The sequence below is a fragment of the Staurois parvus genome, unplaced genomic scaffold (assembly GCF_062004578.1).
Source record: "Staurois parvus isolate SC_StPar_1 unplaced genomic scaffold, SC_StPar_1.0 ptg001715l, whole genome shotgun sequence".
Lineage (NCBI taxonomy): Eukaryota > Metazoa > Chordata > Amphibia > Anura > Ranidae > Staurois > Staurois parvus.
Window position 1 is genome coordinate 24,112 of NW_028319511.1, and position 135,889 is coordinate 160,000.

General features: G+C 47.3%; 1 protein-coding gene across 1 annotated transcript; it reads left to right on the forward strand.

Annotated features, from left to right (window-relative positions):
- The first annotated feature begins 31,789 nt into the window (after positions 1-31,789).
- LOC149434668 (A-type potassium channel modulatory protein KCNIP2-like) lies at positions 31,790-102,553 on the forward strand. Its single transcript, XM_089663542.1, has 8 exons — positions 31,790-32,078; positions 71,868-71,992; positions 82,467-82,536; positions 89,014-89,084; positions 93,882-93,989; positions 96,907-97,011; positions 97,097-97,159; positions 102,381-102,553. The coding sequence occupies exons 1-8, from the start codon at positions 31,997-31,999 to the stop codon at positions 102,426-102,428; spliced, it is 672 nt and encodes a 223-aa protein (XP_089519668.1). The 5' UTR covers positions 31,790-31,996; the 3' UTR covers positions 102,429-102,553.
- Positions 102,554-135,889: the final 33,336 nt, after the last annotated feature.

Here is a 135,889-nt window from a genome sequence, read left to right on the forward strand (position 1 = left end):
GAGACCTGGGCTGATACCTCTGGGGCTACAAGCAAGCTTCAAATGACCACTTGCCTTGCCTAGACAAAAATCCCCAAAAAGAGATCTTCAAGGTTAGAAGATCTTTTGGAGACGTGGGATCCTGCCTTTGGTGCTACAGCAAGCTTAAAAGGAGCAATTACCTTGCCTGGCCAAAAAATCCAACAAGAGATCTTCAAGGGTAGAAGATTTTTTGGAGACCTGGGTTCCTGCTTTTTGGTAAAACATCAAGCTTCAAAAGACCACTTGCCTTGCCTGGACAAAAAAATCCAATAAGAGATCTTCAAGGGTAGAAGATTTCTTGGAGATCTGGGTTTCTGCCTTTGATAAAACATCAAGCTACAAAAGACCACTTGCCTTGCCTGGACAAATAAAGCCTAAAAAGAGATCTTCAAAGGTAGATCTCTTGGAGACCTGGGTTCCTGCCTTTGGGAAAACATCAAGCTTCAAAACACCACTTGCCTTGCCTGGACATAAAAAACCTAAAAAGAGATCTTCAAGGGTAAAAGATCTCTTGGAGACCTGCGTTCCTGCCTGTGGTACTGCAGAAAGCTTCAAAGGAACACTTGCCTTGCCTGGACAAAAAAAAAGCCTAAAAAGAGATCTTCAAGGGTAGAAGATCTCTTGGAGACCTGTGTTCCTGCCTGTGGTACTTCAGCAAGCTTCGAGGAACACTTGCCTTGCCTGGCCGAAAAAAACAAAAAGGGATCTTCCAAGCCTAGCCTCTGAAAAATGTAAATCATCAAATCCTAGACCTATGGAGGAAGAGATCACAAGGAAAGTCCCCGAAAGGGATGGAGCCAGCTAGTTTTGCATGTCCAGATGGTAGATGGTAAGAGGGAAGTTATCAGGGTCCTACCTCCGTCCTCAGGGCGATGGTGCTACCCAGGATGTCCTTGGAGGAGGAGTGGCATTCGGAAGGATTCCAGACTTTGGGCATTGTTTTTCTGATCTTCAGCTCACTTAAACTTCTGCACTTTTTGGGGATCATAGACTTTTCAGAAGAAGGTAAGACCACCTCCAGAAGATGACCAGTAGGCAGGTGAATGATGAGTGAATGTAGCTTTTCATACCACATTCAGTGACTTTAATGCACAGTTAGCATATGCATACCTGAAATATCAATATAACGTTTTTTGTTTTTTTTTTTAATCCCCCCCCAAATAAGTTGAGAAACCACGGTTGAAATATGGTTGATCACATTTGAAAGTTCCATTAGCTTTCCCCCCAAATGTCTCATCAATTTGTTTGTACCTACCAGGTGACTTGACCAGGGATGTCTTAATGCATGGGCACCTCAGGGCACTGCCCAGGGTCTCCAGATGCATGGGGGCCCCATAATAATCTTGCATTACATCATAATTGCCAAATGTCCCGGATTTGCTGGGACAGTCACGCTTTTTACTAAGCTGGCCCGGCATGGCAGAGTCTTAGAACCTGTATTGTGCCCTCATGATCCCAGCATTGTGCCCTTATGCCTCCCCTCCCCCCATACTGTGCCCTTTATGTAGATTAGTCTTTGATTTATGGCATTTTTTTTTTATCGTTTAAAATCAATTTTATTGAAAGTACTGATGAATATATGTTTAATTATATCGATTATATATTATTATTATACAGGATTTATAGCGCCAACAGTTTGCTCAGCACTTTACAATATAACGGGAGACAATACATATACTTTCATTCTTGACAGTAGGTGCCTAAAGGTGGTTGGTAGGGGCCCCCAGTGATTACTTTGCCCAGGGGCCCATGATGCTATTAAGACGGCCCTGGTCCTGATACTTCACTGTCTACATGCTTGTTCCCAGCCAATAACCCACTAAGCGGTTTGCCAGTTCTGAAATTTGTACCTTCAACAATAAGTTGGCAACAACAACTACATTTTCATCAGGACAAGTTTCATTTAAACGTCCGGCCGAAAAAAAAAATCAGTTTCAGTACAAATATTGTGGGGTGGGGGGGGGGGGGTTGGTTTTTTTTGCTCATAGTAACCATTTATATGATGATGAATTCTGATTTGCTACGGAACAACTTCGATTTTTGAGCTAATTTTATTTTTTGCCGTTTTACCGGCCCAGTTGGTTTCCTACCCCATAGCCACTCAGATAGCCTATTAGCAGCCCGTTCAGCTTCAAGCAGTTGTTAGTCCTGTGCCTCCCATCCATCCTCCTGTAATTCCTCTGGTGTAATATGTATTGGCCGGGCTACATTGTAGCTGTCTGACTGCTGTGCTTCAATCTTCTCCATATATATATATACACTGCCCGAGGGCCCGGGGTCAGTAGGGGGCCCCATGAGATGCCCCTCGTACCTTTTTCATAGGCTTTTTTGAGTGTAGGCAAGGACACAGGGGCCCCATGATGCCCTATTGCCCGGGGGCCCCATGAGTTGTCAGTCCGTCCCTGATTGAGATATATATATATAGACTGTGTGTGCGTGTGTATATATATATATATATATAGGGGTTTTCTTCACAGAGAATAGGTGCAGGTACTCTCCGCTTCCGAGCCCCCCCTTTTCTCTGTCCCCCTTCCCACCTCCTTGCACCGTCCTCCGCAGCCAGGAACAATAGGCCCCTTCCAGCAATGATAGATCCCCCTGAGCAACAATAGACCACCAGCATCAAAATACACCCCTCCCCACCAAGAACTATAGACTCCTCCCCCCCTCCCAGCAATATTAGACCACCCCAATGTAACAATACAGTAGGAACAATAGGCCCCTTCCAGCAACAATAGATCCCCCTGAGCAACAATAGATACCCCACCCTCCAGCAACAATAGACCACCAGCATCAGAATACCCCCCTCCCCACCAAGAACTATAGACCACCCCAGCAGTATTAGACCCCCAATGTAACAATACAGTAGGTCTACCAGCATCAATAGACCCCTCCCTCAACAGTAGATCCCTCCCAGCAACGATTTGACCCCTAGCAACATCAGATCCCTCCAGAAAAAAATAGATCCCTCACCAGCAACAATAGACTTCCCCAGCAGCAAAGGATCCCCCAGTGACGATAGATCCCCAGCAGCTGGCATTGGAAGGCCTTCCAGCAAACCCCAGCACCCCGTCCAGTGCTGGAGGGGCTGGCATGTTCCAGCTGAAAAATGAATATATATACAATATAGAGGGCTTTTCTTCCCAGAGAATAGGTGCAGGTACTCTCCGCTTCCGAGCCCCTCCTTGTCTCCGTCCTCCTTCCCACATCTGAGCAACATTCTCTGCAGCCAGGAACAATAGGCCCCTCCAGCAATGATAGATCCCCCTGAGCAGCAATAGATACCCCACCTTCCAGCAACAATAGACCACCGGCATCAAAATACACCCCTCCCTACCAAGAACTATAGACCCCCCCAGCAATATTAGACCACCCCAATGTAACAATACAGTAGATCTACCAGCAGTCAGAATCAAATAGACCCCTCCCTCCACAGTAGATCCATCCCAGCAGTGATTTGCCCCCTTGCAAAATAAGATTCCTCCAGAAAAAATAGATCCCTCACCAGCAACAAAAGATCCCCCAGTGACAATAGATCCCCAGCAGCTGGCATCGATAGGCCCTCCAGCAAACCCCAGCACCCCATCCAGTGCTCGGGGCGCTGGCATGCTCCTGCTGAAAAAACGCCCTGAATATATATATACAGTATAGCTGATTACATATCCTGCTCCAGGAGTCAAAGGAGGGCTCTATATATTTTTCTAGTGAGTAACAAGAAGTATTAAGTTGAATGGCTCTGTACACACCTCTACTTTTTGTTGCATTGACTCATACCATAGCAAGGATGGGTTTGGAAACCATGCAGAAAACCCCCCTTCCCCCGCACGTTCCGTCCCGGGTACAAGGTGTAGTTGTAAAGGAATGGTTGAGCCAAAAGTTATGTATCAGTTATGGGTGGAGCCTGGTTAAATCAAGCCTTTGGCTTTGTTCCCACCTCCTTGGCTTGGTAGGCGTTTCCTTTCTTTACTTTACATTCCTCGTATGTTTATTCTGCTGGTATTTGGTCTCTCCTGGTCCCCCCTCCCCCCATCAATTTGTAAAATATATTTTTACTCTAAACTTTTCTATTCTCATTACACATATTATATTGGACTGAGTGATGTCATCACCAGGTCTCTGCGATTCTCTATGCTATGCAGGCAGATCATGGCCGGTGGGTGAGGCCGGCAGAGTGCTGTACCTAGCTTCCTGAAAACATCACAGCACCTGGCCTCAGTACTCATCTCAAGAGCCTTCAGCCCTGGTGCAAACAGTGGGTTGGAAAACAGTAAAATGCTTTCAGGGGCTGGTGTCAGGCTGGAAGAGGGGGCGTTCCTAGGCGTTCCTACATGTGCATGCAGATTGTCCTAGGTGACACTCACTTGTGATCACATGATTGCAAGACCTGAAATCCACTAAATGAAAAAGAGCAGTCCAGGGACAGTGAGGCTGGGGATGAGAGGGCTAAATGATGCTGGGCATCCTCCTCCTCCTTTTTAGTATTTACCAGAAATTGAATTTACAAAGTTTTGGGTGGACAGACCCTTAAAGCTCTTCGTCAGCCTTCATCAACCTTTTTACGTCAGAGGAACCCGTGAAATAATTTGTAGATCTCGAGGAATCCCTGCTAAGATTAGTCCATTGGGGGTCACATGGAAAATCCCCCTTACATTGGGGGTCAGTGGGAAGAATGTCCCTTACATTGGGGGTCAGTGGGAAGAATGTCCCTTACATTGGGGGGTCAGTGGGAAGAATGTCCCTTACATTGGTGGTCAGTGGGAAGAATGTCCCTTACATTGGTGGTCAGTGAGAAGAATGTCCCTTACATTGGTGGTCAGTGAGAAGAATGTCCCTTACATTGGTGGTCAGTGGGAAGAATGTCCCTTACATTGGTGGTCAGTGAGAAGAATGTCCCTTACATTGGTGGTCAGTGGGAAGAATGTCCCTTACATTGGGGGTCAGTGGGAAGAATGTCCCTTACATTGGTGGTCAGTGAGAAGAATGTCCCTTACATTGGTGGTCAGTGAGAAGAATGTCCCTTACATTGGTGGTCAGTGGGAAGAATGTCCCTTACATTGGTGGTCAGTGAGAAGAATGTCCCTTACATTGGTGGTCAGTGGGAAGAATGTCCCTTACATTGGAGGTCAGTGGGAAGAATGCCCCTTACATTGGTGGTCAGTGGGAAGAATGTCCCTTACATTGGAGGTCAGTGGGAAGAATGTCCCTTACATTGGGGGTCAGTGGGAAGAATGTCCCTTACATTGGGGGTCAGTGGGAAGAATGTCCCTTACATTGGGGGTCAGTGGGAAGAATGTCCCTTACATTAGGGATCAGTGGGAAGAATGTCCCTTACATTGGAGGTCAGTGGGAAGAATGCCCCTTACATTGGTGGTCAGTGGGAAGAATGTCCCTTACATTGGTGGTCAGTGGGAAGAATGTCCCTTACATTGGGGGTCAGTGGGAAGAATGTCCCTTACATTGGGGGTCAGTGGGAAGAATGTCCCTTACATTGGGGGTCAGTGGGAAGAATGCCCCTTACATTGGTGATCAGTGGGAAGAATGTCCCTTACATTGGTGATCAGTGGGAAGAATGTCCCTTACATTGGGGGTCAGTGGGAAGAATGTCCCTTACATTGGGGGTCAGTGGGAAGAATGTTCCTTACATTGGTGATCAGTGGGAAGAATGTCCCTTACATTGGTGGTCAGTGGGAAGAATGTCCCTTACATTGGAGGTCAGTGGGAAGAATGTCCCTTACATTGGGGGTCAGTGGGAAGAATGTCCCTTACATTGGGGGTCAGTGGGAAGAATGTCCCTTACATTGGTGGTCAGTGGGAAGAATGTCCCTTACATTGGTGGTCAGTGGGAAGAATGTCCCTTACATTGGGGGTCAGTGGGAAGAATGTCCCTTACATTGGGGGTCAGTGGGAAGAATGTCCCTTACATTGGTGGTCAGTGGCAAGAATGCTCCTTACATTGGTGGTCAGTGGGAAGAATGTCCCTTACATTGGAGGTCAATGGGAAGAATGTCCCTTACATTGGGGGTCAGTGGGAAGAATGTCCTTTACATTGGTGGTCAGTGGGAAGAATGTTCCTTACATTGGGGATCAGTGGGAAGAATGTCCCTTACATTGGTGATCAGTGGGAAGAATGTCCCTTACATTGGTGGTCAGTGGGAAGAATGTCCCTTACATTGGGGGTCAGTGGGAAGAATGTTCCTTACATTGGGGATCAGTGGGAAGAATGTCCCTTACATTGGTGATCAGTGGGAAGAATGTCCCTTACATTGGTGATCAGTGGGACGAATGTCCCTTACATTGGTGATCAGTGGGAAGAATGTCCCTTACATTGGGGGTCAGTGGGAAGAATGTCCCTTACATTGGTGGTCAGTGGGAAGAATGTCCCTTACATTGGTGGTCAGTGGGAAGAATGCTCCTTACATTGGTGGTCAGTGGGAAGAATGTCCCTTACATTGGAGGTCAATGGGAAGAATGTCCCTTACATTGGGGGTCAGTGGGAAGAATGTCCCTTACATTGGTGGTCAGTGGGAAGAATGTTCCTTACATTGGGGATCAGTGGGAAGAATGTCCCTTACATTGGTGATCAGTGGGAAGAATGTCCCTTACATTGGGGGTCAGTGGGAAGAATGTCCCTTAGATTGGTGGTCAGTGGGAAGAATGTCCCTTACATTGGGGTCAGTGGGAAGAATGTCCCTTACATTGGTGGTCAGTGGGAAGAATGTCCCTTACATTGGTGGTCAGTGGGAAGAATGTCCCTTACATTGGTGTCAGTGGGAAGAATGTCCCTTACATTGGTGGTCAGTGGGAAGAATGTCCCTTACATTGGGGGTCAGTGGGAAGAATGTTCCTTACATTGGGGATCAGTGGGAAGAATGTCCCTTACATTGGTGATCAGTGGGAAGAATGTCCCTTACATTGGGGGTCAGTGGGAAGAATGTCCCTTAGATTGGTGGTCAGTGGGAAGAATGTCCCTTACATTGGGGTCAGTGGGAAGAATGTCCCTTACATTGGTGGTCAGTGGGAAGAATGTCCCTTACATTGGTGGTCAGTGGGAAGAATGTCCCTTACATTGGGGGTCAGTGGGAAGAATGTCCCTTACATTGGTGATCAGTGGGAAGAATGTCCCTTACATTGGTGGTCAGTGAGAAGAATGTCCCTTACATTGGGGGGTCAGTGGGAAGAATGTCCCTTACATTGGTGGTCAGTGGGAAGAATGTCCCTTACATTGGTGGTCAGTGGGAAGAATGTCCCTTACATTGGTGATCAGTGGGAAGAATGTCCCTTACATTGGTGGTCAGTGGGAAGAATGGTAGTTAATATGCAACCCTCACAGTCAGCTAAGAAGATCATTGATATCATGCTACTAGCTCCGTCATGTAGGGATGGACCTGGAATTATGAAGGCACCATCAGATGGAAGATCAGTTATCCACAGCTGAGGAAACCCCTGGCAACATCTGGAGGAACCCTAGGCTTCCACAGACCCTTCGTTGGGAGTGACCGATCTACGTTTTTCACGTTCTTTTGCTGTTTTCAAAGTAAGAAAACTATATACTGAAATAACTCGAACAAAAACAAAAGGCTCTTTGGACCTCCTCTGTCTCGAATAAGTCCCCCCTCCCCTCTCGAAGGGTCATCCAAAGAAATGATGAAACTTTAGAAGGGGCAGGTGTCGTCTGGAGTTGAAGTAATGGCGAAACGTTAGACTGTATTATGATATTTTCATGAGTCAGCTGGCCAAGTTGAGCCTCGTGGTCCCTCGGCCACTCCCAGAAGCAGGTTCTCATTCCTGAAAGTGAATGATGCCATCGCCCATTATGCTCATTAACAGCTGTGCAGTGCAACATTTAACACACAACCAGAGCGGCTCCCTCAATAATTCATACGATGGTTCATACAGCCGGGCTTTTAAGACGCGTAAACCCATACATTAAGGGACTTCGAAAACAGAAGAAGACAGCTGGGCTTAAACAATGTTTAACCGTTAGGGCGGGGAAAGATGGTTGCCGATTGGTCCTTACGAATGGTCCAGGTATATGATATTTAAAGTCGATCTCAAGGCAAGCACCGAAACCCAGGGTGTGGTCCTCTGTTCTTTGCAGGACTCACCCTCTCCTTCTGGGTTTTTACTAGCCAAAGATCCTCTTTTTGGTGACACCAGGAAAACATGGTGGCAATTGTGAGTTTTAGGGTGTCACTAGGTTTTGTTAGGACCTTGGGTTTTGTGCTGCCCTAGGCAACACAAAAATTAGAGCCCCCCTCCCCGGTGGAGAGAGCAGACCCACCCCCATATAGAGAGTCCGACAGTGACCAACAACACCCCTGTCCCCCCCCACCCAAGAGAGAGTCTTCAACTAACACCCACCCACCCCCTCCCCCAGCAACAGAGAGAAAGATACTCACCTTCACAGCTACAGACATCCCCGGAAATGAGAGTTGAGTTCTGCATATACCAATAAGCAGCCCGCAGCTTCTTTTGGATCCCACCTGCTCCCCATGCCGCACGTGTCCCTTCTTCCTGGGGGGTGCTGCCCCCCTGAAAAATGTCGCCCTAGGCAAATGCCTTGTTTGCCTTGTGGTAAACACATCCCTGTATTTATATATATATAGAGAGAGAGAGAGAGATACTGTATGTTGAAATGCATTTTTTATATATTACAAAATATATGATAAATATTTTTTTTTAAATATATATTTTTTTAAAATATTCTTCAGATTTTTTTTTTTTAACATACAAAAAGTAATTTTAACATGTATTTTACATATATTTGTAAATGCATTTTAAAAATGTAGATTAAATGTATTTTTAAAAACATACAGTATATTTGAAAATGTATTTTTAAAAATATTTGTTATATATTCTGTAATATATAAAAAAAAAAAGCATTTTAACATACAGTTTGTATATATACATATATATATATATATATATATATATATATATATATATATATATTTATATATATTATGCACATTGAAATGCATTTTTATTACAAAATATATGAAAAATATTTTTAAAAATATATATTTTTTAAATATATTCTTCAGATTTATTTTAACATATAAAAAGTCATTTTAACTTATATTTTTACATATATTTGCAAATGAATTCCAAAAATGTAGATTTTTTGTTTTTAAAGACATACAGTATATTTGGAATGTATTTTTTAAAATATTTTTCATATACTTTGAAATAAAAATGCATTTCAACATGCAGTATATATATATATATATATATATATATATATATATATTTGTGTGTGTGTGTGTGTGTGTGTGTGTGTATATATATATTTTTTTTTTTTTTCTACCCAAATATATTGACATATAATATATTTGACATATATATATATATAGAGAGAGAGAGAGAGAGAGAGAGACTTTGTTGAAATTCATTTTTTTATATATTACAAAATATATGAAAAATATTTTTTTACAAATATATATTTTTTATATTATTCAGATTTTTTTTAACATATATTTATAAATTTTTAAATATATTGAATACGGCCAAAATTGTTAATATTTCAAATATATGTCAATATATTTGGGAAGAATATTTTTTAAATATATTTAAAATATATTTTTCTTTTCTTTAAAGCTGGTTCTGTATGTATATAAGGACATAAAACCAGATTTGGACACCCCAGCGCACATTCCCAGCACACTACCAAGGAGTTGCATTTTGGCACAACAGAGCAGAAATAAACCATCTGTGCGTTGTGGTGCGCTGCAAAAAAAAATAAAAAAATTAAAAAATGTGCAGGTGCGTTAAAAGGTCCATTGTGCTTCGGCAGCCCATTCAAAATGAATGAGCTGCCTTACTTTGCATGAACATGCAAAAAAAAAAAACACATAACTGTGCATGCGGTAATGCTTGTTCAGCATTTTATGACTTCCGCCGAGCGCCCCCCCTGGGTGCAAGAGTCAGGACATAAGTCTGTATCTGGCAGGTGTGACCATGTGTTGCTCTGGCCATAGAAAAGCACATCATGCAGGCTGCATTCACACTTGAACGTTTCGTAGCTTAAACCTCGAAGTTCCAAAAACGCTCAAACTTAAAAAAAATCAGTTGTTCTCTGTGGTGCCTCTTCATGTGATCAGGTGTGAACAGGCACCACAGAGAACAATTGATTTTTTACGTTTGAGTTTTTTTTGAGATTCGAGCTTCAAGCTATAAAATGCTCAAATGAGAATGCAGCCTTAGTGAGTGTCAGGGTGTCAGAGTGTCAGGGTGTCAGGGTGTCAGAGTGTCAGAGTGTCAGGGTGTCACAGTGTCAGGGTGTCAGAGTGTCAGGGTGTCAGGGTTTCAGGGTGTCAGGGTGTCAGAGTGTCAGGGTGTCAGGGTGTCACAGTGTCAGGGTGTCAGAGTGTCAGAGTGTCAGAGTGTCAGGGTGTCAGAGTATCAGAGTGTCAGGGTGTCAGGGTGTCAGAGTGTCAGGGTGTCAGAGTGTCAGGGTGTCAGGGTGTCAGAGTGTCAGAGTGTCAGGGTGTCACAGTGTCAGAGTGTCAGGGTGTCAGGGTTTCAGGGTGTCAGAGTGTCAGGGTGTCAGGGTGTCACAGTGTCAGGGTGTCAGAGTGTCAGAGTGTCAGAGTGTCAGGGTGTCAGAGTATCAGAGTGTCAGGGTGTCAGGGTGTCAGGGTGTCAGAGTGTCAGGGTGTCAGGGTGTCAGAGTGTCAGGGTGTCAGGGTGTCAGAGTGTCAGAGTGTCAGGGTGTCACAGTGTCAGGGTGTCAGAGTGTCAGGGTGTCAGGGTTTCAGGGTGTCAGGGTGTCAGGGTGTCAGGGTGTCACAGTGTCAGGGTGTCAGAGTGTCAGGGTTTCAGAGTGTCAGGGTGTCAGGGTGTCAGGGTGTCAGAGTATCAGAGTGTCAGGGTGTCAGGGTTTCAGAGTGTCACGGTGTCAGGGTGTCAGGGTGTCAGGCATACGATGCATGGAGTAGTATCATCCTGGATGCTCCCTGCATTCCCATATGGAAGAGAAATATATTTCCAATATTTTTAGAAAAAAAAAAATTATACATTCGATATATATACTAAATGTGTGTATATATACAGTTGTGTTCACAATAATAGCCGTGTGTTGAAAAAAGTGAATAAAGCTGAAAATCCTTCTAATAGCTTTTTATTTCCATCCACACAAATGCATTGGGAACACGACACATTCTATTCCAAATCACAACATGAAGAAAAATACATCAAATTTGTGTTGTTCCTCTAAAAAAATGGAAGAAAAGTGAATATTAGACGGTTCAAAAAAATCGCCGTGTTTGTATTCTTCTTTACAAACTCCAACATTCACTATATAAACTGAGAAATGTTTGAAGATTTTGCTTTCCTTTGAATGACTTCATGAATATTTGGTTGTAGTCGCACTGTTTCTGAGAACTGCTGTACATCTGTGTTGCATGGAGTCCCCCAACTTCTGGCCCCTGTGATCAGGTATTCCAGCCCAGGATGATTGGACCACATTCCACAGTTCTTCTCTATTTCTTGGTTTTGCCTCAGAAACTGCATTTTTGATGTCACCCCACAAGTTTTCTATTGGATGAAGATCCGGGGATTGGGCTGGCCACTCCATAACGTCCATCTTGTTGGTCTGGAACCAAGATGTTGCACGTTTACTGGTGTGTTTGGGGTCGTTGTCTCGTTGGAACCCCCATTTCAAGGGCATTTCCTCTTCAGCATAAGGCAGCATGACCTCTTCAAGTATTCTGATGGATTCAAACTGATCCATGATCCCTGGTATGCGATAAATAGGCCCAACACCGTAGTATGAGAAACATCCCCATATCATGATTCTTGCACCACCATGCTTCACAGTCTTCACAGTGTACTGTGGCTTGAATTCAGTGTTTGGGGGTCGTCTGACAAACTGTCTCCGCCCACTAGACCCAAAAAGAACAATCTTACTTCCATCAGTCCACAAAATGTTGCGCCATTTCTCTTTAGCCCGGTCAATGTGCTCTTTGGCAGATTGTAACCTCTTCAGCACACGTCTTTTTCCCAACAGTGGGACTTTGCGGGGACTTCTTGCAGATAGCTTGGCTTCACATCGGCGTCTTCTAATTGTAACAGTCCTCACAGGGAACGTCACTCCTTCTTTCATCTTCCTGGAGCTGATTGTTGGCTGAGTCCTCACAGGGAACGTCACTCCTTCTTTCATCTTCCTGGAGCTGATTGTTGGCTGAGTCCACACCATTTTGGCTATTCTTCTATCCATTCCAATGGTAGTTTTTGCTTTCTTCCACGTCTTTCAGGTTTTGGTTGCCATTTTAAAGCATTTGCCATCATTTTAGCTGAGCAGCCGATCATTTTCTGCACTTCTTTATATGTTTTCCCCTCCAATCAACTTTTTAATCGCGGTACGCTGTTCTTCTGATCAATGTCTGGAACCACCCATTTTCCTCAGAATTTCAGAGAGAAATGCACTGTAACCAGCATGTCCAACATTTGCTGCCTTCCTTCCTTAAATAAGGGCAATCATTGCCACCTGTTTTTCAAAGAATGAATGACCTCACTAATAGAACTCCACACGGCTATTATTTTGAACACGCCCCTTTCAATGAGTGATTCAATGACACAGAATCAACAGCATGCATGTCATGACTGTCGGGTCTGTTGGATTTCTATGACTCTACTACACCTGCTAGGAAATTATTTGCCATGTAGAAATATCATTTCCACCAAAAACAGTGATTGATCCGGTTAGTGATGTCTGACTGCTAGTATTTTGAACACAACTGTATATATATATTTATTATTTTTTTTATTTTATTTTTTTAATTATTTTTTATTTATTTAGTTATTTTTTTTTTTTATTGAAATATATTGAATATGGCCAAAATTGTAGCATTTCAAATACACGTCAATATATTTGGGAAGAATATTTAAAAAATATATTTCAAATATATTTTTTCTTCCATGTGGGTTTTTTCTCACGTTTGTGTCAATTTAAATTGCCTGCTACATGGAGAGAAGATATTTGTTACTGTCATTATATTTGTTATGTTCGACCCGAAGAACATCCCGATCAGCGAGGTCGCCCATCACATTTAAGAATTAATGGGGGGGGGTGGGGTCAGAGATGAGTCGGGACCCAAAGGGGAGAATGAGGGCCAGGGGCGGACTGACAACTCATGAGGCCCCCTACTGGCCCCAGGCCCTCAGGCAGTGCCCGAGTTTCCAAATGAGGGCCCATAGTGACCCGATTAGGAGGAGGCATTATTGCAGAGTGGCGTCCTGATAGAATATTCGATGTAAAGGATAAATGCGACACCAGAGGAATCCTGCAGGTGATAAGTCAGTACTGTGACCGCGCGGCCCATTGTTCCCGGCTCAGAGACGATCGGTATTTAATCCTGAACAGCTTGTATTTCCTGCACACCGAGATTCTCCGCGAATTCCCAGCCTCCGCGCTTCATAAAATATTCAAATTGCTTTTGTTGCGTCCTGTAATTGTAACTCCATCTGTGAACACAGGAACCCGCGGTGAGCGCCCCGCCGCCCCGTCGCCGCCTTCTGTCACAGATAAAGCAGGACATTAGTTGCCATTAAACAGCCACTGAGCTCTCCTGATAGGCTGGAATCTTTCTTCTTTCTTGGATACACAGAATATAACTGGATAGAACATTTATAGGGAAAGTTGATCCAGGGAATATCCGATTGCCTCTCGGGGGATCAGGAAGGAATTTTTTCCCTGCAGGAGCAGATTGGATCGTGCTTTGCTGGGTTTTTTGCCTTCCTCTGGATCAACTGTGGCTGTAGGATTATAACTTTTTTTTTTTTTGAGGGTTGAACTGGATGGAATTTTGTCTTTTTTCAGCCAGACTAACTATATACTCGAAAAATATTCCTGTGAAACTGCTTATACGTTCGCTCTGTGCAATCGGATTTTTTATATTTTTGATTGCAGGTCGAATGTTAGAGGTTTATACCGATTAGAGGGAAAAAGGAAAATACGGCATTATGGAAACTAGATGGAGCTGAGGGAATAGTTAGACAAAAAATGAACTATAAATAGGTTTACTGTAGGCAATAAATAATAATAATAATACAAAATATATTGACTATAAGCAATGAATAATAAATGATAATAAATACATTTAATATAAGCAATAAATAATAATGATCGTAATAATAATAATAATAATAATAATAAATACATTTGCTTTAGACAATGAATAATAATAATTAATTAATAAATGTACTATAGGCAATAAATAATACAATTATTATTCTTATTATAAATTTTTTTATAATAATTATTAATAATACATTTACTATAAGCAAAAAATAATAATAATAATGATAATAATACATTGACTATAGGCAATGAATAATAAATAATAATAAATACATTTACTATAAGCAATAAATAATAATGATAATAATAATAATAATAATAAATACATTTGCTTTAGGCAATGAATAATAATAATTAATAAATAAATGTACTATAGGCAATAAATAATAAATTAACTATTATTGTTATTAATATTTATTATTTATATTATTATTAGTATTATTAATAATAATAATACAGAAATACATTTACTATAAGCAAAATAATAATAATACAAAATACATTGACTATAGGCAATGAATATTAAATGATAATAAATACATTTACTCTAAGCAATAAATAATAATGAATACATTTGCTTTAGGCAATGAATAATAATTAATAAATAAATGTACTATAGGCAATAAATAATAAATGAATTCAATATTATTGTTATTTTTATTATTTTTATTAGTAATTTTTTATTAATTATATTTATTTATTATTATTAATAATAATAATAATAATAATAATACATAAATACATTTACTATAAGCAAATAATAATAATAACAAAAATACATTGACTATAGGCAATGAATAGTAAATGATAATAAATACATTTACTATAAGCAATAAATAATAATAAATACATTTACTATAGGCAATAAATAATAAATTAATTCATTATTATTGTTATTATTATTATTATTTTTATTAGTCATTTTTTATTATTAATAATAATAATAATAATACATAAATACATTTACTATAAGCAAATAATAATAATAACAAAAATACATTGACTATAGGCAATGAATAGTAAATGATAATAAATACATTTACTATAAGCAATAAATACATTACCTATAGGTAATTAATAATAGATAATAATAATTTGTACATATTAATAATAAATACATAATAATAATAAACACATTTACTTTCGGCAATGAATAATATAATTTAATACATTTAAAAAATGTACTACAGGCAATAAATAATAATAATTTTTACAATAATCATCATCATAAAAAATGACACATACATTCATTATTGGCAATAAATAATAATACATTTGAATGATAATAATAATAATACATTGATAGGCAATAAATAATAAATTTGTTAATTATAATAATATTAATAATAATACATACATTTACTTTAGGCAATGAATAATAATAATAATTGATAAATACAAAATGTACTATAGGCAATAAATAATAATAATAATAATATTTAATAATAATAAATTTACTATAAGCAATAACTGTACTATAATAAATTTAATTTTATAATTTATAAAAATAATTGTATAATTTATAAAATGTTATATATTTCGTATAAATTTATATATCTATAAAATAATGTTATAATCAGTTAAAATGAATCTACTATAATCATTAGCGCCATCTAGTGACCATAATGTGGTATTATCCTGATTTCATTTTTTTATGAGTACACCTCATAATCTTTTTTTTTTCTATGAACCAAAGAGTGCCAAACGTTTAAAACTGAAAGCCGATGCTTTGACACAAACTGTGTAAAGTCTGCTCAATTCTAAAATGTAGATTTTGGGTGGATGGGCCTCTTAAATCTCTCGGGGGCTAGTTTGCACTTGCATGGCGTTGCATTGCGTGCAATGGCTAATTTGTGTCCAGAAATAGGACATTGTGAATGCTGAGGAAATATTTGTTAATTGCCGTCTTTCTGTCCTGGTGACAACCACATTCCTATTTTTACTGATGGGGGGAGGTGGGGGTCATAGGGACAGGAAGTGAGGGGAAATCTCCCCAGTGGGGTCACAGGGTTGATGGTGCTGAGCGGATGTTGGAGGATTCAGGCCGGTGAAGGATTCCATCATTGGCTCTATATATAACCCTCACCTTGAGCGGCCCGTCCTGGTCACACGTCATCGGGGAAAAGCTGAGAAAGCAAAGCCGCCGCGTCACCTCATTATCACTTTGTATGGAGTGTGAAGATTGTGCGGCGGGAGGGTTGCTATAGAAACGTGTGGTTGGCGGGACCCTCGCTAGATCTCTAGATCAGAGATTCCCGACCATTTCCAGTCACAACACCTTTTAAAAGTTTGTAAAATCACCCCCCCCCTTCCCGGGCAATCTGAACCTGCGATGATGCAGACATTAACTTCACCTCAGAGGCCCCCCTTCATGCCAGAGTCCCTATTTCATGTTAGAGTCCCCCATCACATCAGAGTTCCCCTATTTCATCAAAGTCCCCTCTTCACATCACAGCCCTCCCAAAATATCAGAGGTTCTCCATCACATCAAAGGGACCCTAATTACATCAGAGTAACCCTTTCAAATCAAAGTCCCCCCATCACGTCAGATACCTCCCCATTACATACAAGTCCCCACATCCCATCAGAGGCCCTCATCACATTAGAGTCCCCCTATTTAATTAAAGTCCCCCCATAACATCAGAGGTACCCTAGTACTTCAGGGGCCCCATTACATCAGAGGCTCCCCTTCACCTCAAAGTCCTCCTATCACATCAGAGTCCCCCCAATACTCTCCCCGGACCCCGCATTCACTATATCCGCTCTCCCCGGACCCCGCATTCACTATATCCGCTCTCCCCGGACCCCGCGTTCACTATATCCGCTCTCCCCGGACCCCGCGTTCACTATATCCGCTCTCCCCGGACCCCGCGTTCACTATATCCGCTCTACCCGGACCCCGCGTTCACTATATCCGCTCTCCCCGGAGCCCGCGTTCACTATATCCGCTCTCCCCGGAGCCCGCATTCACTATATCTGCTCTCCCCGGACCCCGCATTCACTATATCCGCTCTCCCGGACCCCGCGTTCACTATATCCGCTCTCCCCGGACCCCGCATTCACTATATCTGCTCTCCCCAGACCCCGCGTTCACTATATCCGCTCTCCCGGACCCCGCGTTCACTATATCCGCTCTCTCCGGACCCCGCGTTCACTATATCCGCTCTCCCCGGTCCCCGCGTTCACTATATCCGCTCTCCCCGGACCCCGCATTCACTATGTCCGCTCTCCCCGGACCCAGCATTCACTATATCCGCTCTCCCCGGACCCCGCGTTCACTATATCCGCTCTCCCCGGACCCCGCGTTCACTATATCCGCTCTCCCGGACCCCGCGTTCACTATATCCGCTCTCCCCGGTCCCCGCGTTCACTATATCCGCTCTCCCCGGACCCCGCATTCACTATGTCCGCTCTCCCCGGACCCAGCATTCACTATATCCGCTCTCCCCGGACCCCGCGTTCACTATATCCGCTCTCCCCGGACCCCGCGTTCACTATATCCGCTCTCCCGGACCCCGTGTTCACTATATCCGCTCTCCCGGACCCCGCGTTCACTATATCCGCTCTCCCCGGACCCCGCGTTCACTATATCCGCTCTCCCCGGACCCCGCGTTCACTATATCCGCTCTCCCCGGACCCCGCGTTCACTATATCCGCTCTCCCCGGACCCCGCATCTACTATAACCGCTCTCCCCGGACCCTGCATTTACTATATCCGCTCTCCCCGGACCCCGCATTCACTAGATCCGCTCTCCCCGGACCCCGCATTCACTAGATCCGCTCTCCCTAAACCCTACATTCACTATATCCGCTCTCCCCGGACCCCGCGTTCACTATATCCGCTCTCCCGGACCCCGCGTTCACTATATCCGCTCTCCCCGGACCCCGCGTTCACTATATCCACTCTCCCCGGACCCCGCGTTCACTATATCCGCTCTCCCCGGACCCCGCGTTCACTATATCCGCTCTCCCCGAACCCCGCGTTCACTATATCCGCTCTCCCCGGACCCCGCGTTCACTATATCCGCTCTCCCCGGACCCCGCATTTACTATATCCGCTCTCCCCGGACCCTGCATTTACTATATCCGCTCTCCCCGGACCCCGCATTCACTAGATCTGCTCTCCCCGGACCCCGCATTCACTATATCCGCTCTCCCCGGACCCCACATTCACTATATCTGCTCTCCCCGGACCCCGCATTCACTATATCCGCTCTCCCAGGACCCCGCATTCACTATATCCGCTCTCCCCGGACCCCGCATTCACTATATCCGCTCTCCCGGACCCCGCATTCACTATATCCGCTCTCCCGGACCCCGCATTCACTATATCCGCTCTCCCGGACCCCGCATTCACTATATCCGCTCTCCCCGGACCCCGCATTCACTATATCCGCTCTCCACGGACCCCGCATTCACTATATCCGCTCTCCCCGGACCCCGCATTCACTATATCTGGTCTCCCCGGACCCCGCATTCACTATATCCGCTCTCCCCGGACCCCGCATTCACTATATCTGCTCTCCCCGGACCCCGCATTCACTATATCCGCTCTCCCCGGACCCCGCATTCATTATATCCGCTCTCCCCGGACCCCGCATTCACTATATCTGCTCTCCCCGGACCCCGCATTCACTATATCCGCTCTCCTCAGATCGGAGATTGGCCCTTTAAGAGTTTCAGAAGCCGGGAGGTGGGACGGGCGGGGCGGAGTTTAGAGGTCATGTGACCGCCGTGGCATGCTGGAAAGGTCCTGATCAAAAGAGGAGTTCGGGACCTTTCCGTGAGTACCAGACATGTGTGTTGGGAGCGTACAGGGCGCGCGCTCTCGGCACATATGTTCTTTTTTAATAGAGCGCAAATGTGCAGCCCCTCGGCATCTAGGCCCAGACACCGGGAGGCCGCACATTTGCGTGCAGCCGGAATGAAGGTTAAAAAGCAAAAAAGCAGCATATTTGCTACAATAGCGTTCAACGGAGAATCTGCTGAAATGCACGGTAATGCGTTTTTGCCGCGTTTTTGCATTTTTATTCTGCCCAGCAAAAAAAATCTAAGAAAAAAAAAAAAGGTTGAACAACATACAAAACACGTCAAAACGCGCGTAGAAAAACGCAAAACGAACTGCGAAAAAAAACGGCCAAAAAAGCAAACCGTGAACGGAGGAGCCTAAAACCTGGAAGCTGATTGGTTTCTATGCAGAGCTGAGCCAGATTTTGCACCCCCCCCGACGCCTCTAATTACCCCGCGGATCGTGGCGCACCATCTCAACGCGTGACTTTTGACCGTCCCCGCTGCCTGGGCTGCAGGCAAAGTCGCAGCAACATTGCGGATGTGTAAAGCCAAGTTAGCAAGTTATCAGCCGAGCGTAAAATTGCATTAACAGTTATATTTTTTTTTTATATATATATATATTTTAGGTTATTATTAGGCTTGTCAGAGATCTCACTTTTTTTATTTTTAATTATGAATTGTCACCATTACAGAAGAACAGCGAGGAGGGGGAGGGTGAGAAGGATCCGCTGCGGTATTATATAGCGCATGGCGCCCCCCTGTCCCTCCGCCGGTGTCTTGCATTTATATCCAGGGGCGGACTGACAACTCATGGGGCCCCCGGGCAATAGGGGATCATGGAGCCCCTGCAGGGGTGGACTAACCATTTGGAAACTCGGGCACTGCCCGAGGGCCCGGGGTCAGTAGGGGGCCCCATGAGATGCCCCTGCTACCTTTTTCATAGGCTTTTTTGAGTTTGGGCAAGGACACAGGGGCCCCATGATCCCCTATTGCCTGGGGGCCCCATGAGTTGTCAGTCCACCCCTGGGCCCCTGTGTCCTTGCCCAAACTCAAAAAAGCCTATGAAAAAGGTACCAGGGGCTTCTCATGGGGCCCCTTACTGACCCCGGGCCCAAGTTTCCTAATGGTCAGTCCGCCCCTGATTATATCTGATGTATACATCGGTATAAACTTGACTTCAAAATCGCGCGATTTTCATTGCGACTCGACGCGACGTTGGATGAGCGCGGCTTTGGCTTTGACCGAGGATGATTGTTTGTGTTGCACAACGGCGCACACAAGTCGCGTGTATATCATTCAGGTGCAACTTTCATGTCACATTGAAGTCTATGGCCCTCCAGTCGCATGAAAAGCAGTGCAGGAACTACCAGGGGCGGACTGACCATTTGGAAACTCAGGCACTGCCCCAGGGCCCGGGGTCAGTAGGGGGCCCCATGAGATGCCCCTGGTACCTTTTTCATAGGCTTTTTTGAGTTTGGGCAAGGAGACAGGGGCCCCATGATCCACTATTGCCCAGGGGCCCCATGAGTTGTCAGTCCACCCCTGGGAACTACCTTCAAATCGCTGCACATATATGAATGGTACTCGTTGGGAAACATGGGGTGCGACTCATCGTGTGACTTTTGGACCCCAAAGTCGCACGACATGTCGCATCAGTGTGAATGGGCTGTAAAGGAAAGTAAAGCGTGTTTTCTGCGAACTATTACTAGTTGGAGCTATTTTTTTGTAGAGAAAATTGGAAATGACTTTCATGTTTATAAAACCTTGCGTTTACACATTGTTACATAGAAATTAACCACTAGAGGGAGCTCCCGGTAGCTCAGAGCTATTACTCTGTCTCTCCAGTGGCGTGGCTCGTCCTGTCTGCAGTGTGTCGTCTTTTGGGTATGACGTGCATGTAGGGGTGAGCATGCAAACCTGCATCCCCGATGCTGGGGGTGTTCATTGGCTTGAAGGGTCTTAAAACATCAAATTTTCTGGTGGCCGTTGCTGTGTTGTCTTCCCAGGTATCCTGTGTGTGAGATTTCTCCTTCTCTGATTACCTGTTGCTGACCTGGATTGCATGACTTTGACTCTGCTCTGGTCTCCATCTACTGTTGCCGACTCTGTTCCTTTTACTCACCTTGCCTGTTGCCCGACTCAACCTCAGCCTGGACCCCGGCTACTCTCTTGCCTACCATCTTCCTCAACCAATGCTTGAACCATGACTACTCTCCTGTCTGCTGCCTGCTTCAACCTTTGATTGGACCCCAATTATTCTTCTGTCTGCCGCCTGCCTCAACCTGGAGACCAGCTACTGTCCTGCCTACCACCTTCCTCAACCAATGCTTGAACCATGACTACTCTCCTATCTGCCGCCTGCTTCAACCTTTGATTGGACCCCAATTATTCTTCTGTATACCACCTGCCTCAACCTCAGCCTGGAGACCAGCTACTGTCCCGCCTACCACCTTCCTCAACCAATGCTTGAACCATGACTACTCTCCTGTCTGCCGCCTGCTTCAACCTTTGATTGGACCCAAATTATTCTTCTGTCTGCCGCCTGCCTCAACCTCAGCCTGGAGACCAGCTACTGTCCTGCCTACCACCTTCCTCAACGAATGCTTGAACCATGACTACTCTCCTGTCTGCCACCTGCCTCGACCTCTGATAAGACCCCAACTATTCTTCTGTCTGCCACCTTCCTCGACCTCTGATTGGACCCCAATTATTCTTCTGTATGCCACCTGCCTGGACCTCAGCCTGCACACCAGCTTCTCTCTTGCCTACATCCTTCCTCAACCAATGCTTGAGCCATGACTACTCTCCTGTCTGCCGCCTGCCTCGACCTCTGTTTGGACCCCAACTATTTTTCTGTCTGCCACCTGCCTCGACGTCTGCCTGGACACTGACTACTCTCATGTCTGCAGCCTGCTTTGACCTCTGCTTGGACCCTGAATACTCTCTTGCCTGCCGTCTGCCTCGATGTCTGCTAGGACACTGATTACTCTCTTTCCTGTCACCCATCTAAACCTCTTCTTGGACTCTGATTACTCTCTCGCCTACCGCCTACCTCAGCCTTTGCTTGGACCCTGATTCCTCTCTTGCCTACCATCTTCCTCAACCTCTGCTTGGACACAGACTACTGTCTTGCCTGTTGCTTGCCTCAACCTCTGCTTGGACTATGACTATGCTGGCCACCTGCTTTGCTCTCTTACCTGCCACCGGTTTGGATCCCAACTTTACTCTTGCCTGCTGACTGCCTCAACCTCCATTTGGACCCTGACTGCTCTTTTGCCTGCCTCAACCTCTGCCTGAACACTGACCTGCTGCCTCATCCTATCCTGTCTGCTCAACTTAGCCACTCTGCACCACTGCGTGAAGGCTGCAACCCAGTGGCAGCAAGCAGCAAAGTACTACATTCTTGCCTGCCACCTGCTTCAGCCTCTGCCTGGACACTCTCTTGCCTACCACCTGCTTCAACCTTTGCTTGGACCCAGACTACTCTCTTGCTTGCCTCTTGTCTCGAACTCTGCTGGGACCCAAACTATACTCTTGCCTGCCACTTTCCTGAAAGTCTGTTTGGACCCTAACTGCTCTCTTGCCTGCTGCCTTCTTCAACCCCTACTTGGACCCCTCACTAGACTCTTTCCTGCCACCTTCCTGAACATCTGTTTGAAACCTAACTTCTCTCTTTCCTGCCGCCTTCCTTAACCCTTACTTGGACCCCCACTAGACTCTTGCCTGCCACGTGCCTGAATGCCTTTTTGGACCCTAACTTCTCTCTTGCTTGCCACCTTCGTCAACCCCTACTTGGACCCCCACTAGACTCTTGCCTGTCACCTTCCTGAACATCTGTTTGGACCCTAACTTCTCTCTTGCCTGCCGCCTTCCTCAACCCCTACTTGGACCCCCACTAGACTCTTGTCTGCCACCTTCCTCGACCTCTGTCTGGTCACTGGCCTGCTGCCTCATCCCATCCTGTCTCCTTAACGTAGAGACTCTGCAGCTAGGACCCTTTGAAAGGGCAACCCGAAGGCTGCTACCCAGTGGCAACAAGCAGCAAAATAGCCCTTGGCCCCTAGGTTCACCGACCCATCACTCCTTGGTGAAGACCAACCTATCAGTGAGACCCCACGCCTTGGGGTAGCTAGCATTACCCACCAGGTGCATCTTTCATAACACAGGGTTTGGGCTCCCGGCTCCGCAGACCAGCAGGGAATTGCAGTGGAGGTAAGTATAAGTGGCTGGAGGTGTGTTCCTGTTAGAGGTTCAATCGTTTTCTCTATTCCTTCTCAACCATGGTTGATATAGATGTCAACCGCACAATCATGGTGTAGCACTCCTAAGCAGGAAGCAGAGTCTGCCTATGTACTGAACGAACCTTTGACAGGTAAAACAACTCCCACATATGTATTCGATTGCTGCACTTAGCTGTTTGCCCGGAGTCCGGCTTTAATTTTGGTCATTATATATGCCTGAGCATATACGCCCTCGGCCTCCTTGGCATCCTTCCACCCATCTGTCATGTACGGTGGAGTCCTGCACATTGGGCTTCTGTGTTGTGAAACAGATCTGTGACTGTCTATTAAAGGCTCTACCATATGGGGTAACGATGATCGCACTGTCACACCAGCGACTCTCCTTTCCTCCATTACTTCCATTGTCTGGGCAGTTTAGGTTTCTGAACCTCCAGGAATAGGTGGTGTCGTTGCTCCGTCCTGGTTTCAGAGATCCTTTATCCTACCTCTTCTATTATTTACAAGGAATGACCAAAAGCGTCAACTACTAACCCAGTTTACTTCTAACATTTCCCGCTGTAAACGAGACCTCGATCTAGAAAGACAGTCAATAGAACAGAGTGCCAAACGGGGAACCAGCACTGCAGAAGGGCCGCATTACTTATATGGGGAATTCTCTCAAAGTAGACATGGAATCAGGGGTGGATTGACAACTCATGGGGCGACCGGGCAATAGGGGATCATGGGGTCCCTGTGTCCTCGCCCACACTCAAACCACACCCGAAAGAGCCTATGAAAGGGACCAGGGGTATCTTATGGGGCCCCCTCCTGACCCTGGGCCCGAGTGCCGGAATGGTCAGTCCGCCCCTGCTTGGAATTTGGTTACGCCAACCGAAGCCGCTCATGGGATTAGTGGCTAGCAGGTCTGTCTTGCAACCCTGGGTTCCTTGGTTTGAATCCCAACTTAGACACCGTCTGCATGGAGTTTGCATCAACTCCCTGTGCTTGTGCCCATATGGAAGAAAAATATACTTTAACCACTTCCAGTCCGGACGCTTTCACCCCCTTCCTGTCCGGACACTTTCACCCCCTTCCAGTCCGGACGCTTTCACCCCCTTCCAGTCCGGACGCTTTCCCCCCCTTCCAGTCCGGACGCTTTCCCCCCCTTCCAGTCCCGACGCTTTCCCCCCCTTCCAGTCCGGACGCTTTCACCCCCTTCCAGTCCGGACGCTTTCACCCCCTTCCAGTCCGGACGCTTTCCCCCCCTTCCAGTCCGGACGCTTTCACCCCCTTCCAGTCCGGACGCTTTCCCCCCCTTCCAGTCCGGACGCTTTCCCCCCCTTCCAGTCCGGACGCTTTCCCCCCCTTCCAGTCCGGACGCTTTCCCCCCCTTCCAGTCCGGACGCTTTCACCCCCTTCCAGTCCGGACACTTTCCCCCCCGTCCACTCCGGACACTTTCCCCCCCCCCCTTCCAGTCCGGACACTTTCCCCCCCCCCTTCCAGTCCGGACACTTTCCCCCCCCCTTCCAGTCCGGACACTTTCCCCCCCGTCCAGTCCGGACACTTTCCCCCCCGTCCAGTCCGGACACTTTCCCCCCCCTTCCAGTCCGGACGCTTTCCCCCCCTTCCAGTCCGGACACTTTCCCCCCCTTCCAGTCCGGACACTTTCCCCCCCTTCCAGTCCGGACACTTTCCCCCCCGTCCAGTCCGGACACTTTCCCCCCCGTCCAGTCCGGACACTTTCCCCCCCTTCCTGCCCAGGCCAATTTTCAGCTTTCAGCGCTATCACACTTTGAATGACAATTGCGCGGTCATGCAACACTGTACCCATATGAATTTTTTAGCATTGTTTTGAGACAGATAAAGCTTTATTTTGGTGGTATTTATTCACCGCTGGGATTTTAATTTTTTTTGCTATGTAAATTAAAAAGTCCAAAAATTTTGAAAAAAAAGTGTTTTTCTTACAAAATTTTGCAAATAAATAGTATTTGATCATAAATCTTGGCCAAAATTTATTCTGTTATATTTTTAGTAAAAAAAAAATAACCCAAATTAGTTTATAACCAAAATTATAATTTTAAACTTTTTTTTATATTATTATTTTTTTATTTTTTTTTTATATTTGTCACCCTAGCAGTACAGTGTCACCATGGTGACACTGTACTACTTGTGGGGGGTGATGAAGATTTTTTTTTTTTACACTGATTGCTTTTACACCCATAGAGGCTGTAAATCAATCATTTCTCCTTCTCTATGGCTGCATTCTTGTGTGTATTTGTATATATATATATTTATTGAAATATATTGAATATGGCTTAAATTGTAGTATTTCAAATATATTTTTCTTTCATGGGGTGTAGCTTTCCTTCTACACTCCTAAGACACGCTGGTCACCTAATAGCCCCGTGTACATGAGACAGTGACGTTGTGTCATAAATAATGTCTAGACATGTGTGGTTCGATTCATTCCGAATTGAAATTCGGACTAAATTTTCTTTATTTGGATGTATCCGAATTTCCCAATTACAATAGTAAGGAATTCGAACGAATCTGAAATAATGAGATGAAATTTTGTCTGAAATTTCAATCAAATTCTAAGTTTGAAAATGAAAATCGAATCAAATTCATATATATTGCTGAATGTTGCTGATTTCCTTCAAGGGGTGTTAGTGTTAGAATATAGCCATCTTTCGAAATTCTAATTTTGATTAGAATGAAACAGAATAGAAAAGAAAATCATAGAATAGAAAGGAATAAAATAACAAAAATAGAATATAAAATAAATGAATAAAATAGAATATAAAGGAACAGAATAGAATAAAAAAATAGAATAGATTGAATATAGCTTTCTATCGAAATTTGAATTTTAAAAAGAATGACAGGAGGTGTTCCCGGTCTGCAGTGGTCAGAACCGACCAAAAGTGGGCCAAGGAAGGAAAACCGGCCAACCGGAAACAGGTTCATAGGTGACTAAGGCTCATTGATGGAGGTGGAGAGTAAAGACTGGCCTGTGTAGTCCGATCCAATAGAAGAGCTCCTGTTGCTCAATTGCTGTGCCAGAGCACACAGAGCATTGCAGTTTGTTGGGTAGGGGGCTGTGTAGCCACAGACCGGTCAGGGTGTCCATGCTAACCTGTATCCACAGCCAAAAGTGCCTACAATGGGGACGTGAGCATCAGAATTGGTCCACAGAGCAATGGAAGAAGGTGGCCTGGTCTGACGGATTCAAGAATAGTCTGAGGATCATAACAAGTGTTGACTTGACTTCCAAATTCTCCAGATCTGAATCCAATTGAGCATCTGTGGGATGTGCTGGAAAAACAAGTCATAAGCCATAGCGGCCCCACTTCCCAACTTAAAGGACTTAATGGATCACTACTGATGACTTGGTGCCACAGCATACCTTCAGAGGTCTAGTGGAGTCCATGCCTCAACAGGTTATGGCTGATCAGTATATATCACACGGGCAACTCAACCACCCTAATCCAATCACCACGTTGTCATGGAATCTGACAAGCTTAATTATTCAAGAACTTGACAGGAGGTGTTCCCGGTCTGCAATGGTCAGGACCGATCAAAAGTGGGCCAAAGAAAGAAAACCAGCCAAACGGAGACGGGTTCATGAGTGGCCAAGGCTCATTGATGGAGGTGGAGAGCAAAGGCTGCCCTGGGTAGTCCGATCCAATAGCTGTAGCTCATTTTGCTGAAAAAGTGCATACTGGTTCCGATAGAAAGCTTCCAGAACACACAGAGCATCGCAGTTTGTTGTGTATGGGGCTGTGTAGCCACAGATCAGTCAGGGTGACCATGCTGACCCATGTCCACAGCCAAAAGCACCTACAATGGGGACATGAGCATCAGAACTGGACCACAGAGCAATGGAAGAAGGAGGCCTGGTCTGATGGATTCAAGAATGGTTTGAGGATCATAACAACAAGTGTTGACTTGACTTCCACATTCTGAATCTGAATCCAAACGAGCATCTGTGGGAAGTGCTGAAAAAACAAGTCTAATCCATGGAGACCCCACTTCCCAACTTAAAGGATTTAATGAATAGCTACTGATGACTTGGTGCTACAGCATATCTTCAGAGGTCTAGTGGAGTCTATTCCTCAACAAGTTATAGCTGATCAGTATATATCACACGGGCAACTCAACCACCCTAATCCAATCACCACGTTGTCATGGAATCTGACAAGCTTAATTATTCAAGAACTTGACAGGAGGTGTTCCCGGTCTGCAGTGGTTAGGACCAACCAAAAGTGGGTCAATGAAAGAAAACCAGCCAACCGGAGACAGGTTCATGAGTGGCCAAGGCTCACTGATGGAGGTGGAGAGCAAAGGCTGACTTGTGTAGTCCGATCCAATAGCTGTAGCTCATAATCCTGAAAGTGCATACTGGTTCCGATAGAAAGCTTCCAGAACACACAGAGCATCGCAGTTTGTTGTGTATGGGGCTGTGTAGCCACAGATCGGTCAGGGTGACCATCCTGACCCGTATCCACAGCCAAAAGCACCTACAATAGGGACATGAGCATCAGAACTGGACCACGGAGCAATGGAAGAAGGTGGCCTGGTCTGATGGATTCAAGAATGGTTTGAGGATCATAACTTGACTTCCAAAGGAAGGACTTAATGAATCGCTACTGATGACTCGGTACCACAGCATATCTTCAGTGGTCTAGTGGAGTCTATTCCTCAACAAGTTATAGCTGATCAGTATATATAACACGGGCAACACAACCACCCTAATCCAATCACCAGGTTGTCATGGAATCTGACAAGCTTAATTGTTCAAGAACTTGACAGGAGGTGTTCCCGGTCTGCAGTGGTCAGGACCAACTAGAAGTGGGCCAAGGACAGAAAACCGGGCAACCTAATCCATGGAGGCCCCACCTCCCAACTTAAAGGACTTAATTGATCGCTACTGATGGCTTGGTGCCACAGAGGTCTAGTGGAGTCCATGCCTCAACAAAGTCTGGCTGACCAGTATATATCACACGGGCAACTCAACCACCCTAATCCAATCGCCACGTTGTCATGAAATCTGACAAGTTTAATTGTTCAAGAACTTGACAGGAGGTGTTCCCGGTTTGCGGTGATCAGGACCAACCCGAAGTGGGCCAAGGAAGGAAAACTGGCCAACCCAATCCTTGGAGGCCCCACCTCCCAACTTAAAGGACTTAATGGATCGCTACCGATGACTTGGTGCCACAGAGGTCTAGTGGAGTCCATGCCTCAACAAAGTATGGCTGATCAGTATATATCACACGGGCAACTCAACCACCCTAATCCAATCGCCACGTTGTCATGGAATCTGACAAGCTTAATTGTTCAAGAAGTTGACAGGAGGTGTTCCCGGACTGCAGTGGTCAGGACCAACCAAAAGTGGGCCAAGGAAAGAAAACCAGCCAACTGGAGACAGGTTCATGAGTGGGCCAAGGAAGGAAAACCGGCCAACCTAATCCATGGAGGCCCCACCTCCCAACTTAAAGGACTTAATGGATCGATACCGATGACTTGGTGCCACAGAGGTCTGGTGGAGACAATGCCTCAACAAGGTATGGTTGATCAGTATACATCACACGGGCAACTCAACCCCCCTAATCCAATCACCACATTGTCATGGAATCTGACAAGCTTAATTGTTCAAGAACTTGAAAGGAGGTGTTCCCGGACTGCAGTGGTCAGGACCGACCAAAAGTGGGCCAAGGAAAGAAAACCAGCCACCTGGAGACAAGTTCATGAGTAGGCCAAGGAAGGAAAACTGGCCAACCTAATCCATGGAGGCCCCATCTACCAACTTAAAGGACTTAATGGATCGATACCGCTGACTTGGTGCCACAGAGGTCTGGTGGAGACAATGCCTCAACAAGGTATGGTTGAACAGTATACATCACACGGGCAACTCAACCACCTAAATCCAATCACCACGTTGTCATGGAATCTGACAGGCTTAATTGTTCAAGAACTTGACAGGAGGTGTTAAAGTTTGTGAGATCTCTCGGTTCTAATTTACACGATCCAATCCCACGGTGACATGCAGCCTGGGACGTGTCATAATTATTTGAGGTGCATGGTTGAAGTTGTGACTTGCTGTCAAATCCCGAGGGTAGAGATGTTAAACACGGCATTGTGTGTGGATGGCAGGTCCAGGACTCCGAAAACACTAAAACCAGGACAGGCAGACAGCTAGCCGTTTCACAGGTAGGTCCTTCTTGGGTATTCCGATAATCACTTACCTACCACTGTATCGGCATCATTTATAAACGGCACTGCAAAAAAAAAGTATCATTGGGCGGCCAATGTACCCATAAACCGAGCCAAACTGAGCGCACAGAGCCGATTCGAGAGGCTCTGCACATTGTGATCACCGTGCAAATCACAGCGATCACAAAATCACGGACAGTGATCTGATCTCTCTATGTGACGCTTTGATCTCCATTCTTCCACTGTATGCGCCTGCACATTAACCCCTTCGTCTCCTCCTCCCTCTGCCTTTTGCCTCCCTGCGCAATTTCTAGCGCAACATTACCACGCCCCCTCAATACCAGCATGTTTATCCCATAACAAAAACAATTTGTAGCAAAAATAAGATCGCCGTTTCTGCTTTCCAAAAAAGGGGTCAGTTTGGGGTGTTAAACAGACGCTAAGAAACGTTTTTATTTTCTCAACATTTTGCTTTTTCCTTTATATTTAGTATAAAATAACCCCCCCCCCCCGAGCCAGGGTTGGTGCTACCACTAGGGGGACTAGGCAGCCGCCTAGGGTGCACTGCTGTCTGGGGTGCAGCTATGGTTTCCTTACTCTCTGCCATGGACGGATCTAGGGGGCAGTTGGGGTGGAGCTTGTAGGCCACGGGAACTGTACGCAATGAAAAGGAAGGGGGGTAACAATAATTTATGCTGAGATGAGTGGTTTGTGCAGGAGGGGGATGGGGGCTATTTGTGCTGGGATGGGTAATGGGGGGGGGGGGATTTGTGCTAGGAGAAGGAATAGGGAGATATGTGCTAAGAGTAGGAGGGAGGTTTGTGTGGGTGGGGGGAAATTTGTGCCATGGGGGAAGGGGTGTTTGGTAGGGTGGGTGGATTTTATGCTGGGAACAGTAATTTGGAGGGGTTTTACCTAGAGGAATGATTTGTTCCTAGGTGAGATTTGTGTTAGGAGGGGGGATTTTGGGGGGATTTGTGTTAGGAGAGAGAAATGGGGGGATTTGTGTTAGGAGGGGGGATGGGGGGGGGGGTTGTGCTAGAAGAGGAGAAGGGGGGATTTGTGATAGGAGGGGGAATAAGGGGGATTTGTGTTAGGAGGTGGGATTTTGGGGGGATTTGTGTTAGGAGATAGAAATGGGGGGATTTGTGTTAGGAGGGGGGATGGGGGGATTTGTGTTAGGAGAGGAGAAGGGGGATTTGTGTTAGGAGGGGGGATTTGGGGTGGATTTGTGTTAGTAGGGGGAATTGGTGTGTGGGGGGGGGAGAATTGGTACTAGTAGGGAGATGTGCTAGGAGGGAGAAATGGGGGGGTTGTGCCTGGGGGGATTGGGATAAGGTGGGAGGATTTTATGCTGAGAAGAGTAATTTGGAGGGGTTTTAGCTAGAGGAAGGATTTGGGGGAATTTGTCCAAGGTGGGGGGATTGAAGGAAGAGGATTAGTGCTAGGAGGGGGGATTGGTGGGGGGAATTTTTTCCCAGGAGGGGGATTGGGGGGTGGGAGTTGTGCTAGGAGGGATTTGTGTACGGGTATTACAGGCTCATACACTTTGGGTGACCTTTGACCCCTGATCCTCAAGCTGATGAGTCCTATTCAGAGCAATTGAATATAAACTTTTCATTCATTATGAATCAGAAATCCCGGCATCTCCAGGTGAACGCCGGCCGGTTCCCCGGGACGGGTATTACAGGTATTAAATAGCAGAACTCATGTACTTTTGGTGACCTCTGACCCCTGTGAAATGAAAAAATGAATAAATATAAACCTTTCATAGGTAAGACAAGATATTAATTATAAATTAGGAATTCTGTATTATAAAACCTCAATAAAAATGACTGAAAAAGAATCGGGAATCCCGGCACCTCCAGGTGAACGCCGGCAGGTTCCCCAGTATGGGTGTTACAGGTTGAAGATTTTAAATATCAGAATCCATATACTTTGGGTGACCTTTGACCCCTAATACTTAAGCTGATGAGTGAGATTCAGAAAAATTTGATATAAAATATTCATCATAATGAATCGGGAAACCCGGCACCTCCAGGTGAACGCCGGAGAGCTCCCCGGTTCGGGTATTACAGGGTCAATAGCAGAACTCCTAGGCGACCTCTGACCCCTGTGAATTTGGTAAGTCAGGCAGGACAATCGTTATGAATTGGGACTAAATATTCGCATTCCTTCATAAACCCGACTGCTGCCAATTCTCGACGTTTGGAATATCATCGCCTCGGCACGTCCCTCCGCACATCCCCTCCATCCTGCAGCAATCCGTATCCCGCACACATGCAGAAAGTTGATTGTCGCCGTGTCGGGGGGGGGGGTTGGGGAAGGGTTTCCCCCTCGTATTCGGATGATGAACAGCCTCCCGAGGCCTTGACATGCTTCACTTCCAGCGGAGGTCTCTGCGTCTACAACACATCTGCAGTGATTAAAAAAAAAAAAAAAAAACCCACGTTGTTCCTGTACCTCCCGGCTCCAGCCGCAGACTTCTGCAGTGTGTAGTGTGACCAGACTGCAGGATCTGCCGGATCGCTGAATTAAAAGGCAAAAGACACCCAATAATTACCATCCGCGCACCAGCCGGAACCTCTCGCTGCAACAACCCGAGAAGGCTGGAGAAAGAGGCAGCAGCATATTTACCCAGAAACCGGGAATTCGGGGGATTTCGGGCAGAAGATGGCATTTATCCCACAGACGGCCGGGTGTATGCTCAAGTCTGTCAGGGACCTGCTGCCCAATAGACTGAGGAGGCGGAAAAGTGAGTCTTGGGGACCATTTCTTCCTTTCAGCTCCTGGATCACATTGTATCCCAAAGTGGGCTTTGTGTATCCAGGGGCGGACTGACAACTCATGGGGCCCCCAGGGGCGGACTGACAACTCATGGGGCCCCCGGCAATAGGGGATCATGGGGCCCCTGTGTCCTTGCCCAAACTCAAAAAAGCCTATGAAAAAGGTACCAGGGGCATCTCATGGGGCCCCCTACTGACCCCGGGCCCTCGGGCAGTGCCTGAGTTTCCAAATGGTCAGTCTGCCCCTGTATGTATGTATATATATATCTATATACAGTCATGGCCGAAATTGTTGGCACCCTTGATATTTTTCCTGAAAATCAAGTATTTCACACAAAAAAGGTATTGCATTAACACATGTTTTGCTATACACATGTTTATTCCCTTTGTATGTATTGGAACAAATATAAAACAGAGGCAGAAAAGCAAATATGACATAATGTCACACAAAACCCCAAAAATGGGCTGGACAAAAGTATTGGCACCCTTAACTTAATATTTGGTTGCACACCCTTTGGAAAACATAACTGAAATCAGTCGCTTCCTATAACCATCAATAAGCTTCTGACACCTCTCACCCGGAATTTTGGACCACTCTTCCTTTGCAAACAGCTCCAGGTCTCTCTTATTGGAAGGACACCTTTTCCCAACAGCAATTTTAAGATCTCTCCACAGGTGTTCAATGGGATTTAGATCTGGGCTCATTGCTGGCCACTTCAGAACTCTCCAGCGCTTCTTTGCCATCCATTTCTGAGTGCTTTTTGACGTATGTTTGGGGTCATTGTCCTGCTGGAAGACCCAGGATCTTGGACGCAAACCCAGCTTTCTGACACTGGGCCCTACAGTGCGACCCAAAATCCTTTGGTAATCCTCAGATTTCATGATGCCTTGCACACAGTCAAGGCACCCAGTGCCAGAGGCAGCAAAACAACCCCAAAACATCATTGAACCTCCACCATATTTTACCGTAGGTACTGTGTTTTGTTCTTTGTAGGCCTCATTCCGTTTTCGGTAAACAGTAGAATGATGTGCTTTACCGAAAAGCTCTATCTTGGTCTCATCTGTCCACAAGACGTTTTCCCAGAAGGCTTTTGGCTTACTCAAGTACATTTTGGCAAACTGTAGTCTTGCTTTTTTATGTCTCTGTGTCAGCAGTGGGGTCCTCCTGGGTCTCCTGCCATAGCGTTTCATTTCATTTAAATGTCGACGGATAGTTCGCGCTGACACTGATGCTCCCTGAGCCTGCAGGACAGCTTGAATGTCTTTGGAACATGTTTGGGGCTGCTTATCCACCATCCGGACTATTCTGCGTTGCAATCTTTCATCAATTTTCCTCATCCGTCCACGACCAGGGAGATTAGCTACAGTGCCATGGGTTGCAAACTTCTTGATAATGTTGCGCACTGTGGACAAAGGCAAATCTAGTTCTCTGGAGATGGACTTGTAACCTTGAGATTGTTGATATTTTGCCACAATTTTGGTTCTCAGGTCCTCAGACAGTTCTCGTCTCCTCTTTCTGTTGTCCATGCTTAGTGTGGCACAGACAGACACACAATGCAAAGGTTAAGTGAACGTCTCTCCTTTTTATCTGCTTTCAGGTGTGATTTCTATATTGCCCACACCTGTTACTTGCCCCAGGTGAGTTTACAGGAGCATCACATGCTTGTAACATTCTTATTTATCCGCAGTTGTGAAAGGGTGCCAATACTTTTGTCCAGCCCATTTTTGGAGGTTTGTGTGACATTATGTCGAATTTGCTTTCTTTCCTCCCTTTTTTTGTTTTGTCCCAATACACACAAAGGGAATAAACATGTGTATAGCAAAACATGTGTTAATGCAATACGTTTCGTGAGAAATACATGATTTCCTGGAGAAATATCAAGGGTGCCAACAATTTCGGCCATGACTGTATAGATATATATATCTATATATATAGATATATATCTATTTATATATATATAGATAGATAGATAGATAGATAGATAGATAGATAGATAGATAGACAGATATATTAAAAAAAATATTAAATATATTTTTTTGGACTGGTTGGATTTGCTTTTGTTTGTTCTTATGTAAATTATGTCAATTATTGATGATAAAATTTTAAAAATGATAATCAAATGTTAATAATATTATAATAGTTATTATAATAAAACACTTAGAATTATAAATAAAATATTATAAATAATTATATTTAAGACAATTATGAAAATAATAATAATAATATAATTATTATAATAAAACACTTAGAATTATAAAATAAATATAATTTATAACTAATAAAATTATAAAAATGATAATAAAATTATAATAATTATTATTATAAAAAAAATACTTATAATTATTTTTAATATAAATATAATTTATAACTAATAAAATTATAAAAATTATAATAATTATTATAATAAAACACTTATAATTTTTTATAATATAAATATAATTTATAACTAATAAAATGATAATAAAATTCTAATTATTATTATTATAATAAAACACTTATGATTATAAAAAAATTATAAATAATTATAACTAACAAAATTATAAAAATGATAATAATATTATAATAATTATTATAATAAAACCACTTATAATTATAAAGACAATATTATAAATAATTCTAAGTGTTTTATTATAATAATAATTATTTATAATATTTTCTTTATAATTATGTTAATATTATAATAATTCTTATAATATTATTATCATTTTTATAATTTTGTTATAATTATTTATCATGTTTTTTTATAATTATAACTAATAAAATTATAAAAATAATAATTATTATTATAATAAAACACTTAGAATTAAAAAGTATTATAAATAATTATATTTACTACAATCATGAAAATGATAATAATATTATAGTAATTATTATTATAATAAAACACGTCTGCTTACAAATAAATTATTATAGCTAACAAAATAATAAAAATTATAATAATATTATAATAATTATAATAATAATATTATTATTTTTGTAATAAAATACTTATAATTATTTATAATATTTTCTTTATAATTACAACTGTTTTATTATAATAATTATTATAATATTATTATAAATTTTATAATTTTGTTAGTTATAATTATTTATAATATTTTATTTATAATTATAACTAATAAAATTATAAAAATGATAATATTATATGAATTATTATAATATAACACTTAAAAATATTTAAAAAATTATAAATAATTATAACTAATACAATTATAAAAATGATAATATATTATAAGAATTATTATAATAAAACACCTAAAATTATAAAGAAAATATTATAAATAAATATAATTAATATTAAAAAATGATAATAATTTTATAATAATTATTGTAATAAAACACTTATAGTTATAAATAAAACATTATAAATAATTATAACTAATACAATTATAAAATGATAATATTATAATACATATTATAATAAAACACTTATAATTATAAAGACAATATAAACTAATAAAATTATAAAAATGATAATAATATTATAAGAATTATTATAATAAAACACTTAAAATTATAAAGAAAATATTATAAATAAATATAATTAATATTATAAAAAAAAGAAAATAATATTATAAGAATTATTATAACAAAACACTTAACGTTATAAATAATTATAGCTAATAAAATTATAAAAAATGATAATATAAGAATTATTATAATAAACGCTTATAATTATAAAGCAAATATTTTAAATAATTATAACTAATAAAATTATTTAAAAAATTATAATAATATTATAAGAATTATTATAATAAAATGCTTAAAATTATAAAGAAAATATTATAAATAAATATAATTAATATTATAAAAATGATAATAATATTATAAGAATTATTATAACAAAACACTTATAGTTATAAATAAAATATTATAAATAATTATAACTAATAAAATTATAAAAAAAATTATAATAATATTATAAGAATTATTATATTAAAAAGCTTAAAATGATAAAGAAAATATTCTAATTAAATATAATTAATATTATAAAAATGATAATAATATTATAAGAATTATTATAACAAAACACTTATAGTTATAAAAAAAAATTATAAATAATTCTAACTAAAAATTATAAAAATGATAATAATAATATTCTAATAATTATTATAATAAAACACTTATAATTATAAAAAATATTATAAATAAATATAATTAATATGATAAAAATGATAATAATATTATAATAAATATTATAACAGACCACTTGTAGTTATGATTAAAATATGGTAAATAATTATAATTAATAAAATGATATAAATTATATTTATTATTAAATATTTTGCTTTACAATCCGGTGATATAACATATGAGCAGATTGTGGGTTGTTGAACCGGTTGATTGAGAAGGATAGATTTTTTTTTTTTCTTGCTACATACAGATTATTCGAGAAGGTAGGAAAATAAAGCAATGATGATGTACAACAGCCTATAGGAACCAATCAGAAATAATCTCCTAAATGACCTGAATGTATAAGGTGAAATCTCATTGGCTGATATGGGGTACATCACATGACTCCGCATCAAACCGTACGGCAATATTTCTTTGCTTGTTCCCACCAGTTGTAGTGCAGGAATGCTCAAAGCATGTTCCTTGCAGTGGCGTCCCTAGGGGGGTGCGAGGGGTGCAGGCTGCTCCGGGTGACAGTGGCGTCCCTAGGGAGGTGCAGGGGGAGCAGACCGCACCGGGTGACACCATCACAGGGGGTGCAGGAGCAGGATGCCATCACAGTGACAGCTGCCCCCGCCGTGGTGTAGCGGTAAAATGAGTATCCCCTGAAGCAACTGCGCATGTGCTGGTTTCAGGCCGAAGAAGCCGATCGCCGGCTCTGTGCTAAAATCTGCTTCTTCAGCCTGAACCCGGTACATACGCAGTTGCTTCAGGGGATACATATCTTCAAGGGATACTCATTTTACTGCTACATTGGCACCACTGCTTCCTCTTTGGAGGGGTGACAGAACATGTTACCGCACCGGGTGACACCAACCCTAGGGACTCCTCTGTCTCCCCATACAAATCTCGGCAAAATGCACATGTAAAAATCATGGCAAAATGCACGTGCACGAGCTTCTTTTTGGGTGAAAAGGTAAGAGACGTAAATGGGCTGCCCTATGGGTGGCACACGGAAGCGCGTGTAAATCGCGCTTTCAAAACGCAAGCAGGAACGCAGAAGGCCGCAGTACCATGCATGCTGTTTGGTGTGATGCAATTTCAAAAACATGTCTGTGCTACTTTTTGCATCTTTCCATGCATTTGTCAGCCCATTCGAATTAATGGACTGCTAATAATGCACCACATACAGCATAGGCCCCGTTCACATTAGGCGATTTTTTGGGGGGATTTTTGGGGTTGTTTGTACTTTCATTAATAAAATGATGATTAGTCCCTTTTTGGGTTTTAAAATAATCATTTTAGGCCTCAAGATTAATTAAAAACCCAAATATTATATGCAAAAAAAAAATACCAGTTGTTTTCAATTTTTATAAGACACAATTTTAGCGCAACGGTTGATCAAATGTTCCGTACAAAAAAAGTTAGTGACACTAAAGTTTTGTTTTTTTGGTTTTTTTTTTTCTTAAAAATAATAAACATGTCTGTCCTTACCTGCTCTGTGTAATGGTGTTGCACAGAGCAGCCCTGACCCTCCTCTTCTCAGGTCCTCGCAGGCGCTTCTGGCTCCTCCCTTCTGTCAGGTGCCCCCGTAGCAATCAGCTTGCTATGGGGGCACCCGAGCAGGGACGCTAAAAAAAATGAGAGGAAGACTCTGACAAACCATCAGATCCCAATGGGGAGGAATCTCCTGCTGGATCTCTATACTGACATGGACGGGGGATGGGTGAGGAACGTAAGGACGCCCCATCGTTTGATGGAAATGATCGACCTACAGAGGACTGAATTCAAAGCCCCCCCCGAAAATCAAAGTGAAGAAATGATGCAGCAGGCGAGTCCATTTGGCTGAAATGTCATTGCAGTAACTCAGAATGGTCCTCAGTAGTGTGTATGGCCCCCACGTGCTTGTATGAATGCCTGACAACGTCGGGGGAGGGTCCTAATGAGACCACGGATGGTGTCCTGGGGGATTTCCTCCCAGATCTGGACCCGGCCATCACTGAGCTCCTGGACAGTCTGAGGTGCAACCTGGTGGCATCGGATGGACCGAAACATGACATCCCAGAGGATGGATTTAGGTCAGGGGAGTGTGGGGGCCATTCAATGGTATCAATTCCTTCATCCTCCAGGAACTGCCTGTATACTCTCCCCACATGAGGCCGGGCATTGTCTGCACCAGGAGGAACCCAGGACCCACTGCACCAGGAGGAACCCAGGACCCACTGCACCAGGAGGAACCCAGGACCCCCTGCATCAGGAGGAACCCAGGACCCACTGCACCAGGAGGAACCCAGGACCCAATGCACCAGGAGGAACCCTGACCAACTGCACCATGAGGAACCCAGGACCCAATGCACCAGGAGGAACCCAGGACCCAACACACCAGGAGGGACCCAGGACCCACTGCACCAGGAGGAACCCAGGACCCAACTCACCAGGAGGAACCCAGGACCCAACTCACCAGGAGGGACCCAGGACCCACCGCACCAGAAGGAACCCAGGACCCACCACACCAGGAGGAACCCAGGACCCAATGCACCAGGAGGAACCCAGGACCCAACTCACCAGGAGGGACCCAGGACCCACCGCACCAGAAGGAACCCAGGACCCACCGCACCAGGAGGAACCCAGGACCCACTGCACTAGGAGGAACCCAGGACCCAGCGTACCAGGAGGAACCCAGGACCCAGCGTACCAGGAGGAACCCGGGACCCCCCGTACCAGGAGGAATCTGGGACCCAATGCACCAGGAGGAACCCAGGACCCACTGCACAAGGAGGAACCCAGGACCCACTGCACCAGGAGGAACCCTGACCCACTGCACCAGAAGGAACCCGGGACCCACCGCACCAGGAGGAACCCGGGACCCACTGCACCAGGAGGGACCCAGGACCCACCGCACCAGGAGGAACCCTGACCCACTGCACCAGAAGGAACCCAGGACCCACCGCACCAGGAGGAACCCGGGACCCACTGCACCAGGAGGGACCCAGGACCCACCACACCAGCGTAGGGTCTGACAATGGGTCCAAGGATTTCATCCCCATACCTAATGGCAGTCAGGGTGCCATTGTCTAGCCTGTAGAGCTCTGTGTGTCCCTCCATGGATATGCCTCCCCAGACCATCACTGACCCACCACCAAAACGGTCATACTGAACCATGTTACAGGCAGCAGAACGTTCTCCACGGCTTCTCCAGACCCTTTCACATCTGTCACATGTACTCAGGGGGAACCTGCTCTCATCTGTGAAAAGCACAGGGCGCCAGTGGTGGACCTGACAATTCTGGTGTCCAATGGCAAATGGCAATCCAGCTCTATGGTGCCGGGCAGTGAGCACAGGGCCCACTAGCGGATGTCGGGCCCTCAGGCCACCCTCATGAAGTCTGTTTCTGATTGTTTGGTCAGAGACATTCACACCAGTGGCCTGCTGGAGGTCATTTTGTAGGGCTCTGGCAGAGCTCCTCCTGTTCCTCCTTGCACAAAGGAGCAGATACCGCTCCTGCTGATGGGTTAAGGACCTTCTACAGCCCTGTCCAGCTCTCCTAGAGGAACTGCCTGTCTCCTGGAATCTCCTCCATGCTCTTGAGACTGTGCTGGGAGACACAGCAAACCTTCTGGCAATGGCACGTATTGATGAGGAGTTGGACTGCCTGTACAACCTCTGTAGGGTCCAGGTATGACCTCATGCTACCAGTAGTGACACTGACCCGAGCCAAATGCAAAACAAGGGAAAAACAGTCAGAAAAGATGAGTAGGGAAAAAATGTCAGTGGCCTCCACCTGTAAAACCATTCCTGTTTTGGGGGTCATCTCATTGTTGCCCATCTAGTGTACCTGTTGTTAATTTCATGAACACCAAAGCAGCTGAAACTGATGAACAACCCCCTCTGCTACTTACCTGACCAGATCAATATCCCAGGAGTGTCATGGACTTGATGCCAGACTCGGGTTACAAAGTGTTCCTTTAACATTTTTGAGCCGTGTATGTATGTGTGTATGTGAGGGGGGGGCAGACTTGGGGGAGGGGGGAGTTAAGTGCAGGGCTGCCTTAATGCATGGGCACTGCCCAGGGGCCTCATGTGCATGGTGGCCCCATGATAATCTTGCAATACAGCATACTTGCCAACTCTCCCAGATTAGTTGGGACAGTCACGCTTTTTACTAAGCTGTCCCGGCATGGCCCAGGCAACGTCCCAGAATCTGTACTGTGCCCTCCTGATCCCAGTATTAGGTCCTCCTGATTCCAGTATTGTACCCCCCTGATCCCAGTATTCTACCCCCCCTGATCCCAGTATTGTACCCTCCTAACTCTCCTGTACTGTGCCCTCCTGATCCCAATATTGTGCCCTCCTGATCCCAGTATTGTGCCCTCCTGACCCCAGTATTGTGCCCTCCTGATCCCAGTATTGTACCCCCCTGATCCCAGTATTGTACTCCCCTGATCCCAGTATTGTGCCCTCCTGATCCCAGAATTGTGCCCTCCTGATCCCAGTATTGTACCCCCCTGATCCCAGTATTGTGCCCTCCTGATCCCAGTATTGTGCCCTCCGGATCCCAGTATTGTGCCCTCCTGATCCCAGTATTGTGCCCTCCGGATCCCAGTATTGTACCCTCCTGATCCCAGCATTGTGCCCTCCTGATCCCAGCATTGTGCCCTCCTGACCCCAGTGCTGTACCCTCCTGACCCCAGTATTGTACCCTCCTGACCCCAGTATTGTACCCTCCTGACCCCAGTATTGTACCCTCCTGATCCCAGTATTGTGCCCTCCTGACCCCAGTATTGTACCCTCCTGACCCCAGTATTGTACCCTCCTGATCCCAGTATTGTTCCCTCCTGATCCAGTATTGTGCCCTCCTGATCCCAGTATTGTGCCCTCCTGATCCCAGTATTGTGCCCTTCTGATCACATTATTGTGCCCTCCTGATCACAGTATTAGGCCCTCCTGACCCCCCCCCCCCATACTGTGCCCTTTGTGTTGATTGGTCTTTGATTTACGGCATGCTTTCTTATGGTTTAAAATCAATTTTATTGAAAGTACTAATTTAATGCTATCAAATATACTTTCATTCATGAGAGTGGGCGTGTACCTTGGGGCGGCTGGTACGGGCCTTGAATTGTTTTACATGTAAGGCGACTTTCACACGGAGGAGTTTTTGAGTTAAAAAAAGCACCTGAAAAGCTCAAGAAAATGCTTCCCTGTGTATGTGAATGTATATCTATGTATGTGTTCACACTGAGACGTCGCGGTGTAAAAAATGCCGCTTGCGTCATCTTTGGGGCATGTTTGGGGAGTTAAAAAAATGCCCCAAAAAATGCCTCTTTCCATTGAAATCAATGGAATGCACCTGAAAAATGCCTGAAAAGCACCTGAAAAATGCCTCTGAGAAGCGTTTCTGGTGCAGTTTTTAAGTCACGTGTCCTTTAAAAAGACACTCAGAAACCGCGGCAAAAGTCTATGCGTTTTTGCGGCGGATCAGTGTGAACGTAGCCTAACTTTATATTTATCTCATAGGGGCCCTGGGAAACATGGCGGGGGAGGGGAGGTTGCACAGGAGAAGGGATGGTGCGCTACTGGGGGTCCGCAGAAGCATTAGGGTGTGCTGCGCTTTTGAAGTCCCGATTACCGCATCTTCACTGCGTTTGCACCCTCCATGATAACTAATGGTAGCGCACCAAAAATACAGAGGGGCGGGACTAAATCTCCCTGGCCTCCAAAACCCAGTCGTGCTCCAGAGGCTACTGATAGGTGGCGAGGAAGCAATGTGATGCCATCTCATCGCCATTTTTAATCCCATCGTTGCCGACATTCACGCTGCAATCATGTGCGTTCCGGGCGTTTGTGGTTCTTCCCCATTTACTTGAATGTGTAGCGATCGGCCGATCCCTACGTGTTGAGTGAACTTTTATTGCCAAGCATCATGGCCGTGCCACGGAAAAATCTCTGTCCACCGCCTATGGCAGCTTAAGGGGGAGGGAGGTTGGCAGGTAGCAAAAATGTGGCTCAACTGCACATTTTTGCTGCCCCACAACCAGGGGCGTCCCTAGGCAGGTGCGGGGGGTGCTCCCCACACCGGGTGACACCAAACCCGCTCCACGAAAAGTTTTAAAGCAAGCCGACGATCCCCGCAGGATGGATGGGATCTGCGGATTCAGCATAATGGATCGGACTTAGATCCATTATGCTCCCCAATCCGCAGATCCCATCCATCCTGCGGGGATCGTCGGCTTGCTTTACAACCAGGGGTGGACTGACAACTCATGGGGCCCCTGTGTCCTTGCCCAAACTCAAAAAAGCCTATGAAAAAGGTACCAGGGGCATCACATGGGGCCCCCTACTGACCCCGGGCCCTCAGGCAGTGCCCGAGTTTCCAAATGGTTAATCCGCCCCTATTTACAACTTACCTTTTCGTGGAGAGATCAGTTAACCCCGTATAGGTTGCAAGCCAACGATCCCCGCAGGATGGATCGGATCTGCGGATTGGGGAGGATAATGGATCGGACTCTGATCCATTATGCTCAATCTGCAGATTCGATCCATCCTGCGGGGATCGTCGGAAGGGGTGTCACCAAGTGTTCTGGCACCGGGTGACACCAACCCTAGGGACCAGGGGCGGACTGATAACTCATGGGGCCCCCGGGCAATAGGGGATCATGGGGCCCCTGTGTCCTTTCCAAACTTAAAAAAGCCTATGAAAAGGGTACCTGGGGCATCTCATGGGGCCCCCTACTGACCCCGGGCCCTCAGGCTGTGCCCAAGTTTCCAAATGGTCAGTACGCCCCTGATAGGAACGCTCCTGCCCCTCAACTGCAGGTCTAAACAAAGCCATACGCCATCCATAGATGGATTGAATCTCAGCCGTTTCAGTGGGGAGATTCGATCCATCCGTGGGCAGGCTGATTGTAACCAAGTCAATCCATCGATCGACTTGGGTACAACCAGCATGTTGGATTTTTAGCATGCGATTGTTGCCAGCAGTTATAGCCATCGGTAGTAATCATTGTGTTCTACCTACATTCTACCTGCTGGCCCCCATGGTTCCCTGAGCCCTGAAGATTATTTCCAGGATTCCCCCGGGGTGAAAGGGTTGAGAAAGGCTGGGCTAGTGGTTAATGCTCTTGCCTTGCAGAACTGGAGTCCTTGGTTCAAATCCCAACCAGGACACCTGCATGGAGTTTGTATGTGCTTCCAAAGAAGAGAGAAGGGAGGGGCAGCTGCCCTGGGTGCAGAGGAGCAGGGGGGAAAAGACCATGACTAAGGCCCAGAATTTGTGGGGCTGAAACGCGTCAATCTTTTTATTGGATGGATTCTTTTTACGTCTCGATAGATCAAGAATAAAGATTTGTTTTTTGTTTGTTTTTTTTAGTTTTTTTTTTTTATTCATCCTTTTATCCTTTTATTTAATTTTATATACAAAAATAAATACATATACAACTATTATATAAAAATAGTTTTACATATAAAAAAAAAGAAGAATGATTTGTAATTTTTTTTTTTCATACCTTACCGGTGATGGGCTCAAACGTGTCGATCTTTTTATCGGATGGATTCTTTTTATGTCTCAATGGATCAAGAATAAAAAATTTATTTTTTTTTATTTATCCTTTTATTTTATATACAAAAATAAATACATATACAACTATTATATAAAAATAGTTTTTTATATATATATATAAATAAATAAAAAGAATAAAGATTTGTAATTTTTTTTTCCCATACCGTGTCAGTGATGGACTCTCATACATTAGATAGTAAGCTCCTTGGGGACAGATGTGAAGGTTCCATGGGTAGAGCTTTGTGTAAATTGCTGGGGTTCTATAGATACTTGTAACAAAGACTTTACCTGATGGTCAGTTCACTTCTTGAAATCAGATTTTTTTTTATTCCTATATTCTTGGATTGGCTTTTTAATAAATCGGGAAAAAAAAAATCGATCATCAACATTGTGTATGGAAATGTACAAAAGCCAGGACAGCAAATTCTTTGCATTGCTTATCTTCCCTGCATGCAGCCGCCATATTCACCATAATCTGTGCTCCTGAAATGTCTCCGGTATGATGTATTGGTGTCATGGTGTCATGTCTGTATTATGAGAACTCCGATGTATGTGGTGACAACATGCAATTTATTAATGTGTATACAGTCTGTCCAATCGTCATCCAATCTTCTGTATCCTGTGCAGAGATTTCTATGTTTTATATTCGTCTTTCCATACTTGATTGTCCCGGTAATGCTATTCGGTTCTCGATGATCACATCTCATTATACCTCCCAGCTTTCCGGTGTTTTCCTACAATTCTGCATTCTTGTCATGGAAACAATCTGTACCGTGTTAGTATCTGACACACCGACAACCAGTCATCCCTAGGAAACCTGCTGAGGGTATTGTGTGGGTCTGCGGACCAGAGAAGGATCTCATTTATAACTTTGTACTGTATAGTGTATTATAGTAACAGAGCGTTGTATAGTAACATGTAACTGAGGGACATATACTGTAGTATAGTAATATATTGTAAGACAGTATAGAAACATAGCATAGTGTAATGTAGTATGGTAACATTGTAAGATAGTATAGTGTAGTAACATATAGTATTGTAATGTAGTATAGTAACATATTGTAAGATAGTATAGTATAGTAAGATATATTATAGTAATGTAGTATAGTAACATTTTGTAAGATAGTATAGAAACATAGTATAGTGTAATGTAGTATAGTATAGTATAGAAACATAGTATAGTACATCAAACTATAGTAACATATAGTATTGTAATGAAGTATAGTAACATATAGTATAGTGTAGTATAGTATAGTAACATATTGTAAGATAGTATAGTATAGTAAGATATATTATAGTAATGTAGTATAGTAACATTGTAAGATAGTATAGAAGCATAGTATAGTGTAATGTAGTATAGTATAGTATAGAAACATAGTATAGTACATCAAACTATAGTAACATATAGTATAGTAATGTAGTATAGTAACATATTGTAAGACAGTATAGAAACATAGTATAGTGTAATGTAGTATAGTAACATATTGTAAGATAGTATAGTATAGTAAGATATATTATAGTAATGTAGTATAGTAACATTGTAAGATAGTATAGAAACATAGTATAGTGTAATGTAGTATAGTATAGTATAGAAACATAGTATAGTACATCAAACAATAGTAACATATAGTATAGTGTAGTGTAGTATAGTAACATATTGTAAGATAGTATAGAAACATAGTATAGTACATTAAACTATAGTAACATATAGTATAGTATAGTATAGTATAGTAACATATTGTAAGATAGTATAGTAACATATAGTATAGTAATGTAGTATAGTAACATATTGTAAGACAGTATAGAAACATAGTATAGTATAGTAACATATAGTATTGTAACAGGGGCGGACTGACAACTCATGGGGCCCCTGGGCAATATGGGATCATGGGGCCCCTGTGTCCTTGGCCAAACTCAAAAAAGCCTATGAAAAAGGTACCAGGGGCATCTCATGGGGCCCCCTACTGACTCCGGGCCCTCGGGCAGTGCCCAAATTTCCAAATGGTCAGTCCGCCTCTGTATTGTAATGAAGTATAGTAACATAGTGTTGTATAGTAACATATAACCGAGTGACATATCCTGTAGTATAGTAATGTTGTATAGTAATATATTGGAAGATAGTATAGAAACATAGTATAGTGTAGTATAGTAACCGGGGCGGACTGACCATTTAGCCACTCAGGCACCACCCGAGGGCCCAGGGTCAGTAGGGGGCCCCATGAGATGCCCCTGGTACCTTTCATTGGCTTTGTCATAGGCTTTTTTGGGTGTGGCCGAGGACACGGGGGCCCCATAATCCCCTATTGCCCAGGGGCCCCATGAGTTGTCAGTCCGCCCCTGATAGTAACGTATAGTAATGTAGTATAGTAATATAATAATGTAGTAACATTGTAAGATAGTATAGTATAGTAACATATAGTATTGTAATGTAGTATAGTAACATATTGTAAGACAGTATAGAAACATAGTATAGTGTAGTGTAGTATAGTAACATATAGTATAGTAACATATAGTATAGTAACATATTGTAAGACAGTATAGTAACATATAGTATAGTAACATATTGTAAGACAGTATAGTAACATATAGTATAGGAAGATAGTGTAGTATAGTAATATATAGTAATGTAGTATAGTAACATATTGTAACATAGTATAGATATATAGTAATGTAGTATAGTAACATATTGTAACATAGTATAGATATATAGTATAGTGTAGTATAGTAACATATAGTATAGGAAGATAGTGTAGTATAGTAATATATAGTAACATAGTATAGATATATAGTATAGTGTAGTATAGTAACATATTGTAACATAGTATAGATATATAGTATAGTGTAGTATAGTAACATATAGTATAGGAAGATAGTGTAGTATAGTAATATATTGTAAGATATTATAGTAACATAGTATAGTATAGTAACATAGGGCCGTGGATAAGGGGGCACCACCAGTCCTCCTGTACGGGGCCCAGGCCAGCAGGGGGGCCCAGGCAGCTGGGATAACTGGGCAGGGAGGGTGATCAGCACGAATTACTGGAACCGATCCCCTGTATGGTTCTTCCTGCAGCAGCTGAAAGCTGGATTCTTCTCTTATCCCTCACAGTTGTTGCAGAGATACATACAGGGGATCAGTTTCAGTTATTGCTTCAGCCCTTGCTGCACCCATCACCCTCCCTTTTCATCATATGTTTTCCTCTGATGCACATCCCCCCCCCCCTTGTGCCCCCACCCCTTGCAGTACTTCCGACTTCCATCCTCTCCTTCCCACCGGCAGCTGCAAGCACACAATAGGATCCTTCAGAATAGAGGGTTGGGGATGGGTTCAAATATGTCACATTCACCAGCTCCTTTCTTTCCTGAATGAACACAATGAGTGATCGGCACCGATCACTCACTGTGTTCATTCGTAAATGAAGCATAGTAAACTCTGGGTTTTTTTTGGAGGGGGGCCCTGTTAGGTTGACTGTATGGGGCCCTGCGGTTTCTAACAGCAGCCCTTAATATAGTAACATGAAGTTGTATAGTAACATATAGCTATATGGTCTGGTCAGGAAGGGGGGGGGAATCCTCGGGAGATGGAGGGGTTAAAAAAGAAAGAAAACCGCAAACAGTGTTTACAGGTTTTATTTATTCAGGAATCTCCGTCAACAGTCCTAAGGCACAGGATGACAAACTCTGGGGTGGGAGCGCTCAGTGCAAAAGTTCACATCGCTCGAGGGTCTGTTTAAAATGTTTGTTGGTTAAAGGCATCAGGTAGAGCTATGCGTTTCGGGTTGAAACTCCTCCCTCCAGTCTTCAGGGCTGTCAAAAGTGAGAACTGCCACTGCAGACAAAGACAGCAATAAAAAAAAGTGAATTAAGTTTTAACCATTAAACTGCAGCTTCCCCTGTGATCAGATTTGAAGAAGGGGGGAGGCATTTCAACCCAAAACGTGTTGGCTCTACCTGATGCGTTTAATCAATAAACATTTGAAAAAGACCTTGAAGTAATATGGACTTTTGCACTGAGCACTCCTCAGTAGCCACCCCCCAGAGTTTGTCATCTGCTGAGAGTTTTCTTTGTGGGTCAGAGGCAACAGCCCGGGACCAGAACTAGGTCCATCTATGGTGCACCTTCATTATGCATTAATCCCTTTGAAGGAGTACTTACCCCACTGTACATCCTCCAGTACCAAATCTGGCTTCTTTTGGTCCAGCTCTATTACACACGTCTCAGACACAGAATGGGATCCGGCCATTTCACACAACACAGAAGCCTCAGCGGTGGAAGAAGTCCTGGGTGTACAAGGCATGGCTGAGATACGTTGATGATGTTTTTTGGGGCTCTCCTTGTACAGCCAGGGTCTACATCTCCGCAGTCTTGTGGCACATCAGGCTCCCAAAAATGTAGGTTTTGTGCTGCCTTAGGCAACAAGAAAATCGGCCACCCCCCGTGGAGAGAGCCTGACACTGACCAACACCACCCTCCACCCCCGCTGAGGAGAGAGCCTGGGACATTGACCAACAACACCCCTGCCCCCCCCCAGACAGCCTTCCACTATCATTGCCCCCCATACACCGCCTTCCCCACCTGGCGAGAGAGAGAAAGACACTCACCTTCACAGCTCCGGACATCCATGAGAATGAGAGTGGGGCTCTGCATATACTGTCAAGCAGCCCGCAGCCTCTCTCGGATCCCACCTGGTCCCCATGCCGTGCGTGTCCCTTTTTTCATCCCTTTTTCCAGGGGGGCACCGCTGCCCCCCCTGAAAAGTGCCGCCCAAGGCAAATACCTTGTTTGCCTTCTGGTAAATACGCCCCTGGCTCCCAACCCATAGAGGTGCCTGTAGGCACAAACCTACTGTGTCTTGTATACCGGTAGTGGATTTTACAGGGTCTCCTACTTTCTTCTGGAGGCCAACACAACTATGTACTGTAAACCTTCAGAACATAAAACAACCTCCAGGAGACAATCATGACATTGTTCCTAAGAAAGACCAGTATGGAAAAACACGTGCAAAACTGTGCAAATCCCTCTGAAACCATGACCCTGCATGCCTTGCCTTTGTTGTCCTGGTATTGCTCTAGGCCGTTTACAAAAATTGCATTTATTGGGAGGTGCAGTCCCGTGATGAAAATTGTGATTGTAAAATTCTCATTGACGTGTTATTTCTTGCACTACTTCCTATGGTTCCCCAGCCCCACCCCTACCCCCTTCCTGCAACGGCGGCTCGTAATTCAGAACCAATAAAAGCTTTAACCTTGTGCTACACGAAGAGCGGATGCTAAAAGCTTTTTCGGTTGATGATTGGGATGCAATTAGCCCAAACGCCATCCACTGTAATTAGCTAATTAGAGACATCTAGGCGGCTTCACGTGGTAGGACTTGAGTTTTAATGTTTTTGCCAACCTCCGCTTTGTTTTCCATCAAGCACAGAGGATCCCACTTTGGGAGAACATTAAGATGTTCCTGTAGACCAAAACATCATAAAATGTCTCCTGAGATATCTGGAAATGGAATGATGATGTCATTGGGTGTTAGGTACAGGAAACGTCCCCTCTGGTCCTTTACTTGTCTCGTGTCCTGGTTCAGTCATAGACTGCAAATATAATGTGGAGCAGATTTTCTCGATCTTTTCACCCCAGAGGAACCCTTAAAACAATTTCCTGGTCCCTGGGAACCCTTGTAATAAACAAATTCATTGGAGGTCAGTGGGAAGATTGCCCCTTACATCAGTGTTAGTGAGAATGCTATTTACACTGGTGATCAGTTGGAAGAATGCCCCTTACATTGGTGGCCAGTGGGAAGAATGCCCCTTACATTGGAGGTCAGTGGGAAGAATGTCCCTTACATTGGTGATCAGTGGGAAGAATGTCCCTTACATTGGAGGTCAGTGGGAAGAATGTCCCTTACATTGGTGGTCAGTGGGAAGAATGTCCCTTACATTGGTGATCAGTGGGAAGAATGTCCCTTACATTGGGGATCAGTGGGAAGAATGCTCCTTACATTGGAGATCAGTGGGAAGAATGCTCCTTACATTGGTGATCAGTGGGAAGAATGTCCCTTACATTGGGGGTCAGTGGGAAGAATGCTCCTTACATTGGTGGTCAGTGGGAAGAATGTCCCTTACATTGGAGGTCAGTGATAAGAATGCCCCTTACATTGGTGATCAGTGGGAAGAATGGCCCTTACATTGGTGGCCAGTGGGAAGAATGCCCCTTACATTGGAGGTCAGTGGGAAGAATGTCCCTTACATTGGTGGTCAGTGGGAAGAATGGCCCTTACATTGGTGGCCAGTGGGAAGAATGCCCCTTACATTGGAGGTCAGTGGGAAGAATGTTCCTTACATTGGGGGTCAGTGATAAGAATGCCCCTTACATTGGTGGCCAGTGGGAAGAATGCCCCTTACATTGGAGGTCAGTGGGAAGAATGTTCCTTACATTGGGGGTCAGTGATAAGAATGCCCCTTACATTGGTGGCCAGTGGGAAGAATGCCCCTTACATTGGTGGTCAGTGGGAAGAATGTCCCTTACATTGGAGGTCAGTGGGAAGAATGTCCCTTACATTGGAGGTCAGTGGGAAGAATGTCCCTTACATTGGTGGCCAGTGGGAAGAATGCCCCTTACATTGGTGGCCAGTGGGAAGAATGCCACTTACATTGGTGATCAGTGGGAAGAATGTCCCTTACATTGGTGGTCAGTGGGAAGAATGTTCCTTACATTGGGGGTCAGTGATAAGAATGCCCCTTACATTGGTGGCCAGTGGGAAGAATGCCCCTTACATTGGTGGTCAGTGGGAAGAATGTCCCTTACATTGGAGGTCAGTGGGAAGAATGTCCCTTACATTGGAGGTCAGTGGGAAGAATGTCCCTTACATTGGTGGTCAGTGGGAAGAATGTCCCTTACATTGGTGGTCAGTGGGAAGAATGTCCCTTACATTGGGGATCAGTGGGAAGAATGCCCCTTACATTGGTGGCCAGTGGGAAGAATGCCCCTTACATTGGTGGTCAGTGGGAAGAATGCCCCTTACATTGGTGGTCAGTGGGAAGAATTTCCCTTACATTGGGGGGTCAGTGGGAAGAATGTCCCTTACATTGGGGGTCAGTGAGATGAATGCCCCTTACATTGGGGGTCAGTGGGAAGAATGTCCCTTACATTGGTGGTCAGTGGGAAGACTGTCCCTTACATTGGGGGTCAGTGGGAAGAATGTCCCTTACATTGGGGGTCAGTGGGAAGAATGTCCCTTACATTGGTGGTCAGTGGGAAGACTGTCCCTTACATTGGGGGTCAGTGGGAAGAATGTCCCTTACATTGGGGGTCAGTGGGAAGAATGTCCCTTACATTGGGGGTCAGTGGGAAGAATGTCCCTTACATTGGGGGTCAGTGGGAAGAATGTCCCTTACATTGGGGGGTCAGTGGGAAGAATGTCCCTTACATTGGGGGTCAGTGAGATGAATGCCCCTTACATTGGTGGCCAGTGGGAAGAATGCTCCTTACATTGGGGGTCAGTGGGAAGAATGCCCCTTACATTGGGGGTCAGTGGGAAGAATGCCCCTTACATTGGTGGTCAGTGGGAAGAATGCCCCTTACATTGGTGATCAGTGGGAAGAATGCCCCTTACAGTGGTGGTCAGTGGGAAGAATGTTCCTTACATTGGGGGTCAGTGGGAAGAATGCTCCTTACATTGGTGGTCAGTGAGAAGAATGTCCCTTAGAGTGGTGGTCAGTGAGAAGAATGCCCCTTACATTGGTGGCCAGTGGGGAAGAATGCCCCTTACATTGGTAGTCAGTGGGGAAGAATGCCCCTTACATTGGTGGTCAGTGGGAAGAATGCTCCTTATATTAGTGGTCAGTGAGAAGAATGCCCCTTACATTGGGGGTCAGTGGGAAGACTGTCCCTTACATTGGTGGTCAGTGGGAAGACTGTCCCTTACATTGGGGGTCAGTGGGAAGAATGTCCCTTACATTGGGGGTCAGTGGGAAGAATGTCCCTTACAGTGGTGGTCTGTGGGAAGAATGTCCCTTACAGTGGTGGACTGTGGGAAGTATGCCTCTTACAATTGTTGTTAGAAGGCCACCTTTACAGATAGCTATAAAAATCTTTGGTGTCCTGCAGCTGAATCTGCCAAGAGGCATTGTGCCTGATGGACACAGTATGGGTTAAAGTATAATGACCAAAACCCAGTTGTTTGTTGTGGGCAGCAGTACAAATTCTACCCTACTGCTGTCAGTGTATGGTCCGATGGACCTCTTCATTGTCCTTTACTGAATCCCTTCTTAGAAAGAGCAACTCCGTCCCTAAGGAACTTTGAAAAGGGTCACTTTAAGAAACAAACTCCAATTGTGAGAATGCAGACCCTTCCTGTAATTTGTAGGAGTGCCGGAGTCCAGGTCATTGTGTCTTGCCTTTACTTGCTACATGTGGAGGACTGTTGGTTTGGGTTTTGGCAGAAATCAGCTACTGATTGCCTAGGGCAGGGGTGGGCAACTGTGGCCCTCCAGCTGTTGTAGAACTACAAGTCCCATGAGGCATTGCAAAACTGACAGTTACAAGCATGATTCCCAAAGGCAGAGGCATGATGGGACTTGTAGTTCACCAACAGCTGGAGGGCCACAGTTACCCACCCCTGGCCTAGGGGGAACTCTCTCTTTGGCAGCACCTGAATGTGTCTAATAACATGCTTGGATCATCCTGTGTTGTCAGCATGTGGACAGCTGCAGGCTATTTTCTTCCCTGTAGGTTGCGCTCATCAGGAGCGGTACTGCAGCTGGAGGGGAAGTAAAGGGAAACGTTTCCCTATGGTTTCCTCGGTTCCCTGGAGCAGCGTTTCTGTTGGCTACGCTGCATCCAGGTTACCCTGGTGGCCATCTTGGGTCATGCAGAGTCATTTTAAGGCCCTGTCCCCAGTTTTTGGAATGCATTTGTGAAGTGGCTAGTGTAGGATCTGCGTTTCTCTGGGATTCACATAGACTACAAATACATTTTTACATGCAGATGTAGCCTACAGTGTGTCCAATCAGAAGGAAGTATTTTCATCTCTCTGCAACTAATATTTTTTTTTACTATTTCATCTCTCAGAGCATACCCATCTTTCAGGGACAGCACTAGCAGCAGGGAGAGGTTCCAGAGAAGTTCGGAAAGCTCAGTACCTACATCTGCATTGGTGCAAGCTCCCTTTTGGGTTGGTGTGGCCAAGCCGTATTCCACCCTCCTTGACAAGAACTATCTTCAATTTGGGTCTACTACCACAGGCTCTCCGTTGCATTGATTGTAGGTTACCAATCAAGTGAGCTCCCTTGCTAGGCTCTTCTACTGTTTGCCAGTTCTTCAGTATATCGGTTACTGCAACCTCGAACCTCCGTGTGTTTACTGCTGCTGCACCTACCCAACAAGCCCATGTTGTGCTATGTTGTATTGCAATTTTGAAGGGCTTTCATTAATTGTCTCTGCAGCAGGGTGGTGCCGTGGACATAGCATGCTGTGATTTCGGACAGTGTTTCATACAGTTCCACATGATCATCTCAGGTGTGGATTCAACCCTTGGGTGTTCCTGTGGAAAAAAAGTTTGGCTGAAGGATAGATATAGGCGTGGGGTTGTAAATGAGGTTATTTCGGAACAGTGACCGGTCACCAGTGGGGTGCCACCAAGGTCTGTACTAGGTCCCATTCTGTATATATATATATATACAGTATCTCACAGAAGTGAGTCCATCCCTCACATTTTTGTAAATATTTGATTCTCTCTTTTCATGTGACAACACTGAAGAAATGACACTTTGCTACAATGTGACGTAGTCAGTGTACAGCTTGTATAACATGTAAATTTGCTGTTCCCTCAAAATACCTCGACACACCACCATTAATGTCTAAACCGCTGGCAACAAAAGTGACTCCACCCCTAAGTGACAAGGTCCAAATTGGGCCCAAAGTGTCAATATTTTGTGTGGCCGCCATTATTTTCCAGCACTTCCTTAACCCTCTTCGGCATGGAATTCACCAGAGCTTCACAGGTTGCCACTGGAGTCCTCTTACACTCCATGACGTCATCACGGAGCTGGTGGGTGTTAGAGACCTTGCGCTCCTCCACCTTCCGTTTGAGGATGCCCCACAGATGCTCAATAGGGTTCAGGTCTGGAGACATCCTTGGCCAGTCCATCACCTTTACCCTCAGCTTCTTTAGCAAGGCAGTGGTGGTCTTGGAGGTGTGTTTGGGGTCGTTATCATGTTGGAATACTGCCCTGAGGCCCAGTCTCCAAAGGGAGGGGATCATGCTCTGCTTCAGTATGTCACAGTACATGTTGGAATTCATGGTTCCCTCAATGAACTGTAGCTCCCCAGTGCCGGCAGCGCTCATGCAGCCCCAGACCATGACACTTCCACCACCATGCTTGACTGTAGGCACACGGAGGCCCCACAGATGCTCAGTAGGGTTCAGGTCTGGAGACATGCTTGGCCAATCCATCACCTTTACCCTCAGCTTTTTTAGCAAGGCAGTGGTGGTCTTGGAGGTGTGTTTGGGGTCGTTATCATGTTGGAATACTGCCCTGTGGCCCAGTCTCTGAAGGGAGGGGATCATGCTCTGCTTCAGTATGTCACAGTACATGTTGGCATTCATGGTTCTCTCACTGAACTGTAGCTCCCCAGTGCCGGCAGCACTCATGCAGCCCCAGACCATGACACTCCCACCACCATGCTTGATTGTAGGCACACGGAGGCCCCACAGATGCTCAGTAGGGTTCAGATCTGGAGACATGCTTGGCCAGTCCATCATCTTTACCCTTAGCTTCTTTAGCAAGGCATTGGTGGTCTTGGCGGTGTGTTTTGGGGTTGTTATCATGTTGGAATACTGCCCTGCGGCCCATGCTCTGCTTTAGTATGTCACAGTACATGTTGGACACCTAAGCAAAAAGAATCTTCTGATAGAGTACAATTTTGGGGTTGGGAGGTGGGTACGCTGTTAGCTATTTGGTCTTTTTTCTGATATTACTATTCGGAGCAGGCCACTGCGTACTAATTCGATGGAATGGCATGAGTGACCCTTATGCTGACCATATACACAATGGAACGCTTGTAAGATATAATAGACAATCCAATGGCAATTTTGCTCTACGATGATCATTTTGGTCAAGAAGGGTCAATCCATCCTGAAGAAAGACCCACCATTCATTGAGTTCAGTGTCGAAAGAATGTTGATGTATCATGACGTGATTGGCCAACGATCTCGGATGAAAATGGATTTTCTCCATTTTGTGCTGGAAAATGCATGAGGACACCCTTAGAGTGAAAAGCCCTTAACCACTTACCGTGTCATGTGACCGTTCCATCCATCTTGTCTGAACCATCTTTTTCTGTCTGCACAGATACAAGTCCGCTCTTTATGTTCTCATGGTCCCGCTGTCTCAGTCTCCTTACCTACCTTCCAGTCTCTGTCCTTGTCCCCGTATTAATAAATTGCATGTTGGAGTTGTTTTACTTGCTGACCGCTTGCTTGTCTTCTTTTTTGTAAAAAAAAAAATTTGTCTTTTAGTTAACACACGATCAATGTACGCAAGAGGATCGCGGCTCAACTTGTCACGAACGCAAAATTATGTATTCAGGATAGTATGTTCTATTTCTTTGGAGCTCTGTCTAGATCCTGGTCATAGACTACCAGACATATCTAGGTCATGTACAAATCTGTTGTACGGGAAAAAAAAAAGACAGCTAAAAAAAAAAAACACGGGGATTTTCCTCCTTCAAAGTTTGGACACCAAGTAGGCAAAGAGAAGGCCGGGTTTAAAAATACAGCCATCGGAGGAGGTCTTCTGAGAAAAGACGGACTCTGTATCCTGGACTATATTAGTAGTCGGTGCGTACGGAATATATGAACTCATTCTGTTCATCCCCGAGCAAGGGTTCATTCAGGTTCCCCTGTAGGGAAATCAGTTTTCTCGCCTACCTTTTGGCCATGAAAAATACGTGGAAATGAAACCCCTTTGGAGCGTAGACGAGAATTGAATGAATTCCTTACTGCTTGACTTTAACTGAAAGCCAGGAAAGACCGATAGTCTCCTTAACGTCCCTTTTCGAAATGATTCGCTCATTCATTAGAACTCATTGACATACTGTAAGAACTTGTGTTACCCACAGCCACCAATCACATTGATTTGTTGATAGGAGGAATCTGAAAGCTTGAAATGGACTGGTGGTTGCGGGGATTTTCCTGAGGCATCTGAGATGTCAGTGCCTTCACCCACTAAAAGCCATTATTTAGGGTAGCACTGTCTAAATCAGCCATTTTCAACAAGGGAAGAACCTTTAGGGTTTCTCAAGAGGTTGCTAGGGGTTCCTTGAGCTACAGCTGGTGCCTCCATAGTTCCTAGGTCAACGCCGGTGCCTTCACCCCCACAAAGACATTATCAGTTTACCACTGTCTAAATCACCTATGCTCAACTAAATTGGAACTCTAGGGTTCCTTGAGATTCAGCTAGTGCCTCCATAGTTCCTGGGTCAATGCCTGTGTCTTGATTGACCTTCCATCTGCTGGTGCATGCATAGTTCTATGGTCAGTGCTGGTGCCTTCACCCCCTTAAAGCCATTATCAGGGTGTTGCTATTTAAATCAGTCATTCTCAACCAGGAAACCCCCCTCGGATCCTTAGGGTTCCTCAAAAGATTGCTAGGAGTTCTTTTAGCTGTGACTGAATGACTGTCCAGCTGATGGTGCCTCCATAGTTCCTGGGTCAACTCCGGTGCCTTCACCCCCACAAAGACATTATCAGTTTACCACTGTCTAAATCACCTATGCTCAACTAAGGTGGAACTCTAGGGTTCCTCAAGAGGTTGCTAGGGGTTCCTTGAGCTTCAGCTGGTGCCTCCATAGTTCCTGGGTCAATGCAGGTGCCTTCACCCCCACAAAGACATTAACAGTTTACCACTGTCTAAATCACCTATGCTCAACTAAGGTGGAACTCTAGGGTTCCTCAAGAGGTTGCTAGGGGTTCCTTGAGCTTCAGCTGGTGCCTCCATAGTTCCTGGGTCAATGCAGGTGCCTTCACCCCCACAAAGACATTAACAGTTTACCACTGTCTAAATCACCTATGCTCAACTAAGGTGGAACTCTAGGGTTCCTCAAGAGGTTGCTAGGGGTTCCTTGAGCTTCGGCCGATTGATCTTCCATCTGATGGTGCCTCCATAGTTCCTGGGTCAACGCCGATACCTTCACCCCCCCCCAAAGACATTATCAGTTTACCGCTGGCTAAATCACCTATGCTCAACTAAGGTGGAACTCTAGGGTTCCTTGAGCTTGAGCTGGTGCCTCCATAGTTCCTGGGTCAACGCCGGTGCCTTCACCCCACAAAGACATTATCAGTTTACCACTGTCTAAATCACCTATGCTCAACTAAGGTGGAACTCTAGGGTTCCTCAAGAGGTTGCTAGGGGTCCCTTAAGCTGTGGCCGATTGATCTTCAATCTGATAGTGCCTCCATAGTTCCTGGGTCAACGCCGGAGCCTTCACCCCCACAAAGACATTATCAGTTTACCACTGTCTAAGTCACCTATGCTCAACTAAATTGGAACTCTAGGGTTCCTTGAGATTCAGCTAGTGCCTCCATAGTTCCTGGGTCAATGCCTGTGTCTTGATTGACCTTCCATCTGCTGGTGCATGCATAGTTCTATGGTCAGTGCTGGTGCCTTCACCCCCTTAAAGCCATTATCAGGGTGTTGCTATTTAAATCAGTCATTCTCAACCAGGAAACCCCCCTCGGATCCTTAGGGTTCCTCAAAAGATTGCTAGGAGTTCTTTTAGCTGTGACTGAATGACTGTCCAGCTGATGGTGCCTCCATAGTTCCTGGGTCAACTCCGGTGCCTTCACCCCCACAAAGACATTATCAATTTACCACTGTCTAAATCACTCATTCTCAACTAAGGTGGAACTCTAGGGTTCCTCAAAAGGTTGCTAGGGGTTCCTTCAGCTTCGGCTGATTGATCTTCCATCTGATGGTGCCTCCATAGTTCCTGGGTCAACGCCTGTGCCTTGATTGACCTGCCATCTGCTGGTGCATGCATAGTTGTATGGTCAGTGCTGGTGCCTTCACCCCCTTAAAGCCATTATCAGGGTATTGCTATCTAAATCAGCAATTCTCAACCAGGAAACCCCCTCAGATCCTCTGAGCTCCTCTTCCCTCACCAATAGATCCCACACCAGCAACAATAGACCCCACCCCCACCTTTAGCAACAATAGACCACCAAGCAAAAACAGATCCCCCAGCAGCCAGCATCAACAGACCTTCTAGCACACAACTGACCCCCCAGCAACAGTAGATCCTACACCAGCAACAATAGACCCCCCCCCTTTAGCAACAATAGACCACCAAATAAAAACAGACTCCCAAGCAGCCAGCATAAATTAACTCTTCAGCAGCAGACAACAATAAACCCCTTCCCTCAACAATATACCCCCCTTTAGCAACAAAAGACTCCCTTTAGCAACAATAGACCACCAAGCAAAAACAGATCCCACAGAAGCCAGAATCAACAGATCTTCTAGCACACAACTGACTTCCCAGCAACAGTAGATCCCACACCAGCAACAATAGACCCCCCCTCCAACAACAACAGATCTCTCAGCAGCCAGCATCAACGGACCTTCTAGCACACAAATGACCCCCCAGCAACAGTAGATCCTACACCAGCAGCAATAGACTCCCCCCCTTTAGCAACAATAGACCACCAAGCACAAACATATCCCCCAGCAGCCATCATCTATTGACTCTTCAGCAGTAGACAACAATAAATCCCTTCTATCAACAACAGATCCCATCAAGCAACAATAGATCCCACACCAGCAACAATAGACCCCCCTATAGCAACAATAGACCACCAAGCAAAAACAGATCCCCCAGCAGCCAGCATCAGCAGACCTTCTAGCAGACAATTGACCCCCCCCAGCAAAAGTAGATCCTACACCAGCAACAATAGACTCCCCCCTTTAGTAACAATAGACCCCCCCCCCCCATTTAGCAGCAATAGAACACTAAGCAAAAACAGATCCCCCAGCAGCCAGCATTAATTGACTCTTTAGCAGCAGGCAACAATAAACCCCTTCCCTCAATAATAGATCCCTTCCCTCAACAATAGATCCCACACTAGCAACAATAGACCCCAAGCAAATCCAGATCCCCCAGCAGCCAGCATCAAATGACTCTTCGGCATTAGAAAACAATAAACCCCTTCCCTCAACAATAGATCCTTTCAAGCAACAATAGATCCCACACCAGCAACAATAGACCCCCCTTTCAGCAACAATAGACCACCAAGCAAAAACAGATCCCCCAGCAACCAGCATCAACAGATCTTCTAGCACACAACTGACCCCCCCCCCCCTCAGCAAGACTAGATCCCACATTAGCAACAATAGACCACCAAGCAAAAATAGATCCCCTCCAGTTACAATACATCCCCCAGCAGCCAGCATCAACACACCTTCCAGCACGCCCCAAGTATTTCTTGTCATTACATACATTCAGTGCTGGAGGTGCCAGAACTGCGTTCCTGCTGAAAAGAGCACGCAGCTCTGGCACCTCCAGCACTGAATCTACATACTGTATAGAGAGAGAGAGAGAGAGAGAGATTGATTTATTTTTTATAATAACGCATAGGTGCATATATATATATTATTATTATCATTATTATTATTATTATTATTAATAATAATAATTATTATTATTTATTTTTAATTATTATTTCCTTTTTTTTAGTTAATTCTTTTGTTTTCAAATATATATATATATATATATACGAAATAAAAATAAATAATAATTAAATAACAATAATAATTATAAATATATATATATCTTTCATATCAACACAAGACTATATACTATTATTATTTATCTTTATTATATATATATATATTTTATTATTATTATTTAATTATTTATTTTATATATATATATATATATATATATATATATATATATATATATATAATAAAGGTAAATAATAATTAAACAATAATAGTATATAGTCTTGTGTTACATATATATATCTTTCATACCAACACAAGACTTCATAGCCGCTTGTTCACATTATCAGCAAATTTAGTTTAAAGAGGACCTTCAGCAGGTGCAAATACCGGCACTCACCCAGCGCTGTTTTCCCGCAGCCGGTTCTGGGTCCCTGGCATCGCCATTTTGGAAATGGGAGCCCGGCTGTGGAATCACATCCGGCTTCTCAAAATTGGAAAATTGTCATAAATTTTTTTCTTATTAATTATGCCATCTATGGCCACCCATGGCTACCTACAGTAGGTGACAGGAAGTCAAATGTGTATAGAAGAATATCTCCCCCCCACCCCAACCTTCCCAGATATAATCAGCGCGGTACGTAATCTATCCTGTAAATACATTGCAGAGATGTGTCGTGTCACTGATCAATAATAAACATTACCGATCAATATGTATCACTATCAGGTTCGTGACAAGTTCATCTGTGACCACCTCTGGTACGTCATCCGTGGACAAGTCAATTCGCTGATTTCCAATTTGCTGTTTTTTTTGTTGTTGTTTTTTTTTTTTAAATATTGTGAATGACGCTGTTCATTATCTAATGTCATTTATCACTGCTGGCAAAAAAAGTGTACCTGTCATCCCTTTGGGGAGGTTACCCATATGGAAGAGAAATATATTTTTAATATATTTAGAAAAAAAAAATGATACATGCGACATATATTTACAATATATTGGCCTACGTGAATATATTTTAACATGTATTCCAAAAATGTCAATTAAAATATATTTTCCAAAGGCATACATTTAAAAATATATTTTTCAAAGGCATACATTTAAAAATATATATTTAAAAATATATTTTCCAGATATTTTTGAACATCTAAAAAAAATGCATTTAAACATAAATTTTTAAATATATTTGTAAATGCATTCCAAATTATACTTTGATATATATTGCAGCGTGTGTTCTGAATATATTTTTAATAATATATTCACAAATATATTGAAATATATTTTTGAATATATTAAATACGGCCAAAATTGTATTATTGTAAATGACACTGAATATATTTTTAATAATATATTTACAAATATATATTTTTTTAATTGAATATGGCCAAAATTGTAGTATTTCAAATGACACTGAATATATTTTTAATAATATATTCACAAATAAATTGAAATATATATTTTTTTAATTGAATATGGCCAAAATTGTAGTATTTGAAATATAGGTCAATATATTTGGGAAGAATATATTAAGAATGTATTTTTTAAAATATATTTAAAATATATTTTTCTTCCATGTGAGTAGCCATACAGCGAGTGTAATCAATATCCGGCCTAGGAATTAGTAACATCACTTTGGGGTTTCTTTATTAATAAATCATAGAGGTATTCATCTGGCGAAGCTGCGAGCACGTTCACTCTGTGTAAAGTCGAATGTTCTTAGGCTACTTTCTCTCCAGGTCGAATGTTATTCATTTCTATAGAATAAATCAGGAAAATACCTCATCATGGCCACTAGATGGAGCCGATCATCATCAGATTTAAATACTCATTTACAATGAGATCCAGCTCCAGCTAGTAGCCATAAAGTGGGATTTTCTTTTAACCACTTCAATACCTGACACTTTTACCCCCCGACTTGCCCAGGCCAATTTTCAGATTTCAGAGCTATTGCACTTTGAATGACAAAAGTGTCATTCAAAGTGCAATATCAAATTTTTATAATTTTTCTGTACCCATATCACATTTTTTATAATTTTTCTGTACCCATATCAAATTTTTTTAGAATTTTTCTGTACCCATATCAAATTTTTATAATTTTTCTGTACCCATATCAAATTTTTTGAATTTTTCTGTAACCATATCAAATTTTTTAGTATTTTTCTGTACCCATATCACATTTTTATAATTTTTCTGTACCCATATCAAATTTTTTAGAATTTTTCTGTACCCATATCAAATGTTTAGAATTTTTCTGTACCCATATTACATTTTTAGAATTTTTCTGTACCCATATCAAATTTTTTGAATTTTTCTGTACCCATATCAAATTTTTAGAATTTTTCTGTACCCATATCAATTTTTTTTAGAATTTTTCTGTACCCATATCAAATTTTTATAATTTTGTTTTGAGACAGATAGAGCTTTCCTTTGGTGGTATTTAATCCCCACCGTTTTTTTTTTTTTTTTTTTATTTTGGAAATATACAAAAAAAAATACAGGAAATGTTGAAAATAACACATTTTCCTGACTTTTTGTTATAAAATTTTCAAATAAATAATCTTTCTTTGTAAATTTTAAGCCAAAATGTATTCTGCTACATTTTTTTGGTAAAAAAAAAATCCCAATAAGTATCTATTATTTAGACTGTGTGAAAGTAGTAAAATCTACAAACTGTAGGATATATCTGAAAATCGATCAGTCCTGATGTACTGGCCCAGAGGGCGGGGTCACTTTCTACGTGGAGCCAATCAGCAGAGGGCTTGCAGTGGTGACAGGTGCACTTTTACAAATACAGAAGCAGCTTGTATTGTATGATGCCTTTCAGACGCTTTGTTCAATAACCCCGCCCCCATGCTTTGCCATTCCCCCCGCATGCTTTGCCCCTCCCTCTGCATGCTTTGCCCCTCCCCCCGATCATCTGCCCTAACACTCTGCTTTGTTCCGGTGATTTCCAGGCAACGTTCCGGGACAAAATAAAAAAGCTTTTAAACAGCGAATCCTCAAACTGTTGCCTTGCTGCGGTCCCAACGCCACGCCTTCAGTCAGCGAAAGCAAGTGAATCGTTCTCCTTTCTTGTCCTGTATTGGTCGATCGCCGTCATTTGATTTGTTGAGTCGACTTTAACGGCGGCCCCCGTCGGAGCCCACACCTTGGATTCCTCTCTTTGCTCCAAGGGGGCGCCACAGAGCAATGTGGGAGTGGGGGGCGGGGAGTATGTGCAGCTGGTGGGGCCGCCATTAAAGTGAACCTGTTGCTTTGCTTCATTTACACCGGGGTCACGCCCATGAGGTTCACGCCCATGAGGTTCACGCCCATGAGGTTCCCACAGCGGTTTGCAGAAACGCACTGCAGTCCATTTAACATGAGACAGGTTCACATCTGTGCGTGTTCACCCCGGTGCGCATCATGGTTCCAGGCCAGGTCCCTAGGACCGGTTCTGTTCCTGTTACCGGGTTGGCCGGGTTACTGGTTTTTTTTTAAATTATTATTATTATTTATCATAACTAGAATGGAGAAACTGTAAAAAAAAAGGTTTTTGAATCCAGGTAAGACACAACTCTAAACTATATTTTCCTGTGTGTAGTTATGGGACAGATGTTTCAATTTTTTTCATTTTTTAATTTTTTTAATTATTTTATTATTATTATTATTATTATTATTATTAATAATCATAACTATAATGGAGAAACTGTAAAAAAAAATAGGTTTTTGAATCCAGGTAAGACACAACTCTATACTATATTTTCCTCTGTGTAGTTATGGGACAGATGTTTCAATTTTTTTCATTTTTTTTCATTTTTTTAATTCTTTTATTATTATTATTTATCATAACTAGAATGGAGAAACTGTAAAAAAAAATAGGTTTCTGAATCCAGGTAAAACACAACTCTATACTATATCTTCCTCTGTGTAGTTATGGGACAGATGTTTCAATTTTTTTTCATTTATTTTTCATTTTTTAATTAAAATGTATTGTATTTTTTATTTAAATTTAAATTTTGATTGTATGGGATTACTATTTTTATTTTATTTATTTATTTTACCACAACCATAATAAAGAAACTGTAAAAAAAAAAACAAAAAAGGGTTTTTGAATCCAGGTAAAACACAACTCCACACTCCAAAATATAATGTAAATATAATGTGTAATTATGGGACAAATGTTTTAAAATCTTTTTTTTTTCATTTTTTTAATTAAAATTTATTGGATTTTAAATTTAAATGTAAATCTTGATTGTATGGGATTACTATTTTTAGTTTATTTATTTATTTATTTATACCATAAATATAATAAAGATACTGTAAAAAAAAACAAAAAAAAAGGTTTTTGAATCCAGGTAAAACACAACACCACACTCCAAAATGTTTTCCTCTGTGTAATTACGGGACAGATGTTTTAAAATCTTTTTTTGTTTCTTCTTTTTTTAATTAAAATGTATTGTATTTTTATTTGAAATTTACATTTTGATTGTATGGGATTACTATTTTTATTTTATTTTATTTTTTTTACCATAACTATAATATAGAAACTGTAAAAAATAGGTTTTTGACTCCAGATAAAACACAACTCCACACTCCAAAATGTTTTCCTCTGTGTAATTATGGGACAGATGTTTTAAAACTTTTTTTTATTTTTTTTAATTACAATTTATTGTATTTTTAATTGAAATTGAAATGTTGATTGTATGGGATTACTATTTATTTTATTTTTTTTATGATAAGTATAATAAAGAAACTGTAAAAAAAAATTAGGTTTTTGAATCCAGATAAAACACTACTCCACACCAAAATGTTTTTCTCTGTGTAATTATGGGACAGATGTTTTAAAATAATTTTTTTAGTTTCATTTTTTTATTAAAATTTAATTGTATTTTTAAGTTAAATTTAAATTTTGATTGTGTGGAATTACCAAAAAAAAACAAGAAGGTTTTTGAATCCTGGTAAAACACACCTCCACACATGACTGAAAAAATTAAATGCTTTCCTCTCTTTCATTATCAGACAGATGTTTTTTATCCGTTGGTTGCATTTTTACATGTTTAGTCAAGTTGAATTAAAGATGCAAGTCCACCTGGTTCAGCCATTTTTTCCCCTAAATATTTTTTTTTTAAAAAATTAATTTATTGGCTCGGTTTTAGTGGATCTTTTCATGCGTAAAAAATAAATGAAGCCACACTCCAAAATGTTTTCCTCAGTGTAATTATGGGACAGATGTTTCAATTTTTTTTTCATTTTTTTATAAAATTGTATTGTATTTTTAATTGAAATTGAAATTTTGATTGTATGGGATTACTATTTTTAGTTTAGTTTTTTTTTTTTACCATAATTATAATAAATAAACTAAATAGTCACTAAAAAAGTTAATTTATTGGCTCAGTTTTAGTGGAACATTTAATGTGTAAAAAATAAATGAAGCCATACTCCAAAATGTTTTCCTCAGTGTAATTATGGGACAGATGTTTCAATTTTTTTTTTCATTTTTTTAATAAAATTTTATTTTTTTTAATTGAAATTTAAATTTTGATTGTATGGGATTACTATTTTTGGTTTAGTTTTTTTTTTTTTTACCATAACTATAATAAATAAACTAAATAGTCACTAAAAAAAGTTAATTTATTGGCTCGGTTTTAGTGGATCTTTTCATGCGTAAAAAATAAATGAAGCCACACTCCAAAATGTTTTCCTCAGTGTAATTATGGGACAGATGTTTAAATGTTTTTTTTTTATTTTTTTATAAAATTTTATTGTATTTTTAATTGAAATTTACATTTTGATTGTATGAGATTACTATTTTTGGTTTAGTTTTCTTTTTTTTTTTTTTACAATAACTATAATAAACTAAATAGTCATTAAAAAAAAGTTAATTTATTGGCTCAGTTTTAGTGGATCTTTTCATGCATAAAAAATAAATAAAGCCACACTCCAAAATGTTTGCCTCTGTGTAATTATGGGACAGATGTTTCAATTTTTTTTTCATTTTTTTAATTAAAATTTATTGTATTTTTAATTGAAATTGAAATTTTGATTGTATGGGATTACTATTTTTAGTTTAGTTTTTTTTTTTTTACCATAACTATAATAAATAAACTAAATATTCATAAAAAAAAAGTTAATTTATTGGCTCGGTTTCAGTGGAACTTTTCATGCGTAAAGAATAAACGAAGCCTCGTGTACAAATTAGTCGACATGAAATCAAACCGGGTTTTAATCTTGTTTAGTGAGAGATTATTTCCTTGGCAGGCGCAGAGGGAGGTGTCGTTTTCTGGGTCAGAGCGCTCATGTTACCTTGGATGGCACACATCTTAAAATGTCTAAAGTTGCATTATTATTCCACTCTGAACAATTAACCTTCGACCCCCCCCTCCCCCCCCCCCCAATACGCAGTAAATAAATAAATACATTAAAATTTTTTTAAAAAATTCTAAACGAAAAATGTTGATTTGCGTACATGAACATGTGGACTGTGTGTCAAGTTTTACCACTTCCAGTCCGGACACTTCCCCCCCTTCCAGTCCGGACACTTTCCCCCCCTTCCAGTCCGGACACTTTCCCCCCCTTCCAGTCCAGACACTTTCCCCCCCTTCCAGTCCGGACACTTTCACCCCCTTCCAGTCCGGACGCTTTCCCCCCTTCCAGTCCGGACACTTTCCCCCCCTTCCAGTCCGGACACTTTCCCCCCCTTCCAGTCCGGACACTTTCCCCCCCTTCCAGTCCGGACACTTTCCCCCCCCTTCCAGTCCGGACGCTTTCCCCCCTTCCAGTCCGGACACTTTCCCTCCCTTCCAGTCCGGACACTTTCCCCCCCTTCCAGTCCGGACACTTTCCCTCCCTTCCAGTCCGGACACTTTCCCCCCCTTCCAGTCCGGACACTTTCCCCCCCTTCCAGTCCGGACACTTTCCCCCCCTTCCAGTCCGGACACTTTCCCCCCCCTTCCAGTCCAGACGCTTTCCCCCCCTTCCAGTCCGGACACTTTCCCTCCCTTCCAGTCCGGACACTTTCCCCCCCTTCCAGTCCGGACACTTTCCCCCCCTTCCAGTCCGGACACTTTCCCCCCCTTCCAGTCCGGACACTTTCCCCCCCCTTCCAGTCCGGACACTTTCCCCCCCTTCCAGTCCGGACACTTTCCCCCCCTTCCAGTCCGGACACTTTCACCCCCTTCCAGTCCGGACACTTTCCCCCCCTTCCAGTCCGGACACTTTCACCCCCTACCAGTCCGGACACTTTCCCCCCTTCCAGTCCGGACACTTTCACCCCCTTCCGGTCCGGACACTTTCACCCCCTTCCAGTCCGGACACTTTCCCCCTCTTCCGGTCCGGACACTTTCACCCCCTTCCAGTCCAGGCCAATGTTCAGCTTTCAGCGCTATCACTTTGAATGACAGACAATTGCGCGGTCATGCAACACTGTACCCATAGGAATTTTTTTAGCATTTTTTTGAGACAGATAAAACTATATTTTCGTGGAATTTATTCACCACTTTATTTTTTTGCTATATAAATGAAAAAGTCCAAACATTTTGAAAAAAAAATGTTTTTATTATAAAATTTTGCAAATAAATAATCTTTTTCATAAATCTTGGCCAAAATATATTCAGCTATCTTTTTAGTATAAAAAAAAACCCAAATTAGTTTATAACCAAAAATTGTAATTTTTTTTTAAAAGTTTACATTCTTATTTTATTTTTTTATATTATTTGTTTTTTTTGTTTTGTTTTTTTACATACTATCACCATGGTGACGCTGTACTACTTGTGGGGGTGATGAAGATTTTTTTTTTTACACTGATTGCTTTTACACCCATAAAGGCTGTAAAAGCAATAATTTCTCCTTCTCTCTGGCTGCATTCTTGGAGCCATTGAGAAATACTGTGTGAGCTGTGATTGGTCACAGCTTGTCACATGGTACAAGGCTGTTGTGAATAGCCCTGTACCATGTGATCTCTGTGATCATTCACAGATTTCACACGTAGTAAGCAATGTTGGCAGGAAGTGACATCTTGCTTACTACTCTTCATGTGATCACTGATTGGCCAAACAGTGATCACATGATCAGGACCTCACACAGAGGTCCCATACGACGATTGGACGCAGCGGGCACCAGATCGTGGTGCCACACGCTCCCAGGGAGCCCTGCCAGAAATCCAGAGCTGTTTTGTGTCCAGTGCTCTTCCTGCGTACCAACAGGACTCAAGGAGTAGAAACATTGAGCTTTTTCCAGTCCTCATCCGGGGACTATGGAGGAATTAGCCTTTATGTTGTAGAAATGGGAGAGTGGGAGGGGTTCAGCAATAGACAGTGGGGTAGGGCTGACACCACCCAGCCCATGAAAATGCCGTATGTTGTTCAGAGGAGCTGAGTGCATTTCTGAAAGATCAGTCGATATATTTCTGTTCTTTTAGGGTCTTTAAAGGGATAAAACATGGAAAAATGGTCGTGTGTTGCAGTGGCCATAGGGGGGGGGATGGGTGCAGAAAGCCCCGACATTAATGGACAGTGGCAGAAAACATAAAAAAAACCAGTGAGTAGGAAGGCCATGCTTCTAGATGTACAGGAAGGCCATGCTTCTAGATGTACAGGAAGGCCATGCTTCTAGATGTACAGGAAGGCCATGCTTCTAGACGTACAGGAAGACCATGCTTCTAGACGTACGGAAAGGCCAGGCTCCCTTTGGACTAATAGGAAGACCATGCTTCTAGATGTACAGGAAGGCCAGGCTCCCTTTGGACTAATAGGAAGGCTATGCTTCTAGATGAGTAGGAAGACCATGCTTCTAGACGTACAGGAAGGCCATGCTTCTAGATGTACAGGAAGACCATGCTTCTAGACGTACAGGAAGGCCATGCTTCTCGATGTACAGGAAGGCCATGCTTCTAGACGTACAGGAAGACCATGCTTCTAGACGTACAGGAAGGCCATGTTTCTAGATGTACAGGAAGACCATGCTTCTAGACGTACAGGAAGACCATGTTTCTAGACATACAGGAAGACCATGCTTCTAGATGTACAGGAAGGCCATGCTCCCTTTGGACTAATAGGAAGGCTATGCTTCTAGATGAGTAGGAAGAGCATGCTTCTAGACATTCAGGAAGGCCATGCTTCTAGACATACAGGAAGGCCATGCTTCTAGACGTACAGGAAGGCCATGCTTCTAGACGTACAGGAAGACCATGCTTCTAGACGTACAGGAAGACCATGTTTCTAGACATACAGGAAGACCATGCTTCCAGACATACAGGAAGACCATGCTTCTAGACGTACAGGAAGGCCATGCTTCTAGACGTACAGGAAGGCCATGCTTCTAGACGTACAGGAAGGCCATGCTTCTAGACGTACAGGAAGACCATGTTTCTAGACATACAGGAAGACCATGCTTCTAGACGTACAGGAAGGCCATGTTTCTAGACGCACAGGAAGGCCATGCTTCTAGACGCACAGGAAGGCCATGCTTCTAGACGCACAGGAAGGCCATGCTTCTAGACGTACAGGAAGGCCATGCTTCTAGACGTACAGGAAGACCATGCTTCTAGATGTACAGGAAGGCCATGCTCCCTTTGGACTAATAGGAAGGCTATGCTTCTTGATGAGTAGGAAGAGCATGCTTCTAGACATACAGGAAGGCCATGCTTCTAGACGTACAGGAAGACCATGCTTCTAGACGTACAGGAAGACCATGTTTCTAGACATACAGGAAGACCATGCTTCCAGACATACAGGAAGACCATGCTTCTAGACGTACAGGAAGGCCATGCTTCTAGACGTACAGGAAGGCCATGCTTCTAGACGTACAGGAAGGCCATGCTTCTAGACGTACAGGAAGCCATGCTTCTAAATGTACAGGAAGGCCATGCTTCTAGATGTACAGGAAGACCATGCTCCCTTTGGACTGATAGGAAGATGAGTAGGAAGACCATGCTTCTTCTAGAGGTATAAGAGAGCCATGCTCCATTTGGACTGATAGGAAGACCATGCTTCTAGACGTACGGGAAGGCCAGGCTCCCTTTGGACTGATAGGAAAGCTATGCTTCTAGATGTGTAGGAAGACCATGCTTCTTCTAGACATTTAAAAAAGCCAAGCTCCCTTTGGACTGATAGGAAGGCTATGCTTCTAGATGAGTAGGAAGACCATGCTTCTTTGGAACAATAGGGAAGCTATGATTCTCGATGGATCAAGAAGGACCTACTCCTTTTAAGCTCAATGGGAAGGCTATGATTCTAGAGTAATAGACACACCATACTTCTTCTGGATGTATAGAAAGACTATGCTATATATATATTATTTTGAAATATATTGAATACGGCCAAAATTGTAGTATTTAAAATATATGGCAATATATTTGGGAAGAATATTTTTAAAATATATATCAAATATATTTTTCTTCCACATGGGTTAGATTGTAAGCTCTAACGAGCAGGGCCCTCTGATTCCTCCTTTATTAATTTGTATTGTAATTGTACTCCCACATGGAAGAAAAATATTTAAGAAATATTCTTCCCAAATATATTGGCATATATATACTGTATGCTGAAATGCTTTTTTTATATATTAAAAAATATATGAAAATATGTTTAAAAATATATATTTTAAATATTTTTCAGATTTTTTTTAACATATAAAAAAGTAATTTTAATGTATATATTTACATATATGTTTTAAATATATCAAAAAAATGTAGATTAAATATATTTTTAAAGACATACAGTATATTTGAAAATGTATTTTTAAAAATATATTTCATATATATATGGAATGCGACGTCACCTTGGCCTAGGCACTGCCGCCACCCATATGGAAGAGAAATATATTTCAAATATATTTTTTAATATATATAAAAAAAGCATTTTAACATACAATATATATATATATATATATATATATTTATATTAAATATCGCCAAAATTGTAGCATTTCAAATGAATGGCAATATATTTGGGTAGAATATTTTTAAAATATATTTTTTGTTCCATATGGGAGGCTACACCGTTACAGCCCTTCCAGGAAAATCCCTGAAGGATGCAGACCAGCTGGAGATACCTCAGCCCATTGCAAGAGCGTCTTCTCACGAGATTTCAGCTGCTCTGCATTCCCCAGGATCCCGCTGGAAGGAATGTGACGTCACCGCCCATTTGGAAGAGAAATATATTTCCAATATATTTAGAAAAAAAAATGATACATGCGACATATATTTACAATATATTGGCCTACATGAATATATTTTAACATGTATTCCAAAAATGTAAATTAAAATATATTTTCCAAAAAGCATATATTTAAAAATATATTTTTTTAAATATATTTTCCAGATATTTTTGAACATCTAAAAAAAATGCAGAGATTTCAGCTGCTCTGTATTCCCCAGAATCCTGCTGGACGGAATGCAACGTCACCTTGGCCTAGGCACTGCCGCCACCCATATGGAAGAGAAATATATTTCCAATATATTTAGAAAAAAAATTATACATGCGACATGTAATTACAATATACTGGACTACACGAATATATTTTAACATGTATTCCAAAAATGTAAATTAAAATATATTTTCCAAAAGGCATATATTTAAAAATATATTTTTTTAAATATATTTTCCAGATATTTTTGAATATCTAAAAAAATGCATTTAAACATAGATTATTAAAAATATTTTTCATATATCTTGTAATAAAAACGCATGTCAACATGCAGTATATATATATATATATATATATATTTTTTTTATTATTATTTATTTATTGAAATATATTTTGAAATATATTGAATATGGCTAAAATTGTAGCATTTCAAATACATGGCAATATGTTTTAGAAGAATATTTTTAAAGTATTTTGAAAATATATTTTAAAAAATGCATTTACACATAGATTTTTAAATATACCTGTAAATGCATTCCAAAGTACACTTTGAAATTATTTTGTGTGTTTTCAATATATTTTTTTATAATATATTCACAAATATATTGAAATATATTTTTTAAATATTTTGAATATGGCCAAAATTGTAGTATTTGAAATATAGGTCAATATATTTGGGAAGAATATATTAAGAATGTATTTTTAAAATATATTTGAAATATATTTTTTTTTCCATGTGGGTTCAGGGACCTTGCGTTTTACCCCAGGACAGGGGCGGACTGACCATTGGGGAACTCGGGCACTGCCCGAGGGCCCAGGGTCAGTAGGGGGCCCCATGAGATGTCTCTGGTACCTTTCATAGGCTTTTTTTGGGTGTGGTTTGAGTGTGGGCAAGGACACAGGGGCCCCATGATCCCCTATTGCCGGGGGGCCCCATGAGTTGTCAGTCCGCCCCTGCCCCAGGATCCTGTTAAACAAATTATTAAGGCTCGTCTGTGTTGACTTGGGTAACATCTGCGTCTCCTCTTGCAGACAGCATAGAAGATGAGTTTGAACTGTCTACGGTTTGCCATCGTCCAGAAGGCCTTGAACAGCTACAAGAACAAACCAAATTCACCAAAAAAGAACTTCAGGTTCTATATCGAGGCTTTAAAAATGTGAGTAAAGTGGGTTCAATAGAGACCATGGGATGGATTTGGTTACTGCGGTCGTATATGTAATATTGTGTACAGAACATTGTACAATAATTGTGATTTGGAGTCATTGTGATGGGGGGGGGGGGCCATATGGAAGAGAAATATATTTCCAATATATTTAGAAAAAAAAAATCTACACGCGACATATATTTACAATATTACTATTATTATTACATCGAGTTTATATAGCGCCAAAGGGTTTGCTCAGCGCTGTACAATAGAGGGGGGGACAATACATGAAACAGAACAGCAACTACAAACAGCACACGAGGGGTAAGAGGGCCCTACTCTTTCGAGCTTACAATCTAGGAGGGAGGGGGTAGTGGTACAGGAGGAAGTGGCTGTGGGGGATGGAGTGGTAGGAGGAATGAAGAAGAACGGCTGTTAGGTGAGGGCGGGGTAGGCTTCCCTGAAGAGGTGGGTTTTCAGGGAGCGCCTGAAGGTGAGGAGGGAAGGCGACAATCTGATGGATTGGGGTAGTGAGTTCCAGAGGATGGGGGAGGATCTGGAGAAGTCTTGCAGACGTGCGTGGGAGGAGGAGACCAGGGAGCAAGATAGAAGGAGGTCCTGTGAAGAGCGAAGGGTACGGGTAGGGTGGTACCTGGGAATCAGGTTGGTGAGGTAGTTAGGGGCAGTGTTGTGAACGGCTTTGTAGGTCAGGGTTAGTAGTTTGAATTTGATACGTTGGGCAATCGGGAGCCAGTGGAGGGAATGACAGAGGGGGGTGGCAGAAGTGGAGCGGTTGGTGAGGTGGATGAGTCTAGCCGCTGAGTTCAGGATGGTCTGGAGCGGGGAGAGCCTGCACTGGGGTAGGCCGGTGAGAAGGGAGTTGCAGTAGTCCAGGCGTGAGATGATGAGGGAGTGTACGAGTAGTTTAGTGGTGTCTGGGGTAAGGAAGGAGCGTATTTTGGCAATATTGCGGAGGTGGAGCCTGCATGTGTTTGTAAGTGATTTGACATGAGGTTGGAAGGAGAGGTTTGAGTCCAGAATGACGCCAAGGACTTTGGCTTGCGGGGCGGGATTGATGGTGGTGTTGTTGGTAGTGATGGATAGGATGGGGGGGGGGGCGCGGGGAGGGGGAAAGACGAGAAGCTCGGTTTTGGAGAGGTTAAGCTTGAGGAAATGGAGCGACATCCAGTCTGAGATGTCGTTTAGGAGGTGAGTGATGCGGGCGGAGAATGTGGGGGTGAGGTGGGGGGTCGAGAGGTAAATTTGAGTGTCATCGGCGTAGAGGTGGTAGTTGAAGCCGTGGGAGTGTATGAGTTTGCCAAGGGAGGAGGTGTAGATGGAGAAGAGAAGGGATCCAAGGACAGAGCCCTGGGGGACCCCAACAGAGAGGGGGAGGGAAGGGGAGGTGGAACCGTTGTAGGAAACGCTGAAGCAGCGTTGGGATAGGTAAGAGGAGAACCAGGAGAGAGCGGAGTCTCTGATGCCAAGGGAGAGTAGTTTATTAAGGAGGAGGGGGTGGTCAACTGTGTCGAAGGCCGCGGAGAGGTCCAGGAGGAGGAGGACAGAGTAGTCGCCTTTGGCTTTGGCGGTTAGTAGGTCGTTGGTGATTTTGAGGAGGGCGGTTTCGGTGGAGTGTAGGGGACGGAAGCCGGACTGTAGTGGATCAAGGAGGTTGTTGTCAGTTAGGTGGGCGCTTAGACGGTCGTAGACTAAGCGCTCAAGGAGTTTGGAAGTGAGTGGCAGCAGGGAGATGGGTCTGAGGTTGTTTGGGTCAGTAGGGTCCAGAGAGGGCTTTTTGAGTATGGGGGTGATGTGCGCATGCTTTAGGGGGGAGGGGAATACGCCGGTAGAGAGGGAGAGATTGAAGATGTGGGTGAGGGAGCGGATGAGGGAAGAGGGGGGTGACCGGAGGAGTTGAGAGGGGATAGGGTCCAGGGGGCAGGTAGTGAGGCGGGCTCCTGAGAAGACCCTGGTGACTTCCTCAATGGTAGCGGGGCTGAAGGAGTGCAGCGCTGGGGGGGTTACGGTAAGCGGGGCCTTGGGTGTGGTGGGGGGCAGTGCGGTTGCGAGGTCAGAGGAGGGAGGAAATGAGGGGGACATGGGGGGGGGCTAGGTGGGGAGGTAGATTGCGAGTTGACTATGTCCTTACGGATTGCATCAATCTTGTTGTGGAAATGAGTGGCAATCTCGTGGGTGTTAAGTGAGGTACTGAGTGGAGGAGGGGGGGGGGAGAGAGTAGGGAGTTGAAGGTGGAGAAGAGTCGGCGAGGGTAGGTGGAGAGGGTGTTGATCAGGTTAACGAAGTAGGCCTGCTTGGCGGCGTGGAGGGAGGAGGTGTAGGTGAGGAAGGAAGATTTGTAGAGGGAGAATGCACGAGGGGACCTGGTTTTGCGCCATAGTCTCTCCAGCGCGCGACTGCGACGTTTGAGGCACTTAGTGTGGTCGTTCTGCCATGGTTGGAGCGGTCTGGGTTTGATGTAGCGTGTGGTTAGGGGTGCCAGAGAGTCTAGGGTAGCTGATAGTGAGTCGTTGTACGCGGTGGTGGCTAGGTCAGGACATGACAGTGAGAGGATGCTGTCGTGTAGGCGGTCGGCAGCCGAGTGGAGGGGGGCCGGGTTCAGGTTGTGGAGGTTTGCGGCTGGTGATGGTTTGGCGCTCTGGGGGGGGGAGTTAGGGGAAGGGGAGATGGAGAACGTGAGGAGGTGGTGGTCGGAGAGAGGGAAGGGGGTGTTAGTGAAATGGTTGAGGGTACAGAGGTGGGAGAAGACGAGGTCCAGGGTGTTCCCATTGATGTGGGTGGAGGATTGAATGTGCTGTGTGAGCGCGAAGGAGGAGGTTAGGTGGAGGAGTTGGGAAGTAGCCGGGGGTCCCTAGAGGAGGGATGAGGTGGTGAGGGGCCAGGGTTCGGGGAGATGTCCCCAGCGGATAGGAGAAGGAGAAGGGTGCGGAGGGTGGCATGGGAATGGGAAGTGCAGGAGCGTGTGGGTCTGATAGTGGTGGCACGTGGGTCGACGGAGGGGTGGAGTACCAGGAGGAGGTGGTGAGTGCCGTAGTGGGGAGAGGGGAAAAGTGAAGGGGCAATGTAGAACTGTTTTGGGGGGTAGGCGGGTAGAGGGAGGCGATTTTTGGGATGCAGGAGAGGAAAACGAGGAGCAGGAATGCAGGTGGCATGTTGGGGTGAGTGGAGTGCTGGTCGGGTCGGGGGAGGTGAAGGGATACAGGTCAGGGCAAGGTGATGTGGAGAGTCTGTATCACCGTGGAGGAGTCCATTTGAGTCCTTCTGTAGGGGGAGAGTGAGAGTGGAGGGCAGCAACTGGCTGGCTGCAGTCTGTGGGTGCAGTATGCTGGCATCCGTGGGTGCTGCGGCACGTCTTCAGTGGGTCCGGTGGTTCGGCGAGCGGAGGGGTCGTAGGGTGCGATGTCTGGGGGTGTTGGTAGGCATGGCGTCTGGTGATGCTGGCGGCTCGGTGACTGGAGATGTTGAGGCCAGGCATGAGGTGCTGAGGGCTCGGCGTCAGGGAGGCGCTGAAGGGCGCAGGGTCAGGAGGTGTTGAAGGGTCGTCATCAGGAGGTGGTGTGGACCGACGTCTGGAGTGGGCTAGGCGTTGGTAGGTGCAGTAGGGCTCGGCGTCCGTGGGCAAAGTGAGCCAGTGCATGCGGATGTTGGGGGTCAGCGACTGAGGGTGCTAGGGGCCCGGCATCTATGGGAGCGGTAGGGCCTGGTGTCAGTGGGTGCTGAAGGACGCGTGGCAGGCTTGACTCCTCCGGATTGGATAGGGCTCAGGGCTGTGTGGTGGTAGGTGCCCGGCCGCGTGGTACCCGGACGGGAGCAGGGAGGCAACTGGTAGTGGAGGCTTACCCTCTCGGTGCGGGTGGCCTGGAGAGGTCCTTGGTCCGTGGCTGGGTGCCGGCTGATGCAGGGTGCTGGGTGGTCTGAAGCAGCCCCTAGGCTGTGGCAGGGTGCTGGGTGCAGGTAGCTGGGTGCCGGTAGCTGGGTGTCCTGAGGTGGTAGCTGGGTGCCGGTAGCTGGGTGCTGGGTGACCCTCTCGGTGCAGGTGGTGGAGATGCGGCGATGTCTTAGTTTGTTTGGTGGTCTGAAGAGGTCCCTGGTCCGAGGCTGGGTGCCGGCTGCTGCAGGGTGCTGGGTGGGCTGAAGCAGCTCCTGGGTGCCGGGTGCAGGTAGCTGGGTGCCCGGTAGCTGGGTGCTGGGTGCTGGGGAAAATATATTTTCCAAAGGCGTATATTTAAAAATATATTTTTCAAAATATATTTTCCAGATATTTTTGAACATCTAAAAAAAATGCACACAGATTTTTAAATATACTTGTAAATGCATTCCAAATGACACTTTGATATATATTGCAGCGTGTGTTCTAAATATATTTTTAATAATATATATTCACAAATATTTTGAAATTTATTTTTGAAATATATTGAATATGTCCAAAATGGTAGTATTTGAAATATAGGTCAATATATTTGGGAAGAATATATTAAGAATGTATTTTTTTTAAATATATTTAAAATATATTTTTCTTCCATGTGGGTTTGAAGGCTTGTAGGGCTCGGTCACACCACACCACCTCGGTCACACTAATCGAACACATTCCCATTGAAGAGACAATGACATTTATCTCATGTTCTATTGGCTCAGTTCACACCAAGGCAGCGCTGAAAATAAAAAAGACGTTGCATTTTTATGCAGCTCATTCCAACGTGCTATAGGGCATGGCAGAGCTGCTCGCATTAAAGTAGAACTACTGGAAAAAACTTTTTTTTTTCATTTTTGATAGCGAACAAGAGGGTTATAACCCATCAGGCTTTTTTTTTTTTGGCATCTGTGTCCCATTGTGGAGATTTTCTTTCACTTCCTGTCCCATAGCCAAACAGGAAGTTAGAAGAAATCCTTGCAAATTGAGGGAATCCCTTGGGCCCCCCCCCCCAGGTCACCAGACCTAGTGTCCCCATTGGAAGACCTCCTTCTGTTACGTTTCTGGGGACAACCCAAAATTTGGGATTTTCTTTTACTTTCAATGATAATAATTATTATTATTATATATTATATAAATATAATATATTATTAATATACTATTATTATACAGGATTTATATAGTGCCAACAGTTTCAGCGCTGTATGTCTTTAAAAATACAAATCTAAATTTTTGGAATGCATTTACAAATATATGTTAAAATGACTTTTTTATATGTTACAAAAATAAAAATCTGAAGAATATATTTTAAAAAAAAATATTTTTAAAAATATATTTTTTTTAAAATATATTCTTCAGATTTATTTTAACATATAAAAAAAAGTCATTTTAACATATATTTTTACATATATTTGCAAATACATTCCAAAAATGTAGATTTTTTTGTTTTTAAAGATATACAGTATATTTGGAATATATTTTTAAAATATTTTTCATATACTTTGAAATAAAAATGCATTTCAACATGCAGTATATATATATATATATATTTGTGTGTGTGTGTATATATATATATATATATATATATATATATATATATATATATATATGTGTATATATATATGTATATTCTACCCAAATATATTAACATATATTTGAAATACAACAATTTTGGCAATATTCAATACATTAAAAATAAATGAATAAATTATATATATACATATATATATTATATATATATTTATATATATATATATATATATATATATATATATATATATATATATATATTTATATATATATATATATATATATATATATATATATATAATTTATTTATTTTTAATATATTGAATATGGCCACAATTGTAGTGTTTTAAATATATGTCAATATATTTCGGTAGAATATTTTTAACATATATTTTTCTTCCATATGGGCGCCAGCAAAACTTCCCCCTTCTTCAGCACAATCCTTCACTAACAAATACCCCCTTCCTGAAGCAAAACCTTCAACAGAACCACTCCACTCCACTCCAACCTGTACTGTGCTGGTCACTGTACTCCTTGCTGGAAGCTATGACATGAGGAAGCAAAGCCCTGCCTCTTCCAAGATGGCCGCCTCCACACAGAGACACACTGCAGAACAAAACATGCAAAGCCAGTAATCACGGCACAATTGTCTACGGGGAGACCACAGGCAGTACTGGTGACTAGCCCTTTGCCATTTGGCACATCTTCTAGAGTTCAATTTCTTTTTAATGGTTGGAGGAGGAGGAGACAGCCAGGCCATTAGCTTTTTCAGGAATCCAACAACGACAGACCGCATATATTTCCCGCAGTACGCATCCTTTAAACATAGGCTCTTTTTCCTTCACATGGTTGGCAGCATTTTTACTTTGGCATTACCACAGATGGAAAACGCTCGAGTCTTGGATCATGAATTATTGAGGCGATTTGAAATGACCCCTCCGTCAACTTCTAAGGTTCTCCGTTCCGATTTTCTTCTCTGTCCACTACTGAATTTTAACGAGCGCCAAACAAAGCTCGGATTTCAGACCAACTGATACTGAACAGTGACCAAAGGTCCTTCAAATGGCCTACATTTTAATTATACATAGTGGAGGTGTCTCATTATTTAGACAAAGACTGAGGTCATACTTTGACTTTGATGTATCTTTCTCTGCCAACTGTCGTGTTGGAAAATGTGAGCTTCGAATGGCAACGGAAACAGACCGTACAACATTTATACGCTACGTGGCCAAGAGTACATGGGCCCACTCCAAAATATACAGTTCAGGTGTTTCCTCATGTCAATGAATCAGTATACAAAGACGTTGTAGACAATTCGGCTCCTCCAACCTTTCGGTGAAGGCCCTTTTCTGTTCCAGCATGACTGTGCCCCTGTGCACGTAGCCAGCTCCATAAAGACCTGGTTTGATGAGAGTTCTTTGAAGGAACATACGTGACCTACACAGAGCTTTGGCCTCAACCCTACTGAACACCTTTGAGATTATCAGTCAGCCTGTGAGTGTGGCAGGAGTTTACCTCAGGACAGGCTAGGGAGGTTTTAAGATCAGAGCTTCTAGAGTCCTTCACACCTCTCCAGAAACCTGAGAGCTTTCTGAAGGAGGGATGTAGGAGGGGAGGAAGCTTGGATTTGCATGCTTGGGAGACCTTGGCCAATCCCATGGCAGGAGGCTAGGCATGGTGGCCAAGGCAACCCTTAAGAACCACAGAGCCTGGGAGTGGGGGGCATTGTCAGGTGAAATATGGAGTCAGAGGCTGAGTAACAGCCTAGGATGAGTCAGCCTGTGAGTGTGGCAGGAGTTCACCTCAGGACCGGCTAAGGAGGTCTCCGTTTCCAGCCTTCTGCTATGGGTGTCAAACTCCCAAGATCTCCGGACAAGATGACAAGACATTGTCTATTGTACAGCGCTGAGCAAACCCTTTGGCGCTATATAAACTCGTAGTAATAATAATAATAATAATAATAACGTTTACGACATGGCACCAGATCTTGCGAATGTGCAGATGGAGATTTGGTGACCCATCTTTCATATTGCATGTTGCTATTGTAACACCCTCTAGGTTAGCTAGGTAGTCTTTTGTTCAGTCAGAGGCTGAGTAGCAGCCTAGGAAGAGTCAGCCTGTGAGTGTGGCAGGAGTTCACCTCAGGACAGGCTAGGGAGGTTCTAAGGTCAGAGCTTGTAGAGCCCTTCACACCTCTCCAGAAACCTGAGAGCTTTCTGGAGGAGGGGAGGAAGCTTAGATTTGCATGCTTGGGAAACCTTGGCCAGTCCCATGGCAGGAGGCTGGGCATGGAGACCAAGGCAACCCTTAAGAATCACAGAGCCTTGGAGTGGGGGGGGGGCAGTGTCAGGTGAAAGATGGAGTCAGAGGCTGAGTAGCAGCCTTGGATGAGTCAGCCTGTGATTGTGGCAGGAGTTCACCTCAGGACAGGCTAGGGAGGTTCTAAGGTCAGAGCTTCTAGAGCCCTTCACAGCTCTCCAGAAACCTGAAAGCTTTCTGGAGGAGGGGAGGAAGCTTGGATTTGCATGCTTGGGAGACCTTGGCCAATCCCATGGAAGGAGGCTAGGCATGGTGGCCAAGGCAACCCTTAAGAATCACAGAGCCTGGGAGGAGGCCCAGGGATGAGGCCTACCTACAGGCAAGTGATGGAGAAGAGGATCTCCACTGTACCATCATCTTCACGGGAGGATATCCTGAGCAGCAGGGAAGGAGCTAGCCCAGCGAAAAATCTGAAGGCAGCCACCAACCTATTAAGTACTCTTACACCCACTGGGACGCATAAGGGGAGAGGGCAGTCAGGTGGAAAACCCAACTAACTTCTCATCTGGAGCTGCTGTGCTAAATTGACAGTTTCTGGGCCCCCTCACCCAGGGAATACCCTCAGTGCAGCTGGGTGAAGAGGAGGATTCATCTAGGGTCTGAGGAGGTTCACCAGAGAGCTGGAATGATCTTAAAAGGAGAGACCACTGTTGTCCACATCCCTGCATCGTTGCTAAAGAGTTTGTCCTCAAGTTTGATGTTCCCTTGGGCATCCCATACATCCCTCAAACCCATCCAAGTTATTAACTCCTTAATAAAATCACAAAACCAAGCTCAAGGACTGTTTACTGACTTGGAGTGCAACGTGTGGAAGAAAATGTGCAGAACTGTAGGTGGACCCAAAACTCAGCGACTCCTAAGAAGGGGGGGGGGGGGGGGTAGTGCTACACTATATTGTTGGGAGATCTCCAAGGAGTTTGTCATCTATTCCCCTGTAGCCTTCTGGGACGTATGATGTATATTCCAGGGGGTTGAGGTGGAGAACAGCTATGTCCTCCTCGCCCAATGAGGACGTTCTTCACCTAGGCGAGGTTGACGTAGCCGTTCTTCATCTCTAAATGAGGAATTCACAAAAGTACACAAAATAGTAAGCAATCAGGGGTGTCAAACTGGCGGCCCCTCCGGCTCTTGCGCTACAAGTCCCATCATGCCTCTGCCTTTGGGAGTCACGCTTGTAACTGTCACTCTTGCAATGCCTCGTGGGACTTGTAGTTTGGCAAAAAGGTGGAGGGCCACCAGTTTGACACCCGTGACATAAGAGGAAGGGGAGAGGAAATAAATAGAAGTTGGTGGAAGGTTCACCTTCATGGCGTAATGGAGTAAGGGTGACTGAACAAAACAGAAAACTTTTTAGGCGGCACAACAGAATGTCAGAATGTTGCCCGCATCCTCCACTTTTGCTTATTATGTCAGCCAGTTGCTTGGGGTGGGATGAGTGTACTTGGCGCTTGGGGTGGGATGAGGGTACTTGGCACTTGGGCTGGGATGAGGGTACTTGGCACTTGGGGTGGGATGAGGGTACTTGGCACTTGGGGTGGGATGAGGGTACTTGGCACTTGGGGTGGGATGAGGGTACTTGGCACTTGGGGTGGGATGAGGGTACTTGGTACTTGGGCTGGGATGAGGGTACTTGGCACTTGGGGTGGGATGAGGGTACTTGGTGCTTGGGGTGGGACGAGGGTACTTGGTGCTTGGGTTGGGATCAGGGTACTTGGCTCCTGTGTAAGCTCGACTTTCCCTGGGAATATGAAATAGGGTGTGAGAGAAGCGAGGGTGGGGGAGGTTTGGGTTGGGGGGTGGTAAGTACATGCTGCCTATGCTTCATTGAATAAAGTGCAATGGTTACATTGATCAAAGAATGAGTTTGATTTAAAGTGGTTGTCAACCCTTCCATACACCCGGTGAAGTGACCGGCCTCAGGTGATACACAGAGAGGAAACAAATCCTCCTACGTTAGTTGTACCTGTGTATCTGCAGTATTCTCTTCTCTACATCTCTACATCCTTTCAATGTGTTGAATTTATAAAGCTTGTTTGAGCCATAAGAAAAAAGGAGAAAAGCTAAATTCACACACCTCAGTAAGGGGAGCTCTGAGAGCTGATTGGAGGGAAGAGACACCCCCCCTACCCTCCACATAGCTCACATTAACAGAGCTGAGGTTGTGAAGTGACTGGCCTCAGTTGATACACAAAGCTGAAACACATCCTCCTACATAAGTTGTACCTGTGTATCTGTAGTATTCTCTTCTCTACATCCTTTACAAGTGTTGAATTTATAAAGCATGTTTGAACTGTAAGAAAAAAAGGGGGCGTTAAGCTAAATTTACACACCTCAGTAAGGGGAGCTCTGAGAGCTGATTGGAGGGAAGAGACACCCCCCTCCCCTCCTCGTAGCTCACATTAACAGAGCTGAGGCTGTCAATCTGCTGGAAGTCCCTTCCCTGTCACCATTTTTCTCTTGGTGTCACAAAGTGACTCATGCTGATAGCAGAGGAAGGAGGCAGCAGGCAGAAATGACACTGAGTGCTCTGGACTGAGACAAGTACACACTATAGAGGGATGTGCTTTGTACATATTTCATGTCGGAGGCTTACAGCCACTTTAAGGAACCCACCGTGTTGGTGCGGCTGGGAAAGGATCTGCGCCTCTTAATCTGTTTAATGTGCAACGTTTAGATACAACATTCAGATATTCTGATTTCTCCTAACAGGAGTGTCCCAGCGGCATTGTCAACGAAGATAACTTCAAACAAATCTACTCCCAGTTCTTTCCACAGGGAGGTAAGTTGAAACCGCCATCATGATTGGTCATCACTGTCATTGTGGAAAATTACGCCGGCGACCTACGCGGACAATTCAGGCTGCACGCAGGATGAGAAAATACACGAGCAGGGGGATGGCCGCAGGGGGATGGCCACAGGGGGATGGCAGGAGGATGGCCACAGGGGGATGGCCACAGGGGGATGGCAGGAGGATGGCCGCAGGTGGATGGCCACAGGGGGATGGCAGGAGGATGGCCGCAGGGGGATGGCCACAGGGGGATGGCCGCAGGGGGATGGCCACAGGGGGATGGCAGGGGGATGGCCACAGGGGGATGGCTGGGGGATGGCCGCAGGGGGATGGCTACAGGGGGATGGCCACAGGGGGATAGCTGGGGGATGGCCACAGGGGGATGGCCGCAGGGGGATGGCCGCAGGGGGATCGCCGCAGGGGATGGCCGCAGGGGGATGGCCGCAGGGGGATGGCCACAGGGGGATGGCTGGGGGATGGCCGCAGGGGGATAGCTGGTGGATGGCCGCAGGGGGATGGCTGGGGGATGGCCGCAGGGGGATGGCCGCAGGGGGTTGGCCGCAGGGGGATGGCCGCAGGGGGATGGCAGGGGGATAGCTGGTGGATGGCCGCAGGGGGATGGCCGCAGGGGGATGGCAGCAGGGTGATGTCCGCAGTGGGATGGTTGCAGGGGGATGGCCACAGGGGGATGGCAGCAGGGGGATGGCCGCAGGGGGATGGCAGCAGAGGGATGGCCGCAGGGTGATGGCCACAGGGGGATGGCTGGGGGATGGACGCAGGGCGATGGCCACAGGGGGATGGCTGCAGGGAGAAATGCCGATTTTAGCACGATCAGCAGATCCTGATTGATAGGGAGCTTCTAAAGCAAATACTTCCATTTCCCTCCCTCACCTCCCTATTGGTCCTATTTATGTGATGGGCAGCTGCAATGTCCAATGGGGAGGCTTAAGAGGTGGGAGCTCAGTTTTTATAGAAAAGTAAAGAATTGCTTATCGCTTCATTGGCCTCTCAGTCTGGATTTACCGAGCATTTAGAGCGTTTCTAAACCCACAACGGTACAATCCGTCTGTGAAGCATGCTTGTTATACTCACTGTGGAACCTAAGGGGTTAATCCTCTGCATTTGTTTGATCCTGTCTTCTCTGATCCTCACCTTCTTCCTGTGTCCCCCTCTTATCTCCTGATAAGAAATATTGTGTGGAGTCACTCTGCACATGCTCAGTTTGGTGTGTATTGCTTGAGATATTTTTTTTTTGGGTGAGCAGCACAGGGCCAATCAGCACTATCCAGTCAGGGTCAGGGGTTCTGCATCTGCTTTCTCCTAGAGCAGAATGAAAACTCCTCCTACAAGCTTTATCCAGTGCTTTGCTGGACACTGATAGAAGTCACAAGACTGCTATATACTACTGATGATAACAGGTATTTAGCAGTTTATATTAATGAAAATAATTGCATTTCCATGTTGTGTGTACTGTGGGAGAGCGGATATAGTGAATGCAGGGTCCGGGGAGAGCGGATATAGTGAATGCAGGGTCCGGGGAGAGCGGATATAGTGAATGCGGGGTCCGGGGAGAGCGGATATAGTGAATGCGGGGTCCGGGGAGAGCGGATATAGTGAATGCGGGGTCCGGGGAGAGCGGATATAGTGAATGCGGGGTCCGGGGAGAGCGGATATAGTGAATGCGGGGTCCGGGGAGAGCGGATATAGTGAATGCGGGGTCCGGGGAGAGCGGATATAGTGAATGCGGGGTCCGGGGAGAGCGGATATAGTGAATGCGGGGTCCGGGGAGAGCAGATATAGTGAATGCGGGGTCCGGGGAGAGCGGATATAGTGAATGCGGGGTCCGGGGAGAGCGGATATAGTGAATGCAGGGTCCAGGGAGAGCGGATATAGTGAATGCAGGGTATGGGGAGAGCGGATATAGTGAATGCGGGTCTGGGGAGAGCGGCTATAGTGAATGCGGGGTCCGGGGAGAGCGGCTATAGTGAATGCGGGGTCCGGGGAGAGCAGATATAGTGAATGCGAGGTCCGGGGAGAGCGGATATAGTGAATGCAGGGTCCGGGGAGAGCGGATATAGTGAATGCGGGGTCCGGGGAGAGCGGATATAGTGAATGCGGGGTCTGGGGAGAGCGGATATAGTGAATGCAGGGTCCGGGGAGAGCGGATATAGTGAATGCGGGGTCCGGGGAGAGCGGATATAGTGAATGCAGGGTCCGGGGAGAGCGGATATAGTGAATGCGGGGTCCGGGGAGAGCGGATATAGTGAATGCGGGGTCTGGGGAGAGCGGATATAGTGAATGCGGGGTCAGGGGAGAGCAGATATAGTGAATGCGGGGTCCGGGGAGAGCGGATATAGTGAATGCGGGGTCCGGGGAGAGCGGATATAGTGAATGCAGGGTCCGGGGAGAGCGGATATAGTGAATGCGGGGTCCGGGGAGAGCGGATATAGTGAATGCGGGGTCCGGGGAGAGCGGATATAGTGAATGCGGGGTCAGGGGAGAGCAGATATAGTGAATGCGGGGTCCGGGGAGAGCGGATATAGTGAATGCGGGGTCCGGGGAGAGCGGATATAGTGAATGCAGGGTCCAGGGAGAGCGGATATAGTGAATGCAGGGTATGGGGAGAGCGGATATAGTGAATGCGGGTCTGGGGAGAGCGGCTATAGTGAATGCGGGTCTGGGGAGAGCGGATATAGTGAATGCGGGGTCTGGGGAGAGCGGATATAGTGAATGCGGGTCTGGGGAGAGCGGATATAGTGAATGCGGGGTCTGGGGAGAGCAGATATAGTGAATGCGGGGTCCGGGGAGAGCGGATATAGTGAATGCAGGGTCCGGGGAGAGCGGATATAGTGAATGCAGGGTCCGGGGAGAGCGGATATAGTGAATGCGGGGTCTGGGGAGAGCGGATATAGTGAATGCAGGGTCCGGGGAGAGCGGATATAGTGAATGCGGGGTCCGGGGAGACCGGATAAAGTGAATGCGGGGTCTGGGGAGAGCGGATATAGTGAATGCGGGGTCCGGGGAGAGCGGATATAGTGAATGCGGGGTCTGGGGAGAGCGGATATAGTGAATGCGGGGTCTGGGGAGAGCGGATATAGTGAATGCGCGGTCTGGGGAGAGCGGATATAGTGAATGCGGGGTCCGGGGAGAGCGGATATATGAATGCGGGGTCCGGGGAGACCGGATATAGTGAATGCGGGGTCTGGGGAGAGCGGATATAGTGAATGCGGGGTCCGGGGAGAGCGGATATAGTGAATGCGGGGTCCGGGGAGAGCGGATATAGTGAATGCGGGGTCTGGGGAGAGCGGATATAGTGAATGCGGGGTCCGGGGAGAGCGGATATAGTGAATGCAGGGTCCGGGGAGAGCGGATATAGTGAATGCAGGGTATGGGGAGAGCGGCTATAGTGAATGCGGGGTCCGGGGGAGCGGATATAGTGAATGCGGGGTCTGGGGAGAGCGGATATAGTGAATGCGGGGTGTGGGGAGAGCAGATATAGTGAATGCAGGGTCCGGGGAGAGCGGATATAGTGAATGCGGGGTCCGGGGAGAGCGGATATAGTGAATGCGGGGTGCGGGGAGAGCGGATATAGTGAATGCAGGGTATGGGGAGAGCGGATATAGTGAATGCGGGTCCGGGGGAGCGGATATAGTGAATGCAGGGTCTGGGGAGAGCGGATATAGTGAATGCGGGGTCTGGGGAGAGCGGATATAGTGAATGCGGGGTCCGGGGAGAGCGGATATAGTGAATGCGGGGTCTGGGGAGAGCGGATATAGTGAATGCAGGGTCCGGGGAGAGCGGATATAGTGAATGCAGGGTCCGGGGAGAGCGGATATAGTGAATGCGGGGTCCGGGGAGAGCGGATATAGTGAATGCAGGGTATGGGGAGAGCGGATATAGTGAATGCGGGTCCGGGGGAGCGGATATAGTGAATGCAGGGTCTGGGGAGAGCGGATATAGTGAATGCGGGGTCTGGGGAGAGCGGATATAGTGAATGCGGGGTCCGGGGGAGCGGATATAGTGAATGCGGGGTCTGGGGAGAGCGGATATAGTGAATGCAGGGTATGGGGAGAGCGGCTATAGTGAATGCGGGGTCCGGGGGAGCGGATATAGTGAATGCGGGGTCTGGGGAGAGCGGATATAGTGAATGCAGGGTCCGGGGAGAGCGAATAGAGTGAATGCGGGGTCCGGGGAGAGCGGATATAGTGAATGCGGGGTCTGGGGAGAGCGGATATAGTGAATGCAGGGTATGGGGAGAGAGGCTATAGTGAATGCGGGGTCCAAGGGAGCGGATATAGTGAATGCGGGGTCTGGGGAGAGCGGATATAGTGAATGCAGGGTCCGGGGAGAGCGGATATAGTGAATGCAGGGTATGGGGAGAGCGGATATAGTGAATGCAGGGTCCGGGGAGAGCGGATATAGTGAATGCGGGGTCCGGGGAGAGCGGATATAGTGAATGCGGGGTCCGGGGAGAGCGGGTATAGTGAATGCGGGGTCCGGGGAGAGCGGATATAGTGAATGCGGGGTCTGGGGAGAGCAGATATAGTGAATGCAGGGTCCGGGGAGAGCGGATATAGTGAATGCGGGGTCCGGGGAGAGTGGATATAATGAATGCTGGGTCCGGGGAGAGCGGATATAGTGAATGCGGGGTCCGGGGGAGCGGATATAGTGAATGCGGGGTCCGGGGGAGCGGATATAGTGAATGCGGGGTCCGGGGAGAGCGGATATAGTGAATGCAGGGTCCGGGGAGAGCGGATATAGAGAATGCGGGGTCTGGGGAGAGCGGATATAGTGAATGCAGGGTCCGGGGAGAGCGGATATAGTCAATGCGGGGTCCGGGGAGAGCGGATATAGTGAATGCGGGGTCCGGGGAGAGCGGATATAGTGAATGCGGGGTCCGGGTAGAGCGGATATAGTGAATGCGGGGTCCGGGGAGAGCGGGTATAGTGAATGCGGGGTCCGGGGAGAGCGGATATAGTGAATGCGGGGTCCGGGGAGAGCGGATATAGTGAATGCGGGGTCCGGGGAGAGCGGATATAGTGAATGCGGGGTCCGGGGAGAGCGGATATAGTGAATGCGGGGTCCGGGGAGAGCGGATATAGTGAATGCGGGGTCCGGGGAGAGCGGATATAGTGATTGCGGGGTCCGGGGAGAGCGGATATAGTGAATGCGGGGTCCGGGGAGAGCGGATATAGTGAATGCGGGGTCCGGGGAGAGCGGATATAGTGAATGCGGGGTCCGGGGAGAGCGGATATAGTGAATGCGGGGTCCGGGGAGAGCGGATATAGTGAATGCGGGGTCCGGGGAGAGCGGATATAGTGATTGCGGGGTCCGGGGAGAGCGGATATAGTGAATGCGGGGTCCGGGGAGAGCGGATATAGTGAATGCGGGGTCCGGGGAGAGCGGATATAGTGATTGCGGGGTCCGGGGAGAGCGGATATAGTGAATGCGGGGTCCGGGGAGAGCGGATATAGTGAATGCGGGGTCCGGGGAGAGCGGATATAGTGAATGCGGGGTCCGGGGAGAGCGGATATAGTGATTGCGGGGTCCGGGGAGAGCGGATATAGTGAATGCGGGGTCTGGGGAGAGCGGATATAGTGAATGCGGGGTCCGGGGAGAGCGGGTATAGTGAATGCGGGGTCCGGGGAGAGCGGATATAGTGAATGCGGGGTCTGGGGAGAGCGGATATAGTGAATGCGGGGTCCGGGGAGAGCGGATATAGTGAATGCGGGGTCTGGGGAGAGCGGGTATAGTGAATGCGGGGTCTGGGGAGAGCGGATATAGTGAATGCGGGGTCCGGGGAGAGCGGATATAGTGATTGCGGGGTCCGGGGTTTAGTAACACTTTATCTACTTGCCATCCTTAGGCCGTTTATAAACATTCATGGACTTCAACTGGTTAAAATGAGCTCAGAAATCAGTTTGGAATCATTATTTTCAGTCGGCAATCAGCTGTTCAGTAAAAATGAAGCGGGAGGTTTTACAGTTGCCCTTACAGTTGTTAAATGAGTGGAATCATTGCTCCATTTATTAATTCCCCCCAGCAGTCTCTAGTTTCTCACTGATGCGACGTCATGCCGCTTGTCACACACGGGGGGGGGAGACTTACTAGAACTGGAACACTCAGAATCTGGTGCAGCTGTGCATAGCAACCAATCAACTTCTAATGTCAATTTGTTCAATTAATCTGGAAGCTGATAGCAGACGTGGTAACACACGTGGTCAGAATAGCACCAGTCACACAGCTCCCGATGTACACAGGACCATGTCTTTTGGCACACTGACTTATGAAGGTTGGTGCTCCCTGTGACTGCACGTGCAGCTTTGTGCTGCCATCTGTTGGCGTGTTGCAAAACTAGTCTTTTTGATACCACCTTGTATAAAAGGAAATCTTTAATAATTATTTTGTTTCTCACATTTGAATCCATTTGCGGGGCCCTGACTCTCTCTTGTTATCTTTGTCTTGCAGACTCCAGCATGTACGCACATTTTCTGTTCAATGCGTTCGACACCGACCACAACGGCTCCGTCAATTTCGAGGTGAGAGTTCTCAAGCGCAAGGCGCACGCAGACCTGCCGCATGGTATCCGCAGATGCCGTTTATCACCCGACTACTGAACGGGGTGCATACATTAAAGTGTAACTCCGGACAAGCTGTTTGTTTGTCTTAGGCCGGCCATTCATTATACAATTTTCTCGTTCAAATTCTGTTAGATTTACCTTCCGTTCTGTAGTGCGAGGGCCGGCCTGATTACATACAAATTGAAGGCGTTTAGGTCGGACCTCGTATTATATGGTTTTTGGTAAATCTAAAAGATAAATTGTACCAAAAAATTCTATAATGTATGGCCAGCTTTAGAGCAAGGGGTCCCCAAATGAGGCCACGGCCGGGCCCGCTACAAGATTTTATCCGTCTCACGTCTAGGGTCAGGGAGATTCCTATGCATAGATCAGGGGCGGACTGACCATTTGGAAACTCGGGCACCGCCTGAGGTCCCGGGTTCAGTAGGGGGCCCCATGAGATGCCCCTGGTACCTTTTTCATAGGCTTTTTTGAGTTTGGGCAAGGACACAGGGGCCCCATAATCCCTTATTGCCCGGGGCCCCATGAGTTGTCAGTCCACCCCTGGCATAGACTGAGGATTCAGATCAGCAGAGACTGCTGTGGTCTCGGAGTCTCCCCCCAAACTGCCCCCCCACACTGCACTGTCACCATCACCATTGTTGCTAGGACTGCTGGCATCCTGATGAAAGGGGGGCTATGATGTAAGAAGGGACTCTGTTAGGGACCCTGATGTAAGTGGGGACCCTGATGTACAGGGGAACTCTGATGGGGGTGCTGATATACGAGGAACTCAAATGGGGACCCTAATATAAAGAAGGACTCTGATAGGGACCATGATGTAAGGGGGGACTTTGAAAAAAGGGGAACTATACATATGTATACATATTTATATATATATATATATACAGTCAGGTCCATAAATATTGGGACATGGACACAATTCTAACATTTTTGGCTCTATACACCACAATGGATTTGAAATGAAACGAACAAGATGTGCTTTAACTGCAAACTGTCAACTTTAATTTGAGGGTATTTACATCCAAATCAGGTGAACGGTGTCGGAATGACAACAGTTTGCATATGTGCCTCCCACTTGTTAAGGGACCAAAAGTAATGGGACAGAATAATAATCATAAATCAAACTTTCACTTTTTAATACTTGGTTGCAAATCCTTTGCAGTCAATGACAGCCTGAAGTCTGGAACGCATAGACATCCCCAGACGCTGGGTGTCATCCCTGGTGATGCTCTGCCAGGCCTCTACTGCAACTGTCTTCAGTTCCTGCTTGTTCTTGGAGCATTTTCCCTTCAGTTTTGTCTTCAGCAAGTGAAATGCTCAATCGGATTCAGGTCAGGTGATGGACTTGGCCATTGCAGAACATTCCACTTCTTTGATTGCTTTTGCAGTCTGCTTTGGGTCATTGTCCATCTGCACTGTGAAGCGTCCAATGAGTTGTGAAGCATTTGGCTGAATATGAGCCGATAATATTCCCGAAACTCTTCACAATTCATCCGGCTGCTTCTGTCAGCAGTCACATCATCAATAAATACAAGAGAAGCAGTTCCATTGGCAGCCATACATGCCCACGCCATGACACTACCACCACCATGATCACTGATGAGGTGGTATGCTGAGGACCATGAGCAGTTCCTTCTCCATACTCTTCTCTTCCCATCACTCTGGTACAAGTTGATGTCGGTCTCATCTGTCCATAGGATGTTGTTCCAGAACTGTGAAGGCTTTTTTACATGTCGTTTGGCAAACTCTAATCTGGCCTTCCTGTGTTTGAGGCTCACCAATGGTTTCCATCTTGTGGTGAACCCTCTGTATTCACTCTGGTGAAGTCTTCTCTTGATTGGTGACTTTGACACACATACACCTACCTCCTGGAGAGTGTTCTTGATCTGGCCAACTGTTGTGAAGGGTGTTTTCTTCACCAGGGAAAGAATTCTTCGCTCATCCACCACAGTTGTTTTCCGTGGTCTTCCGGGTCTTTTGGTGTTGCTGAGCTCACCGGTGCGTTCCTTCTTTTTAAGAATGTTCCAAACAGTTGTTTTGGCCACGCCTAATGTTTTTGCTATCTCTCTGATGGGTTTGTTTTGTTTTTTCAGCCTAATGATGGCTTCACTGATAGTGACAGCTCTTTGGATCTCATCTTGAGAGTTGACAGCAACAGATTCCAAATGCAAATAGTACACTTGAAATGAACTCTGGACCTTTTATCTGCTCATTGTAATTGGGATAATGAGGGAATAACACACACCTGGCCATGGAACAGCTGAGAAGCCAATTGTCCCATTACTTTTGGTCCCTTAACAAGTGGGAGGCACATATGCAAACTGTTGTCATTCCTACACCTTTCACCTGATTTGGATGTAAATACCCTCAAATTAAAGCTGACAGTCTGCAGTTAAAGCACATCTTGTTCGTTTCATTTCAAATCCATTGTGGTGGTGTATAGAGCCAAAAATGTTAGAATTGTGTCCATGTCCCAATATTTATGGACCTGACTGTATATATATATACAGTTGTGTTCAAAATAATAGCAGTCAGACATCACTAACCGGATCAATCACTTTTTGGTGGAAATGATATTTCTACATGGCAAATAATTTCCTAGCAGGTGTAGTAGAGTCATAGAAATCCAACAGACCCAACAGTCATGACATGCATGCTGCTGATTCTGTGTCATTGAATCACTCATTGAAAGGGGCGTGTTCAAAATAATAGCAGTGTGGAGTTCTATTAGTGAGGTCATTCATTCTTTGAAAAACAGGTGGCAATTATTGCCCTTATTTAAGGAAGGAAGGCAGCAAATGTTGGACATGCTGGTTACAGTGCATTTCTCTCTGAAATTCTGAGGAAAATGGGTCGTCCCAGACATTGTTCAGAAGAACAGCGTACCTTGATTAAAAAGTTGATTGGAGGGGAAAACATATAAAGAAGTGCAGAAAACGATCGGCTGCTCAGCTAAAATGATGGCAAATGCTTTAAAATGGCAACCAAAACCTGAAAGACGTGGAAGAAAGCGAAAAACTACCATTGGAATGGATAGAAGAATAGCCAAAATGGGGCGGACTCAGCCAACAATCAGCTCCAGGAAGATGAAAGAAGGTGTGACGTTCCCTGTGAGGACTCAGCCAACAATCAGCTCCAGGAAGATGAAAGAAGGTGTGACGTTCCCTGTGAGGACTGTTACAATTAGAAGACGCCTATGTGAAGCCAAGCTATCTGCAAGAAGTCCCCGCAAAGTCCCACTGTTGGGAAAAAGACGTGCTGAAGAGGTTACAATCTGCCAAAGAGCACATTGACCGGCCTAAAGAGAAATGGCGCAACATTTTGTGGACTGATGGAAGTAAGATTGTTCTTTTTGGGTCTAGTGGGCGGAGACAGTTTGTCAGACGACCCCCAAACACTGAATTCAAGCCACAGTACACTGTGAAGACCGTGAAGCATGGTGGTGCAAGCATCATGATATGGGGATGTTTCTCATACTACGGTGTTGGGCCTATTTATCGCATACCAGGGATCATGGATCAGTTTGAATACATCAGAATACTTGAAGAGGTCATGCTGCCTTATACTGAAGAGGAAATGCCCTTGAAATGGGGGTTCCAACAAGACAACGACCCCAAACACACCAGTAAACGTGCAACATCTTGGTTCCAGACCAACAAGATTGACGTTATGGAGTGGCCAGCCCAATCCCCGGATCTTCATCCAATAGAAAACTTGTGGAGTGACATCAAAAATGCAGTTTCTGAGGCAAAACCAAGAAATAGAGAAGAACTGTGGAATGTGGTCCAATCATCCTGGGCTGGAATACCTGATCACAGGGGCCAGAAGTTGGGTGACTCCATGCAACACAGATGTACAGCAGTTTTCAGAAACAGTGCGACTACAACCAAATATTCATGAAGTCATTCAAAGGAAAGCAAAATCTTCAAACATTTCTCAGTTTATATAGTGAATGTTTGAGTTTGTAAAGAAGAATACAAACACTGCGATTTTTTTGAACCGTCTAATATTCACTTTTCTTCCATTTTTTAGAGGAACAACACAAATTTGATGTATTTTTCTTCATGTTGTGATTTGGAATAGAATGTGTCGTGTTCCCAATGCATTTGTGTGGATGGAAATAAAAGCTATTAGAAGGATTTTCAGCTTTATTCACTTTTTTCAACACACTGCTATTATTGTGAACACAACTGTATATATATATATATAAATAATTTATTTATTGAAATATATTTTGAAATATATTGAATACGGACAAAATTGTAGCATTTCAAATATATTTTTCTTCCGTATGGGGAGCAGCGGGGCAAATTGATGACATCACAGGATCAAGGGAAGGGTGGACCTCAGAGTTCTGGATTCCTTCAGTCTTATTTAGGAAGACCAGGGGCGGACTGACCATTTGAAAACTCGGGCACTGCCCGAGGGCCCGGGGTCAGTAGGGGGCCCCATGAGATGCCCCTGGTACCTTTTTCATAGGCTTTTTTTAGTTTGGGCAAGGATACAAGGGCCCCATGATCCCCTATTGCCCGGGGGCCCCATGAGTTGTCAGTCCGCCCCTGAGGAAGACTTATATAATTCAATGCCTAGAACGGCCAATCACGGTTCTTCTTTTTCTGCAATAAGCCGGGTCATGGTGGGATACCGCACTTTGCACCTCAGTGTTGCTGTTTGCACGGCTTTATGGTGTTACAAAGTAGATTGCTGGATGTTTCTATGACACGTCTCTGACCAGTGTTCTCTCTCCTGTAGGATTTTGTAGCGGGATTGTCAGTCATCTTGCGAGGGAGTATAGACGACAAACTGAACTGGGCCTTTAATTTGTACGACCTAAACAAAGATGGCTGCATAACTAAAGAGGTACGAGTGTCCAAACCAGCGTCCACAAAAATGAAGAGAGTCAATTCTCTAGCACGTTCCCCCTTCCTATGTACAGCATAGTCCTCTCCACTCCCCACCCCCATAACCTTTTATGTAGCAGCTGGGGAATACCGTAGAGCAGCCATTCTCAACCAGAGTTCCAAGGAACCCTAGGGTTCCTCAAGAGGTGTCCAAGACTTCCTTGAGCTGTGGCCAACTGAGCATCCATTTGATGGTATCTTCATAATTCCAGTATCAAAATCACATTGCACATGACTGCAGGGTGGCATTCTGGGGCATGCTCCCCACTGATCACCACCAATGTATGGGGCATTTTCCAAATGGCTCCTAATAGAGTAGTCCTAGCAGGGGTTCCCTGAGACCTGAAAATGATTTCAAGGATTCCTATGGAATAAGGCGGTTGAGAAAGGCTGATATAGAGTGTCAATGGAATAACTGCTTTGTGTCTGCTGCAAATCCAAGATGGTGGTACCCAGCAGTAGTCTCAGGGATTTTAGATGTCCACTCAAGGGAGGTTTGTTAACAGGGTCACAGTCAGGGGTCAGGCTTGGAGATCCGGACTATAGCAATAGAGAGGCTCCCACTGATCAGCAGGATAAGTACACAAGCAGGTCACTCTGAGGAGCTGTTTTACGGTGTCTTGCCGAATAATCACCTGAAATTGAAGTTTTTGTGCTCTCAGCTTATTGGTCCAGCACCCGTTTTGGAATTTTTATACATGGCTTCCATTTGCCATCTATAGGCACAGAATCTTCTGTGCCTAATGAAAAATATGGTCCTTCATCTGAAACCTATAATCTACAACAGACATTTTTAACGATTCCTTCAGAGGTTGCTAGGGACTTCTTGAGTTGTGACTGGTTGACCTCCCATCTGACGGTGCTTTCATAGTTCTGGGGGCATGCTACTTGGAAGTGCCAGGGTTGGACATCAATGTCTTGAGGGTGGCATTCTGACCACCAATGTAATGAGGGTTCTTCTCATTGACCACTAGTGTAGGGAACATTCTTTCTACTGACCACCCATATTACGAGCATTCTTCCCACTGATCACCAATGTAAGGAGCATTCTTCCCACTGACCCCCAATGTAAGGGACATTCTTCCCACTGATCACCAATGTAAGGGACATTCTTCCTACTGATCACCAATGTAAGGGACATTCTTCCCACTGATCACCAATGTAAGGAGAATTCTTCCCACCGACCCCCAATGTAAGGGACATTCTTCTCACTGATCACCAATGTAAGGGACATTCTTCCTACTGATCACCAATGTAAGGGACATTCTTCCCACTGATCACCAATGTAAGGAGAATTCTTCCCACCGACCCCCAATGTAAGGGACATTCTTCCCACTGACCCCCAATGTAAGGGACATTCTTCCCACTGACCTCCAATGTAAGGAGCATTCTTCCCACTGACCCCCAATGTAAGGGACATTCTTCCCACTGACCACCAACGTAAGGAGCATTCTTCCCACTGACCACCAATGTAAGGGACATTCTTCCCACTGACCCCCAATGTAAGGGACATTCTTCCCACTGACCCCCAATGTAAGGAGCATTCTTCCCACTGACCACCAATGTAAGGAGCATTCTTCCCACTGACCTCCAATGTAAGGGACATTCTTCCCACTGACCCCCAATGTAAGGGACATTCTTCCCACTGACCCCCAATGTAAGGAGCATTCTTCCCACTGATCACCAGTGTAAGGAACATTCTTCCCAGTGACCCCCAATGTAAGGAGCATTCTTCCCACTGACCCCCAATGTAAGGAGCATTCTTCCCACTGACCACCAATGTAAGGGACATTCTTCCCACTGACCCCCAATGTAAGGGACATTCTTCCCACTGACCCCCAATGTAAGGAGCATTCTTCCCACTGATCACCAGTGTAAGGAACATTCTTCCCACTGACCACCAATGTAAGGGACATTCTTCCCACTGACCGCCAATGTAAGGAACATTCTTCCCACTGACCCCCAATGTAAGGGACATTCTTCCCACTGACCACCAATGTAAGGAACATTCTTCCCACTGACCACCAATGTAAGGAGCATTCTTCCCACTGATCACCAATGTAAGGGACATTCTTCCCACTGACCACCAATGTAAGGGACATTCTTCCCACTGACCACCATTGTAAGGGACCTTCTTCCCACTGATCACCAATGTAAGGGACATTCTTCCCACTGATCACCAATGTAAGGGACATTCTTCCCACTGACCTCCAATGTAAGGGACATTCTTCCCACTGACCACCCATGTAAGGGACATTCTTCCCACTGACCACCAATGTAAGGGGCATTCTTCCCACTGACCACCAATGTAAGGGACATTCTTCCCACTGACCACCAATGTAAGGGACCTTCTTCCCACTGACCCCCAATGTAAGGAACATTCTTCCCACTGACCACCAATGTAAGGGGCATTTTTCCCACTGACCCCCAATGTAGGAGACATTCTTCCCACTGACCACCAATGTAAGGGGCATTCTTCCCACTGACCCCCAATGTAGGAGACATTCTTCCCACTGACCACCAATGTAAGGGGCATTCTTCTCACTGACCACCAATGAATTGATTTTAGCAGGGGTTCCTGAGTCCTAATAGTTATTTTAAGGGCTCCTCTGTGGTAAAAAAAAAAAAAGTTGGATCTACAATATCAATGCTTCCCAGTATTGGTGTTCAAAACCTGCTCTGAAATCTCCATTCAATGATTAGTTTTACTTTGCCCCACCTTTTAAAATGAAGAGGTTGCGTTCTGTAGACCCACAATGCCTTGAATTTAAAGGCAGGGTTCTCAGGAAGGGAACGGGGCTCTCTAGACCTACATCAGATGATATATATTTGATCACTGAAGTTATTATGCTACTATTTCTGTTGTCTTCTTGTAGGAGATGATGGACATCATGAAATCCATATACGACATGATGGGCAAGTACACGTACCCGAATATGAGGGAAGAGGCACCCAGAGAGCACGTGGAGAACTTTTTCCAGGTGAACTTCCAGGCCAAGCCTTCTCTATACTGTGTCTGCCATACCGCTCTGCATATTTAACACGTCCATCTTTCTTTTTCCCTAGAAAATGGATAGAAATAAGGATGGTGTAGTCACAATCGAAGAATTCATAGAATCATGTCAGAAGGTAATGTGGCTATTTACGACCTCCATACTGGACAGATATTCATTTTGTGAATGGTTAAGTGAACCTTTGCCCTGCCCGTTCTTATCTTCTTTTTGCTCCTCCAGTGCTCTGTTTGGCCACTGAGAGAAGAGAGTGGGTGGAAACCCTCTCTTAGAAATGTAGCACCCTCCTAGTTAGCAGGGGGGAGCTAACTAATTATTATTTTTTTTAAATAGAAGGCCGAGTAGCAGCCTGGGTGATAATCAGAGGGGTCAAATTCGGATCAGGGCTGAGAAGCTCTGCAGATCAGTTCACTGATGCCTCCAACTGATCTAGAGATTTGGAGAAGTCTCTGGAACTCAGTGGGTGGTGGTGAGGTCTTAAAGGATCCTGACCAATCCCCAGGCAGGAGAGGCTTGGTATGGGGTTGGGACAGCCTTTAATTATGTTTGAGCATGCTCAGCAGCAGGAGAGTTCACATGGAAGATGGAGTGAGAAGACGAGATGCAGGAGCCTGGGGAGGGGACCCAGTGGGAAGGGGCCTACCTACAGGCAGGAAGCTGGAAAGTAGGATCACTCAGACCTCATCGGCCCCCAGAGCGAGGACCGCCTGTGGAGCCAGTCCAGCGGAAGGCCTGAAAGCAGCTACCAACCCACCGGCTCACAGGACTGAGTGAGTAATCCTGCACCCCCTGGGCCAGACAAGGGAAAAGCATTTGGGTTGGAAACCTGACTCGCTCTGTTCTAAGGACTGTCCACCTTTACAGTAGTAGCCACTGAATCCCCTTCGCTCAGGGATTCCTCTAGATTGCTGGATAGAAGATGACTTATCTGGGGTCTGGGGTGGTACGCCAGGAGAGGCTGGAGAGCTCTCCTAGAAGAGGAAACCCTTCTTTGCAGACTTGTACATAGTTGTTAGGAAGTTTTCCTCAGTTTACAGTCCCTTGGGCATCCCATGCACCCCTTACTCCATCCAAGGTCAATTCCCCTAAAAAAAGTCTATTTGGGCAACAGCCAGGCGAGACGGTAACAATACAACAGGCAATGATAAATTCATGGACTTGCGGGCAGCAGGGTAGAAGGGAAGTAGTCAAGAACAAAGCCAGGGTCAAAACAGGAGCACCACAGCAGACTGGGGAGAGCCAGAGAAGATTCGGAATTCAGACCAGGTTGGTAAGAAAAGGTCAGGATCCGATGCAGAATTGTAGGTCGTAGGTACAATACTGTAGCTCTCAGGCTTAAATGGCCCACTTGGCACCTCGATTTGCAAGGAACCTGAACATATCCACACACAAATGTTGGCCATGCAAAATTCTATTACTGAATTATGCACATGTGCGGGTGCTCATGCAGACAACCTGCCATGCAGGCTGGCTTGGTCTTCCTGTAGCACACTGACCCCTGACGGGTTTGTTCCAAGTTCTATTCCCAAGTGGGTGCGAGCAGTCAGGCACACAGAATTTTCCCAGTCTCTGAACCAGGGGCGGACTGACAACTCATGGGGCCCCCGGGCAATAGAGGATCATGGGGCCCCTGTGTCCTTGGCCAAACTCAAAAAAGCCTATGAAAAAGGTACCAGGGGCAACTCATGGGGCCCCCTACTAACCCCGGGCCCTCGGGCAGTGCCCGAGTTTCCAAATGGTCAGTCCGCCCCTGCTCTGAACACAATACCCAGGCCCTGAGTGTCTTTTTTGAAGTTTAATGCTGGTTAAACTTGGTTGGGTTTGGGGTGAGCCTTGGGATTCTTCAAATGTGCTGGAAACTGAAAGAGAGGGCACTCTCTGGTACTAAGCAAACTCTTCAGGGTAGACCTCTTGTGATAACAGATAGAGGACCTACAGCTTAGGGGACTCCCACTATGAAAGCTGCCCTAAGCCAGCAACTCTGGAACAGTCTCTTCAAGGGTTAAGCAGCTACAGTCTCTAGGATCTCTCTCTATCTCAGGCCTCTACTCACTGTGTCCTTGTGTACATGGATGCCTCCTTCCGGTACCAGACAGGCCCTCCAGGCCAGATCCTCTGCAGACTTTCTCCAAAACTCAGCAGCTTTAGTAGTAGGGCCCCCAGTTCTCCCTAAGCTGGGACTTCATTGAAACCCCTGCATTCTTCAGCTAATCTGCCCAGAAGGGCAGCAGCCCTTCAGGCTGGGCCATGTCCTCCAGGGCAAGGATTCTATCGTTTTAAGGCCCCAGACTATTTATACACACCTCAGCCCCATGCTGGTTATCTCATTGACCAGAGATTGGCTGAAGCTGTATGAATATTAAACCCAGGGTCTTCCTCTTCTAACCCTCTAGAACCTACTACAGGACAGAGGGAAGTAGTTGAAACTGCAACCAGTAGGACCCAGAATAACCAAAAGCAATCAAATCCTGCTCCTCTGACTACTATTTCTACCAGCAACCTACTAGGAGGGTAGGAGGGCGCTACATTCATAACAGGTGGTCAGTTGTCCACAAGCTGTTGATGAGTAGTTGGAATTGTTGTGGAGGAAGTTAGGTGTCCTGTACAAAGTCCATATCTCAACCCTACTGGACACCTTTGAGATGAACTGGAGGGAAGAGCAGGAGCACGGTAGCTAGACGTTACTCCTTCACTCTCAGGGTCTATGTAGGGGAACTCCGGGGCACCCTCCCCTCCCCCAAGAGGGAGGGAAGAGAAGGAGCACAGTAGCTAGATGTTACTCCTTCACTCTCAGGGTCTATGTAGGGGAACTCCGGGGCACCCTCCCCTCCCCCAAGAGGGAGGGAAGAGAAGGAGCACAGTAGCTAGATGTTACTCCTTCACTCTCAGGGTCTATGTAGGGGGACCCCGGGGCACCCTCCCCTCCCCCAAGAGGGAGGGAAGAGAAGGAGCACAGTAGCTAGATGTTACTCCTTCACTCTCAGGGTCTATGTAGGGGGACCCCGGTTCACTCTTCCCTCCAGCAAGAGGGAGGGAAGAGCAGGAACACGGCGGTAGCTAGATGTTACTCCTTCACTCTCGGGGTTTATGTAGGGGGACCACGGGGCACCCTTCCCTCCCCCAAGAGGGAGAGAAGAGCAGGAGCATGGTAGCTAGATGATACTCCTTCACTCTCAGGGTCCATGTAGGGGGACCCCGGGGCACCCTTCCCTCCCCCAAGAGGGAGGGAAGAGAAGGAGCACAGTAGCTAGATGTTACTCCTTCACTCTCAGGGTCTATGTAGGGGGACCCCGGGGCACCCTCCCCTCCCCCAAGAGGGAGGGAAGAGAAGGAGCACATTAGCTAGATGTTACTCCTTCACTCTCAGGGTCTATGTAGGGGGACCCCGGTTCACCCTTCCCTCCAGCAAGAGGGAGGGAAGAGCAGGAACACGGCGGTAGCTAGATGTTACTCCTTCACTCTCGGGGTTTATGTAGGGGGACCACGGGGCACCCTTCCCTCCCCCAAGAGGGAGGGAAGAGCAGGAGCATGGTAGCTAGATGATACTCCTTCACTCTCAGGGTCCATGTAGGGGGACCCCGGGGCACCCTCCCCTCCCCCAAGAGGGAGGGAAGAGCAGGAAAACGGTAGCTAGATGTTGCTCCTTCACTCTCAGGGTCCATGTAGGGGGACCCCGGGGCACCCTTCCCTCCCCCAAGAGGGAGGGAAGAGCAGGAGCACAGTAGCTAGATGTTACTCCTTCACTCTCAGGGTCTATGTAGGGCAGTGTTTCTCAACTCCAGTCCTCATGGACCCCCAACAGGTCATGTTTTCAGGATTTCCCTCAGATGAAACAGCTGAGGTAATTACTAAGGCAGTGAAACTGATCAAATCACCTGTGCAAAATAATGGAAATCCTGAAAACATGACCTGTTGGGGGTCCATGAGGACTGGAGTTGAGAAACACTGATGTAGGGGGACCCCGGGGCACCTTAGGGGACCTGCTCTACTCACCTGCTTCCACTTGGGCAACTCTGACCATAGTTTGGGAATCCAACGTCCAACAAGCTCATATAGGTGTGATGGTCAGGTGTTCACAAACTTTTTGCTTTATAGCGTCCACATGAACCTACAGGGATTAGTATACCAGCCAAGCAAGTAAACTAAACCCACAGCAGTACAATCAGTCTGTAGATGCAGTAAAGCGTGCTTGTTATACTCACTGTGGAACCTAAGGGGTTAATCCTCCGCATTATGTAAAAAGGCTGCGGCGGGCAATCTGGCGCTAACAGACCCTGGCTGGGAGGGACACCAACTGACACAGAGGTCGCTAACAACACTAATACAGTGATCAGATATACCTTACACTGTCCAGGGGCGGACTGACAACGCATGGGGCCCCCGGGCAATAGGGGATCATGGGGCCCCTGTGTCCTCGCCCACACTCAAACCACACCCAAAAAAGCCTATGAAAGGTACCAGGGGCATCTCATGGGGCCACCTACTGACCCTGGGCCCTCGGGCAGTACCAGAGTACCCCAATGGTCAGTCTACCCCTGACACTGTCACTGTACTAGTGATACCGGCTGGGAAGGGGTTAACATCCAGGGGCAACCAAGGGGTTAAATGTGCGCCAAAACGAGTGTAATGTGTGAGGCTTTTACTGACAGATATGGCCGAACTCCGATTTGATTTCAGGGAGAAGAAATAACCAGGTGTCTGTATACAGAGTTCTGTGTGTTTGCAAACACAGAACCTTGTGCTGCGATTGGCCACAGCCGATCAGCAGGTATACAACCAAAATCATTGGCCGAAACCAGGGGCAGACTGACTATTTGGAAACTCGGGTCCATAGGGGGCCCCATGAGATGCCCCTGGTACATTTTTCATAGGCTTTTTTGAGTTTGGGCAAGGACACAGGGGCCCCATGATCCCCTATTCCCCGGGGGCCCCATGCGTTGTCAGTCCGCCCCTGGCCGAAACCTGCTTACAAGCACTGGCCAGCAGGGGGCGCGCATGCGTGCTGAAAACCAGGAAGTAAAGCCGCGATGTCATCAAGCTTGGCTGTGACGCCCGCCAGCAGTTAAATGACCCGTGGGCGGGAGGAAATCGGTTCATGTACGGCAGGGGTGGGCAACTGTGGCCCTCCAGCTGTTGTAGAACTACAAGTCCCATGAGGCATTGCAAAACTGACAGTTACAAGCATGATTCCCAAAGGCAGAGGCATGATGGGACTTGTAGTTCACTAACAGCTGGAGGGCCGCAGTTGCCCACCCCTGATGAACGGTAATCAATTCAATTACTTGTTACATTTTGTTATATTGTATTGTTTTTTGTTTTTTTTTTGTTTCCAATCGCAGGATGAAAACATTATGAGATCCATGCAGCTCTTCGACAACGTCATTTAGCAAAAAGCGGCGAAGGAACGGATTTCGGGATCGCACTTTTGAATAGACATTCTTCTGGCTGCACAATTACAGAATAGTGTGTCTGATGCAAACTAAAATGCAATTATAATCTCTGTACTACTTTACGGCTGTTGTAAACACTTAAAAAAAGAAAAAAAAAAAAAAAGGTAGGGGGGGACAAAGGAAACCTCCCGCCGAAGATTCCAAAAACTCCAGTTTCCCGACGTTAGCACACTGCCACCTAGTGGATCCGTCCAGAATACTGATTGGATTTGGAAAAAAAAGTTCAACTATCGTTCGATTTTATTTTCTTTTCCATATATCACGGGGACCTTCTGTATCCTTTTACAGAGATGAAGGTTTTTGTCCAGAATCAGGAAATCGCGACGTAAATGTTCCTTTTCTTGGGGAAACGTGGACAATGTTGCTGCATCTGTAGCCACGTATCGATATTTATCAGGATGATTCGTTTCTATGGAGTCGATCGATTCTGCGGCACCTTGCAGAGCACATTCACGGCGGTCCCTCGTAGGACAGACAGTCGGATCTGCTGGGTCCCATTAATACATACATTTTCCATGCCTGGAGCAGGGGCGGACTGACCATTCGAGCACTCGGGCACTGCCCGAGGGCCCGGGGTTAGTAGGGGGCCCCATGAAATGCCCCTGGTACCTTTTATAGGCTTTTTTTGGGTGTTCTTTGAGTTTGGGCAAGGACACAGGGGCCCCATGATCCCCTATTGCCTGGGGGCCCCATGAGTTGTCCGGGATCAGTAGGGGGCCCCATGAAATGCCCCTGGTACCTTTTATAGGCTTTTTTGAGTGTTCTTTGAGTGTGGGCAAGGACACAGGGGCCCCATGATCCCCTATTGCCCGGGGACCCCATGAGTTGCCCGGGATCAGTAGGGGGCCCCATGAAATGCCCCTGGTGCCTTTTATAGGCTTTTTTGGGTGTTCTTTGAGTTTGGGCAAGGACACAGGGGCCCCATGATCCCCTATTGCCCGGGGGCCCCATGAGTTGTCAGTCCGCCCCGGGCCTGGAGATAGACAGAATCTATTTAAAGGGCCAGTCCGCCCCCCCAAAACTGATATCTTGATTCGGGTTGGTTGGTATCGGGTCACAGATTTGCACTTCCGGCTGCTTTCTTGTTATAAAACCGATTCAAGCTCTAGTAGGGAGTGAGACGCTCTTGTGATGGGTGTGGCATTGGGGCGGAGCTGGGAACGCGGGTGCAGGGGGGGGGTTTCTGAGCGGGATTCCCCAAGAGATATGAGAAGCCATTGGATTGTTAGCCTTCCAGTCCCTACATTTAGCTGAATTATGACTTCTGGTGGGGTGACCGTTGGACCCAGGAGACCAGGAGGAAGGCGTGCAAAGTCAGGCATCAGCGGCCCGTGGCCTCCACTCTCATGGGCTTCCAGAAAAACAGAGGTCCCTTAACCGTCCACAGTGCCCCCCAACCTCCCACAGTGCCCCCCAACCTCCCACTGTGCCACTCAGCCTCCTACAGTGCCCCCCAACCTCCCACAGTGCCCCCCAACCTCCCACAGTGCCCCCCAACCTCCCACAGTGCCACTCAGCCTCCTACAGTGCCACTCAGCCTCCCACAGTGTCCCCCAACCTCCCACAGTGCCCCCCAACCTCCCACAGTGCCCCCCAACCTCCTACAGTGCCACTTAGCCTCCCACAGTGTCCCCCAACCTCCCACAGTGCCCCCCAACCTCCCACAGTGCCACCCAGCCTCCCACAGTGCCCCCCAACCTCCTACAGTGCCACCCAGCCTCCCACAGTGCCCCCCAACCTCCTACAGTGCCACCCAGCCTCCCACAGTGCCCCCCAACCTCCCACAGTGCCACTCAGCCTCCTACAGTGCCCCTCAGTTTGCTACAGAGCCTCCAGACCTTTATAGTGCAGAGCGGCTCCCATAGTGCCCCCCAACCTCCCACAGTGCCCCCTGAGAGCCTTCAACCTCCACAATGCCTACCAAACGTTCCACAGTGCCACTCAGCCTCCTACAGTGCCCTCAGCTTGCTGAAGAGCCTCCAGCCTTCTATAATGCAGACCAGTTCCCATAGTCCCCCCTAACCTCCCATAGTGTCCCCCAACCTCCCATAGTGGCCCACAGTGCACACTGAGAGCCTTCAACCTTCACAATGCCCACCAAACTTCCCACAGTGTCACTCAGCCTCCTACAGTGCCCCTCGGCTTGGTGCAGAGGCCCCAGCCCTCTATAGTGTCCCTCAACCTCCCATAGTGGCCCACATTGCCCCCTAGTCCCAGAGAGCCTTCAACCTCCACAATGCTCCCCAACCTCCCATAGTGGCACACAGGCCCCCTGAGAGCCTTCAACCTCCACAATGCTCCCCAACCTCCCATAGTGGCACACAGGCCCCCTGAGAGCCTTCAACCTCCACAATGCCCCTCAACTTCCAATAGTGGCCCACAGGCCCCCTGAGAGCCTTCAACCTCCACAATGCCCCCCAACTTCCAATAGTGGCCCACAGGCCCCCTGAGAGCCTTCAACCTCCACAATGCTCCCCAACCTCCCATAGTGGCACACAGGCCCCCTGAGAGCCTTCAACCTCCACAATGCCCCCCAACTTCCAATAGTGGCCCACAGGCCCCCTGAGAGCCTTCAACCTCCACAATGCCCCCCAACTTCCAATAGTGGCCCACAGGCCCCCTGAGAGCCTTCAACCTCCACAATGCCCACCAAACTTCCCACAGTGCCCCCCAGCTTGCTGCAGAGCCTCCAGCCCTTTATAGTGCAGACCAGCTCCCATAGTGTCCCTCAACCTCCCATAGTGGCCCACAGTACCCTCTGGCCCCAGGGAGCCTTCAACCTTCACAATGCCCCCCAACTTCCCATAGTGCCACTCAGCCTCCTACAGTGCCCCCTGCTTGCTGCAGAGCCTCGAGCCCTCTATAGTGCAGACCAAAGGCAAGGTGCCGATAATGGCTTCTCTGTTCTATTATAAAATAAATGTGTCAGGCAACTCACATGCAAAGTCGTGTCCCATAGACTTTCATGCAAAATTGCTTCCCATAGACTTTCATGCAAAAACACGTCCCATAGACTTTCATACAAAAATGTCCCCTAGCGACTTAAATGCAAAATTGCGCCTCCTTATAGACTTTTTTTGCAAAAACGTCCTTTAGTGACTTAATTGCAAAACCACATCCACATAGACTTCAATGCAAAACCACCCACTAGTGACTTCAATTCAAAATCAAGCCCCATCGATTTTCATGCAAAGTCACTTCCCATAGACTTTCATGCAAAAACGCCCCTAGTGTCTTCAATGTAAAATCGCGTCCAATAGACTTTCAGGCTAAATCACGTTCCCATAGACTTTAATGCAAAAATGCCCCCTAGTGATGTCAAAGCAAAATTGCATCCCATAGACTTTAATGCAAAATCACATCCCCGTAGACTTCAATGCAAAAACGGCCCCTAGTGACTTCAATGCAAATGTGAACATAATAAACCCAGCCTAGGCTCGCAAGGCATGCTGGGAAATGTAATGAGACAGCAGCCGGGGAATCGAGCCGAGATGATACCGCCTCATTTGTACCTACAACACGCCTGCATCGCCGTACTGCATTTTAGAATTCTGCAGGTCATGTGACCAAAAAATTATTTGAATCCCGAAACAATGTTTCTTCTGTCATCAGATTTTGTTGTTTCTCACCTTAGAATGTCAGGATTGGCTAGCGAGGTGTTTGTGACATGTATATGATAATGAGTAGGTGTGACCTGCGGGGGGCCACGCCCACAAAGCGCACTTCTGTCCCTTGATGTGTGTTGTGTGTAGCCTCGGTTCACACTGATGCGACTTATCACGTGACTGGATATCATGGGACTGGATGCGACTTCCATTGTGAGTCAAAACATATTCATAGTTCCAGCGCTACTTTTCTGCGTCTTCGGTGCGACTCCAGTCCATAGACTGCAATGCAGAAATCACAAAAGCAGCAAGGAGGGTCTTCATCTGTGCGACTTTGATGCGACATCCGACTTCAGAGGGTTTTTTTTTTCACAAAAGCCAAAGTCACACTGGAAGTGGCATCAAGTCGCACTGCAGAGTCACACTGGAAGTGGCATCAAGTCGCACTGCAGAGTCACACTGGAAGTGGCATCAAGTCGCACTGCAGAGTCACACTGGAAGTGGCATCAAGTCGCACTGCAGAGTCACACTGGAAGTGGCATCAAGTCGCACTGCAGAGTCACACTGGAAGTGGCATCAAGTCGCACTGCAGAGTCACACTGGAAGTGGCATCAAGTCGCAGTGCAGAGTCACACTGGAAGTGGCATCAAGTCGCACTGCAGAGTCACACTGGAAGTGGCATCAAGTCGCACTGCAGAGTCACACTGGAAGTGGCATCAAGTCGCACTGCAGAGTCACACTGGAAGTGGCATCAAGTCGCACTGCAGAGTCACACTGGAAGTGGCATCAAGTCGCACTGAAAGTGGCAGAGTCGCAGCAGGGCAAACCGAAGCTTACCAGAAGCTGTCCCAAATGGGCGTCTGCAGGAAAGTAGGTTGAATGACTCACCCCGGGCTCACACCTCTGCGTTTTCATCAACGTTTGCAGAAACGCAGCGCAGTCCATGTAACATGATTTCCTGTGGGACACGTTCACATCTCCGCGTTTTCACCCCGGTGCGTTTTTTGGAAAGGGGCGGGGACTTTTTTTAAAGCAAAAAGTTGCGATTTTGGTTCTATAAACTTAGATTATATTCTTTACTATTCTATTCCTTTATTTTCTATTCTATTCTGTTCCGTTTAAAACTATTCTTTTCTATTCTATTCTTTTATTTTCTATTATTGAATGTGTTCTCTTCAAAATTCAAATTTCGGCAGACAGTTATATTTTTTCTATTCTATTCTTGATTTTCTATTTAAATCTTTTCTATTCTGTTCTCTGATTCTCTATTCTAATATTTTCTGTTCTTTTCTATTCTATTCTTTGATTTTCTATCCTATTCTAATTTTTTCTATTCTAATTGATTTCATTCTTTTCTATTCCTTTATATTCTATTTTGTTGTGCTCTATTATTTTCTCATCTATTCTTTTGTGTTCTGTTCTATTCAAAATTCAAATTTCGGAAATCATTTATATTCAATCTATTCTATTCTATGCTATTGTTTTTCTAGCCTATTCTTGATTTTCTATTTAAATCTTTTCAATTCTAATCTTTGATCCTCTATTCTAATATTTTCTATCCTTTTCTAATGTTTTCTATTCTATTCTAATTGATTCTATTCTACTCTACTCTTTTATTTTCTATTCTATTTTGTTCTGTTTTACTCTATTCTTTTCTTTTGTATTCTGTTCTATTCTTTTATTTTCCATTATTGAATTTGTTCTATTCAACATTCAAATTTCAGAAGACAGTTATATTCCTTCTGTTCCATTGTTTTTCTATTCTATTCTTGATTTTCTATTTAAATCTTTTCAATGCTATTCTTTTTTATTCTATTCTTTGATTCTCTATTCTAATATTTTCTGTTCTTTTCTATTCTATTCTTTGATTTTCTATCCTATTCTAATATCTTCTATTCTATTCTAAATTGATTCTATTCTTTTTTATTCTTTCATTTTCTATTTTGTTCTGTTTTACTCTATTATTTTATATTCTATTCTTTTATTTTCTATTCTGTTCTTTTTTACTCTATTCTTTTCTAATCCATTCTATTCCTTTATTTTCTATTCTATTTTGTTCTGTTTTACTCTATTCTTTTCCATTCTATTCTTTTCATTTGTATTCTGTTCTATTCTTTTATTTTATATTCTGCTAAATGTTCCTCTATTCTATTCTATTCCTTTATTTCCTGTTCTATTTTATTTCTGTTTTACTCTATTCTTTTTTATTCTATTCTTTTATTTTCTATTTTGTTCTATTTCATGCTATTCTTGTCTTCTAGTTCAAATTAAATTTTTTTTTCTCAAATTTGTTTTTGAATTCCAATCGATTTTGAACGTCGGACGAATTTCGTTTTGTTGTTTCAGATTCGTTTAAATTCGTTACAATTGGAATTGCGAATCTCCGAATAGCGGAAAATTCGTCTGAATTTCGAATCGGAATGAAACGAACCGCACGTGTCGGGAGTTGCTTTCCTCCAATGCACCATACCAAAAAAAAATCCTATTTTAGTAGCAAGTGGTACTGGTAGCCAAAGGAAGAATGTAAGAAGTCGCACACAACCCCTGCCACGTGTCTTAGTACTTCCTACGATGGACAGCTCCATCTGCTGGCAGAATGAGGTATTTTCCTGAAGCGCCTTAGCTGGGGAAATACCACATTGTGGCCACTAGATGTCGCTGTGGATCACAGGAAATACACAGATTACACCCATTATGGGCATTATAGGGGGTGAGTTGGCAGATTGTGAGACGTTCGCTCCACAGATATATGATATCCAATGAATATCTCAGCACCGGCAGTTCTCGGATCTTCCGTGACGGCTTCACATAGGTGGTCAGGGGATCAGAATGGTAACTTCGGCCCCCGATCATAGAAATAATATGGAATGCTCTTACAACCAATGGGATCCTCCCTGCAATTCACAGCATAGCTCTTCCTCCAGCATTTGTTCTGTGCGAATCGGGTGCAATCGATCGTTCTCCCTCGATTCCCATTACAGGGTGAAGGTTTATTCCTTCATGAAATACTGCATTATGGCCACTAGATGGAGCAGAGGATCACACTTGTTTTCTTAGATTCTCCAGCTCCATCTAGTGGCCATAATGTGGTATTTTCCCAGATCACTCGATTTTTTTTTGGATTTTTTTCTTTTATGAAGGGGTAACATTCCACCTGTAGAGGAAATAGAAGGGGAACATTCAGTTTTGCTCCGTTGGCACAGAGCGAATGTCCCAGAGGTTTCACTGGACCAATAGCTATGCACATTTTTTGAAACAAATACACTCCTTGGTGATCCTGCCATGAAGGTCTCTGTCCAAGCACTTCCTGTTATAGGGTGACAACGCTGTCTCCCAGTTGTGCTCCTGCATTGTCACCCTGTCACACGCTCTCCCAATGAAGAGTGCGAGCAACTATACCGACACACAGGAAGCCATGACAATTGTGGGCGACACATAGTGCTTTAGCACAGGAGACCCCCCCAAACCCCCGCCCACCCCCCTGGTCCGTGGCCTGCTGCTGGCCACGGAGCAGGAGGTGGAGCGGCAGGGGAGCGAGTCAGCACAACCTGTCCTTCCAGTCTCCAACCACTAGAGGGTGCCCACTCCCATCCTCTCAGCACCACTATTCCCTGACTTCCCTGTGGTCACATCAATGAAGAAGAGGAAGAGAGATGAGGGAGAGGGGGAGGGGGAGAAGAAGGGGAGGGAGGGGAGTCGAGCTGGGCCGGGAACAGGATAGTCATAGAGCACTGGTGAGACCCCCTGCATCCCCAACTACCCCAACACTCTGCGCCCCCTGCATCCCCAACTACCCCAACATTCTCCACCCCCAACTACCTTAACACTCTGCGCCCCCTGCATCCCCAACTACCCCAACTCTCTGCGCCCCCTGCATCCCCAACTACCCCAACATTCTCCACCCCCAACTACCTTAACACTCTGCGCCCCCTGCATCCCCAACTACCCCAACATTCTGCGCCCCCTGCATCCCCAACTACCCCAACATTCTGCGCCCCCTGCATCCCCAACTACCCCAACATTCTGCGCCCCCTGCATCCCCAACTACCCCAACATTCTGCGCCCCCTGCATCCCCAACTACCCCTACACTCTGCACCCCCTGCATCCCCAACTACCCCAACATTCTGCATCCCCTGCATCCCCAACTACCCCAACATTCTGCATCCCCAACTACCCCAACACTCTGCGCCCCCTGCATCCCCAACTACTCCAAAGCTCTGTGCCCCCTGCATCCCCAACTACCCCAACACTCTGCGCCCCCTGCATCCCCAACTACCCCAACACTCTGCACCCCCTGCATCTTCAACTACCCCAACACTCTGCGCCCCCAGCATCCCCAACTACCCCAACACTCTGCGCCCCCTGCATCCCCAACTAACCCAACACTCTGCATCCCCAACTACCCCAACACTCTGCACCCCCTGCATCTTCAACTACCCCAACACTCTGCGCCCCCTGCATCTTCAACTACCCCAACACTCTGCACCCCTTGCATCCCCAACTAACCCAACACTCTGCGCCCCCTGCATCCCCAACTACCCCAACACTCTGCGCCCCCTGCATCCCCAACTAACCCAACTCTCTGCATCCCCAACTACCTCAACATTCTGCGCCCCCAACTACCCCAACTAACTCAACACGCTGCATCCCCAACTAACCCAACACTCTGCATTCCATACTTCCCCAACTACCCCAATGCAGGCCATACGCGGTTCGAATTCCGAACGATTTTTCATTCATTCTGTAATCCAATGGTGCCACCAATGATTTCATAAATAGCCCATTTTTCACAAATTTTCCAGCATGCCCAATAAACGAAAAGGGGAGGAACCACGAAAATCGGCCGATGCCATTGCCCCACTAACAGAGTGAAAATCGGCCGATTATTCTTAGGTTCGATTTTCGTCTGAAAATCGTTCGGAATTGGAACCATGTATGGCCTCACAACACTCTGCACCCCAAAGAGTTCCTGGTGCTAGTGAGGTTGGGGAAATCAAACTAAAGGAGGGGGATGAGTGAGCACCCCCCCCCTATTGAACCATACCAGGCCACATGCCCTTGATATGGTGGGGTGCTTTGGTAGACAGGGGCACCCCCCCCGTAGAGTACCTTGGCCCCATGTTGATGAGGACAAGGGCCCCTTCCCCACAACCCTAGGCCAGTGCTCGCGGGGTGTCTAGGGATGACTTACCAGAATCTGGAAGCCCTCAGGGGGTTGGGTGATCTTGAAGGACTGGAGGAAAACCGATGCAGAAGAGAGAATTGTAGGAGGAGAATCTGAAAATGGTCATGGTAGACCCGACTCTCACCTGAGAGTCAGGCAACTATTTCCGGGGAAAGAAGTTGCTGAAAGTATATATTTTTGCCAAATAAATTGGAAATTTTTATAACTTGTATCAAACTGACTAACGAATAAAATCTTTCGATACAGAAACGGGCGGACTGACAACTCATTGGGCCCCCGGGCAATAGGGGATCATGGGGCCCCGGTGTCCTTGCCCACACTCAAAAAAAGCCTTTAAAAAAGGTACCAGGGGCATCTCATGGGGCCCCTTACTGACCCCGGGCCCTCGGGCAGAGCCCGAGTGACTGAATGGTCAGTCCGCCCCTGCACAGAAATGTCCTTGGAAGGGCCGCTCTGGAGAAGGCTGTCGGCCATCATGGCAGCCGGGATCTACAATGGTTGTCATTGGACGGTCTCATTCCAGGGAATGCGCTGAAAACGTCACCGGAAAGGTGACAACATCAATTGAGATCAGTACAGAAATCCTATGCACATTCGTGTCCTTTTTTTTTTTTTTTTTTGCATAAATGCAATAATCTTCCATGACGTAGAAATTGAAAAGGGCGTTCCCCTTTTTTTCCGTCGTCGTTTTTATATTGGGGGGAGGGGTTAAAAAAAAAAAGAAATAGTAGCATGCTTTATAAATACAGAGATTATTTACGATCGCTTGAAACTCAGCCCATGTATGTAAAAGCTGAGAGTCGAAAAATACAGTTAGCAATATCCCAGCGCTGGAACTGAAAAGAATCCCTTCATCCTTCCAGCTGGCTTCCATGACCTTACATTGGGATGCCTCTTTCTTTTTTTTTTTTTTTTTTTGTGAATGTCAAGATTCCCAGCATGACAGGTGTGGACTGAAAGTTTCTATAACCTCATCTTTCTACACGACTCGGAGGAATGTTCTATGGAGAATCTCCCGGAGTCCCATTGACTGGATGCTCCTCTCATCCCCAATATGGAAGCTGAACCGCACTGACCTAAAAACAAACAAAAAGAGAAAAAAAAGAAAACCTCACTAATAATGGCATGAGCTGTGTATATAGAGGACCCGCCCACTTCTATGTGACGTGTGCTTTGTTAGCGTGTACTAGCTGCTCGGCATCTCACAAATGTCTATTTTGTACAAAACCAAGAATAAAATCCAACATTGCTATGCAGCGGATCTGCCTCTTGTCGTCATTGTTGTCCCCGGATTCTTCCCGGAGAAGGGGCGGGCCGGGGGTGTGGCCAGGGATGCCAGGAGAGATCATGGAGATCTGTACAGCCTGCCTGACGGGGGACTCTTCCCCAGTGTCTCCGCATATACGCTCCTCCACCCTGCAACCTCTGAATCCCCTGCATCCCCCTCCACACTCTCTGTACCCCGATTACACCACACTCTGCACCCCCAACTACCCCAACATTCTGCACCCCCAACTACCCCAACATTCTGCATCCCCAACTACCCCAACACTCTGCACCCCCAACTACCCCAACACTCTGCACCCCCTGCATCCCCAACTGCCCCAACACTGATCCCCCAACTACCCCAACACTCTGCACCCCCAACTACCCCAACACTGATCCCCAACTACCCCAACACTCTGCATCCCCAACTACCCCAACATTCTGCACCACCTGCATCCCCAACTACCCCAACACTCTGCACCCCCAACTACCCCAACATTCTGCACCCCCAACTACCCCAACACTCTGCACCCCCAACTACCCCAACACTCTGCACCCCCTGTATCCCTAACTACCCCAACACTCTGCACCCCCAACTACCCCAACACTCTGCACCCCCAACTACCCCAACACTCTGCACCCCCTGCATCCCTAACTACCCCAACACTCTGCACCCCCAACTACCCCAACACTCTGCACCCCCTGCATCCCCAACTGCCCCAACACTGATCCCCCAACTACCCCAACACTCTGCACCCCCTGCATCCCTAACTACCCCAACACTCTGCACCCCCAACTACCCCAACACTCTGCACCCCCAACTACCCCAACATTCTGCACCCCCTGCATCCCCAACTGCCCCAACACTGATCCCCCAACTACCCCAACACTCTGCACCCCCAACTACCCCAACACTGATCCCCAACTACCCCAACACTCTGCACCCCCAACTACCCCAACACTCTGCATCCCCAACTACCCCAACATTCTGCACCACCTGCATCCCCAACTACCCCAACACTCTGCACCCCCAACTACCCCAACACTCTGCACCCCTGCATCCCCAACTACCCCAACACTCTGCACCCCCAACTACCCCAACACTCTGCACCCCCAACTACCCCAACACTGATCCCCCAACTACCCCAACACTCTGCACCCCCAACTACCCCAACACTGATCCCCCAACTACCCCAACACTCTGCACCCCCAACTACCCCAACATTCTGCACCCCCTGCATCCCCAACTGCCCCAACACTGATCCCCCAACTACCCCAACACTCTGCACCCCCAACTACCCCAACACTGATCCCCAACTACCCCAACACTCTGCACCCCCAACTACCCCAACACTCTGCACCCCTGCATCCCCAACTACCCCAACATTCTGCACCACCTGCATCCCCAACTACCCCAACACTCTGCACCCCCAACTACCCCAACACTCTGCACCCCCTGCATCCCTAACTACCCCAACACTCTGCACCCCCAACTACCCCAACACTCTGCACCCCCAACTACCCCAACATTCTGCATCCCCAACTGCCCCAACACTGATCCCCCAACTACCCCAACACTCTGCACCCCCAACTACCCCAACACTGATCCCCAACTACCCCAACACTCTGCACCCCCAACTACCCCAACACTCTGCATCCCCAACTACCCCAACATTCTGCACCACCTGCATCCCCAACTACCCCAACACTCTGCACCCCCAACTACCCCAACACTCTGCACCCCTGCATCCCCAACTACCCCAACATTCTGCACCACCTGCATCCCCAACTACCCCAACACTCTGCACCCCCAACTACCCCAACACTCTGCACCCCCAACTACCCCAACACTGATCCCCCAACTACCCCAACACTCTGCACCCCCAACTACCCCAACACTGATCCCCCAACTACCCCAACACTCTGCACCCCCAACTACCCAAACATTCTGCACCCCCTGCATCCCCAACTGCCCCAACACTGATCCCCCAACTACCCCAACACTCTGCACCCCCAACTACCCCAACACTGATCCCCAACTACCCCAACACTCTGCACCCCCAACTACCCCAACACTCTGCACCCCTGCATCCCCAACTACGCCAACATTCTGCACCACCTGCATCCCCAACTACCCCAACACTCTGCACCCCCAACTACCCCAACACTCTGCACCCCTGCATCCCCAACTACCCCAACACTCTGCACCCCCTGCATCCCCAACTACCCTAACACTCTGCACCCCCTGCATCCCCAACATTCTGCACCCCCTGCATCCCCAACTACCATAACATTCTGCACCCCCTGCATCCCCAATTACCCCAACATTCTGCACCCCCTGCATCCCCAACTACCCCAACATTCTGCACCCCCTGCATCCCCAATTACCCCAACATTCTGCATCCCCAACTACCCCAACACTGATCCCCCAACTACCCCAACACTCTGCACCCCCAACTACCCCAACACTGATCCCCAACTACCCCAACACTCTGCACCCCCTGCATCCCCAACTACCCCAACATTCTGCACCCCCTGCATCCCCAACTACCCCAACATTCTGCACCCCCTGCATCCCAAACTACCCCAACATTCTGCACCACCTGCATCCCCAACTACCCCAACACTCTGCACCCCCTGCACCCCCAACTACCCCAACACTCTGCACCCCCTGCATCCCCAACTACCCCAACATTCTGCACCCCCTGCATCCCCAACTACCCCAACATTCTGCACCCCCTGCATCCCCAACCTTCTGCACCCCTGCATCCCCAACTACCCCTACACTCTGCACCCCCTGCATCCCCAACTACCCTAACACTCTGCACCCCCTGCATCCCCAACATTCTGCACCCCCTGCATCACCAACTACCCCAACATTCTGCAACTCTTGCATCCCCAACTACCCCAACACTCTGCACCCCCTGCATCCCCAACTACCCCAACATTCTGCACCCCCTGCATCCCCAACTACCCCTACACTCTGCACCCCCTGCATCCCCAACTACCCCAACATTCTGCAACTCTTGCATCCCCAACTACCCCAACACTCTGCACCCCTGCATCCCCAACTACCCCAACACTCTGCACCCCCTGCATCCCCAACTACCCCAACACTCTGCACCCCCTGCATCGCCAACTACCCGGACTCTCTGCAACTCTTGCATTACTCACTACCCCATTATCTGCAGCCCCTGCATCCCCCAATGCACCTCACTCAGCACTCTCTGCAACCTTTGTTACTCGTGCTTTGCCCCCATTACATCTCATGCTGCACTGCCGGTGTCCCCCACTACTCCTTCTGCATCCACTTTACACCTCACTCTGTGCCACCTGCACCTCCTACTAGCCCAAATTCTGAACCTCAATTACACCTCACTTTGTACCCCCTGAACCTTCATTATCCCACACTCTGCACTCCCTGCATTTCTCACATTCTGCCCCCCCTGAATCCCCAATTGAACACCTAATTTTGCATCCCCCAGTACCCCACATCCTGTATCCCCGACTACCCATCATGCTGCACCCCCTGCATCCCCCATTACATCTCATTCTGCACCCCCACTACTCCACATTCTGTACCACACCCCCAGAATCTCCCAGTACCCCACCTCCTGCATCCCCCACATTCTGACCCCACCCCCCTGAACCCCCATTTTACACATTACTCTGCATTCCCCCACTCCCCTGTACCCACACCCTGCATCCCCTACTACCCCCCATTGAGCACCCCCTGCATCCATTACACTTCGCTATGCAACCTGTGCAGCCCCAACTCCCCACATTCTGCACCCCTACATCTCCCAGTACCCTACATTCTGCACCCCTACATCTCCCAGTACCCTACATTCTGCACCCCTACATCTCCCAGTACCCTACATTCTGAATCCTCCACATTCTGCACCCCTACATCTCCCAGTACCCTACATTCTGAATCCTCCACATTCTGCACCCCTACATCTCCCAGTACCCTACATTCTGAATCCTCCACATTCTGCACCCCTACATCTCCCAGTACCCTACATTCTGCACCCCTACATCTCCCAGTACCCTACATTCTGAATCCTCCACATTCTGCACCCCTACATCTCCCAGTACCCTACATTCTGAATCCTCCACATTCTGCACCCCTACATCTCCCATTACCCTACATTCTGCACCCCTACATCTCCCAGTACCCTACATTCTGAATCCTCCACATTCTGCACCCCTACATCTCCCAGTACCCTACATTCTGCACCCCTACATCTCCCAGTACCCTACATTCTGAATCCATCACATTCTGCACCCCCTACATCTCCCAGTACCCTACATTCTGAATCCCCCACATTCTGCACCCCTACATCTCCCAGTACCCTACATTCTGCACCCCTACATCTCCCAGTACCCTACATTCTGCACCCCCTACATCTCCCAGTACCCTACATTCTGCACCCCTACATCTCCCAGTACCCTACATTCTGAATCCCCCACATTCTGCACCCCTACATCTCCCAGTACCCTACATTCTGAATCCCCCACATTCTGCACCTCCTACATCTCCCAGTACCCTACATTCTGAATCCCCCACATTCTGCACCCCTACATCTTCCAGTACCCTACATTCTGAATCCCCCACATTCTGCACCCCTACATCTCCCAGTACCCTACATTCTGAATCTTCCACATTCTACACCCCTACATCTCCCAGTACCCTACATTCTGAATCCCCCACATTCTGCACCTCCTACATCTCCCAGTACCCTACATTCTGAATCCCCCACATTCTGCACCCCCTACATCTCCCAGTACCCTACATTCTGCACCCCTACATCTCCCAGTACCCTACATTCTGCACCCCCTACATCTCCCAGTACCCTACATTCTGCACCCCTACATCTCCCAGTACCCTACATTCTGCACCCCTACATCTCCCAGTACCCTACATTCTGAATCCCCCACATTCTGCACCCCTACATCTCCCAGTACCCTACATTCTGAATCCCCCACATTCTGCACCCCTACATCTCCCAGTACCCTACATTCTGAATCCCCCACATTCTGCACCCCTACATCTCCCAGTACCCTACATTCTGAATCCTCCACATTCTGCACCTCCTACATCTCCCAGTACCCTACATTCTGAATCCCCCACATTCTGCACCCCTACATCTTCCAGTACCCTACATTCTGAATCCCCCACATTCTGCACCCCTACATCTCCCAGTACCCTACATTCTGAATCTTCCACATTCTGCACCCCTACATCTCCCAGTACCCTACATTCTGAATCCCCCACATTCTGCACCTCCTACATCTCCCAGTACCCTACATTCTGAATCCGCCACATTCTGCACCCCTACATCTCCCAGTACCCTATATTCTGAATCCTCCACATTCTGCACCCCTACATCTCCCAGTACCCCACATTCTGAATCCTCCACATTCTGCACCCCTACATCTCCCAGTACCCTACATTCTGCACCCCTACATCTCCCAGTACCCTACATTCTGAATCCACATTCTGCACCCCTACCTCTCCCAGTACCCTACATTCTGAATCCATCACATTCTGCACCCCTACATCTCCCAGTACCCTACATTCTGAATCTGCCACATTCTGCACCCCTACATCTCCCAGTACCCTACATTCTGAATCTGCCACATTCTGCACCCCTACATCTCCCAGTACCCTACATTCTGAATCTACCACATTCTGCACCCCTACATCTCCCAGTACCCTACATTCTGAATCCGCCACATTCTGCACCCCCTACATCTCCCAGTACCCTACATTCTGAATCCGCCACATTCTGCACCCCCTACATCTCCCAGTACCCTACATTCTGAATCCCCCACATTCTGCACCCTTACATCTCCCAGTACCCTACATTCTGAATCCATCACATTCTGCACCCCTACATCTCCCAGTACCCTACATTCTGAATCCGCCACATTCTGCACCCCTACATCTCCCAGTACCCCACATTCTGAATCCTTCACATTCTGCACCCCTACATCTCCCAGTACCCTACATTCTGCACCCCTACATCTCCCAGTACCCTACATTCTGAATCCTCCACATTCTGCACCCCTACATCTCCCAGTACCCTACATTCTGAATCCACATTCTGCACCCCCTACATCTCCCAGTACCCTACATTCTGAATCCACATTCTGCACCCCTACATCTCCCAGTACCCTACATTCTGAATCCATCACATTCTGCACCCCTACATCTCCCAGTACCCTACATTCTGAATCTGCCACATTCTGCACCCCTACATCTCCCAGTACCCTACATTCTGAATCTGCCACATTCTGCACCCCTACATCTCCCAGTACCCTACATTCTGAATCCATCACATTCTGCACCCCTACATCTCCCAGTACCCTACATTCTGAATCCCCCACATTCTGCACCCCTACATCTCCCAGTACCCTACATTCTGAATCCCCCACATTCTGCACCCTTACATCTCCCAGTACCCTACATTCTGAATCCCCCACATTCTGCACCCCTACATCTCCCAGTACCCTACATACTGAATCCCCACATTCTGCACCCCTACATCTCCCAGTACCCTACATTCTGAATCCCCCACATTCTGCACCCTTACATCTCCCAGTACCCTACATTCTGAATCCCCCACATTCTGCACCCCTACATCTCCCAGTACCCTACATACTGAATCCTCCACATTCTGCACCCCTACATCTCCCAGTACCCTACATTCTGAATCTACCACATTCTGCACCCCTACATCTCCCAGTACCCTACATACTGAATCCCCCACATTCTGCACCCCTACATCTCCCAGTACCCTACATTCTGAATCCCCCACATTCTGCACCCCTACATCTCCCAGTACCCTACATTCTGAATCCCCCACATTCTGCACCCCTACATCTCCCAGTACCCTACATTCTGAATCCTCCACATTCTGCACCCCTACATCTCCCAGTACCCTACATTCTGAATCCTCCACATTCTGCACCCCTACATCTCCCAGTACCCTACATTCTGAATCCCCCACATTCTGCACCCCTACATCTCCCAGTACCCTACATACTGAATCCCCACATTCTGCACCCCCTACATCTCCCAGTACCCTACATTCTGAATCCCCCACATTCTGCACCCCTACATCTCCCAGTACCCTACATTCTGAATCCTCCACATTCTGCACCCCTACATCTCCCAGTACCCTACATTCTGAATCCTCCACATTCTGCACCCCTACATCTCCCAGTACCCTACATTCTGAATCCCCCACATTCTGCACCCCTACATCTCCCAGTACCCTACATTCTGAATCCCCCACATTCTGCACCCCTACATCTCCCAGTACCCTACATTCTGAATCCGCCACATTCTGCACCCCTACATCTCCCAGTACCCTACATTCTGAATCCTCCACATTCTGCACCCCTACATCTCCCAGTACCCTACATTCTGAATCCCCCACATTCTGCACCCCTACATCTCCCAGTACCCTACATTCTGAATCCGCCACATTCTGCACCCCTACATCTCCCAGTACCCTACGTTCTGAATCCATCACATTCTGCACCCCTACATCTCCCAGTACCCTACATTCTGAATCCACCACATTCTGCACCCCTACATCTCCCAGTACCCTACATTCTGAATCCCCCACATTCTGCACCCCTACATCTCCCAGTATCCTACATTCTGAATCCATCACATTCTGCACCCCTACATCTCCCAGTATCCTACATTCTGAATCCCCCACATTCGGCACCCCTACATCTCCCAGTACCCTACATTCTGAATCCCCCACATTCGGCACCCCTACATCTCCCAGTACCCTACATTCTGAATCCCCCACATTCGGCACCCCTACATCTCCCAGTACCCCACATTCTGAATCCCCCACATTCGGCACCCCCTACACTTCACTCTGCACCCCGTGCTGCCCCACTACCCCACACTCTGTATCCCACATCCAACTGACACACCGCCCCCCCCTCCCCCCAGTCATATTTGGGCTGAAAATATGATAAACAAGCAAATTTAAATTCATAAGAAACCGGATTCCTAATCCTTTCTGTACATTTGGCTCCACATGTGCTGCCCCCAGAGGTTACCATGAAATATACATCTGCACAGCTTGCTAAGGCCATGGTTATTTAAAAAATGAATTGACTTTCCTGGTTCCCCCCCCCCCCCATCAACATACTGATGAGATTTTTAAATAAAACCTTTCCATTTTCATTGCATTCCTCATTTCAGTCCCACTGGGTCTCTGTGCTCTTCTATGCAATGCAGGCAGATTATATTTATTGGGAGGGGCCTGTACAGAGCTTCCTGCAAATATCACAGCACCCTGCCTCAGTACTCCTCTCAAAAGGCCTGATGCAAGCAGTGGGCGGGCTTTTGGGAGGAGTTATGTAAATATCATAATGCCTAGCTATGGAAATGTCAATGGGGGCGGGGACATTTTCATGCACCCGCATGTGATGCTGAGTCTCCATGACTAGAAGAGGGTTGGCCAGTCAAGCTGGGAAGCAAAGGCCTAGATCAGTGGTCTCCAAACTGTGGCCCCGGGGCCGGATGTGGCCCTTTGCTTGCTTTTATCTGGCCCTTGGGGCAATATTATTCCTCCCACTGTCAGCATCAATTTAGAATAAGAGATCCTGTCACTGACACCAATGATGGGGCACTATTCCTCCCACTGACACCAATGATGGGGCACTATTCCTCCCACTGACACCAATGATGGGGCACTATTCCTCCCACTGACACCAATGATGGGGCACTATTCCTCCCACTGACACCAATGATGGGGCACTATTCCTCCCACTGACACCAATGATGGGGCACTATTCCTCCCACTGACACCAATGATGGGACACTATTCCTCCCACTGACACCAATGATGGGGCACTATTCCTCCCACTGACACCAATGATGGGGCACTATTCCTCCCACTGACACCAATGATGGGGCACTATTCCTCCCACTGACACCAATGATGGGGCACTATTCCTCCCACTGACACCAATGATGGGACACTATTCCTCCCACTGACACCAATGATGGGGCACTATTCCCCCCACTGATACCAATGATGGGGCACTATTCCTCCCACTGATACCAATGATGGGGCACTATTCCTCCCACTGACACCAATGATGGGCACTATTCCTCCTACTGATACCAATGATGGGGCACTATTCCTCCCACTGACACCAATGATGGGACACTATTCCTCCCACTGACACCAATGATGGGGCACTATTCCTCCCAATAATACCAATGATGGGACACTATTCCTCCCAATAATACCAATGATGGGCACTATTCCTCCCACTGACACCAATGATGGGGCCCTACTCCTCCCACTGATACCAATGATGGGGCACTATTCCTCCCACTGACACCAATGATGGGACACTATTCCTCCCACTGACACCAATGATGGGCACTATTCCCCCCACTGACACCAATGATGTGGCACTATTCCCCCCACTGACACCAATGATGTGGCACTATTCCCCCCACTGACACCAATGATGGGGCACTATTCCTCCCACTGACACCAATGATGGGGCACTATTCCTCCCACTGACACCAATGATGGGGCACTATTCCTCCCACTGACACCAATGATGGGGCACTATTCCTCCCACTGACACCAATGATGGGGCACTATTCCTCCCACTGACACCAATGATGGGACACTATTCCTCTCACTGATACCAATGATGGGGCACTATTCCTCCCACTGACACCAATGATGGGGCACTATGCCTCCCACTGATACCAATGATGGGGCACTATTCCTCCCACTGACACCAATGATGGGGCACTATTCCTCCCACTGACACCAATGATGGGGCACTATTCCTCCCACTGACACCAATGATGGGGTAATATTCCTCCCACTGACACCAATGATGGGACACTATTCCTTCCACTGACACCAATGATGGGGCACTATTCCTTCCACTGACACCAATGATGGGGCACTATTCCTTCCACTGACACCAATGATGGGGCACTATTCCTCCCACTGACACCAATGATGGGGCACTATTCCTCCCACTGACACCAATGATGGGGCACTATTCCTCCCACTGACACCAATGATGGGGCACTATTCCTCCCACTGACACCAATGATGGGGCACTATTCCTCCCACTGACACCAATGATGGGGCACTATTCCTCCCACTGACACCAATGATGGGGCACTATTCCTCCCACTGACACCAATGATGGGGTAATATTCCTCCCACTGACACCAATGATGGGACACTATTCCTTCCACTGACACCAATGATGGGGCACTATTCCTCCCACTGACACCAATGATGGGGCACTATTCCTCCCACTGACACCAATGATGGGGCACTATTCCTCCCACTGACACCAATGATGGGGCACTATTCCTTCCACTGACACCAATGATGGGGCACTATTCCTCCCACTGACACCAATGATGGGGCACTATTCCTCCCACTGACACCAATGATGGGGCACTATTCCTCCCACTGACACCAATGATGGGGCACTATTCCTCCCACTGACACCAATGATGGGGCACTATTCCTCCCACTGACACCAATGATGGGACACTATTCCTCCCACTGACACCAATGATGGGGCACTATTCCTCCCACTGACACCAATGATGGGACACTATTCCTCCCACTGACACCAATGATGGGGCACTATTTCTGCTCTTTTTTACTCTACTCTTTTCTATTCTATTCCAATGGATTCTATTAACTTTTTTCTTTTTTATAATGGTTGAACTGGATGGATTTTGTCTTTTTTCAGCCAGACTAACTATGTAACTATTCTTCTATATTCCTTTATTTTCTACTCTATTCTGTTCTATTCTTTTATTTGCTATTCTGTTCTTTTTTTTTCTCTATTTTCTTTTCTATTCTATTTCTTTATTTTCTTTTCTATTTTATTCTATTCTTGTTTTCAAATTCGAATTGTTTTGTTTTTCAAATTTGTTTTCGAATTCGAATTTTCTTGCTCAATTACTATTGTCATTCGAAGTTCGGATACATCTGAATCTCCCGAATAACGGAAAATTTGTCCGAATTTTGATTCGAAACGAAAGGAACTGCACATGTCTACCAGTAACACACTCCCTGTCCTAGGGTGACAACACATCACTGTACTGCATCTATAGGGGAGCAGTGTTGTCACCCTCCTTAGAAAGGACAGGTCGTGTAGTTCACAGAAGAAGGCTGGGAAAGTTGCAACATTGTTTCTCATTTACAGGAAGCGACGAGGATACTTCATTCCCATCAGGATCGACAGGTATTTTCTGTACTTGCTGAAAATGTATTTAGCCGGAAATGGAAAGCTAACGCAGCCAGCAGACCTGTGTGATGCGGGGATGTGCAAAATCCTGCGCTTTCCTGCCATGCAGTGGTGCCTATGTTACTGCCACTCCCAAGCATCTGATAACATGTGCGTTTTCACACGCCAAGATGCATGGATGTCTTCTGCAACAGGGTCAGCGATTGCTTTCGGGTAGGGCGGCCCATCGAATGAGCTGCAAGTGCGATCCGATCCTCGGGACTGGTAAGCTGCAGTATATAAAAGTCTTGCTCTCGGTTGTAAGTACGAGGGGGTATCAAAAAATTTCCAGACTAGTTTTGCAACATGCCAACAGATGGTAACAAACACAGTCACAGGGAGCACCGACCTTCATAAGTCAGTGTGCCAAAAGACATGGTCCTGTGTACATCGGGAGCTGTGCAGCTGGTGCTCTTCTGACCACGTGTGTTACCACGTCTGCTATCAGATTACAGCTTAATTGAACAAACTGAAGTTAGAAGCTGATTGGTTGCAAGGCGGTGGAGAGCGGGCCTCGTGTCCTCCAAGGTGGTGGAGAGCGGGCCTCGTGTCCTCCAAAGGGGTGTAGAGCGGGCCTCGTGTCCTCCAAAGGGGTGTAGAGCGGGCTTCGTGTCCCCCAAGGCCATGTAGAGCGGGCCTCATGTCCCCCAAGGCCGTGTAGAGCGGGCCTCGTGTCCCCCACGGTGGTGTAGAGCGGGCTTCGTGTCCCCCAAGGCCATGTAGAGCGGGCCTCATGTCCCCCAAGGCCGTGTAGAGCGGGCCTCGTGTCCCCCAAGGCGGTGTAGAGCGGGCCTCATGTCCCCCAAGGCGGTGTAGAGCGGGCCTCGTGTCCCCCAAGGCGGTGCAGAGCGGGCCTCGTGTCCCCCAAGGCGGTGTAGAGCGGGCCTCGTGTTCCCCAAGGCGGTGTAGAGCTCGCTTCGTGTCCCCCAAGGCTGTGTAGAGCGGGTCTTGTGTCCCCCAAGGTGGTGGAGAGCGGGCCTCGTGTCCTCAAGGCGGTGGAGAGCGGACCTCGTGTCCCCCAAGGCGGTGTAGAGCGGACCTCGTGTCCCCCAAGGTGGTGGAGAGCTCGCTTCGTGTCCCCCAAGGCTGTGTAGAGCGGGTCTTGTGTCCCCCAAGGTGGTGGAGAGCGGGCCTCGTGTCCTCAAGGCGGTGGAGAGCGGACCTCGTGTTCCCCAAGGTGGTGGAGAGCGGGCCTCGTATCCCCAAGGTGGTGGAGAGCGGGCCTCGAATCCCCAAGGTGGTGGAGAGCGGGCCTCGTGTTCCCCCAAGGCGGTGTAGAGCTCGCTTCGTGTCCCCCAAGGCTGTGTAGAGCGGGCCTCGTGTCCTCAAGGCTGTGTAGAGCGGACCTCGTGTCCCCCAAGGCGGTGGAGAGCGGACCTCGTATCCCCCCAAGGCGGTGGAGAGCGGGCCTCGTGTCCCCAAGGCGGTGGAGAGCGGACCTCGTGTCCCCCAAGGTGGTGGAGAGCGGGCCTCGTATCCCCAAGGTGGTGGAGAGCGGGCCTCGTGTCCCCAAGGCGGTGGAGAGCGGGCCTCGTGTCCCCAAGGCGGTGGAGAGCGGACCTCGTGTCCCCCAAGGTGGTGGAGAGCGGGCCTCGTATCCCCAAGGTGGTGGAGAGCGGGCCTCGTGTCCCCCCAAGGCGGTGGAGAGCGGGCCTCGTGTCCCCAAGGCGGTGGAGAGCGGACCTCGTGTCCCCCAAGGTGGTGGAGAGCGGGCCTCGTATCCCCAAGGTGGTGGAGAGCGGGCCTCGTGTCCCCAAGGCGGTGGAGAGCGGGCCTCGTGTCCCCAAGGCGGTGGAGAGCGGGCCTCGTGTCCCCCAAGGCTGTGTAGAGCGGGCCTCGTGTCCCCAAGGCGGTGTAGAGCGGGCCTCTCCTCGTGTCCCCCGCAGCAGCGGCGAAGAAACCGGAAGTCGGAAACCAGAACTCGGCTTCACAATGAGGCTTGGAGCGCAAGTGGAATGCAAATCGATCCCTAGGGCCTGGGGATCGCATTGCAAGCCACCCGTTTCATCTGTGCTCCCCACAAAGGGATTTCCCCTCGCATTTGGCGAGCGGGCGAATGGAAATTTCAAGCCCTGATATAGATAATACATGTATATCACACATAAATCATCAAACCTGGCAGAACAGGAAGATGTCCTTTTAATGACGAAACGCGTAAAGGGCAGAGCCTCCTGCTGACGTCATCACGTACCACTGACTTGTAATGCAACCTAGTATATTGATGCTTTTAAAGAGTCACCAATGGAAAATATTGGGCACAGACGTTTGTTGCTGAGGATTGCAAAAATGGCTCTCACAGCGAAAGGGTTAAAGGGGAGGAGTCAAGATCGGGTGGTTAAAAGCTTACACAGTATTGCACAAAGAGGAGCCTTTCCTATCATGATCCCCCTTGGCCCCTCCCCAGTCCCGCCTCCCCCATGTGACACAGGAGCACGCAATTTGAAAGGTTTGACATATTTGGTATCCATTGACTCAGCGCAACATTTTATTTTCGTTTTTTTACATTTTACGAAAAAGTTGATTTATTGCACTTTCACGCCCTAAAATGAATGGAACGCCTTTTTTTTTTTTTTTGCGCTTCCTAAATGGTTGTGCTGATATTTTGTGACATAAGAAATTGGAAACGCCACCATTTTATTCTCCGGGGTGTCTGCTTTCAGAAAACACGACACATTCAGGGGGTTGGGTCATCTTCAGGCCTAAAAAGACTGTGTGCAAACATGGCTGTGACAGGGAAAGGGTCAAAGGGGAGGAGTCAGGATCAGGGGGCGGAAGGCTCAGCACAGCATTGCACAAATGACTGCCCATAGACCATCCTGATCCCACCGCGCCCCGCCCCTCCCAGCGCTGCACCCATGTGACAGATTTGAAATAGAAAACCACGCCTCCGGTAACCCCGCCCCTTCCATAAACTTATCCTGGAAGACCACTCCCTCCTATCTCCTCCCCTCATCTCCAGAAGTCTGGCGGAAGAGGTACTCAGGCCCCTCCTCCAGAAGTCTGGCGGAAAAGGTTCTCAGGCCCCGCCCTCCACCCCATCTCCTCCCCCAGCAGTCTGGCGGAAGAGTTATTCAGGCTCCACCCTCCGCCGCCAACACGCACCTCCTGTCAGAGTCGTCCTGTCAGCCCCGCCCCCCGCGCAGGCGTACTGCGGAGTAAACAGAGGAGCGGAGATTGTAGAGTGAGGGGAGAGCTCCGCCATACGGGACCGACACCGAGGAGGACGGGGAGAGGAGAGAGAGGAGGAGATCGGAGCGCCGCCGGGAGTCAGCCGATCCCCGCTGCGAGGGAGGAGGAGAGCGGGGCGCTGAGGGAGCGCCGAGGAGAGAAGACAGGAGACCGGTTCCAGCCGGATCCGTCCAGCGCCTGCGCACTGCGCTCCGCCATGGTGCAGAAGGATGGACAGAGCGGCCCCAGCGAGCCGGACAAACCGACCGGAACCAGCCCGACCCCCCTCACCGGAGAGCTCAGCGCCCCCCCCGGAGAGGAGGAGCCGGACACCCCCCGGGCCAGGCGCTTCCTGTGCGGGGTGGTGGAGGGTCAGTCTGTATATACTCTGTATACCCCTCCCCCAATGTGTGTTATATCACCCCTCCCCCATACTGCCCCCTATAGAGGAGACCTCCCCTCCCCCACACAGAGAATCCCCTCCCCCATACTGCCCCCTATAGAGGAGACCGCCCCTCCCCCATACTGCCCCCTATAGAGGAGACCGCCCCTCCCCCACACAGAGAATCCCCTCCCCCATACTGCCCCCTATAGAGGAGACCGCCCCTCCCCCACACAGAGAATCCCCTCCCCCATACTGCCCCCTATAGAGGAGACCGCCCCTCCCCCACACAGAGCATCACCTCCCCCATACTACCCCCTATAGAGGAGACCTCTCCTCCCCCACACAGACCATCCCCTCCCCCCATACTGCCCCCTATAGAGGAGACCTCCCCTCCCCCATACTGCCCCCTATACAGGAGACCTCCCCTCCCCCATACTACCCCCTATAGAGGAGACCTCTCCTCCCCCACACAGACCATCCCCTCCCCCCATACTGCCCCCTATAGAGGAGACCTCCCCTCCCCCATACTGCCCCCTATAGAGGAGACCGCCCCTCCCCCACACAGAGAATCCCCTCCCCCATACTGCCCCCTATAGAGGAGACCGCCCCTCCCCCACACAGAGCATCCCCTCCCCCATACTGCCCCCTATACAGGAGACCTCCCCTCCCCCACACAGACCATCCCCTCCCCCCATACTACCCCCTATAGAGGAGACCTCCCCTCCCCCACACAGACCATCCCCTCCCCCATACTGCCCCCTATAGAGGGGACCTCCCCTCCCCCATACTACCCCCTATGGAGGAGACCTTCCCTCCCCCACACAGACCATCCCCTCCCCCATACTGCCCCCTATAGAGGGGACCTCCCCTCCCCCACACAGAGCATCCCCATATCGCCCCCTATAGAGGAGACCACCCCTCCCCCACACAGCATCCCCTCCCCCATACTGCCCCCTATAGAGGAAACCGCCCCTCCCCCACACAGAGCATTCCCACCCCCATACCGCCCCCTGTAGAGGAGACCTCCCCTCCCCCACACAGAGCATCCCCTCCCCCATACTGCCCCCTATACAGGAGACCTCCCCTCCCCCACACAGACCATCCCCTCCCCCCATACTACCCCCTATAGAGGAGACCTCCCCTCCCCCACACAGACCATCCCCTCCCCCATACTGCCCCCTATAGAGGGGACCTCCCCTCCCCCATACTGCCCCCTATAGAGGAGACCTCCCCTCCCCCACACAGACCATCCCCTCCCCCATACTGCCCCCTATAGAGGAGACCACCCCTCCCCCACACAGCATCCCCTCCGCCATACTGCCCCCTATAGAGGAAACCGCCCCTCCCCCACACAGAGCATCCCCACCCCCATACTGCCCCCTATAGAGGAGACCCACACACACACAGAGCATTCCCTCCCCCTATAGAGGAACCCCCCTCCCCATATCACCCTCTATAGAGGAGACCCCCACCTCCCCCCCACACAGAGCATCCCCTCCCCCGTACCACCCCTATTGAAGAAACTGTCCTTTATAAAGGAGACACCTTCCACAGAGCACCCCCCCATACATCACCTGTAGACAAGACCCCCCCTTCCCCATATCGCTCCTTATAGAGGAGACCCCCCCCCTCACAGAGCATCCCTTTCCCCAATACCAACCCCTATAGAGGGGAACCCCCCTCCCCCACACTGACCCCTATAGAGGAGACGACCCCTATAGAGGCCCCCCCTTTCCCCATACCGCCCCTTATAGAGTATATCGCTCCCATATAAAGGAAACCCCTTCCCCCATACCGACCCCTATAGAGGAGCCCCCTTCCACTATACTGACCCCTATAAAGTAGACCCCCCCCCAGATCATCCCCTTTCTGTATATCACCTCCTATTGAGGAGATCCCTCTTCCCCTATACTGATCCTTATAGAGGAGACCACATTTTGCCCCCCTATAAAGGAGACCGACCCCTCACCCATACCGCCCCCTATAGAGGAGGCCCCCCCCAACACACACACAGAGCAACCCCTCCTCCATACCACACCCTATAGAGGAGACCCCCCCCCCCCCACACACACACACACACAGAGCAACCCCTCCTCCATACCACACCCTATAGAGGAGACCCCCCCCCCCCCCAAACACACACACAGAGCAACCCCACCTCCATACCGCCCCCTATAGAGGAGACCCCCCCAAACACACACAGAGCAACCCCTCCTCCATACCACACCCTATAGAGGAGACCCCCCCCCCCCAAACACACACACAGAGCAACCCCACCTCCATACCGCCCCCTATAGAGGAGACCCCCCTTCAAACACACACACAGAGCAACCCCTCCTCCATACCACACCCTATAGAGGAGACCCTCCCCCCCCCCCCCCCCACACACACAGAGCAACCCCTCCTCCATACCACACCCTATAGAGGAGACCCCCCCCCCCCCAACACACACACAGAGCAACCCCACCTCCATACCACACCCTATAGAGGAGACTCCCCCCCCCCCCCCCAACACACACACAGAGCAACCCCTCCTCCATACCACACCCTATAGAGGAGACCCCCCCCTTCCACATACTGCCCCATATAGAGGAGACCCCCCCCCCCCCCACAGAGCATCCCTCCCCCATGCCGGACCCTATAGGGACCCCCCTCCATCATACCAACCCCTATAGTGGAGATCCCCCATCCCGAGTTCTACAAAATTGATCATCCCCCCCATACCTCCCCCTATAGAGGAACCCCCCTACCCCACAGAGCATCCCCTCCATACAACCCCCTATAGACTTGATCCCCCCCCCCATCTGCACAGTGTCCCCTCCCCCTATAGAGGAGACCCCCCCCCTCCCCCACACACACTCAACATCCCCTTCCCTCATATGACCACCTATAGAGACGATCCCCCTCCCCTATACCGCCCTTATAGAGGAGACCTCCCTTCCCCATACAGCCTCCTATAGAGGAGATCCCCCCCCCCCCCACTCACACAGAGCATCCCCTTTCCCAATACCAACCCCTGTAGAGGAGACCCTCCCCATATGGCCCCTATAAAGGATACCCCCCCCACAGAGCATTACCACCCCCTATAATGGAGTCCCCTCCACAGAGCATCCCCTCCCCCATACCACACCTTATAGAGGAGACCCCCCCTTCTCCCACATACTGACCCCTGTAGATTAGACCCCCCCCCCCCACCTTACAGAGCATTCCCTTCCCCGATACTATCCCCTATAGAGGAGACCCCCCCCCCCCCCCCGAGGCATTCCCTCCCCCCATACCAACCCCTATAGAGAAGACGACCCCTATAGCGCCCCCCTTTCCCCATACTCCCCTCTATAGAGGATACCGTCCCCATAGATGAAACCCTTCGCCCATTCCGCCCCTATAGAGGAACCCCCTCACCTATATCACCCCCTATAGAGGAGACCCCCTCCACCTTACTGACCCCTATAGAGTAGATTCCCCCCCCCCCCCGAGCATCCCCTTCCTGTATACCACCCCTTATAGAGGAGACCCCTCTTCCTCTATACCAATCCCTATAGAGGAGACCGCATGTTGCCCCCTATAAAGGAGACCCCCCCCCCCCCCCCATGAGCATCCTCTCCCCCATTCCACCCCCTATAGAGGAGACCCCCCCACTTCACCCATACCGACCCACTATAGAGGAGACCCCCTCCCCCATACCGCCCCCTATAGAAGGGACCCCCTTCCAACGCACACAGAGCATACCCTTCCCCCCCATACCGCCCCCTATAAAGGAGGCCCCTCTCCTCCCCCACAGAACATCCCCATACCACACCCTATAGAGGAGACCTATCTTCCCCATACTGACCCTATATAGGAGACCCCCCCCCCCCAAGAGCATCCCCTTCCCCCATGCTGGCCACTATAGAGGAGACCCCCTCCCCCATACCGGCCCCTATAGGGACCCCCTCCGTCATACCGACCCCTATAGTGGAGACCCCATTCCGGCCCCTACAGAGGAGACTACCCCCCACCCCTGTAGTGGAGCTCCCCTCCTCCATACAACCCATCTATAGAGGTGACCCCCCCCCCCATCTGCACAGTGTTACCTCCCCCTATAGAAGAGACCCCCCCCCCCCCCCCACACACACAGCATCCTCTTCCCTCAAACGACCACCTATAGAGACGATCCCCCCCTCCCCTATACTGCCCCTATAGAGGAGCTCCCCCCCACAGATAGAGCATCCCCAATACCAACCCCTATAGAGGAGAACCTCCCCACAGAGCATTATCGCCCCCTATATTGGAGCCCCCCCCACAGAGCATCCCCTCCACCATACCACACCCAATAGAGGAGACCCCCATACTGACCCCTGTAGAAGAGACCCCCTCTCTCCACCCCTACAGAGCATTTCCTCCCCCATACCAACCCCTATAGTGGAGACCCCCTCCCCCATACCAATCCCTATAGAGGAGACCCCATACTGATCCCTATAGAGGAGTGCCACACCCCTTTCCTTCCCTCTGGGAGAGGATCGCCCTTCCCCGATATCCCCCCCCCTTCCCTCGGAGGGGATCGCCCTTCCCCGATATCCCCCCCCCTTCCCTCGGAGGGGATCGCCCTTCCCCGATATCCCCCCCCCTTCCCTCGGAGGGGATCGCCCTTCCCCGATATCCCCCCTTCCCTCGGAGGGGATCGCCCTTCCCCGATATCCGCCCTTCCCCGATATCCCCCCCTTCCCTCTGGGAGGGGATTGCCCTTCCCCGATATTCCCCCCTTCCCTCTGGGAGGGGATCGCCCTTCCCCGATATCCCCCCCTTTCCTGTGGGAGAGGATCACCCTTCCCCGATATCCCCCCCCTTCCCTCGGAGGGGATCGCCCTTCCCCGATATCCCCCCCCTTCCCTCGGAGGGGATCGCCCTTCCCCGATATCCCCGCCCTTCCCCGATATCCCCCCCTTCCCTCGGAGGGGATCGCCCTTCCCCGATATCCCCCCCCCCTTCCCTCGGAGGGGATCGCCCTTCCCCGATATCCCCCCCTACCCTCGGAGGGGATCGCCCTTCCCCAATATCCCCCCCCCTGCCCTCGGAGGGGATCGCCCTTCCCCGATATCCCCCCCCTTCCCTCGGAGGGGATCGCCCTTCCCCGATATCCCCCCCCTTCCCTCGGAGGGGATCGCCATTCCCCGATATCCCCCCCCCCCTTCCCTCGGAGGGGATCGCCCTTCCCCGATATCCCCCCCCCCCTTCCCTCGGAGGGGATCGCCCTTCCCCGATATCCCCCCCCCCTTCCCTCGGAGGGGATCGCCCTTCCCCGATATCCCCCCCCTTCCCTCGGAGGGGATCGCCCTTCCCCGATATCCCCCCCCTTTCCCTCGGAGGGGATCGCCCTTCCCCGATATCCCCCCCCTTCCCTCGGAGGGGATCGCCCTTCCCCGATATCCCCCCCCTTCCCTCGGAGGGGATCGCCCTTCCCCGATATCCCCCCCCTTCCCTCGGAGGGGATCGCCCTTCCCCGATATCCCCCCCCCTTCCCTCGGAGGGGATCGCCCTTCCCCGATATCCCCCCCCTTCCCTCGGAGGGGATCGCCCTTCCCCGATATCCCCCCCCCCTTCCCTCGGAGGGGATCGCCCTTCCCCGATATCCCCCCCCCTTCCCTCGGAGGGGATCGCCCTTCCCCGATATCCCCCCCCTTCCCTCGGAGGGGTTCGCCCTTCCCCGATATCCCCCCCCTTCCCTCGGAGGGGATCGCCCTTCCCCGATATCCCCCCCTTCCCTCGGAGGGGATCGCCCTTCCCCGATATCCCCCCCCCTTCCCTCGGAGGGGATCGCCCTTCCCCGATATCCCCCCCCTACCCTCGGAGGGGATCGCCCTTCCCCAATATCCCCCCCCCTGCCCTCGGAGGGGATCGCCCTTCCCCGATATCCCCCCCCTTCCCTCGGAGGGGATCGCCCTTCCCCGATATCCCCCCCCTTCCCTCGGAGGGGATCGCCCTTCCCCGATATCCCCCCCCTTTCCCTCGGAGGGGATCGCCCTTCCCCGATATCCCCCCCCTTCCCTCGGAGGGGATCGCCCTTCCCCGATATCCCCCCCCTTCCCTCGGAGGGGATCGCCCTTCCCCGATATCCCCCCCCTTCCCTCGGAGGGGATCGCCCTTCCCCGATATCCCCCCCCCCTTCCCTCGGAGGGGATCGCCCTTCCCCGATATCCCCCCCCCTTCCCTCGGAGGGGATCGCCCTTCCCCGATATCCCCCCCCTTCCCTCGGAGGGGTTCGCCCTTCCCCGATATCCCCCCCCTTCCCTCGGAGGGGATCGCCCTTCCCCGATATCCCCCCCTTCCCTCGGAGGGGATCGCCCTTCCCCGATATCCCCCCCCCTTCCCTCGGAGGGGATCGCCCTTCCCCGATATCCCCCCCCTACCCTCGGAGGGGATCGCCCTTCCCCGATATCCCCCCCCCTGCCCTCGGAGGGGATCGCCCTTCCCCGATATCCCCCCCCTTCCCTCGGAGGGGATCGCCCTTCCCCGATATCCCCCCCCTTCCCTCGGAGGGGATCGCCCTTCCCCGATATCCCCCCCCCCCCTTCCCTCGGAGGGGATCGCCCTTCCCCGATATCCCCCCCCCCCTTCCCTCGGAGGGGATCGCCCTTCCCCGATATCCCCCCCCCCTTCCCTCGGAGGGGATCGCCCTTCCCCGATATCCCCCCCCTTCCCTCGGAGGGGATCGCCCTTCCCCGATATCCCCCCCCCTTCCCTCGGAGGGGATCGCCCTTCCCCGATATCCCCCCCCTTCCCTCGGAGGGGATCGCCCTTCCCCGATATCCCCCCCCTTCCCTCGGAGGGGATCGCCCTTCCCCGATATCCCCCCCCCTTCCCTCGGAGGGGATCGCCCTTCCCCGATATCCCCCCCCCTTCCCTCGGAGGGGATCGCTCTTCCCCGATATCCCCCCCCCTTCCCTCGGAGGGGATCGCCCTTCCCCGATATCCCCCCCCTTCCCTCGGAGGGGTTCGCCCTTCCCCGATATCCCCCCCCTTCCCTCGGAGGGGATCGCCCTTCCCCGATATCCCCCCCCCTTCCCTCGGAGGGGATCGCCCTTCCCCGATATCCCCCCCCCTTCCCTCGGAGGGGATCGCCCTTCCCCGATATCCCCCCCCCTTCCCTCGGAGGGGATCGCCCTTCCCCGATATCCCCCCCCCCTTCCCTCGGAGGGGATCGCCCTTCCCCGATATCCCCCCCCCTTCCCTCGGAGGGGATCGCCCTTCCCCGATATCCCCCCCCCTTCCCTCGGAGGGGATCGCCCTTCCCCGATATCCCCCCCCCCTTCCCTCGGAGGGGATCGCCCTTCCCCGATATCCCCCCCCTTCCCTCGGAGGGGATCGCCCTTCCCCGATCTCCCCCCCCCTTTCCTCGGAGGGGATCGCCCTTCCCCGATATCCCTTCCCTTGGAGGGGGATCGCCCTTCCCCGATATCCCTTCCCTCGGAGGGGGATCGCCCTTCCCCGAAATCCCCCCCCTTCCCTCGGAGGGGATCGCCCTTCCCCGATATCCCCCCCTTCCCTCGGAGGGGATCGCCCTTCCCCGATATCCCTTCCCTCGGAGGGGGATCGCCCTTCCCCGAAATCCCCCCCCTTCCCTCGGAGGGGATCGCCCTTCCCCGATATCCCCCCCTTCCCTCGGAGGGGATCGCCCTTCCCCGATATCCCCCCCCCTTCCCTCGGAGGAGATTCCCCCTTTGCGATATTCCCCCATCAGAGGTTTTCCGTCCCTTATATACCCCCCCAATGCCAGAAGGGATTCCCCTCCCCCTGATAGAGGATTCCCCCTTTCCTGATATTCCCCCCTCCCCCAGAGAGGATTCCCCTCCACCCAAACAAATAGACACACCCACTTTTTTAAAGAAAACCCAAAGAAGCCCCTCCCCCACCTGGCCAGGTGCTTCCTATACCGGGTGGTGGGTCAGTGTCGCCAGTTATTAGTATTACTACATAACAATTACCCTGAAGGACCCCCCCCCCCCCCCCCCATTGTCATCATGGATCTCCCATTTCTAGTGTGTGTGTCTATGTGCATAATGTGTTGTGTAGATATATATCCAGTATCTCCCAGAAGTGAGCCCCCCCCCCCCCCCCTCACATTTGTGTCAATCTTTGATTCTTTTCATGTGACAACACTGAAGAAATGACACTTTGCTACAATGTGACGTAGTCAGTGTACAGCTTGTATAACATGGAAATTTGCTGTCCCCTCAAAATAACTCAACACACCGCCATTAATGTCTAAACCGCTGGCAACAAAAGTGACTCCACCCCTAAGTGACAAGGTCCAAATTGGGCCCAAAGGGTCAATATTTTGTGTGGCCGCCATTATTTTCCAGCACTGCCTTAAACCTCTTGGGCATGGAGGTCACCAGAGCTTCACAGGTTGCCACCGGAGTCCTCTTCCACTCCTCCATGACAACATCACGGAGCTGGTGGATGTTAGAGACCTTGCGCTCC

Bases quoted from the DNA above. Each gene is read 5' to 3' on its own strand.
- LOC149434668 (XM_089663542.1), top strand. From the start codon at position 31,997: ATGGCATTTATCCCACAGACGGCCGGGTGTATGCTCAAGTCTGTCAGG. The intron at 89,085-93,881 runs GTGAGAGTTCTC...TCTCTCCTGTAG, and splicing joins ACGGCTCCGTCAATTTCGAG to GATTTTGTAGCGGGATTGTC. The intron at 97,160-102,380 runs GTAATGTGGCTA...TTCCAATCGCAG, and splicing joins TCATAGAATCATGTCAGAAG to GATGAAAACATTATGAGATC.